Source organism: Peromyscus californicus, unplaced genomic scaffold, assembly GCF_007827085.1.
Source record: "Peromyscus californicus insignis strain IS unplaced genomic scaffold, ASM782708v3 Scaffold_9__1_contigs__length_137607984, whole genome shotgun sequence".
Classification (NCBI taxonomy): domain Eukaryota; kingdom Metazoa; phylum Chordata; class Mammalia; order Rodentia; family Cricetidae; genus Peromyscus; species Peromyscus californicus.
The window spans coordinates 44,734,546-44,878,724 of record NW_026294617.1 but is presented as its reverse complement, the minus strand read 5'-3'; the positions used below and the strand labels follow the sequence as shown (position 1 = coordinate 44,878,724).

General features: G+C 41.1%; 1 long non-coding RNA gene across 1 annotated transcript; it reads right to left on the bottom strand.

Moving 5' to 3' along the window:
- Positions 1 to 30,053: 30,053 nt before the first annotated feature.
- Positions 30,054 to 130,127, bottom strand: LOC128106412 (uncharacterized). The gene is made up of 3 exons (XR_008216701.1): positions 130,041 to 130,127; positions 128,873 to 128,954; positions 30,054 to 39,651 (listed from the first exon to the last, which is right to left on the bottom strand). It is a non-coding gene; the product is annotated as an uncharacterized LOC128106412 (long non-coding RNA).
- Positions 130,128 to 144,179: the final 14,052 nt, after the last annotated feature.

The following is a 144,179-nucleotide window of genomic DNA, read 5'->3' as shown; positions in this document are numbered from 1 at the left end:
CTTATTACTGTGTCATTTATTACATCTTTGATATCTCAGTTAACAATACCTTTCTCAGCTGGAATAAATTCCCACCTTAGGAGTTTCAGTGGGAAATAGAGATTATGTTCTATTGTGGAAGTTGTAAAAGTGGACAGTGCCAGATGTGGCTCCGAGAGAGCCAGGGACAGGAGAGTGACCTGGCCAAGTGTAGCCTCGGTGAGTAGTAACACAGAGGCAGCGATGCAAGGACTGGGTTCTGGTATAGGTGGCAACAGGGCCAAGGGGATCAGCCACAGAGTCTTGCAAGCAGCACTGAGGAGGTCAACAGCGCCAGTGGCTGTGCCCTAAGCAGCCCGGTCAGTCCTGAATTGTGACTGGGGACAGCTTTCCCTGCCTGTGACCTGCGGTTTGTTTGGCCGTTGTCTTTCTGGAGTGGCCTTTTGCAATCCTCTCTCTGTCTCAATTACTTGTGTCCGCTGTAACCACGTCTTCCCAGTGATGCAATTCACACTCAGTTAGGTCCCTGTTTCACTCCCCAGCGTGTCTGTGCTCGTGTGTTGCTGTGACCTCCTAGTGAAGGGGAAGTTCCCCCGAGAAGCCATCCAGGCAAACTTGCACAGTCCTCAGCAGCAGCATCACTCTGGAACCAGAGTTTGTAAGCACAAAAGCTTGAACTCCAGCAGCCCCAACAAGCTAACTTGGTCATCTGTCCACAATTAAAGAGACAAGCAAGGGCGGAAGACAAGAGAGATGTATTCAATGGGACCCCATCGGGGAGAGTAAAAGGGAAAGGCGTTCATGGACCTCCAAGTTTACCTTTGAAGTATGGACACAAGCTATAGGTTTAAATAGAGGGAGATTTGGGGCAAGAGGCAAGGGCAATGCATAATTAAGCTGTTTGTGGCTAGCTTGCTTACTATTTCAGCTCCGGTCCTGCAAGGTCGTCTGAGGAGGTCCTTGTTTGAGGAGACCAGGGTGGGCCTCAGGAGATGATTACTTCTGCAGCTGCGTATAGCTTTACCCTCACAGGTAATTGCCCTCATCTAGAGCATAGTCCATCCTTTGCCATTGACTGTTCTGTAATTCAAGGTGACAACAAGGGAAAAAGTTACGGGCAATGCCATCTTTATGCCTTCAGCCAAAGCAAAAGTAGACAGACATGAAAAGAGACGCTAGGCTTCCATTCCGCGTTTAGTCTCCTTCTGTGCCCAAGTGAGGAGTCCGTGCCCCCATGCGGGGCTGCTTCTGTTGCTATTTCATCTCCACAAGGCAGGGGGCATAAATACCTGCAAATCTGACTGCAGTGCTTAGATGATCAGATGTCCAACTTACCCAGAGTTTGGTACTGCTTCATGATGCTGCATGCCAAAAACCTTATTTGTGCTTTATATTTTATCGTTAGTGTTTTAGTTAGCGTACCGAATGAGCTATGTTACATATACATGTTACAACATTTTCATACATGAATGGTATTGTAATATTGTTCATATTGACTCCCTACTACTGCCCTTGCCCACCTTTCCCTCCTCCCATTGGTCTCCTTCCTTCCTCCCTCCTCACAAAATAGCCTTCCTCAATTTACATTCCATTATATATAATGAATATATACATATATATGACATAGCACTCTGTGTATGTACATCTATATAGTGTATATGGTCAAATCTGGTTTCTTCGTATGAGAGAAACATGCAAGGTCTGTCTCCCTCATCCCCAACTACACCATATTTCTACTGTGAAGAATGTCAGTCAAGACCAAAAAATTACTCTTGCTTTTAAGGAAAGTTATGCACCTAGCCATCAGCTAAAGCCATCAGATCCAATCAAGAGCAAGATGCACAGTGCTTCAAAATGGCTCTAAACTCAGAGCAGCTGAAAAATGTCGTCTTGTTAACATGAAGCTTCGTGTGACACATCAGCTCTGGTTGGTCTTGACCTCTCAGGAGAATCCCAATGGTTAGTCCACAAGGGGGCCCCAGTTGGAATCACCTTCATGCTTAACCAAAGATATCATTATGTTTGTTTCACGGCGTCTCCTGCACACTTTCTGCTTGTCTGACCCTGGAAACTCATCAGTGGGTGGCTGTCCCTCGGTTCTGCATGCCCATCCTTTGCTTTCCTTATCTGTAATTTTTTTGCAGAGGTCATGCTGTTATTGCTGAGACATGAGAAGAAGCTATGGTAAATTCATTACTCTCCTACACGACCCCTCTCCTGATGCCTAGTGACTAATATAAACCTCCTTTTTTTTTCTGCTAAGCAGCTCCTAAAATGGATTTGATAAGCTCATAATTTAGGCAGCCTTTCCGACCACAGCCAGGTCTTCCCTGGGCTAATAATTATCTCCCATAGGTAATTTTTTAGGCTACTGATCATTTGTCTCCCTAATCTCTCTATTTGTTCCTGCAGCTAACAGCAGATCCCCAATACCCGCTGTAATTTTCTAACGAGCGGAATTCCAATTCCCCATTAAGAAATCTTGCTTTAAAGTGTAATTAAAGATCATCTAAGAAAAACAAGGCCAATTTTGAACAACCCATGAGCAATTTTTTTCCCTCTGCCTAGAGGAAGGGTGTTTAAAGGGAATTAAAAATCACTTTAGGAAATTATAAACAGATTTAATGCAACCATTTTGATCAACACTCTTGTTATCAAGTAATATAGCAAAAATTAAGGTAATGGATTTGAAAAGGAATAGACCAAATAAAAATCATCTGGTATTCAACAGGCATGTCAACCAAGCAATTATGAATTCTGTTTATAACTACAGCACTTACTCTTTTGAAAAGGGTAACGAAAGCAGAACTGGGTTTGTGAGCTCCTATTAAATTAGCATTGATTTTGTTTTACTGCCAAGCTAGAGAAATATCAACATTAAGGAGTTTCTTAAGCCCTACTTAAAGTATGCACACTTACACAGAGTTTAGTTCACTGGTTATTTATCTTACTATTCAAAATGATCTCCCTCCTGGACCTGACTCTGCTCCCCACCCCTCAAAACAACAACAACAACAATACTAAACAAACAAACAAAAAGCAGGAAAAAAATCCAAAAAACAAAACAAAAACCAAAAAAAATACCCAAACCACAAAGTCCTCAGCATGGAAGTTTGATACCTGGTTACACAAGAAATTGCGGGTATCTGAGAAACTGTTAGAAAGCAGGACTGTAATTTTAAGTAGAACACAAGATACAAACTCGCTGACGTGTAATCCAGTGTTGCAGATGCTGCATTTGGGCCATTGCAGAATGCTTCAAAAGGCTCCTTTAAAGCACACAGTGGCTTGTGCCAAAATTATTTTCTCAATGATTTTATGTTTGTAAGTATTTAAGGATGTCTGGAGGCACAGGGACACATAACAAGGTACGACAGGGAATGTTGCAAGTGTAGGTTTCCTGGGTTAGAAAATCAGCTCAAATGAGAAGTAAACGTCTCCAAGCCTTGGAATATAAAGAGTCTAAATGCTGTGGCAAAATTTGGCACAATGCTAGAGGAGTAGCAAATGACGGCTTGGAGGCCCACACGGCGGAGTGGTGCGGACGATGGCGAGGCCTCTGCACAGGCTTTACTGCAAATGTGACAGCGGCGTGTTGAACTCTACTCGCTGCCAAGGGCCTGATTTTTTCAGATTATGTGAATTTAAAATTGATTGAAAGAAGGGCAGCTATCAGATTTGTGTCAAAAGGCCTTCCCATAATAGGAACGTACTAGCCATTTTGAAATTTAATCATAATCCTTCAGATTCTCCCTAAGCCCCTAGAAACAATTTCTTTTAAAGTGTAGTATAATTTTAAATGAATTCTCCATAGTCTCTCTTCCCCTTATATGCTTATCTTAGGACATGTTGAATATCTTGAGAGTTTCTTTTATAAATAAAAATAAGTGAATTAAAAAGTAACAATATATTATATGGTTAACATAACCTAGAGGCCTCTTATTCATGAAAGGGCTCATTTCCAGAGGCTCTGGGATCCCCAGAATACTGCCTCATAGAAATGGTTAACTTGTGTCCTGAATTCTTGCTTGAATCATAGAACTAGCTCTTCTGCTGGTGATACAGCAGAAGGGGAGAGGAATTACATGCTTTTTGTACCTTTATTATGCAGATGTATCATGCTAACTGCTTTCCAAGCTGTTAACATATTCAGCCTTCACAGCGGCCCAGACGTATTTCCATTTCATAGAAGTGGTGTATACTTAGAGAAGCAGCCTTAGAGTCCCTTTAGTTAGTTCCCAAATCTCTAGATTTGCCCATGAAATAGCAAGGACAGCAGAGACCCACAAACTTCCAATATTTAAAAGTCTTTCCTCAGTAGCTGCAAAAATCATTAGTGTGATAAATGGCCTCTAGGAATTTTTCAATTGCATGCTGAAAGAATGCAATTGAAAAAAAAAGGAAATACATATATATCCACTGATTGTATTGCTTATAGAATGCAGAGAATGTATTATTGTCAAGACCTAATGTCTTAAGACACAGTATCAACTAAGGACAAGTGTTGCGGCTTTAAATACTGGATGTAAATCCACATGACAAACAGCCTTCCTGATAATTCTGAGTGTTAGGGGCTGAACTTGTCAAGGCATGATTGGATCAAACATTGACTTGACCCTATGAAACCACTGAAGGCGAGTCCAGCTGGCAGGAAGACAGGGGTCAGCTGGCTCTGCCATCCTTTGGTGAGTGGATTGTTCTGTCAGTAATAGCTTCAAGCTGATTCCTGTACATGAATTTTGTCAACTATCTTTGTGTCCTACAAGCAGATTTCTAAGATACATTATTTTAAACAGGATAATTGTTCATAAATATACTTGACACATTAAAGGCAACACATCCTAAGATCAGCATGGGGGTCTGAGTCTCCCTAAGGCCTTCCATCCATCCCTTCAACAGTGTAACGTCCACTTCCATCATGTGATTAGCAATCTGTCTTGAATGCCCCCGTGAGGACAAAAATGCTGACTGGTAGTTTAATTAGTAAAGTTTGACTTCAATATTTTTTTTCTTTTAAATGAACATCCCAATGCTTTACCTGGTTCATACCCTGCAGTGTGGGCCTCCGCTCCACCAGAGATGGTTAGAGCTCCACATAGAGCCAAATATTCCCAAACATTGTCTTCTTAACCAATCTTTAACAAACCTTTCAAGACACACCTGTCTCACTTCTCAGGACAGAAGCAGGAGAAAGACAATCCTAGAACACAGAAGTCCCATGCTGCCCCCTCGTCCCTTGGCTCAAGATTTTAGACACAGTTGAATAAGCCAAGCAGCACTGGGCAAATATTAATCTGAAGAGAACGCAGGAAGCACAAGTATCCCTTGAATTACTACAAATATTTGATATTTTAAAATATTTTAGTGGAAAATCGCTCACAGAAAATTGTTACCTCATGTATTAGGAAACTCAGCATATCTCTCCAGGCAAAAGCTGACTGTACCATACCGTCATATCAATGGAAGACTTAAACCCAAGCCCCAACACTTCAACTCACTGAGCATTAATAAAGGACAAATTCAAACAATAAGAGCGTGTTTTTTCATTTCAGTCTAATTTATTCATTTTTTTATTTCTATTAGTTCTTTGAGAATTTCATACAATGTGTTTTAATTATATTCATGCTCCACCCTCACACATTCTTCTTCTCAGATTCACCCCTGCTTCCTCATCTACCAACTCCATGTTCTTTGATTTTATTTTTTTTTCACCCATCAGAGACCTGTTTGTGCTACTGGAATATTCTTGGACGTGTGTCCTTTCACTGCAGTGGGGGTGGGTTTACCAAGGACTACACTCGTAGGGAAACCGACTCTCTTTCCCAGTAGCTGACAATTGCCAATAGCTATACGGCTAGGGGTGGGATTTTATGCCCACCTCTCCAATCCATGCCAAGGTTTGCTGTGGTTTGAGCTTGCACAGGTCTTGTGCATGCTGCACTGACCACTTTTTTTTTTTTTTTTTTTTTTTGGTTTTTTCGAGACAGGGTTTCTCTGTGTAGCTTTGTGCCTTTCCTGGTACTCGCTTTGGAGACCAGGCTGGCCTCGAACTCACAGAGATCCGCCTGCCTCTGCCTCCCAAGTGCTGGGATTAAAGGCGTGCGCCACCACCGCCCGGCTTCACTGACCACTTTTAAATCATATATGTGATACATATTTTTAAATGAACTACAGCTGCAAATCACACTCTTATTTTTGGTGTTGTTGGTAGTGGTTGGAATAAATCAGTGGTTCCCAGAATAGCTTCATCATCATGCTACAGCTTGTTAAAACTTGTTAAAATGCAAATTTGAGCTCCACCCTAGACCTTTTGAACTAGAAACTCCAGAATGGATGGCTGAGTACCAATGAGCTCCCCAAGTGATTCTACTACATGCCAGAATTTGAGAATTGCTAGCAGATTGGCCCATTTTCCATAGCAAAAAGGTGTTTGATTTTTCAGTAGTATGAACCAGAGTCATATAATGTCCCTATGATGCAGTAAACTTTTTTTCCCTTTGTGTACATTATAATGTTAGAACATAGGTAAGAAAAACATTATTGTTAAAATTTAGTTTGATCTGGTTTAATTGTTCCAATGTTGAAAATAAGCAATTGACTTTAATTCAAGAATATTATAAACTCAAGATCGTTTTCATTCACGATTTGGGGGATGCTGAGGATGGAGCTCAGGAATTTGCACATGCAAAATACAAACTCTGCTACTGAGTGATTCCTCCAACCCTTCAAGACACACATTCAACTAAATTTGTTCCATAGTTTACAACTTCCAGTGCAGTTTAGTGTAACAATCCAGTTCCATATCTGTTCATTATCTTCTCCATTCTCTTGGAATATATGTATGATTGTCTTGTGGTTGTATTTTGAATGAAGAAACAAAACATTCCTACTTAATTTTATCGAACTGGTATTTATTTTTTTTTCATATTATTACCATTTTATCTTCAATTAGCTTATCTCATTGAATGTTCTATTTTTGTTTTTGTTTTTTTTTTAATTGGGCTAATCTAATTGGTTCAGGTAGCTATGTGTTTGTCCTTTGTTTTGAATTATGCCTAACCTATTAAGATATTCACATCTATAAAGACAAATTCAGACCTGACTTTAAACGGCCCACAGGAAAGATCAGTGGTAGCTGGTGAAGTCAGAGTTGTCCACAGTCTGAAGGAGTACCTGTGCATTTTCAACTGTAGCTGTACTTTCCAGCCAGATAACTCGTTTAAAATTCACTCTTTAAACTTAAATGTACATATTAGCAGGTGACATCAAAACATGAAAACAACAGAGCTTCTTCGTTTCCCCTCTGAAGCAACTTCCCTTGGTATATCTGCTCTTCTTTCGAGCATCACTGTTTGTTAATCGGCTGCTCTCTTGTTCTACACTTGATTTCCAGTTTTGGCAGAAACTTCGACCCACTCAAGTGACACTACTTAGAGAAGAGAATACTGGGGATTTCAAGGCTTAGATGACCCGTCAATATTAAACCTGACAGATGAAATGCTGTAATACATTTGCAAAATTTGATGAAAGCAGAAAGGAACATTCTCAGATAATAATATGGACCAATTCCAGACAGCCAGCTGAACTTGATTCTTTCAAAATGATTTACGTTATCCAATTGTACTCTAAAAATTTTTCCTTTTCCTTTTTTTGTCTTGTTCTACATCATACATACATATATCTATACAATACATGATTTATTTGGGGTTTTTGTCCATTTTGATTTATTATTAAATTATTTGGACTCAATTGTCTCTGAACATTTCTTCTATGAAAAAATGATGTAATGTTTATTACACTTAATGATAAACCTTTCAGTAAATTAACCAATGTAACAAATGATCAAAATGGAATGTTTAATTTAATACAGCACATGATTTTTTACTTTTAAGAGATTTTACATGCATAAAATTCCCCAAGTTTTTGGCCTCTATCTAGGGCAATTTGCTTTCAACAACAGACTAATTTGAATCCATCCTTTTCCCTTTTAGTTATAGTCAGGTCAAAATTCTTATGTAAGCCTCATGGGCATTTGTGAGACATGAGAAAAAAAAAGAGCAAATCTAATCACTTGTTTGTAGGCAAAAGGCTTAGATACTTTCTTATTTGATTAGTCTCTTTTGTATAAGAGTTAAGTGTTTTTATTTCTCCTTCCAAGATAAAATTATAAAATCTAATTCTAAACCAACCTTTGGGAGGTCAGATACACGTCTAAATGGAATGGAATGCCTTCATCAATTGCAAATGCTGTCTAATTGCCCCGTCATGCTACAAGACATTCAGTCCTCAGCTGGGGATAGATAGAAGGGTTAACATATCTTTTTAAGTTAATCAAGACTCAATTTGAACTAATTCAATTCTTTACCCCCAATTTAATGCTCCCATTTTTTACCACTGACCTGAAAACATTTGATTTCATAGATGTCAACGTAGACAAAAATCTCAAGCACCAAAGAGTAGGTTTGTATTGCTCTGGGTAACTTCTCAGCTGTTAAGCTGATTGACAAAGCTCACATGCCCGTATTTTAACACTGAAATTTTTATACTTACATGATTAGACATCTTACTAATGTTACAATAAAATGATTTCATTTATTTTCTTAACACATGATAAGTTTTGAATTTTAGTTATTTTTCTATAATTTCCTTTTGAATTTAAAAGCCTCACATATTCATAAGTCTTCTAAAGTTGTATGTGCTGCCACAAAATTACTCAGTTGTACATTTTCTGGTCTAATCCAGAATGTAGAAATAATTCATAGTGTTAAAAACACATGGATTTGAAAGCACTTAATTGAGTTGAAGAGGCTTAAATAAAAATTGATAAATAACAAATACATTGATACTCTGCATGGGATTGAAAAATATATTTTAAAGAAAAACAAGATGCCTCTTATTTTAGGAACAAAGAACCCCACTTATATCCAACCCAGCATACCACTTCCTTTTGTTCTTTATCAGAAAAATTGGTTAAACTGAGAAATAAGTGCCCAGTTATTTCTGACTGCTCTGAAGAATGCACAGGGATGTGAGGACTAGAAGAGAGAGAGGCCACAGTGTGCACTGGACAAAATAAATCACAAGCCTGAAGTGGTCCAGCACAGAATGGAGGAAATTTGACATCAACTCATCACACCCTGGACATTTAGTTCAGTTTCTCGATTCTTGATCTAAATAAGATTCATTAGACTTGTGGTTTTTAAGTAAGTTAGAATTAAGTTCTCAGTTTAACTTGGAAAATATCAATAATTCATACTTTAAAAACACCCAGTAACCTTTATTTTTCTGTATACACATCTTTATTTCCTGCCTCTTCCTCTTCACAGAGGAAAGTCCGTTCTCCAGGATCCCAGTATATAGTGTAACAGAAATTCATTGAACGATGTAGTGGTAGTGCTGCCCTCCCCACTCTGCGGGCAGCTGCCCGTTCTAATCACTGACCGTTAAGCCTGCATTTGATCACTAATGCACTAAAGCATTGCTAATGACACAGAGGTATGACAAGATAAGACCAGTCACATAATGAATGACTCCACAAAAGCAAAGTGGCAAAAGTAATTATAGAATCACATGGACCGTTGGGCTTGAATCGCCATGGACAGCCCATTTCATGTTCAGCTAAAACAACTCAGAGATAACCTTCTGTTCTGGAGAAGTGAAGGTTGGCACGCACATGGACTTCAGCTGACATATGCTTCTGTTTCTAGAACTAATTGTCCTATAGCGAATGTCTTCAAACTCATTCCCAGGAGCAGTTAAACACTTTCCCACATTTAGCTTGTATTCAGATGACCCCACAAACCATGTGGATATTAGGGTAATTAACTTAAAAATATTTTAGTAGTCTTGTGTCAGGTTATTTTTTAATATCGCTTGGTATTAAAAACTTCCCATGCATGTTCATAAAACTTCTCAGGAAATTTGAACTTCTGCATAATAAATAACGTGTGTAATTACAAGAATTGAGTGAAGTTGTAGTATGCCTGACTGAAACCAAGGAAAAGATACTTACCAAGCTGAATAAAGAGGCTGATAAAATTTGCATATAAATGGTTTTTGAATTAATGTTATTTTAAAAATCATGTGAACGGCTGAATAAAAATGTGTCTTATGATTCTATTAGACTTGATATGGAAATTATTTTTTATCTTAACACATAGAGGACAGCTTTTTTCTCCGTGACAACACCAGTTGTTCCGTCATGAAACTGAGCCACCAACTCCAACCCCTGACGCTGTCATTTCCACCCAGATGGATATTTTTCTCCACAGCTTGTTAATAGACAGTGTGGAAGTGATGATAAAGCTGGGAATCTAGGCACATACATCAACACACTTAGCGATGAGAGAGGGGGAAAATTGAAAGAACCACAAATTCTAAATAGACTTACTGGCCTGATAATCTTTATGGCAAAGGGAACACTTCAAAGCATCCACAAACAGTAACCATTCGCTTGAATCCTGGGTCCAAAATAGCATCAGCCCTAATCTTATCAATTTGAGCCTGAGAAAACCAAAGTCAGAAACACATGAAATTCCAGCTATGGTTCAGGATTGAAAAACAGTAAATGCTTTCTTGATAAGCTGAAATTAATAGTGAGTACAAACGAGACATTAGAATCAGGACAGTAATTTATAACAGAAAGAAAAAATGTTGCAAGGGGAGGCGAGGGAGGAAAAAGACAGCGCCTGAGGTCCCAGGAAATCCTGAGACAGGAAACAAGATGTGCATGGAGCATGTTCGTTACATAGGAAATAATATTATCCACAGAATTCTGCTTTAAACTTTCACCAGGAAGAAAGCATCGTGCTTTTTACTCCTTTGACTTCATGTAACTAGAAAACCAAAGGCAAATTCAGAGCCAGAGCTGCAAATTGACAAAACCTTGTAATGTGTGTGTTCAAGGTACCTTGCTATTTCTTTAAGTTTTTAAAATTGTATTAACTACTTTTGTATGTGTGCATGTACATGTACATCTGTGCACCACATGCATGCAGTGCTGTGGAGGCCAGAAGAGGGTGTCTGATTCCCCAGCACTGGAGTTACTGATGGCTGTGAGCCTCTGTGTGGGTGCTGAGAGCTGAAAGTGCCTCCTCTAGAAGAGCAGCCAGTGCTCTTAATGGCTGAGCCACCTCTCCAGCCTCCATCTGACTATTTCATTCCCTCAACAGACCAAAGTAACGATTCTACCAAACTCCAGCTTGGTGAACCAATACGATTTTATTGGGGTTACTTACAGGAACACAGGTGAGAAGTTATGTACAAGAACAGCAGAAACTCAAGCGCAACCTGTCATGGGAAAGCTCACCCCAACACAGGTGATGACTCAGACACCCAGCATCTCTAGAGCTCTTGCCGGCAGCCCAGGGTCTGAGAATCTGCACTCTGCAGCTCAGCAGGTCAGTCTTGTCCTCCAGCAATTGTTTACGGCTTCTGTAACTTTGCAGAGGGGCCCTGGTGGGTCTTGTAAGTGTTAGCCTTCTCAGACAAGTGAAGTTTGTTTACTCCCTCAGTCTCCGGAGTCTCCTGAAGGAAATGATTCAGTTCAGAGGAACTTGCCATACATCAATCAGTTGCTCAAGGAGCAGGGTATAGTTATCATTAATGTATATATTGACTAAAACTATCTTTGCTTTTTCCTATCGTAAAAGACATATCAATACCAACTAAATATTCTCTTACATCCTTTTTTAAAAAATAAAAGCCATTTATTTTTCATCATTTTGATTATTATTGAAGAGTTCCCGGCATATTTCAATGCCATTGCTTCTGTGAAAGAGTTAACAAGAATGTGGGGAAAGCCACAGCATAGCATACCATAGCATAGTGAGGAGAAAATTTGGCTCTCTGGGTTTTTTTTTTCACACATAGAATAAACAAAATTTTACATGGATTTTGTGAAGTTTCTACACAGGAAGTGTTTTCTTGAAATTAAGGTGCTATTTGTGGACCCAGGAAAACTGAATCATTTGAATTAACATTGATGTTTTTGTTAAATGGTAAATATTAACAATTTTCATCATGTAAAACTTAAGATACATTGTTGTTATCCTTCTAGCATCTCTGAGTAGTAAACATTATAATTATACATTTACTCTCAAGCCATACTTTGGGTAGAAAGAAGCCAGAAGCTAAAACTGCATTATCTAAAAATTTATCTATGGACACACACACACACACACACACACACACACACACACACACACACACACAAAATTTCAAAGAATTCCATGGTAAAAAATTTAAAAACTCGATTATAAGATAATTGGCAATATGAATAGTTGGAAGTTAACAATGGCTTTGCCTGAACACAAAACATTTAAACTTTAATGATGGTAGAAAGCTAATTAGTAAAATTTAATTGGACGTATGCAAAATGGTGTAATGAGAAGAGTTCAAGCATATTTAATTTTTAATATAAACTCAAACTCTGAATAAAAAAAACAACTAAAGCTAATGATGTAAACCATTGTAAAGGAGTGAGTGACACATTTCAAAGGCTACCGTATTCACCCTCAGCACAAGTTGATGCTGCAAATTAAATACAGAGATGTATGCTCTCACAGACCTTAAATACAATTACTTCAACTGCTTAAGGACAAAAATTTGAAATGGAATAGCAGACAAAATGATATGGAAAAAATGATCCTTGAGAATATAGTTTGAAAATGAATTGAATTTTATTATATGCAGATAAGCATCCCCAGAAGGCCAGAGAGACCTAGAGAACAGCAGAAACAGAAGGAGATCTTCAGGGATAGTGCTAATGTCACTGAACCTGATAGTGTGGCAAAGTGACACACGAGTCAAAAAGGCCACTCCCATCCAGAGCGTATATGCTACCGAGACGCTAATCGCCTTTCTCTGTACACATGATATGGAAACCACACTCAGAGCTTGGAGCTTGAAGGCTCTCTGGAGGATGCATCACAATACCAGCTAAATGGAATGATCACCTGATCACTGGAGAAGACTTAAATCCTGAGGCCCGAAGCCTAGAGTTTGAAACTAGCCCGTGCAACATAGCAAGATCTGATCTCAACCAACCAACCAACCAACCAAAATAATCAAAAAGGAAGAAGTGAATGGACATGCTAGAAGAGCAAGACATGCTGGGCCGACCCTCATCTCCTGGGTGTTGTGTGTGCAGAATTGTTTACAAACAACTCCAAGTTCTCTGGTAACAGGGCTGGGGAAAGGGCTCTGTCTGTAGTTACTCCTCAAGCATGGGGACCTGAGTTTGGATCTCCAGCCTTGGAAGTGATGGGATGGAGACAGAAGGATCCCTGGTGCTTTCTAGCCAGCTGGTCTAATAAATTGCTGATGTCCTTGTTCAATGAGATATCCTGTCTCCAAAGATGGAATGTGATAGAGGAAGACCTCTGGCCTATACACACACACACACACACACACACACACACACACACACACACACACACACACAGAGGAACATTTATGAACAACATACACACAAATGTAACAAATGATGGTAAAGCCATTAACGATAAGGAAGGGACAATTCGAGGGACTTATTTATTGTTTATTGGTGTACACCTTGCTTGTAGAATAAGGTTGTTTCCCTACATGAAGTATGAACCAATAGCTGAGGAGCCCCCATGGAACTGGATCAGGCCCTCTGGATAAGTGAGACAGTCGATTAGCTTGAACTGTTGAGGAGACTCCCAGGCAGTGGGACCGGGACCTGTTCTTAGTGCATGAGCTGGCTGTTTGGAGCCTGGGGCCTATGCTGGGACACTTTGCTCAGCCTGGGTGAAGGGAGGAGGGGACTGGACCTGCCTCAACTGAATCTACCAGGCTGGGCTGAATCCCCAGGGGATGGGAATGGGGGGTGGATTGGGGGGAGGGCGGCGAGAGGAGGGAGGACAGGGGAATCCGTGGCTGATATGTAAAATTAAATTAATTATAAAATTTTTTAAAAAGACACATTTATCTAAGTAATAGCTGCTTTTGTCCCTAGCACAAAATAACTGGAAACTAAATTCCCCAGAACAACAACCTCCATTTTTAGGAGAGAATTTTTTTTTGTTTTATTTGCTTTATATTTACCAGGGTTTTTTTTTTTTTTTAAAAAAATAAATATGTGTTCCAAAAAAAAAAAAAAAAAAAGAGTAAGGTTGTTTCCCATGCTTCTGTTTCCATCCTCTTGGAACACAGGGAACAGTAAACCAGATTTTTTTTTTTTTAAGATAAAGGTATGACCTGCTGGTGCCAGAGGGATGGCTCAGCACTGCTGCTCTTGCCGAGGACCTGGACTAAGTTCCCATCACTCACACGATGGTTCACAGCTGTCTGTTAACGCCAGTCCTTGGGGATCTGGTGCCCTCTTCTGGCCTCTGCGGGCACCAGGCAGCCACCCAGTTTGCGTCCATACATGCAGGCAAAATCCTCGTACATATGCAATAAAAGTAAATCTTAGAAAAGACTATGAAGTGCTACCGACAGCTTTCCCTGTTAATGTGTGGCTTTGTAACGGGAACATTTGGGAGAGCAGGAAAGGCTTTTGTGAATGGACTCAGTCTCTCCTCTGAAAATACTGCATGGGGAAGCCGGCTGTACTCAGGACCAAGCTTGGAGCAGAAGTCCAAGAGACCTCGGTTGGGGGTCCACTATGGCTCCACAGGCACCAGGGCAGCATGAAGAACACTTCTGAATGGTCTCCATGGCATTCTCATGTTTCATATCACGGACTTTCCTGGGATGAAGTTCCCATCTGCGTCACAGGTGAAAAGATTCTGGTTTTCTGGATTCTGAATCAAATCTAGGCCCTGAGTGAAGATTTGTGGTTTCTGTGGTCATGACTTTTAAACAAAGAAGTGACACTCTTGGGTGTCCACTATCTGTGTTCTTTTCATCTTCTGAATGGGAAAACTCAGATCAGAGAAAGAAACACAGGCTAGCTCACCAGATTTTACAAAGACCCCTTACATACACGCATACACACACACACTCACACACACACTCATACACACAAACCCATACGCTAAGATCACACAACTTGAAAGGGAGGGTAGAGAAGCAGGAAATTGTTGAAGTTGTTTAGAAATATTCTTGTGTCTGAAAGGTTTTAGTGTTCACGTGTGACCAAGGTCATAATAGTTTTGAAATGTTATTTTCTGAAAGCCTCAGAAATTGGACACCTAATTTCTCAAATGGTACTGCCTTAAAGTAACTGTAGCTGACAGTTTGAGCATAAAAAGTGTTGCTCAGAGTTGGTGTGAGATATTCCTTTCATGCTACTGTAGAGGAAAACAAGATTGTTCCTAAACATCTGACAGCTCTGCACCAAGGGAAACTCACTTCACAGATCTTGAGATTTTGTTCACTTGGTCTGTACTGGAACAGTTAACAGATCCAGAAGTAGCAAAATATTGGGTTGACTGTAGTCCTGAGCTACTGAATCTGTGGTTATTTTTCTGGGACACACAATTGTTAAGGTCTACAATTGCACACCATTGTGTTCAAAGTAACCACCAAATACGTCTTTAGCTTCATCAACCCAGTGACTTTCTGGATGGACACTTTCAGACTGACCAGTTTAATGGAGTTTGGAGCCTTGGTGAGTCACCCCCAAATACTACATCTGTCACTCTATAAGATCACTACACATTTATTGGTTTCTCCCTTTCTTAAAAACAAAACAAAACACAACAAAACAAAAAAAACCATTTCCAACAGAAATACAGCAGCCCCGTGAGGCTGTGAGAGCCTTCCATGCTTAAGTGGTAGTGGCAGAAAGGAAAACAAGATACTGTGTTTACCATTGGTGATTTCCAAATTGTTGTGTCTTCCAGATGGCTTCCAGAGGTTAAATTACTACAATAAATGCCATTTTGAAAATGTTTCTTTTGGTTTCCAAAGGCATCAGATTTAAAATGTTAGTTTCATGGAATTTCAACATAACCCGCATTTTGGGGCTGGGAGAGACATCACAAAGCGTTTTCGTGTATTGTTATCTTGCAACCCTGCAATGTGAACTGACCACCAGCGTTGTCGTCTGGGGAGATAATAGGTTCCAGCTGTCCCATGGCTACCTCCTGGTTCCTCCGAGATGAGCCACCACTTGCCTTGCAACCTAACTGAACAGTCAAGTCAGCGCTGTCCATGCTACTAGATAAGCAAGAATACACTTAGTTTATGTCACAGAGTCCCCATATCCATTAGAAACCAAATTCTGCTCTTCACGGCGATTGCCATCAAAACCTGGGAGAAGAATACCAGCCACCAGCAAACTGCAGAGGGGTAAAAGTCCTTTTGGAAGTTCTCTGCATTGTTGGTTACCCAAGCTAAGTCACTTATTTACTATCAGTGCCAAAACCAAACAACAGCCAATACTATCACAAACACATACACGGGATAGGCTAGAGACAGTCAAATCCCCACAGAGCCATGGCGATTTCAGCATGTGACCGCAAGGACCGACCTCTCAGTACTTCATATTGGTTTTTAAATATGTCTTCGTAAGACTTTCACAGATTTAATAAAACCTCCATCAGATCGTGGCATTGTTGTGCCCCAAACAATCAGGCTTTAAGGACTTGGGAGGCCTCACCTGGATTTGCACAGCCCTGGAGCCAGGTGGAGTTTTTATTAAATCTGATCTCACACTTTTGGAAATATCCGAGGAGTCAAATGAACGAGCAACTGGAGTCACTGTGCAGTGGGCAGATCCAATCGGCCAGCCTCACGGGCATCCCTCAGCACGGCCTGCCTGTCGGATGGTGCAATGTTTACATAGTGTTTTTACAGAAGGATTCATTTAGGATTAGCTTAATTGAATAAACACAAAGTTGCATAATTTACGGATCAAAATAGTTTTTCCTGCGGACTAGCATTTCCTTTCTTCTTAATGGAATAATTTAAGGCCTCCATATTGTTATAATCAGAATTTTATCTTTGAGTCAGTCCAGGACATTTACATGATAGGATTTTATGATAAGCCAGATACATAATTGCTGGTGAAGAGAACCTTTCTCTTCAAAGTAACAGACACATGTGTGCATAAATGTAATTTATTTTGCTTAACGTTTATTTTTCTCTAACAGAAATGGCTAAGTCCAGTAGAAAAATAATTTCATTGTGGCAATTACACTGAAATCTTGTTAATGTTTCCAAGAAATGAAAAGAAAACAATGGTTTAGAGTTGGTTAATGAGAGAGGCTAAGTAAAGAAGTACATGCTGGAAAGATGTATCAGCTGTTTTAGGGTCCTAGAAAATTAGCCATCATGGTGCTTCCCCATTTAAAACCACCAGGATCCCCCGTTGCCTGTTGATATTAAGCTTGGGCTTCTTTGCGTGTATTTCTAGAGATTGTGTAGTCTGGCTCCATCCTAACTGCCCAGCCTGATTAACCCTGCTCATTACTACATGTCCTCTAGTCAGGACCAATGAGCAGTGATAATCACTCCCTGTGGGCTCTACACACAGCCTCATACCTCATTTGCTGGAAGCATGATGTTCTTTGCACCTGCTGTTTTCTCTCTATTGAATGCCCAATATTTTGTGCCTGCCAGTTTAAATTTCAGCTGCTTTAAAAGGTACTGTGGAAGATCCATCAACTCAGAAGGAGCAAACTGTCATTGCTTAATCCTCCAATGAGCTTTCACTTCCGTGGTGGGTTGACAAACCCCTCTCCCCACAGATGTGTCTATGGCCTGATCTCTAGACTGAATTTTCTTTTCTCTTATTTGGAGAAAAGTCTTTGGAGGTGAAATGAAATGAAGAATTTTGAGAGATCCTAGATGATGTGGGTGGGACAAGAATGCCATCCAAGATATCCTTGTGAGAAATGGGGAAAGAGAGAATTGACATACACAAATGGAGGTCGCACAGTGGTCTTGGAAGCAGGCAGTGGAATGGTGAAGTTACAAGTCAAGAAATACTGAGAGCCACCAGAAGCTGGAAGAGGGAAGCAATCAATTCCCCACAGAGCCTTTGTAGGGATTCAGCTCTGTTGATGCCTTAATTTTGGACTTCTGGCCTCCAGGACTGAGAGAAAACCCATTTATGTTGCATTATTCCAACAAGTTTGTGATATTTTGTTCCATCAAGCACAGGAAATTAATACTCACTAACACATACTCTATTGTTATAGCTAAGCACTACGTGGTACCCTAATACTTCACGTGTGACTCTTCCCAAATAAATTAGAAATTCCAGGTAGACTCTTAGAGTTGATGGACAAAGATATGGTCATAGATTTATTACTGAATTCTTTTTGTTTATTTGTTTGTTTGGGACTGTTTCATGTAGCCCAGACTGGCTCTGAACTTGCTATGTAGCAGAGGATGGCTTGAACCTCCTATCTTCCTGTTTCACCTCCCTAGTGCTAGGATTATAGGAGTGTGCTGCTGCCCCCAGATACGCAGTGTTGAGGATCGAACCAGAACCTGGTGCATGGCAGTCAGGTGCCCCACAACCAAGCCGTCTCCCCAGCCCCATTGCTCAACTCTTTTGAAACAGTTTAGCAGTTAATTTTAGCTTACCGTGAGAGACAAAAATGCAGTGGTATCTTAGTGACCTGTGGACACTGATGTTCTTTCTTTAGGTAAGTAGTTGACCAGAATGAAACTGTTGTTCTATTAAACTTTGTTTTTTCTTACACTGACCATTGCAATAAATATCAACATAGAACAATAAACATAGTTCTTTGCCACGCTTTCCTCTCTCCTCCTCTTCTACAGCTTCCCCTGCACTTTACCTGCATGATCCTTTGGTGGTGGTGGGTGTTCCCAGAGTTGCTAGTGCACCTGCAGTCCATTTTCCCGTGTTACGGATTGTCAGCATTATGGCTGGCTCCCGCTCACATTTTTCCTTTCAGAGTAAAGGGACCAGAGGGCTTATGCAGTTGGCAGCGTTGTATCTTGGCTTAGCATGTTGAGCCAACGCAACTCCAAGAGGGTTAGAGGAATTAGCGGGCATGGGCAGTACGTAAGGGTGGCACTTATGAAGCCAACATTGTCCTTTCTCCTGGTGTTGCGGTTTTCATTGAGAAAGGCTCAATGATCTCTCCTGAAATAGTGCTGGAGAGGGGGATGAAGCACAGCACTTTGACCTAATAGTCATCATCTTGTAGGCCTTCAAAATGACTCATTTATTAGAAAGCTGGATATTGGTTTCATTCCCAATTTCATTTGACCATCCACTGTAACTTTTATGTAGTCACAAATGAAACTCTGCTGGGAAGAGTCGTAGTCTGGCTATACCTGGTCCTAAAATCCAGCCCCTACCCTGAGGTACATAAGTATTTGAAACATTGATTAGCAGAGGAAGAGATCATTGAAGACTCATATGTATGGCATCTAAACTAGTTTCTGGATGTAGAGAGGAGCACACTGGATCAAATTATAACTACATTTTAAAATTATTACATAGCAGCCCATGGGATATTCTAAGGGGAACTTCAACTGTGGTATTGACCTCCCTGGCATTCAACAATGCATGGCTTCCTGCTTGTCTCTTTGAGAAGAAAACTTTAGATACTAAAGACTAATCAAGTCCCTTTACTTTAATAATAATGATATCATTCCTGACCGGTAAACATGGGCATGTGCAGGTCCCAGGGTAGGCTTAGCTTTCCTAACGTGGTAAGTTGTGTTTCCTGGTTTACTGATGCCAACAGTGTGTGTCATCAGCTCTGGGTAGGTCCCAAGTCACGGTAGCATTTCTGCAAATGTCCATTCAGCCCCTGTTGGGGTGGTGCTTGGCTGTAGGGGCTTCAGTTATGAGGAGCCGCATAACTAATTGCATTATTCAGATAGGGTTAAGGTAAATGGGCACAAAAAGGTCAATTCCATTCACAAAAAGCAATAGCTCATGACTACTGAGTTGGGTCCTGGTGTTCCCACACACCCCCCTCCCCAAAGTTCTAAATAGGCTTCCTATTGGATGAACTGCAGATCTGAACCTTCCACTCTGTCATTCTATAGATGGTCAGATAAAGTACAGGCTTACAAATTCTACCACTAAGAAACACTATATTTGGTTTAAGCAAGTTAAAACTTTAAGAACAGTTGGAGGCCTTCGGTAGCATTTACTGGTCTATCAATGGCCTTTGATTCATATGGAAAAACTGTCGATTATGGGTGCCACCTCACCTTGATCTAGACCTTTCAAGTTTCTCTGTAACATTTGTGAACATATCACATCAAAATCACCAAAGCAAATGCGAACTCTATTTGTGGGCGCCACGAGGATCGGCTTCCTCCTTTTACATGTGTTACTCTGGTGTTTTTTCTGTGCTTCTGTCATGAGCTGGATGCTTCCTGCCAAAGCAGCAAGGACTTTATATTCTGCTGGCCCTAGAATGCCACTTTAGACTTAATGTTGCTTAGGATTCGGGGATGACTTCATAGAGGAGGTGACACTTGAAGAGTGGCTTAGTCAGGCAGATAAGTGGTCAGAGGGCACTCTGGCAGAAGGGACCGTGCACTATTTATACAAAGGTGGGGCACCCTAAGTGTTGCCTTAGGGCCCAACGGAGCCCCAAGATGGAAAGTCTCACTTTGCATCTTTAGTTCCACACCTAACAGTGTGACAGACACTTGCTTTTCAGTCCAGAGAAGTTTTTTGGCTTCCGCTTTTATTTTATCGCCTTCTTTCTTTTTGAGTTTCCTGAATTTGGTTCCTTTTCCTTCAGACAAGCTGCTTCCTTCAGTCTTGTCTTGAAGATCACAGACACAGAGATGATTTTAGAAGGTAATCCCATGTCTTCCAAAAGCAGCTCCAACCCATTGGGCTCTCTTCTGAAATAGTTTGCAGGCAAACCCCAGGCTCTGGCCCAGACCTTGTCCCTTGGAGTAGTAGGAAGGGGACAGACTGCTGAAATCCTTGCTTGTTCGTTGTAGGTGTTAGAGTCTGCCCATAGCTATGGTGAGCCACTGGATAAAGTTAAGTTGTGGCGTGACAAAAATCAATATCCATTTTTTAAAGACGACCTTGGAGGTCTGACTGAAAACGAGTGAGGTGGAGAGCACAGCAAGCTGTGCCAATGCTCGCTTGAGTGAAAATCAGGGAACAAAGGTAACAGCAAAGAAGGCAGAAAAAGGGAAAGAGATTCAAGACAATTTCAAATGTGGTGTTGACTTGGATTTGAACGTGGGGAGATGGGAAAGAGGAGGAGTTGTGGGAGCTCCTTGGAAGGTGACAGTGCAACATTCCCCGAAATCGGAGTGACAGAAGGATGATCAGGATCAGTCACAGGTTTCGTCCTTTGTAATGTGTCTTAAATTGTGATTCCTGTGATTCTCTCGGGTATGCAGTCTAGGAGGCAGCTGAAAAGAGAGTCTGAGGAGAACAGAGTCACGATGCAGGTCTGAGCATCATCAGCATCTGTAGAGCTGTGGTAGATTTTTCAGACCTTACAATTATAATTACTAAGTAGAGACACGAGGCGATGAGAATGACCCTGGATAAGCCAATTTTATGAAAATGGCTATGTAAAAATAATGTTTCTGAAGAAGTAAAAGTGCGAAGGGGAAATTGTAAAGCTCAGATTAGTTAAGATGGTGGACACTTTTTCATTTTAATTCTTCAGATCTTGCTTCTTTCCAAAAAGAATTTGCAGGTTTGTAACTGTTACTTCCCTTTTTAAAATTACTTATAATGCTTCTAATGTTATAATGCTGTTGCTTGATGCACACACAAAAAAATGGGAGAGTTGTTGGGGTGTAGTGGGTAGCCATTCCAGCTTTGGTCTGGAAGTTCCAACCCCCATTGACTATCACGCATACAAGGCGGGGCCAAGGGAGGGCCCTGAAGACCCGAGATGAGAATGTGTCGTGCTCTCTTCCTGCTTGGACCCTGGATGCTGGAGGTGGACCTAGGAGAGTTCTCCAGAGAACACTGCCTGACTGCGCTGTGTCTTTCCCAGAACTCTCCACCTACCTATCCCTTCATTTGTAAGTTACGCCATTAAATAAATCTCCCTTTTAACTACGTGGAGTGGCCTTAATAATTTCACCAATATTGGGGCATGGGTATAAAGAATTAATATGTGAAAGTTTGTGAACTTTAGTGTGATGGGTTACATTAGATACTATTACTTCTTTGTGATCCTTCTAAAATGTGATGTTTCATCATTAGCTTATAATGGTTTCACCTAAACATTTGTGTTGGTACATGGATTGTCCAAGCTTTTGAAGATCACAGTGAGCCAGAGAATCTTCTGACTGAGCCGAAGCACACACACTAAACTCTTGGATGAATTTGCTTGGACTATGAGATCTCTTTCTTGAGCAATGTCTATATGTCAGTCACTGCTGCTGATCTATAAAAAGAATAAGATGTAATCTCCATCTCTCGAGATCTTACAGGACGCTGCAGCAAGTAAGAGTATTTAATGTGATGGGCGAGAGCATGGGACCTTACTCAGAGCTCAAAGAGCATACACCAAACTGATATCCAGGGGCCCATCAGATGGCATGGTTTTGAACCCCACCATTAAGTAAGTGAAGGGCTAGGAATGGGATGGGGTAGGGTGGGGAGGTGGTTGCCAGGGAGAAAGCATTGCATGTGAACTCTCAGAACCAGGCAAGTCCAGCACATTTAGGGGATGACAGTGCCCGTGTGGAGGTCAGAGGAACTTGTAGAGTTTGTTCTCAGCTTCCACCTTGAGGTGGGCTCCAGGGATAGAACTCAGGCCTCTGGGCTTTTATGCTGTAAGCAGCTTTGCCCGCTGAGTTATCTTACGGGTCTTCACCCTCACATTTCTGAGAGTTGGCTTGACCACCAACTTGGAGTGACTGTTTCTTTGCCTTTTCTGGGATGAGTGGTCATTTTGTCTCTTAGGAAAGGCTGTTTTGTTCTGGATGACACTCTGTCACCTGTACAAGTCACAGGCCATGACCTGTGTTGCACTGTGACCCCTGTGAAACCACGGCTTTTCAAAGAGAAAGCTACATTTGTGTAATAGCTTTCTCAAGGCTGTACTGTTTTTGGATAAATGAACCCATAATGCCATTTCCAGGCTTCTCATTTTTTTCTTACTTTTTTTTTTTATTGCAGATGAAATGAAACGAAGCTGTTAATGACAAGCGGGATGGGAAAGGCATCTGGCCGCTTTGCAAAGGTACTGGCTGCCCTCTGCTCGTGAGTGGGACACCTTGCTTTCATTTCGCTCAGCTCTTCAAAGCAAAATGGCAATAGCATTAGCAGACCAGGCCGGGAGGCCTTCCGGAGACTCTGGACAGAAACTTGGTGCTCCCTTGCTGGTGGACACATTTGCGCTAAGTGCCTTGATCTGTTCATATATCAGAGGAGGAATTTGGGGATTTTGATGACACTAAGGTTGGGGGAGGTTTGAGGAGTAGATTGTGCATGAAGGGAAGTCAGCCATGTCTTCAGGCCTGACTCCTTGAAGCCTGGGGAAGAGGTTAGAAGCCAGGTCTCATTAGGCAGAAGGGTGTTTCACATTATCAAGGCCAGCCTTTCCCAAGGCACTTTGTCCTTTTGCCTGGGGGAAGATGAGTTTTCTAAATGACTTAACTAACTTCTTTTCTGGCATACTTTTGCATTTGGTTCACTTCCAGGTACCAGAAAGAATGTAAATATGGAATGAATCAACTTTTTCCACATTTTTCTCTAGCAGTTCTTTTATGAAGACCAGATTTTCCATAGAGGAAATTAAAAAATACATAAAACTGAGAAACCATGGTGTTTCTGGGACCGGCCTCATTTTCCATGTCGCTTTGTGACTGGCAGCGTGCGCTGTATTCAAATGGCATTAGTACAGAGTGCAGAGTTAGTTTCAATTAGCTTCCTTTTTGCTCAAGAAGAGGAATTACCATAAATCCCTGGACCGACAGTTGACTCACGGAGGAGCTGGTGTCATTGCGTTGGGATATGTTTTTAGAGCTTTTTTTTTAAAAAAAAAAAAACTACACCTAGTTATAAAGATGATTAAACTCTGATCTAATGCTTTTGATATGGGCCTTTGGCCTAAATGAGGAATGGGAAGAGAAGGGCAATGACATAATTCATTCCAATCGACAGATAACTTCTTCTTCGTTCACAGTAAATGTGGGCAGAACAATTTTTTTCCATTTTAGAGCCTTTCTCTTCATAAAACACAAGAATTTTCATTAGCATCCAGTTGCGATTCCCCCTCCCCTTTGGATCTGATTCTTCCCAACTATTCTAGATCATCAGCAAACATGTGAAAATTCGATATTTGGTAAAGACAATTGATAAGGACAGCTGAAAAAAAATATTTAGCCAGAACATTATGCAAAGTGGTATTTGGATTGCCATCTAAGAGAAAACCGGCACACACAGATGCTGTAAATACGGATCCAGACTGTCACCCCTCAGAGCTCCTCTGTTGTGCATCTTCAAATGGCTCGGCGAGTTACAGATCTTGTGAAGAGCAGTCTGTTTGGTATGCTGAAGGCAAGTTCAAGTTGCTTGCCTTTCTGTTGTGACACGACAAGCCTAACCTTTATTGTCAGGGTCTCCGCTGAATTTTCTAACAGCAGATGAGTGGGAATGCATGGAAATAGCAAGCGTTCCTCCAGTTTTCTTTATTTTTCCCCCAGGACGAGCAGCTGTCAGGTCAGCCCCCCATTGCAGAACTTGAAGCCATCAAGAGCAGGGATATATTTGCTTCATTCTAAGGGCAGATTTTCTGCCGACTCGAGAGATCACATAAATACCTTCAGGCCAGCGTGTCTGAGTCATCAGTGAGTGACCTCCTGACAGACTGAAACCACAAAATGGGACTTATGGAGCCGGCAAAGCAGGCTGCCCAGCTCCAGGTTCAGCCAAGGCAATCAACAGGCAGGGAAGAGCTCACTCAGGTTCACATATTTTTCTATATGGTTGGAAACTAATTCCAGAGAGTAATGGTAGCATAAAAATGCATCCATATAACTTTTATAACCCAGTTACTTCAAGTGCTTTGCAAATAAAATCTGGAATCTGATAGAATTGGTTTCATAGCCTAAGTTCCTATTAATTACGGTTAGATAGTATTGGAAAGGAGAGCTTGGAGCTCACCCAGTAGGCTAGGCTGGCTAGCCAGGGAGCCCCAGAGATTCACCTGTCTCATATCTCCAGTGCTGGGTTGCACATTCACGTCATCATACCTAGCTTTTTGCATGGGCTCCAAGGGTCAGGTTCAGGTCCTCATGCCTGTGGAGCAAACTCTTTACTGACTGGGCTGTCTCCCGAGTCCTATTTGTGGTTTTTAAGCATGTTGATTCTCTCCTGGTTTCTTCTCAATTATAATCTCTTACATAGACTTAATGTTGGACCATCCACTTTGCATCTACTACCTGAAAGACCCCTATGAAGTCAGCAATAATATTATTGTCCTCCTGATGAAACTAAAGCTGATGGGGGTACAGTGACTTGCCAAAAGTCATGGTACTAGGTCAGTATGGTTGGAGTTGTCTGCCAGAAATTCACATTTTAGAAACAAAAGCCCTCAATTCATGTGGAAATGGTATTTGGAGACAGGCTCTTTGGAAAGTAGTTAGGATTAGATGAAGTCGTGAGGATGGAACCACCAACACAGTATTAGCAACTGTATAGGAAGAGGCAATGGAAGTATGGAATCCAAGGTAAAGCCCCACAGCTTCACAATGGCTGCCCTAATTGTGTTCACTGAGATGGATAGACCTTGGGTCTGGCTAATTTCACTATGGGTTGTTTTTATTTGCAAGTTCTTCATAATAAAGTTAATTATAAAAGTTAAAAGAAAAAGAGGCCGGAGAGACCTGAGCTGGCAGGCTCGCTCTGTGTCTTCGAGTGACGCCTTCCTTGTGCACAAGGCCTTCCTCAGAGCTTGATCCGCACATATTCTTGGGCTCTTAGTCTCCAGACTCAAGAGCCAAACATGTCTATTCTTTGTAAATCATCCAGTCTGGGTAATTGAGTTTCACCAACAGAAAATGGACTAAGACATAAGAAATTGTCTGCCTGTCTGGCCACAAAGTCTGTGTTCTTCACTGACTACAGCATGAAGAATGTGTGAGCTGGCAGCGGCTCTCCTAATTGCGCTTTTCTATCAAAGCTCTGCCAAACTGTGGAACTGCATTTGTTAAGTAGTACCCTATCTTTTAAGTTTCAGAGGCTCTGCTCATTTATCCACCAGACGGTTATTAAAAGCTTCCATGGGTTGAATATTTTACCAGGTGGTAGGGATGTAGTTGCGGCAAACCTGAGCCTTTGCCTTTAAGAAACTTCCCGTCAGCCCAGAGGACAAGACTCTAGCCCTCATTCAAAGCAGAGGCCACAGAGGAGGTGATGACTCAGAGTTTTCAGGACATCTGGGAATCTACCACCCATTCAAGGTGGAGAAATGATAATGTGTGATAGACTGACTCAAAACCACCTACCTGTTGGTATCTCACCCTTAACCCAGAGAGATTCACGGTAGACACATGGGACTGTAACTCTATATGTTCTATTCCATAAAATTTACAACACCCAATAGTAAAGTCAAGCGAGTGGTGAGGCAAGTTTGAGATTTGGGGTGTGATCCCACTTACTGTCAGGGAGAGCCTGAGGACTGAGGGGCAAAGCTGAGGAGAGAGATCTGAATGAAGAGATGTTGCAAAGGCACAAAGGGAGGCCAGAGGCTACTCCAAGCTGGATGATATGAGTTTGTTCGCTCGTTTTTCAAAGCACCCTTGGAACGAATGACTTTAGAGCTGAAGAAAAGGAACTGGAGTGGAGCACACTGATTTTTTTGGAATAGCTGGAAACAGGTAAGTGGACAGGTAGAAGAGGAGAGCGTTGTTCTCACGGATGAATGGGAAAATGTTGTTGGTAGGATGGAAAGTTGCCGATGTTTCTGGTGGCATTGGGAAGCAATCCGGGTGATGGGTGGTTGTGGAGGTTCTAGAAATGAATGAGAATTCTTCAGCTGCCGTCCTCCCTTCCTGTGTGACTAGAGTTTGGGCAAGGTGGCAGCTGAAACTAACTATGACAGAGGGGATGGATGGGAATAAGATATCTTTACTCCCCCTTTTTGTTCACATGGGGCAGAAGAAAAGACCCTCTCATTTTATCAGAAACTAATTTCACAAATTCACAGGCACATAGACCCTACAAATCTCTACCCAAACCTCCCCGATTCCGTTCCATATGTGTCCTTCCAAGATCACAACTAGATCAAGTCAAGGTCATTGTCTTCTGCTAAGGCAACTACACTCTGGAAGACAGCAACTAACACCCACCTCCTTCCCTGGAGGTGGGGCAGGGCATTACAGGGAAGGGACAAGGAGAGGAGGGGCATAGCAGATAGGTGGGAGGCAGCGCCATCTGGAGGATAGAATCATGTATTGCTGGAACTTTGTGGGGAATTGGTTTCTCAGCTCCTCAAGGCACACCAGGTTTCTTAAGGGAATGTCTGGGCCCCAGGTCACGAAGTGCATACTAGACACTATTTCCTTTTAGTTTTGGTGTACTTGCACCTTGAAGTGTGTGTTCATATGAGCCGTTTATGAGGAAAAGGCAAGAAAGCACAGGAGAGGTACGGGAATGCATGTTCCTTAAGGGCTTAGAAGATGTGTTTGGCCACTTAGGGCAACAGAGAGAACTAGTGCCATCTTCGCAAGTCAGTGCAGGGAGATGAGAAGACGCAGCACTCGATCCAAAACTTTCCAGATAACTGGGGAAACCTCTAAGGGAGCGATACCCTAAGAAGAATGTGCAGCTTGTTAGGGTTAGAGTTCTGCTCAGTATCAAAGGAAACATTTCTCGTCTTTTTAAAAAATGTATAAAGAGAGCCTGTAATCCCCAGTGTCTCAAATTTATGATTTCCAAATGTGGACATGTATTCCTCCATGTGCGCGATATCTTTTTAATGGACTACAAATATTTGAAATGTGTAAAAACCGTGGGAGGATGAGCATTTTAAGTGTGGGGAGATGGAGTTGGGTTAGGGTTAGGTTAAGATGTCATTGTGGAAAAAAAAAAGATGTCATTGTGGTAGATGAGAGGTCCCACGAATCCAAATTGCTCAACTAGTCTGCAGTTTTACAGCTGATAAACTGGAAACATCCTTGCATCTCAAAAGTCAGCAAGACAGAAACAGGAAGAATATTTACTCAAGGTATACTGTCTTTGGATGTTGTCTGTCTGAGGAGAGAGGACCATATCATCCTTCCTTCTGTGACAACCTGCCTTCCAGGGAAAGTAGGGTCAAGGGTATCTTGGATATGTCCCTGGTGATTCTGACATGTTCTTCCAAGCTTCCATCTCAGTCCTCCCCTGAAGAGAGTAAGTTTAAAGCCAAATACTAACAAGGTCAGAAAAGACTGCTCATTCCAAAAACAAGTGGTGTGCTCCCAGTTGAGTAGTCTTCAGGGACTCCTTTGTGGTTTGTTTAATAGACTTCCTTGATCAGACACATCTTCACTAGGTGGCCTTTGTTCCCTTGGCCTAGAGTGGGAAGACAGTACACGGTGCCATGTTTTGATCATACTGCGATGATATATTAATATAGTGAGTCACTAGCACAGAAAGCCCTCAGTAAATGTCGGTTTCCCTCCCCGTCATAACACAGTTGACAGTGAATTGGCTATCTCTTTTCCTAATGCTCATTTGAAGTTTTAACCCACTTATGTACACATTAGAAAATGTAGGGCAGGAATGTAGGCCCCAGGGTCTTAGCGGTGGGTGTTTGGTGGGGTTATGGTCATCAGGTCCCCTTGGTGAGTGACAGTGTGGCACAGTGGTGAGAACTGCTCCCCAGATCCAGACTGACGAGGTTTGAATGCAGGCATCAGCTTTCCAAGTGCTGCATCCTGGCAAGACTCTTCACTATTTTGTGCCTTGATTTTCTGACTTCAGTGTGGAGTCACCGTCTTTGTTCTGAGGATCATGTGAGTGATCCATATTAAGCATGTAATCAGTGTCTGGCATCGTGTAAAGGTTTCGACCATGACTGCTGTTACCATTCCCGGTCAGTCACACAAAACACATTTAAAGTAATGTTTAATAAGTATTAGCTATAGTGTCCACCATTATGTGTTCTGTGAAATACAACCAGATGGCTCTGGTGAAGAGCTCTTGCCTTCTTGCAGAGGACCAGGGTTCATTCCCAGCACTCAATGGCAGCTCACAATCATGTGTTAACTCAGTTCCAGGAGATCAGATATGTTCTTCTGGCCTCTGCAAGCACTAGGCACATATGTGGTGAACAAATACTCAAAAAACAAACAAACAAAAAACCAACAATGAACCTTTAAACAAAAAGATCTCTAGCTGATGAACCCAAATTCAATTTTTGGAGATTAGTTCCAGACACATGCCTTCCTGGACTGGAACTTGGAATCAGCAGCAGTGACTACACAAGCAACAGAAGTCTGCAGAATGTGGTGGCCAAGTGGTGACAGTACTCCGTCAGAGGCATTGATACACTCTCCTGTGAGGCTCAGTCGGTTTTCTGTTTCCTAAATACTATGACCCACACTTTAGACACTGCTGGCCCAAAGACACAATTTGTCCATAGGTACTTTTCTTTTCTTTTTCTCTTTTCTTTTTTTTTTGGTCAGAATACAAATAAAAATAGTTTCTACTATTTAAAATTGGGGCTATTTCTCAGGGATTCTAGGCTTTCTAAGTCTCAAATAATTGGTGGACTTATAGCTCCAAGCTTGGTCTATATGACAACTATATGTTGTCTGTATGATAACACTGTAGGAGTGTTCCTATCAGATCAGTTATTTACTTTTCATTTTCCACAGGCCCCATGACTCCCTATTATATGGTATTTGTTCTCTTGACTCAATAGTATTGTTGCTCTATCTATGTACGTCTTTAAATTTTAATTCCTACTGTATGCTTATGTAAGATAAGTATAGAACAAGCGGTACAATTAATCTGGAAACAGATATTGCTAGTCTAGACTTGACTCATCCTACAGATGAGTTGTTTGACTTGGGCTGCCATTGATGTCTTCAAATACAGTAAATACCTGTATCTCATGCATGCCACCTTGGTACCTGGTACTGGTGATGACTACTAGAAATTATTCATCATAGATTGGGAATCATGAAGAAGTGGCACCAACAATAGTAATCTATATTACCACAGTTATGCAGAAACATTGAAATTATGTCTTTGTAATACAGTAAGTCTAGGAAAAGTAGTTTTCTTGAAAATCTAAGGATAAAACAATGATATTTGGAAACCAATGGAGACACATTTCTTAAAATAAGACATTTGAGAACTTGGGCTTTGATTCTAAAATGTCCCCCATAGACTTAGGTTTTGAATACTTGGTCTCTGGCAGGTGACACTGCTTTGGGGATTGTGAAGCTTTTAGAGTGTAAGTAGCTCAGTGGGGACTTTGAATGTCATACCCAGCTCTTGGTTTGCGTCCCATGCTCTGCTTCTTGGTTTGCTATGATGTGAGGAGCCGCTGTCACAAACTTCTATTGACATGAGTACCACCATGCCTTCTTCACCATGGGGGATGGAAATCCTCTAGATCCATGAGCCAAAATAAATATTGCCTCTCATAAGTTGTTCCTGTCAAGTATTGTGCCATAGTGATGCAAAATAATTAATATAGAAATCGATACCAGAGAAGTGTGGTTACTTCTGACTAAAACTGGTTATGTGGTTCTTCAGCTTTTGGATTGGGTTGGCAGGAGAAATTTGGAAGATTATGGAGATGCTGACTAGAAGAACATTATAATGCTATAAGCAGGTTTTAATGGGTGAGTCTGGTGGGAGTTCAGAAGACCAGAATACCAATAAAAAGACGAATATTAAGGCCTGTGCTTGGGGGTTTCAAGAGGAAACAAAGTGGGACTCTACTGAGAATTGGGGTAGTAACTAGTCTGGCCACGAATCTGCCTATAATTTGCTTGTGTTTTGAAAATTTGAGTGAGACTCAATAAAAAATAATGGATCAGGTAATTGGGCAGAAGAAGTTTAAGGACAGCATAGTGTTGTAGAATATTATTTTAACCATGTGAAGATGCGTTACATTTGTCTGTGCTGCAGAGTATTACTCTGTGTAAAGACTGTGTTACAGTGTAAAGGTGTGTTACATTTGGGTTTTCTGCATTTAACAATGTAAGAATGCATATTTAATTATAAAAAGCTGTGTTGCATTTGCTTCACCTTGCCTGCCTAAGACACTTGATTGGTCTAATAAAGAGCTGGCTGGCCAATAGCTAGGCAGGAAAAAAGGGTAGGCAGAGCTGGCAGGGAGAGAGAGAATAAATGGGAGAAGAAATCTAGGTTTGAGAGAAGAAATGAGAGAAGAAGGAGGAGAGAATGAGGGAGATGCCTGGGACCAGGAGCCAGGCAGACATAGAGAAGCAGTGAGAGTAAGATATACAGAAGTAAGAAAGGTAATAAGCCCCAAGACAAAGGTAGATAAAAAGAAACAGGTTAGTTCTTTTTCTTTTTCTTTCTTTCTTTTTTTTTTTAATAATTGATAGAACTCTCATCCAGTGACTAATGGAAGCAGATGCAGAGATCCACGGCCAAATCCCAGGTGGAGCTCCAGGAGTCCAATCAGTGAGAGAGAGGAGGGATTATAAGAGCAAGAGATATTGAGACCATGATTGAAAAAAGCACAGGGACGAATAGCCAAACTAGCAGAAACACATGAACTGTGAACCAGTAGCTGAGGAGCCCCCATGGAACTGGACCAGGCCCTCTGGATAAGTGAGACAGTCAATTAGCTTGACCTGTTTAGGAGGCCCCCAGGCAGTGGGACCAGGACCTGTCCTTGGTACATGAGCTGGCTTTTTGGAATCTAGGGCTTATGCTGAGACACTTTGCTCAGCCTTGGTGTAGGGAGGAGGGGACTGGACCTGCCTCAACTGAATCTATCAGGCTGGGCTGACTTCCCAGGGGAGAAACAGGTTAATTTAAGTTAAAAGAGCTAGCCAGAGACCTGCCTAAGCTAGGCTGAGCATTCCAAACTGATAAGAAGTCTCTGTGTCATGATTTGGAAGCTGGTTGGTGGCCCAAAAGAAAAAGCCTGGTACAGCACAGTCATCAGGTTGTGGCATGGCTATTGCTAGATCCTCTTAGGCAGGTTCACAGTAAGAGTCAGATGCAAAACAAACAAACAAAAAACTGGAGCAGAAACGTGAAAAAGTTTGGATAAAAAGAGTATGTAAAGTTGCAGAGAAGGCAAAGTACAGACCAAGTGGTTATAGTTGTTAGAGATTAGCACACTTAAAAAGAAGCCACACACTTTGTGCTGGGCTGGTAGGAAAGGTGCTCGAGGGTGAGATCCCAATGGTCAAGGATCCAGGGCTTTTACTCATTTAACTTCCTTTTAAAAAGAGAGTGCCTAGAAGGGGTCTCTAGGGCACACCACTGGGAAAAAAGCATCTAGGTAAGCATTTTCTTAAATCCAGCTGAGCCCCAGACACGCAGGGACCACTGCAGCCTGGTCCAGCCTGGTGCCTCTCTGCTTCTCAAGTCAGTAGTAGAACTTGGGACCATCTACGTGGTTATGGCTTTTGCAAGCATAAAGAATGCAAGAGATCTGGAGGTCATAGAGGCTTACAGTCAGATTTTAAAAAATTATTTATTTATTTTATGTGCATTAGTGTTTTGCCTGCATGTGTGTCTGTGTGAGGGTATCAGATCTTGGAGTTACAAACAGTTGTGAGCTGCCATATGGGTACTGGGAATTGAACCCAGGTCGTCTGGAAAAGCAGTCAGTGCGCTTAACCACTGAGCCATCTCCCCAGCCCCTTACAGTTAGATTTTAAAGGAACACCTGGGAAGCCAGGTGAAGTGTATCAGGGTCAGATTCCCTGCAGAGAACCCCGAATGGGCTATGTATGAAGTTGAGAAGGTGAAGCCCAAGGTGCAGTGAGGACCCCAGGATGTTGGAGATGCCAGGAACATGGGAGTCTGCTGAGGGAAGGTGTAGGCACTGTGCCAACTTGGCCCAAGAGAGAGGCCATGTGTGTGGAACACAGTAAAGCAGTGGGGGAGGGGCTGTCAAACAGCAGTATTTGCATCATGGCACATGTGTCCTAGAGGTCAGACAAGAAGCTATAGGATTTAATATTTGCCCTGCTGGGTGGTAGTCTTGCTTTGGTTCAGTCTTTCCTCAATGCCCTCCCAGGCATGGTAGTGGGGCTGTTTCCTGGTGCCCCTGTAATTTAGAAGTATGTGACTTGGTTTTGATTTTTTTTAATAGGATCTCACAGGTGAGTTTGTCTTGAGTCTCAAAAGAGACTTTTGACTTTGAACCTTTGAATAATGTTGAGACAGTTAACACTCTGGGGACTCTTGAAATGGGACTGGATGCATTTTGCATTATAAGATGGCCAGGAGACTTTAGGGTCTAGGGGAAGATGTTGGTTTGAATCTGAAATATCTCTCATGGATTCATGTTTTGAATGCTTGTTTCCCAGAAGGCAGTGTTATTTTGAGAGATGAGGAATGTTTAAAATAGAATATTTAGAAAGAGTTGTCAGAAGTATACTACCAAGGCTGCCTTTTGGAAGGTTGTGTCTAGTTCCTGGTTATGGTCCCTTTCTTGGTTTACTGGTCCTCCACAACATGACAGGCCTTGATCACATGCTCCGTTGTTATGCCATTAGCATTCTTATGCCTTCCCTACCACCATGGGGGAAGCTATGGGTCAAAATAAATATTTTCTCTCATGATTAGTTTCTGTCATGTTTTGTCATAGTTAAGCAAAGGTAACTAATACAGTCATTAAGTTTCTACATTTGGAATTAGGAGTAGTGAGTCTGAGATCCAAATATCCAGATTTCTATACATTCAAGGGATGGAGAATCATTTTAATTTTAAATACAATGGTTTTGAATCCCAAAAGATCATCATCCTGGTTGTGGTACCTCCTTGTGAAACAAGGCATGAGATAAAAGAGAATACAGATATCCAGAAACTCCAAATGTTCTGAAGATTTAGAAAAGTCGGGGGCATGTGTCAAATGTGTCTAGGTAAGAGGTGTGCCTTCTAGAAGCAGGAAATGACCCATCAATGTCAGAGTGAAAATGGTTTCTTATTTCTCTGAACAGTAGAGGATGCAGGAATTCCATCCTTGCTCAAGGCTTCTAGACAGCATCTTGTCAGTGTGTACAGCTCACCATGGCACAGCACACTGCAAATAGCGAGGCATGCTTCTTTATCAGCAGAGCAGTATGCTAATGCAGCTGTCACATTAAATATTTGCTGCTGTGGCTCAGTTAATGACTGTCGTAAAAGCATGGCAATAGCTAGCATTTTAAGTGTTTGTGGTACGCAGTGTATTTCTTGCTATTGTAAATAGGCCACACATTTAGAACTAATTACATGCAAGCTATGATAGCAGGTTTGTATTTTACAACTATGTGAGCTATGATCAGCACTTGTAATCACAAAGCAAGTAGAAAATAAATGGTGACAGCCATCCCTTCGTGTTGAGAATCGTCTTGTTTTAAAGTATTGAGTGTTGCTCATAGAAATGAAGGTACTTTGTCAGAAGCAGCTAGCGTAACAAAATGGCTTCTATTTGGCTTTCATACCATGTTTACGTCCAAGTACATTTTTTCCTCTATAGCTTTACCAACCCAATAAACACCCCAAATAGTATCTTCACTTTAAACATTTTTTTGTGTGAATAAAGAAAAAAAATTGCTGTTTTTGAGCTTCAGTAACACATTACTTTTACTTGTTTTGTTACAAATTTATCACATATACCAAATTATGGCATATATGCCTATAAATTAGCATGCATTATATAAAGGAAATAGGCTATCTCAATATCTCCAAGCTCAGCAATGACTCTTATGTGTGTTATAATATTGAAAGTTTTCCAAAGATGGGTCCCAGGCCTAAGATGAAAAATTGGAGATTTCTGGAAAGAGGTTATAGAACAAAGAGTCTTATTCTGTAGTCAATGAGATTGCTGGGGTTCACAAATAGAGATGAAGTGAGATAGAAAAAACACAAATTCCCTAAACTGCAACCAAAATTTTGTCTATATGTCTTCCTGTCCTGTGCTGCCCTGCCATGCCCCATCCTCTCCTCTTCTCTCCTCTCCTCTCCTCTCCTCTCCTCTCCTCTCCTCTTCTCTGTTCCCCTCTTCTCTCTTTTCCTCTGTTCCTCTCTTTTCTCCCCCTCCCCCGTCCAGAAGAAAGGAGTTTAGGGCTTATTTTAGAGCCAGGGAAAGAACAGTGAGTTCTATAAGTAGAGAGCTAGGCCAGGCATGGTGGCATACACCTTTGAGTTGGAAACCAGCCTGGTCTACAGAGTGAGTTCCAGGACAGCAGAGCTACACAGAGAAACCCTGTTTTGAAAAAACAAAAAACAAACAAACAAAAAAAAACAAGAGAGCTTGATTAGACCATAAGAAGCAATAAAGAAGTGGTTCCCAGGAAATAATCTAAGTGCAGTCTTGTATGCCAATACAAAATGGGCTTGTGGCAGTTTACCAAGAATCTCTGAGGAGTTCCTTTTTGTGTTACTTCCTAGGTGGGTCTGTGTCAAGATGAAGCCAAATACCTCCTTCCCAGCCATCAGGTTTCAGAAGCTCATTGAAGTGGACAATGAATACAAGATTTGTACTTTTCATGAGAAGCACATGGGCACAGAAGTATCTGCAGACACTGTCGGTGAAGAGTGGAAGGGTGCACGGTCTGATCAGTGATGGGAAGGACAAACAAGGTTTTCCTAAGACACAAGGTGTCTTAACACACAGCAGAGTGCTCTTGCTATTTAATATGGGGCATTCTAGTTGTAACCCAAGGAGAACTGAAGAGAGGAAGAGCATGTCAGTTTGAGAATGCATTGTAGATGCTAGTCTATGTTGCAAAATAATCCTTTTGTATACTGTGATTTTGTATTACTCTCATTGGTTAATAAAGAAGTTGATTAGCTTATAGCAAGGCAGGATAAAGTTAGGTAGGACAATAAACTGAGGATATTGGGATGAAGAAAGGTGGAGTCAGAGAGTCACTGGCAGATGCAGAGAGAGCAAGATGGGCATGCTATACTGAGAAAAGGTACCAAGCCACATAGCAAAGCATAGATAAGAAACATGGGTTAATTTAAATGTAAGAGTTAGCTAATAACAAGCCTGAGCTATCGACCAAGCATTTATAATTTATATTAAGTCTCTAAGTCAGTTATTTGGGAAGCAGCTGCTAGTTATTTGGGAGCAGGCAGTTGGGGCAGGAAAACTTCCACCTACAAGTCTGAGTGTTCTCAACTTGGTTATTGCAAACACACGAGAGAAGGATATTCTTGGACTGACAGATACTATTGTGCCTCAGCAGCTGAGACCACAAAGAGCTAACAGGATTCAAAAGCTTTCAGTCTCTCTAAAGAGGATGATGTCCTCCAACATGTTGAAAGAAAGCCCTTAAACAAAGAATATGATAAGCCCAAGATTCAGCATCTCTTACTCCACATGTTCTGTAACTCAAATGTTGATTTATTGTTCTGAAGAAACAATGCACTAAGCTAAACAAGGAGCAGACTGAAGAATATATTAAACTTTTGGCCAAGATAATGAAGGAAGCCAAAGGAAAACACCAGGGGTAGATTTCCAAGAGATATAGGCTGTCCTTGCTGAGAACTTCTACTTCTAAGTCTGAATCCAGTAAAAATAAGTCTTTAAGAGTAACAAGTAAATATTTAGACATTGATAAGGGTATATTACTGAAAAAAAAGGCTTACATATTTCATTGAACTTAGAGAAATTGAGCTGATGCCTATCTAGAAGCTTCACACCCTACTGGCTATTATTCATGGTGCTGGAAGGTATTTCCCACACCACTGGAAGAGAAGGGTAATCATCAATATCTACCAGCTGCAACCCCTGTGACCTATAACAGTGACCTGCCTGCAAGATAAACTGGTGCAATAATAGCACAAATGTTTTGGCAATAACCAGCCACTTTCTGATTAGATGTAAGGCCCACACCATGAGATGGAACCCATGTCTGACATTTCTTGGGTTGCCAAGCACCTGAGACTACTACTATTCTGCTAAAGGAAAACAACAATAAAATGATTCCTAATGACATATTGCTATACCCATACATCAGTGCCTTGCTCAGCCTCCATCAGAAAAGTTTCTTGTTGCAGTAAATAAGAACTAACACAAAGACTCACAACTGGACAATGTTCAGAAAGTGAGAGACTTTAGAGCACCTAGTCTTAAATGGGATATCTTCATCAAACCCTTCCCACTGTGGAACAATTCTTTTCTACACTATGAATATTTATTACTCTCATTTGCTAATAAAAAACTGACTGGCTGATAGCTAGGCAAAAAAAGATTGAGTATGAGAGCCTGACTAGGAGAATTCTGGGAAGAAGAAGGCAGAATCAGAGAGTCACCAGCAAATGCAGAAAAGCAAGATGAGACTACCATACTGAAAAAAGGTACTAAGCCATGTGGCTAAACATAGATAAGAATTATGGGTTAATTTACATGTAAGAGCTAGTTGATAATAAGCCTGAGCTATTGGTCGAGCATTTATAAGTTACGCCTCTGAGTGATTATTCAGTAACTGGTGGGTGGGAGAGAACAGTGTGTCTACACCTTCCTTTCAAGGTTCAAGGATCTATGTGGAAAAGGAGGCTGAAAGATGATAAGAGCTGAGGTGATGTATGACTTCAAGGAAACAGTGTCTTCCAGACACAACAGGACTGATACACATATGAACTCACAGAGAATGTGGCAACACACACAAGACTGCACAGGTTCAAACAAGACAGGGTTCCAGCACTGAGTTAGAGAAGTGGACACTGGCTCCTACCCCTAACCAAGAAACAATCTGCAAATGATACCTATTGGCAAAGGAAAAATCAGTTTCCTCCAATGGAGTCTCACTAGGTCTATTAGCCACACTTCGAAGCAGACCCTGTGCCCAGCAGTAGTTGACCAACACAAAACAAACTTGAAGGTATTTTTGTAGACTTTTTGTCTTATTTTGCTTTAGTTGAGCATTGTTTTGTCTTTTTGATCTTTTGATTATTTGTTTTTGTTTTCTTTTGCATGTGTTGTTTTGTTTTGTTTGTTTTGGTTTTGTTTTGAAGTGAGAGAGGGGAAGTAGGGAGGGCAGAGGGAGGGAGAGAGAGAGAGGAGATGGGGAGAAAGAGACAGAGAATCTAAAGTTTGGTAGATGGGGAGGTGGAGGATCTGGGAGGAATAGTGAGAGGAGAAAATATGGTCAAAATATGTTGTATGGGGGGAGGGAACAGAAGGGAGGAAGGAGGGGAAACTGTGGTCAGTATGTAAAATAAATGAAATAATTTAATTAAAAAAAAAAGAAAGAGAGAGCAAGATCTCAGGAGGCACTGAATCCCAGGCATCTGTGATTTTAAAACGCCAAAAAAAAATGTTGTTTTAAAACTTTTTTCAATAAAAAACAAAACAAGAGAGAAAAAAATCAGACCTTGAGGGGGAAAAAAAAGAATCTCTGGGAAAATTGCTGCTAATTTTCAGAAGGCTTCACAAAGCCCTGCCTGCTGGGGTTCTTCTGATGGCCCTGGAATGAGCTCCGTTTCTTACTGTCTCAAGCACAGTGCTTGGTTCTAGCCAAGAGGACAACGGAGGAGACCGAAGTCGTGAAACAGTAGCTCTTCATCACCCTTTCCTTGCCGCGTGTTCAGACTGCGGCAGCACTCTTTCCAACCCAGTGCAGACTGACAGCTGACAGCGCTGGACATTTCCTTGGCTCAGGCAGATGGGTACCAGACCCAGATGCTGGAGTATTGGGCTGTAGGAAAGCATGTTGGTTGGCTCAGGAGTCAGGCACAAGGCTTTGAGACAAGGCTTCTTCCTCCATGATGCAGGATGGTCAGAAAGACCAGGCAACTGCTTATTTTCGTGTCTAATACACATTAACTTTCACAAGGTCAGTCAAATTTCACAATCATGTCTAGCCCCACTGTACAAAGATTATTACATGTTTGGTCTTTATTCTCCCTGGAAGAGGTGGTTTTTTTTCCCCCTGTCTCATAGGAAAAGCCAAGTTCCCATTATCAACCCAACTCTGAACCCTTGAGTTCTTAGCTGCCAAAGCTTCTATCCCCAAACGTTATTCTGAGATTTCTTATGGGAAGGGGAAGTGTGGGGGTGTACTTTCTACTTCTTTATTGCCTACTCAGGTCACAGACCAGCTTGACATATGATTCAGTGCCCTTTCTGATATAGCAGCATCTCCTAGCACCCATGTCCCAGACTCTGGAACCTTGTGGCTGATGCTCTTACGAAGAGACAGCACCATGGCCATTTGCTTGGAAAGATCACAGCCTTTGTTAGGCTACACCCCCCACCTTCAATCTGCTTTGGGGCAAGCACCTGCTTTGATCTGTGTGCAGGCCTGGTAGGTCATGGCCTACATTAATTCATGCATAACAATATGACTTTCCCTTTCGTTCAGAGCAAAGCATAATCATTTCAAGGCTCGCCTAATGCTGAATTCTTAACAATCCAATTGAATCTTATTTTCATATGTCTGCTGGGTGATCACTGCATAGCCCTGAAATAAGAAGATAATGAAAAAATGTTTCTTTTAAATTACTGAAGACTATTGCTGTCTGAAGAGGAGCTCCTGTCAGAAGCAATGATTTGCGGGGGGGACCCAACTTGGGACAGGCACTGTCAACAAACTCTCCATCCAAATCCAGGTGTGTCAGGCATGCAAAGGCAGCAGGCTGTGAACACAGTCCATTGTGTGGAAATCCCATGTAACCTGAAGAAAGATAAAAGTGAGAGAAGCCATGGTTATAAAAAGCACTTTGTAAACAGCAACATGCTTTGTGACTGTGACATGATATTATAACTTCCCTTGTGGTTCCCTTCCCTATGGTTAGAAATTACTAAAGGCCCCTTGACTCCTGCCAGCCTCTGTTTTAATGATCTTTAAGCCTTATTCCTAAAGGCAGGACATGGCACTTGGCAGGGAAAGAGCTTAATAATTTGTTTGTGGTAAAATGCTATCCTAATTAGTGGATCTCATTAATTTCAATCAGGCTGGAGTTAGCCGCCCTTCCCCACAGTCAGACGGTCACCAGGTCCTGCCGACTTTCCTAGGGGATCTGTCTCTTACTGTTTGCTTTGTCCTCACTGCCACTGTCAAATTTGTGACCTCCCATGTCACACCTGAGCAAAAGGCTGCTCATGCCCATCTGCAATTCACCCTCCCTGGCAGCCACAGGGGTCTTTCGGTAACAAACGACATCATATCCCTACCCGTATGCCCTGTGGCAAATGCTTCATCCTGCTTTGTTGGGTCCACCCCTGCTAGTTCTCAACTTCATGCACTATGGCAGTCTCCCACGCTAACCTTCTGTTTCAAACCCTCAAAGATTCAAAGCTCCTTCCTGTCTTCATCTCGGCCTCTTCTGTTTCTCTGCCTGGACTATATTTTCCTCAGTCTCTTTGTGGGCTGGTGCTCACCTATCAAATCTCAGTCTCACTGTTTCTTCCTTGAGGAGACAGTCCACAAACACCCCAGCCACAGTATCTGCCCACACTGGCCAGCCTCTGTTGGCCTCCTTTAATTTACTTAAACCCCATTCTTATGTATGTGACTGTTCATTACTTATTCCTTACTAATAAAATACGTTCCATGTGTGACTAAATCTATATTGTTCCCTGCTGTGTCTTGGGGACCAGCAGTGGGCCCACACACAGCACTCACATTCATTTTATGAATGAATGAGCATTAAGCAAAGGCAGAGATCACTGGGAAGAAAAGGTAATTTGGTTTATGTTAGCATTCTAAAACAATTAGTAAAATTCAATTCCATGAAGAGATGTGGTCAAAATGACTGTTTTAACTGATTGTCCTGGCTAATTCTGTTACAAAAGTAATTCGTTGATAAGAAAATAATAGCAAGTGCTATTGAATTCTATAATTTTTAATATTGCTTGGTTGCATTTGCCAGAGAAGTTTGGAATCCATTATTATTATTATTAATTTTTATTTTTCTTTATTAAGAAATTTTCTACTCATTCCTCATGCTATCCACAGACCTCCCCCCTCCTCCTCCCACCCCCCAGCTCTCTTTCCTAAGCCGCCCCGCATCCCCACATTCCCCAAATCGAGGTCTCCTATGGGGAGTCAGCAGAGCCCAGCACATTGAGCCTAGGCAGGTCCAAGCCCCTCCCCCACTGCACCAAGGCTGTGCAAGGTGTCACACCACAGGCACTGGGGAATCCTTTATTATGATTGAAAGTTTATTAAAGTAAAAAAAATTACATAGTGTAATTTTTTGTTTTGTTTTCTCTTAGAAAATTCTTGTTTCCAGTGTAAATCCCAAAGACCAGTCTAGAAAGAGTAAAGTTGTAATTTATCATTTTACAACTTTATTTTGTTTGTTTTATTGTTTGCAGTGCTAGGGATTGAACCCAGAGTCTTGGGAATGCTGGTCAACTACTCTACCACAGAGCCACATTTCGGCCCTCTTTTAGAAAGTTTTATTCATTCATTCCAGTGTGTGTTACTTCATGGTAGAGTATGTTTATTTATGTGTTTTGTGCACCTTGATGCCTGACTTTGTGGGAACCAGACAGGTAATTTCCTCCTGTGGGCAAGGCTGTCTAACAATTTCTCCTCTGTAGTAATTTAGGCTGAACACATTGACCATGTCCTGCTACCATGGAGTTCTAAGGAAGCCATGAAGAGATGGCATACTTGAAGCTGTTATAAGTAATGCTTTTTGTATTATAGAAGAGCAGGTTCAAGACCTCATGGAAAAGGGATGAACTGGGCCAAAGATTTCACAGTCAATCCCGGAGGGTAGCCATGCTCTCCATGTAGGCCTGCCTAGTAAACTGAATTGAGAGACACCTTGGACAAATTCAGTCTTTCAAAATCTGTGAACCTCATGTATAAAACCAGCTCTGAACCTTTTACATTGGTTTTTTTGTCACAGTTAAGGAAAGAGAAAGGAGCATATGGGGTACGGGATTGCACAGAAAATAACTAGACTAAATTTAACTTGATTCTGCTGAGTTACAGAATTATTCAGAAACAATTGGACCTAATTTTCCTGAAAATTAACATCAGTTAAAAAAAATTAAGCAAAATAAATCCTTCCTAGACAAAAATTGTAAACTGAGACTTGATCCAGCTTCATCCAATTTTCCCATCCTTGGTTGACAAAGACGTAAACTTAGGAGTGTTGGCAGGAGCTGAAGACTGAAAGATTATTACAGAATGAGAACTCTGTGTTTTAGAGATATTTAAAGAGGAGGATTTTACTGACAGTTTCAATTTCTGCTAAGGACTGAGTTGTACCACCCATAAAATAATCACAGGCCGTAGAACTTAGGATCTGGAAGGAACCCCAGGATTCCGTCTAGTCCACGACTTTCTAAGGTTGTACAAACAGGACCAGGAGATGAAGGACCTTGCTCAAGGTTTAGGCTTAAGTTTGTAACAGCCAGGGTCTGAGTTCATTTCCTCTCATGGAAATGCCTCCTATTGAACAGGTCCAGCCACAGTTCCCCAAGAATTTCTGGTGTTTGATGGAATAGTTTTTACTCTAAGTACAGGATTCAGATGGCCAGACCACGTAAGAGGTTATTATAGTCACCATCCTGCTGCTTCCTTCTGAGAGATTCAATGATGGGAGAGTTCAGAAGCAATGGGCCTCAAGGACAGTTGTATAAAAATGTAGTTTGGGGCCTGGGGAGGTGGATCAGTGGTTAAGAGCACTTGCTGCTCTTCCAGAAGACACGGTTTGGTTCCTAGCACACACATTGAGGGGATGGAGAGTAGAAACTGCCTGTAAGTCCAGTTCCAGGAGATGCAGCACCCTTGTCTGGCCTCCACAGGCACCCATACACATGTGGCATACCCTCTCACAAACATTCCCCAACACACATAAATTTACCAAAAAAACAAAAAACATTCAGTCAAGCTTGTTGGTTCAGGCCCAGAATCCCAGCTACCAGGGAAGCTAAGGGAGAAGGACAGCAAGTTCAAGGCCAGTTTTGGGCAACTTAGTGAGACACGTTTCAAAACACAAAGTAGAAAGAGAGCTTAATTATCACATCTGAGGTACCAAGCAGGACCATCGTCATCAACAACAACAAAAGACAAAGATTTAAGAAGTCGAAGCTGAGTACTTGGTATCTGGAGTCCTTCCTTCCCTCAGCGGGGATTTTAACTGACTATGCCAACGGCACGTATGTCTTCATACTGCCTCATGAGAAGCAGCCTACACCCTAGAAGCAGGAGGTGGCCAATCCGGTGAAATACTGCCATCTTTGTGAGTTTCCTCTTCTGTAAGAAACAGAACACCTTTGTTCTCAACTTCCTTACTAATAGCTGGGTCACACAGAAGGTGTGGAAATGGAGAGCAGAGGACTTTGGAGGCCCCCGTTTCTCCTTTTCCTAAACTATGTGCAAGTGTATCTGTAGGTTCCTATGATCCATTGCCCCTCCCTCCAGGCCCATAGTCTCTACTTACATAGTAACTGACTAGACAGGAGCATGGTCGTAAATGTTTTGGTTTTGGTCAGGGAAAGGGTTCGGGTGTTGGGAGCTGTAAGCTGGCAACTGAACCCAGGGCCCTGTGCATGTTAGACACGATTTCTACCATTGAACCAAATCCCCAGGCCTTATAAGTGAAAATTTAAAAGATTCCAAGTGGGGGGGAATTTTGGCAGAGAGGAGTTGGGAAGTGTTGCCTGAGTGGTGGTTGTCTGCCTGGGCTCTTTGAAAATACTGAGGAGTTACCATGATGAGGAAAAACTGCTTTAACTGTTAAAAGTAAATTATCAGCCGGGCGGTGGTGGCGCATGCCTTTAATCCCAGCACTCGGGAGGCAAAGCCAGGCGGATCTCTATGAGTTCAAGGCCAGCCTGGACTACCAAGTGAGTTCCAGGAAAGGCGCAAAGCTACACAGAGAAACCCTGTCTCGAAAAAACCAAAAAAAAAAAAAAAAAAAAAAAAAAGTAAATTATCATTTTTGCTTTATCTACCCCAGCATGCATACAAATAGAAATGAGAATATATTTAGTGTTCCTAACCCTCTTTAAAAAAAAAAAAAAAAAGTAGTTGGGAGACAGATTTGACGGGAGCAGAACTAATTAGAAGTGGGCTGCACCTGGCTTTGCAATGTTTCTAGCTCCTTTTGGGTCTGGGCCTAGCAAAAAGAAAAATATTTGAATTCTTTCTCTGGAGTCACTATTAAAATCACGTTTTGTTAATATCAGACTTCAATCAATAAATGCAAAACATAATCTTAAATCATATCACTATATAATGGTAATAAGCCAATACAGTAGTTTAACACATTTGATGTTTAACATTGGAAACTTCCACCTAATTTTTTTTATGCACTGTCATACGTGTGCATCTTGACGACTTCATGGGTGGAATTTTTCAGTAAAACGTGGTGACTTGATATTTTTTACAACATTCTGGTGATGGCGGAAACTCCTTTTTAAGAGCATGCATTGGGTATATCTTGCTAATACCATCAATAACCGAGCTCATTTGACTGAACTGAAGAACCAGAGGAGTTTGTATCTTTGATGAAGATCGTCTTACTATTTTCCCTATGTTGTGCTGTGTAAGGTTGTTTGGGTGTCAGAGTTCATCTGGATAGTACACTTTCCAGGTGTGTGACTGGTTAAGACCAGAGGACTTCCTTCCTGTCGCTTAGACACAAAGTTGTTAACACAGTTTTTCTCTGACATTTAGATCTTCCGTTGTCACAGACTCACAGCAAGGAGAAAAGAAGCCTCTATGAGAGAGGTTTGCAGAGTGACTTCAAATGTCTGGCTGGAGAACAGCTGCAAGGATGGAAATGTTAAGATCATGGTCACCTTTGTTGTCTTCCCCAGTTCCCTGGATTTTGTTTTCATTAGTTATCTAGTGGAATATTATGCTGTGGCCCTTCCCCCATGAGCTTTGGTTTTTTTTTTTTTTTTTTTTTTTTTTTTTTGGTTTTTCGAGACAGGGTTTCTCTGTGTAGCTTTGCGCCTTTCCTGGAACTCACTTGGTAGCCCAGGCTGGCCTCGAACTCACAGAGATCCGCCTGGCTCTGCCTCCCGAGTGCTGGGATTAAAGGCGTGCGCCACCACCGCCCGGCTGAGCTTTGGTTTTATTATTCATTCTTAGGTCTTGCTAATGCTTAGTTGACTTGTTTGATATTTAGGGAGACCCATGTTCTCCCTCCTATTCTTCAACCATGACTTCTTGTGTAGATAACATCACAGTGTGTTCATACACGGTTGTTTTGTGTGAGCCTTAAATGAGGCTTCACCATGAATAGCGAGTATTGTGTCCTGTGAAGGCCAGTAATCTCAGTCCTCAGTCCCAGGAAGAGACCTCCCCTGAACCGCATTCTTGAGGCAGAAGGGACAATATCTCTCGTAGTTTCTTCTCTTCTAGAATATCTTCTGAGATGCTGGGCACCAAGACGCAGTCTACCACTAGGAGTCAGACTTGGGGCTGGGAGGAGGTAGGTCTGGAGTCCAGGAACTCAAGCCCTGTTTTCAGAAGCTGAGTAGATATGGTTGTGTGTTTCGATCTCAACCTCTTTCCCTTATTTACTTAAAGTAATGTTTTCTTATTTGTCCTGGACTCTGTTGGACATGAAAGGGAAGATTTGGGTGATACTTGAATTAACACGGACAGCGCATCTTAGATTTGGGTGGTGGCGGCAGCCTGAGTGAGGGGTGAGAGACCCAAGGCTGAAGAGGAGGTGCTTTCATCACCAATGTCAGGGCCTTGACATTGCCCTGCCCCCAGGATGAAGGATCTTTTCAAGGCCCATTTCAAAGCATCTGGGTGGTGTTTCATTAAGGATGATGTAACTGCCTCACATCACTTTGGTACTTTGCTAGTCTGTGAGTTTTTGTTTGGTTGTTGTCTATTATCTAGTTGTTTTATTATTTGTTTCAAAATTTTCCAGGGAGAGTGGAAATTTTTTTTACCGTAACCAACAGAAATGCCTGAAGCATCCTGTTTGAAGTTAATTCTCTGGATTTAGTCTCCAGAGAGAAAGTGCACTCTTGGCTCTATATGGCCATTGTAAGTGGGAATTTTTCTCCTGTAAATGCTGAATTATGACAATAGCTGTAATGTTGTTTGAAATTTAAAAGGTTAATAGATATCTATTAAATGCCTCTTAAAATGGCGAGGCTACAGGTCAGACAAACAGAGGACGGAGATTTCACTCAGCACCTATAAATTCAGCGTCTTTCACAGGACGGCCAGCACCCCACCCGGTGTGTACATGGGAAAGGTTACCAGGGCTAATGATCAGGTGGGCAGAAATGACTGACTAGTATGTTTCTGTTTCTGCGGTAGGAACCAAATGATTTAGTAGCATAGTCACACCTAAGAAGCCCATGTGTGCATGTCACAAGATGCTATACCCCCAATGTGCTTATTTATTTTCCTTAACTTCTGAGTTGAATGTGCATAATGTGCTAAATGCTTTTTTGGAGAACTTAATGATTATGCTTTCTCGGCACAGCACTAGCTTTTAAAAATATACTGCTTTATGAACTCTTCGAAATTTTCATACAAAGTAGTTTGATGACGTTCACCACTCTTCCTCCTCCAACTGCTCCCAGATCCACCCCACCTCACACCCCTCCCAACTCTGTGTCATCTTTCTTGCTAATTTTAAAATAACCTAGCATTACCAACTGGTGCTGTCCATATGCTCCGGGGTGTGGGGCCATCCACTGGATTGTGATCAAATCAAAGAAAACTGGCTCTCCCTCCCCTAAAAGCCATCAACTGTCGACGGCTTCTCCTTTAGGAGTCAGGGCCCATGAACGCCTCCCCTCTCCAAGCTAGAATGTCGACTGGCTTGATGGTGTTCTGTGAGCACAGCTGCTGTGAGTTAAAGAATACAGTGGTTCTGTCATGTCCAGAAGACAGTGTCTAGTTGAGCACTCACTCTACTGACATTGTCTGCACTTTGACCAGTTGTGTGCTTGTACCTTAACCCCTGTCCAGAAGGCATAGCAGTTGTGACTCAAAGTTTCCGGAAGAACGTATATGAAGTGCTTGTCCTAATTAACCATAACAAAACCCACACGACTAGCAGGTATTTCCACTCACTGACTCACTGGTATTTTTTCTTTCTAAGTCATCTATCTCCAGGAGTAATGGCCTATAGCTTCACTGAGACATAGTGTGTGACATTTCATTAGACTAGAAGCTGTCCAGTGAGAACCTGGTTCTTATGTATCACTGGTATGGCTGGGATCTAGCACCCTGCTTTGTGCACAGACAGCCCTCAACAAATTCTTATGTTTCAGCTTGGGTACTGTCAAACTCAGGGCCTCATGCTTGCATGACAAGCCCTCTTACTCCCTGAACCATTGTACAGGGGGCAGAGTCTTCTGAATGAATGTATAAACAGAATCTCTTCCCCCAACCTTCTTGTGGGATACGCCTGTAATAGTTGCCGCTCTAGTGACCCTTCTTTGAAGACGCTTCTCTTGACTCCAAAGAGTAATCAAACTGTTGTATCTCTTTCATAGAGACTGGGTTAGCCCTATCCTCCTACCATGCTTATCATATTAGTTAATTTGTGTTTTATTTAGTTGACTTTGTCTCATTTGACACAGGCTGTATTGATTCTGAAGGCCACATCGGTTCTGTTCTTCATTCTAGCACACTTCCTAGTACACAGTGGAGTTTAATAAATAGTAAGTGTTATAAATAGGTGGTTAGAGGGATGAGTGACTGTCCCAAACCCTCCTGCACATTTGTCTGCTGGCTCTCTTGTTTCTTTGAACAATGCAGAGCCATGAAGAGTTTCATGGGGAACGGTCACAAGCATCCCTTGCCTCAGCCGATTGCTAGAGATGAACAGCTACAGAGTTTACTGAGTAGGGCTGTGTTACAGGGTTATGAGGTTTGGGATGAAGACCTTCTCTGTCTCAGTATGTCATAATATGCCCCAAGAAGGGCCCTGCATGCAATTCTGGCTCTAACAAACTTATCTTGGGCAAACTGCACAACCTTTCTGAACCTCTTTTCCTAATATGCAAATCTGGGACACAAATAGTACTTAATTCATGTGGTTATTTAGAAGATTAAACAGATAATGTATGTAAAGTACACAGTTTAGTGCTTGATATAGAATAAGGAAGAATAAGTATGCAATAGAAGTTATTATTAATAATAACATTTGAAGTCCATCAGTGAGCTAATAGTGAACTGGGACTCAATTGGATTATAATTAAATATATTAAACAATGCCTTGCTCAAACTCAGTGAAAGGAATTAGTGCTTTGCTTTTAATGGCTATAAAATTCTACTGAGCTAAATAATGGAATTGGAATGAATTCCCCACAGTCACGGCTGGATTTAGTAAGATCTGGAAGCATATAGCAAAAGACACACTGTCATTATAGATTAATATATCTCCGCACCCCAAGTTGTATATTATTTAATAGGATGCTAGATGGCTTTTTAGAATTTCTTTGACAAGAAGAAAACTTGAGCACATGAAATAAGTGTTTAAAAGGAATCTGTATCTATAACCTTAGCTATGATCTAAGCAGTGTCCTATGATAAAATAATTATGCAAATACCTTTTTGTCTTTCTGTCAAAAGTATATTTCAAATGTATTACTTTTTCCTAATTAGAAAATGAATATAATCTTTGAATGTAGTATTTTAAAAGTTTAGCCTTATTGACGTGATACAATTACATACATAAATATATATACACCAATTTAGATAATTTACAGTGACAGGTAAGACCTAAATTACAGGAACCAGAAACCTAATTATTTCAAATTGAATAATCTTGCTAACCAGTGTCACTTGTTCCAAGGGAACAAAGGCAGTGGCTTTTTTAAAATGTCTTACTTGTATTATTAATTCTGTTATAATTCCCCTCAATTATATCAGAGTTCTTCTGTATCACAAAGACCGAAAAAGCAAGACGTTTATTTCTTCATCAAATGCAAGAAAATGCAGACACTTCCCAATCCCTGACTGTCCATTTATGTGGGGACCAGTGGAGCCTCTCACTTCACAACAACCAGCCTACAGTTTTCTCATCATTCTTCATTTGGGGGTGAGGGAACCCACTAGTTAGAAGAAAGTCCTCACTGATCAGCCTTTATGATAGATGGGAAAGGTATATTATAGAATAGCTTTTGTCTCTGTTACTCATGCCTTCATGTTTAGACAGGAGAAGGGCTTTGACCAGCCCCTGTTTTTCCTGTTGGTCATCTCTTGGCTGTTTGGGGAATTGCAATGAGTGTGCTGAAGAGGAGGTTTGTGTGCTGGAATTCTGGTACATACATTCTGAGTCATGTTGGGGACACCAGCTCACTGTGCTCTTCCTTCTCCTCTTTAGATCACTAACTGAGAAGGTCATCTTCAAGGCTGGCAGAAGTGGTACCCAGGTTGCCTTTGTCAGAATATATCTGCTGTTACCATTGCTCTATTCTTTTGAAAAGAGCTAAGAACTTAGGACATGCAAAAGACTGAGAGTTCGATACTTCATATTTAGAGTTGGAGGATTTCCTCAACTGAACTTATGTCTTCATTTCATTTGGAGTTAATGCAAAAGAAATACTTTAGTAGTTATGTATTCTTGTACTTTAATTAATTAATTAATTAAGCTTACAAAGTAATGGGTATCCTTATGACATTTTCATACATGCTTAGGTTTGGTTGAATCCCAACCCCCAGCCTCTCCACTTCTCCTACCCATATCACTCTGCCCCGATGTACTTTTCCAGGCCCCAGCCTTCCCACTTCCTTTTTTTTATCTTGTGTTCTATTGTCCTCCTATTTTCTTTCCCTTAAAGTCCCCATTTTCAAAGCCCTCACCTAAATAGATATATTTAATCATTCGAAAGTAGAATCTACACATGAGAGACAACATGCAGTAGTTATCTTTCTGAGCCTGGATTATCTAACTAATTAATTATTAGCTATTAATACAATATTTTCCAGTTTTAGCAACTTCCTGAGGATTTCATCTTTCTTTATAGCTGCATAGAATACCATTGTGTATATGTACCACATTTTTATTGTCTATTTATGAGTTGATGGATGTCTAAGTGGATTTTATTTCCTCGAAGCAATAAACATAGATATGCAAGTATCTCCATGGCAGGATGTGTAGCCCTTTGGATAGATACCAGACATGATAGATCTGAGACTTATGACAGTTCTATTTCTGGATTTCTCAGAATCCCCCAGAATCCTTCACATTGATTTCCATAGTGGATCCACCAGTTCATACTCCCACCAGCAGTGAATAGGAGTTCCTATTTCAGCACATCCTCACCAGCATTTCTTGTCATCTGTTTTAGTCAGATGACTAAATGATCATAGTCATTTTAATTGGGGATGGACAGAATCTCAAGCTAGTTTCAATTTGCACTTCTCTGACGGCTCATATAATAAAACATTTATTGGCCATTTGTGTTTCTTTCTTCTTTTGAGAAAAATATGCTTAGTTTACTGGTCCATTTATTGATTGGCAGTTCTGGCCTTTTTTGGTGTATAACTTTTACAATTCTTTATGTATTTTAGTTACTAACCCCTGTCTGAAGCACAACTGGCAAAGATTTTCTCTCCTTCTGGAGGCTGTCTACTCGGTTGATAGTTTCTTTTGCTGTGCAAAGGCTTTTGAATTTTGTGTAATCCCACTTATTATGTTCTGAAATACTTCAATATTGGGTAACTTAATGGTTGTCAACCCCTTTTGCAGCATCAGCCCCCCATTTTTCCTTATTAGCATATTCATATAAACAAAGAAATGCTCTTTTGATATTTCTCCATTTCTCCTCTCCTCATTGCTGCAAAATTCACAGCAAGAATAGCTTGAGTTTGGTCTCCCCACTTTTTCACCACCCTGTCTCTCAGGGGCTGCATCTCAGCTCTCATCCCACTGTATTAAGCTCACGAATAACCTAATTTCATGTCCATAAGCATGGCTTCAGTTTGAGGTCAAGTTGACATCTCCCTTACCTTATCTGGCCAAAGCCACTGTCTAATTTCCCATTCTTGTTTCCTCAATCAGTAACAGTGATTGAACACACTTCTAAAGCCTGCTCTGACCTGTGACAGATACTGATTTCCCTCCCTCAGGGCTGCTGTATCTCCTGTTCATGTTTGGTTCCCTGTTCTGTGTAAGAACTCTGTACACAGAAGGGTCCAGGGCACAGTGAGCTCTTCCAGTCTTCTAGCTCTATGGTACTTCCCCTGCATCCCATACACTCACACTGTGTTAAGTCTCATGTAAGTATGTTCAGTTCAAATCTAGACTTAGTTGTTCAAATTCCTGCCAATGTTTTGCAAGGCAACCAACACAACAGGATGTGTGTATATGCAGAGGTAAATGGATTATTTTCAGGAATTGGCTTACAATGATTATAGATGCTAGCTAGCAACCAAAGTATGCAGAGTGAGTGGGCTGACTACAGACCCAGACAAGAGCTGATGTTGCAGCTCAGGTTCACAGGCCATCCTTCTAGAACTCCTTGCTTGGAGACTGTTAGTCTTTTCTTCTAATTAGACCTTCAACTCAATAGATAAAGCTCACTCACATTATGGAGGAATATCTCTTTTACTCAGAGTTCACTCATTTAAATGTTGCTGACTTCCAAAACACCCCCACAGAAACATAACAAAAATACTTTTTGATGAAATATCTGAGCACCATGGCCCAGCCAGGTTGACACATTGAAATTGCCTATCACACTGCTCAGCTCTCAATCTGGATGTCTAGGTACAAAGAGAAAAGTCGTAAGGCCCACATGGCATTCCTATCTCTACAAGATGTTTAACTTCCTTCTGAAAACTAAGAGAAGGGGCTGGAGAGATGGCTCAGCACTTTGTGCTCTTTCAGAGAACCCAAGTATTGTCACAGCACTCACATCAGGTGGCTCACAACCACCTGTAATTGCAACTCCAGAGGACTGGATGCTCTTTTCTGGCCTCTGTGGTTGCCAGTGCACATACACACATACCTATATAGAGACACACATAAATGTAAATACATAATAAAAGAAATTCTCTGAAAAGTGGGAATTAAAAAGAAAAGCAAGAGAAGAGTGAATTAAGAGAGTTGAGACACAACCAATGTCTCAAATTTAGACAAGTGTCAGGACTGAGACAATGAAAAACAGTCATGAGTGTGCATACACACTACCTCCACCCAGCTACTAGATGCCTAACATACCCGATGCCTTTCAGAGCCTTTCTTGAAGCTGACAACTTACTCCTGAACCCAAGGTCCTCTCCACTCTGCTCCCCTTTACCCCTAGCCCTAGCTGTTACATCTGCATGGACTTCTCAGATTGATTTTCTCATGGTTCATCTTTTTATGCCCAAAGTATCCCTTAACTCTGCTCTTCCAACAGTCTCGGCTCCAGGCTGCTCATCATAGCTTCCTCTTGCTCTTATTCATGAGATGAATATTGTCATCATCCGAAAGGACTTCTCTCAAATGATCCATTTTTATATCAGTCAGGAATTTTAAACACATGTGAGAATCAAACACCAGGCTTTTAGGGGAAGATCTAATTCTTTATTCTCTTTCTTATATCCAATGATTGTAGCTGTCATCACAATTATTTTAAGAGCATCTGGGATTTAGTGCTTTAAATGAACTCACTCTGCCGCATTCAGACATAGCATTCCAAGTGGTACTTATTTAGTTTTCTGCATTCTCCTCCCCACTCCCTGACCACCCAAAACGAATGCTCAGTTTATAAAATGATAGGAAAAGGCCTTGCTCACTCACGTCATGTTGCACCCTTGCTCAAAGGAACTTTTATCCTTTTCATTTTGCCTCCCACATATTCCCTCACTTTCTCAGTGGGATAAGATTGCTCCATATGATTGGTAAGAGTCTAACTTTTGCTGGCTAGCTCTTGCAAAGTGATAGTGACTCTGTCCTTCACGTGGCTTCCTGTCTCTACTGTCTTTAGGGTAATGACTTTGTTGGCACCATTTTGTTAAGGCCATGGTCACATGTGTCTCTACCTTCTGGATTTGGGAGATGTCAACTTGACCTCAAACTGAAGCCATGCTTATGTACATGGGATTAGCAGGAGCCACGTTTTCGGGAGTTACTGGTGCTTCCAATGTCACAGTAAGTAAAGCCCTGAATCTTGACTTTCATGTGGCTATTAACCTTTGGACTTACACCCAGTAAGAACCCACGAGGGGAAAAGAAGCCAGAGGACCCCAAATAATAATGGAGACAGCCTGAGTCTAAAGCAGTTTGAGCTGCATGCATTTTCTATGCTGCCCTAACCAACTGACTTGGCTTTAGTGGCTTCAAACAACACCCCTGTATTGTCTCAGCATGCCCCAAAAGTTCAGCCCCGGTGTGGCCTGTCTGGATCTCTTCTTAGACTCTCACATGGCTAAAATCAAGGTGTTGGCAGTGTTGAATTGCTTTATGGCAGCCCTGAGGATAAATGTGCTTCTAATCTCACTCGACATGTGGGCAGAATTCGTTTTCATAGGTACAGGGCCCCCTTCCCTGGCTTGCTGCCATCCCGAGCTGTTCTCAGCTTCTCCAGGCTAGCTACATGGTTTTTGTCTCATGGCTCCTTCTTCCATCTTCAAAGCCAATGGGGACAAGTCACAGTCCCCCTCACACTTGGAGTCTCTGGGCTCTTTGCTGCTTCATATTTTGTCTGCAGAATCTCTTTGCCTTCATTTCTCTTTTTGAAGGCTTGGGGAATGCCATAGAGCTTGCTTGGATGAGGGAGGCTAAACTCCATATTTTCAGTTCAGCTGATTGGTAACTATAACTCCACCTGCAAAGTCTCACAGCACACCCAGATCAGGAACAAGATACTTGACAGGGTATCCATATGGTTATTCCTACCAAAAAGCTCATCTATTTCCTCATTATAACTCCTCTCAGTTCTGGCTAAATTCTCACTTTTATGTGTAGGCATCCAGTTTGACTTTCTAAGGTTGCTTCTCTGCAGCCATGTTCTAGAGCTCTCCAGCTGTGTTATGCTTGGCAAGTCCTGAGCATCTCTGAGTCTCATTTTCTTTACATACATGAAATTGCCTCCTCTCTGACAGTTTTCCAAGTACCCAAGCAAGCTTTGAACACTGCAAACCCAAATACTAATGTTTATTATACTACTTCATCTTCTAAATATAAATATTGCAAAACCTAGAATGGAAAGTTTTCTAAACTAGTGATATACGATACTGAGTTCTAAAACTCAGAGGAACAGAAATCAGGAAAGAGTTCACTCATTAGCTAAATGACCTTGGGCATGCCATTCAATTTCTCAGTCCTTCTTTTCTCATTTGTGAGTTAATGTCTTTGACAAAGGGACTTACAATATCCCATTCATCTCAAACATTCCACGCTTTCATTTTATGTTCTTTCTTCAAAATTCTCTAAGAATCAGTTGCAAGAAGCAATCTATTTATAGTCAGCTCTTCACACGGTGACTGTAAAATGCCCAAGACAGGCTCATAACATGGGGGCTAGAAATCTCTCCAAGGATAACCTGAAATATCTCTATAAATCCTGATAGTTGTGCCGTCTTTTATCATTATAATCAAGCTTTTCTTCAGCTCCCCATTCCAAGATATTCAACCACTGAACAGTTTCAGTTTAAAAAGTCACATTAATCAACTAGACAGTATTGATTCAGAAAAACATGAAATGTGTTATATTAATAAAAAGTTGGTTTTGAACTAGTTCTTTTCAAAAAGTAAAGCAAGAATGTAAAATATAATTCAATATTTGTAGACTTAATATCTATAATTTTTGAGATTTGTATGTTAAAAAATAATTGTAAAATTCTCATTTTCCTCCTACTCAAGAACTTTGTTCTTATTTCAAATAAATCATGAGGAATAAACTATATGTATTCAGTTATTGCATTAGGAATCACTAATGAATGCATTCCACTTTCTGAGTGATCCCCTTTCTTCTTAGATCTGGAATAATTTTTTTGAATAAATAGTAGTTTTGAACATCAAAAAAGGAAACACTTTCCTCAAACTTCTGTTTGGGGAGATCGTTAAGACTCATTTTTATTACAGAATTGGTGAAGGACTTTAGGGGAGCAGGATTGGGAATATTTGGGTCCCTTCATATTTGACAGGTACTTTGGAAAAGCCAGCCCATTGGGGGGCCGGGGGAGAGCATACCCGAGCAGGAAGTTGACAGGGCCTGGTGAGTGTGAGCACAAGTCTCTGTCACATTTGAGTTAGTGCTTCTTAAGAGGGGAAACGTGAGTTATTTTGACCATGCTGTGGTGGTCAGCCAGCCTTCACTTAGGCAATTTTCTTTGCCATGGTAATCTCCTAAGTTGTTGAAGCTGGCTGGAACTGAAGTTTCACAAGATGAATGTGGCATACAGTATGCTTAGCTCTAATCGTTTGCATGTGTGTGGTGATTTCAGCCTTCTGGCTCCGGCGAAAAGATGAGTGGAAATGTTAGATGGACTGAGCAATGTTAGAAGCACTGAGCAAGGCGGGAGTGTGGGCACACACACTATAACTTACAGCGCCTTAGCCCAGACTAGGTGGTTTTAACTTGGAAGTCTTGACATACTAGAGACAATGGAAAGAGACAGGAAGCGGGGGCTGCTGTTTAAAAAGAGAGGAAAGGAGTTGGATGTCAAGTGGAGAAACAACAGCAGACCTTGAATTTGTTCTTAGAACTGCATGATACCAGAACGGGAAAGTGTGAGATGCACCGGGTAAAGAGTGAGCTGATTCATGTATTAACCCATTCGACAAACTGAGAACCTGCTTTGTGTGTGAGACTGCGTTAGTTGCCAGAAACAAGAAACAAAAACAGCTATCTCGCTGCCCTGCAGGAGTTTGGTCTAAGCATAAGGGAGCTCACTGGGCCGGCAATGCTGTACTTTCTCAGCCATGGAATCTATAGGTCTGAGGGAGTCGTTTTCAATTCTCCCGATTTGAAGGATGGAGCAAGACACAGCTCATGGAAAATTCTGCTAGACAGACTTATTTATGTGAGGGAGGGAATAATTACAGGGTGACATGTATGTTAAGTAAACGCGTTTGTCAGGGCCACTGCTTTTGACAGCGGAGAGAAGCAATTTAAAGGAGGAATGGTTGGTTTTAGCTCACTGTTTGAGAAGTTGCAGCGCATTGTGACGGATCGGAGCAGCTCACAAGGTGAGCGGGAGGCAAAGAAAGAAAACATCTGTAGTAGCAACCTTCCCCTTCTCCCCTCTATTCCCCCGCCTGTCAGATGGCAGCACCCACATGTGGGCAACCTTTCCCCCCCCACCACCCATCATTACTTTTCATATGTGACTCTTCTCTGGAAACACCTTCACTGACCAGCCAGAAGCGTGCTTTACTTATCCCCAAGGCTCCAGTCACGCTGACCATCATTAACCACCACACCGGAGATGGGCAGTCTATGTAAGGTACAGAGAACTTAGGCCCCTGGTAAGAGAGAGAGAAAAGTGGGGTAAAAAGAGGAAAGCGAGCCCCATGGACTTGGTCTGAAACCCTCTGAGCTCTGTCCTTCAGACACTGCTAAGCACCTCCTAGGTGCTGCCTCTGGGAGCAGTTCTGCCTCCACACACCGTGTCTCTGCTCCACTTCTTGCTAAAATCTCGGAGGAAACAGGAAGTGACTGGTAAGCCTCTCCAGTCTCAACTGCCCCTGGCAGATACCTATTTGACAACTGTGACAACGCCTCTGGGCCTAAATGAGTCAGTAATGGAGGACTTCAGGAAGTACCAGGCAAAGGGCGGAGAGTTTAGGCGGCAGTGTTTGGTGAATTCTAAATTACACAAACCTACTTAGGGAAGGCTCTCACGCAGCTGCCGGTGACTGGGAGGAGGTAGGGACATCAGGCCAAAGTTTCCTATACATAAAAAAAAAAAATCCCTACTTATGTCATTCTTTTGAGTAGCAATTGGAACAACTTAGGATCAAATTCTGATTTGACTTTTTAAAAGCGTATTTATTATTCTAAAGCTGAGTTGGTATCGTTCCCATATACGCATTTTTGTCAGATCCTCCCACGTCAAAAGTGTGACTTTTTTTTTTTTTAACCAATCTCTGGATGAAACACGGATCAGCTTGATGCCATCACCTTCCTCTTTCTGTCAACATTTGCCTTTTTCCTTCCCAAGAAGCAGTCCGCAGAGCAAAACACCTGCAGCCCCATCCCGAGGCAGCCCAGGATGGAGTCAGAGGAAAGTGGACCAAAGAGCCGTAGGACTCTCTATTAGTGATTCATTTAGAAATGAGCTAAGAGAAGAAGGATTTGCTCGTTTATAGTTTTTAATACAATTTTTATTTAGTGTTAGTGCAGGCAGGCGGGCACGTGTGTGAAGTTTTACAGGGCCGTCTGAGGAGTCTCTTCTCTCCCTCCTCCTGCTTCTGGGGATGGAGCTCGTCGGTTTCAGTGACAAGCTCCTTTGCCTGCTTACTTAATGTTTCATTTTTTTGGGGGGGGTATTTATTTTTTAATGAAAAGGTACAATATTGAAATTTGAGATAATGTTTATCTTTATAATTATATTCATTTGCAGATATATGTTGACTTTTATGTGTTTAAAGATAATTTGAAATACCATTTGTGTCCTGCTTTGCCATTCTCATGGTACTTAATACAGACAATCTTCCTTGATCTTCAGAGTGCCTGGACAGTGCCCATATCATCTTTTATCTCCTTACCAAGAGGAAGAAAACGCTCCTCATACCTGCCCCTTGCTATTCTAGCTACTTCCATACAAACAAAGTAGATGATGACTATTACATTCATTTGACTAGTATGTTAACTAGGAGTATATGCAGACATGTAATTTCACTGACATAACACTATAAAGTAGGTGTTATTTGCAGTATTCACGATTTTGCCAGTGAGAATCATCCTGTTTTTAAATGGAGAAAACAGAGAGTCAACGGCAGGCTGGATGGACCTCTAGGCTTCGTGTTCTTACCCCCTCCTCTGCCGTTCTGTCTATCCAAGGTCATACACTGCTCTGATCTTCATGGAATTCCTCTCCCTGAGTGCCCTGAACCCCTGTAGAATGAGTTCTTCCTAGATGTGTCTAAGGGGGCTTTGGCCTGCTTGGGTGGCATCACTCATCTCTGGGCTTCTCCCTCCCTGAGGAGTCCGGTAAATATTTCACCTACACTGCCCCCTGGGTTCCAAGATCCCATGGGAGAGATGGAGAAGTGCCATTCAGTGCACACTCTCCCCAAAGGCAGACATTTCTCTGCTGCCCATGTTCAGTCAATTATTGCTGACCCCACCCAGCACCTCCATCATATTTCTGATTCCATGGCCTTAGCAGGGAGGAAGCAGTGGACCAGCCACTTCTGTGTGTTCTGCAGCCGGTTTCTTTGGCTTTAAAAATGGGGATATTTGCCACTTCACTCCACATAACATATGTACCCCTCCCCCAAACTCAGAATTGTTGGCTTATGTCATAATGGAAGGCAAGGGCTATAGAGGAAAAATCAATGCCCGCCTCTGCTTATCATTTTAACAAAATAGAATTGGCTTCTGTCAATGCCTGCTGTTCTCGGGCTAAATTATGGTGCTAAAAGACTTCAAATTGGAGAAAGTACATTACAAAGTCTGTTTTATGAGTGACACTTTGGGGATTCTAATATTTTGAAAACATATTTGATCTCCTATTTCTTATCTCATCCACTAAAATTAGGGTTAACCAAGTAGATGAGCTGATGTGGCTGAAAAAGGAGTAAGGTTTCAAAGCCCAGACAAGAAAGCCATTTTGCAATAATTATGACTATCTTCCACAAACTCTTGCCGCTGTTGTCAACTCTAGTCTTTGCTGAACGTTTCAACATGGCACCCAAGGGGAGCCTTCAAACCTGACAGCCATTTCCTATTTGTCAGGAACAAGAAGGAGGAGTTTTAAAGAAAATGAGGTCTTCCCCTTTCAGATGTAGAAATAAAGGGGTAGCTGGGAGACACAGCCGAGAACAGGCAATGTGAGGCCCTAATGGGTCACGACAGCTCAGATATAGAAGTTATCACTCCTCTGTAGGGGCAGCCTCATTACCCACTCGTGGTGTGTTTTGCTGCAGCAGCCATGAGTGATGAGGCCACCCTTATTTCACAGAGACGAGGGCTGTATTCTCCACTGCTGTGACAAGTTCTTTTGGTATAAATACATATAGCACAGATTTTATTTCCCAACTACACACATGCACACACACACACACACACACACACACACACACACACACACACACACGAGAGAGAGAGAGAGAGAGAGAGAGAGAGAGAGAGAGAGAGAGAGAGAGAGAGAGCGCTACAGATCCTTAAGTGGCACAAAAACGTCACTATCCATGTATTAAAAGACCCCCCCCACACACACACATACACGTAACTGTAGCACTTGAATGGTTTTCTCTGTCAATATGGTATTGACATTGATTTAGTTCCATATGCCAAAACATTTTAGAAATGACACCAGCATATTTTAAAAACTAGAGAGTGGCATCCTTTGTCTGTGAAGTCAAAAGCAAACAAAATCCCCAGCTCTCAAGTTCAGTGTACAAGATCACCTTTGTCCCCTGGGCCCTTGGCCTCACAAAGCCCAGGAAAGCACATTCTCAGGTCAGTTCTTGTCTAAAGCAGGGCTCCTGGTGGGAAGCCTTGTGACACCAGAGTGCATAAATCTTAGCCCTGCTTAATCAGACAGTCATCCTATATTGCACTGTCTCTTTTTTTGGTCTTAAATTATTTATTAAAAGATCCAGTGCCTGTTAGGGCAACCTCATCAGGATGGAAAACATGGATTCAGTGACTTGTGCATAAAATCTGCAGCTCAAATGCAAATGGTGGGCAAACTTCAAACAGTCACAGAGGAGGAAGAGAAAACACTCAAAAGTGAGGTGTTCGCCTCTCTGATTTTGTTCAAAAGTAGCTTGTAAATATTTTGGTATTATTCCCCAAATGTTTTCCTTTTCTCTTTTAAAGGTTGTGTTTTACAAACCCACGGTGTGGCTTTCTTCATAAAAGCACAGGGAGCTTCACTGAGGGCGAGTCTTGTCCCTCCTCTAGGAGGTTCAGATGGGGTGGCTGGGAGGTGAAGGGCTAGCTGCTCTTTTTCTTCGCTTTGATGGATTCCTCCCCTCATAAACCATAGCCCAGCTCATAATTATAATGCAAAACAGCATCCCTACTGCCTGCTTGGTGCATTTAAAATCTGAAGTTCCTTGAAGTTCTAAGGATTTTTAAATATTGATATTCATTAATTGTATGGCTTTTTGTGACATAAATGCACATTACACACTTTTATGTGCTGGAAACAACTAAAAATGCCATGTCACAAATGTTTACATGGCTGTTATGGAAAACAGTACCATGCTAATGTATGCTTGCTTCTTAAATTCTGTTAGCAGTTGTAAGACAGTGAGATACCACCCGTGGGATCTTGTGCCCTCATGAAACACAATTACAATGAGAATATCTCATTATCTCATTGGCTTTAGCTTACTGCTCTGTTACCATGGTTTCAAATACACAGAGGAGTCTGAAACTAAGAGTGCTGCTAACAAAGAACATATCCTTGTACAATGACATCAGATCATGTTAGACAGAATAGACTTAATTAAATACCCCCTGATGGAGGCCAAAATACAGAAGTTGGGTCTACTTCTTATAAAGGAAACCAGCCATTTTAAAACATTGTGCTTAATTTAGTTGGGTTTTTTTTATTACGATTATTCCTTGTTAATAGCAGCTACAACCCTAAATTCAGATCCCATTTAATATTCTCTGGTAGCGACGAGGAGTTAAGGGAACAGAAAAGAGAAAGACAACCGTCAAAAGAGAATGATGTCAGATGTGGTTTTCTTCCGAGGGCCTGGCCTTCGAGGTCAGCCAGTCCACAGAATAAGCAATGTTCATTTCTGAGGGTTCGACTACTGGGCCCTCCATCATGAAATGGCCTCGGATTTTGGCACACAGATTCTAGCCTTAGCAAGTGCAAGCTGAGCAAGTGCTCTGCCAGACACGCAGCAACACTTTAGCCTCTTTTCTGATGCGTTCGGTGCCTAATTTCACAAAACTGGAATCCCATTGTTTTTCATGATGGGAAACTATTGTATTAGATACGAGATCATAACACCAGCCCCTTGGGCTTGTGGCCTCTGTGTTGATTGCCATGCTCTGATTGATTTCCAGGGTCTGACTTACTCTGCACCGAAGAGAGCGTCTCCTGGATCCAGCCACATTGGCTTTTGTTTAAGAAGACCTTTAAAATACACGTCGGTGTGGCAAATCATTTAGGCTTTAGAGTTATCCTGGTGGACAAACATTTCTCTCTCAAAGACCTAAAATGGTGGCTTGCCGTTTTCCACATTGTAAAATTAATTCCCCTATAATAGAAGTCTCCCTTGTCAATGTGAAGCCTGACACCTCCATGCCACACAGGCACACTAGAATTATAGCTGTAAAAAAAAATTTAAATCACTTATAGGCTCCAGAGACTATCAAGTGACATAATGTGACGGTAATGACATCCCTGGTGGTGTTAATTGATTTTGTCCTGGTAGAGAGGGTAATTTGGTTTCTGCAGCAATGCACGGTCATGGACTTAACTGATTGGTCTGCCTAGGTAGTATTACCATTAATGAACAGAAAACACACTTTCTGCCTTAAAAGATATTGGTAATTACGGGGAAGGGAAGATGGAAAGCCATCGGTTCTTAATCACGGAGGGAGAGTTAGCGGTTTGCTTTCACCAGGGAAGTGTGTCGAAGGACTGCGAATTAGCAATGCAGAGTCTTGCTCCATAAAATCCAGCTGCTTTTCTGCTACCTCAGAAAGATCTGTGAATAAGTCAAATGATTTGTAAAGTGTTCTTCAACAGGGAAAAAAATCACACTTGGCAGCTGCATGTGCTGTGTGATTAAAAGTGATACATCATCTGTCAAGCTGCCCTACTTTATTGGTCCACATTCCTTTCTTTATGGTTTCTAATTGGTGTGATTTTGCAAATATTTTAAGTGAGAAATGCATCTCATTCTAAACTGTGTGTGTAGAACGAGATGCTCAGATAATTCTCTGATTTTCTCAGAGACTTTGCTTAAATTTGGAAGTCATTCAAGCTCAAATAAATAATTGTGTTTATGCAAATAAAAATACTGAGCAGTTTATGGTACCTCTGGTCTGTGTGTGTTACCAAACTTGAAAACTTTGGAGATCTCGGTTTATTTTTCACCTTCTGAGTTTGACTGGCTATCAAGCCCTGCCTATCCCACCAGGGCTAGAGCTACTTGGCTTGTCGGTGACAGCTCTGTCAGAGCGTAGCCAGTATCCTTCCGATCAGTGAGGAACTGTGCAGTACTCATTGGGAAGTATTTTGTATACCGTGCCTGCAACCCACCATCTCAATATCTTTTGAATCTGAGCCTTTATCTCTGTTGACATGTTTCTGCCTCGGGTCAGATTTTATTATCTCTAATTTGAACTCCAGTTATCATTTTTTATTCCTTTTCTTAATAATAGAATTCCACCCAGCCATCTTTATTTCAGTTTCTTCCTAGTCTAGTTCATATTCCACACTCAAGCCACATTGACTTATTTTTTAAGTTTCTAATGATTTATGTTTTTTTTAGAAAGCTAAGGAAAGTTTTATGTTTTGTTTTTTGTGTTTATAGGAACTTTTTTTTTTTTAAAAAAAAAACAAACTAGAAGTAAGCCAAGTGTGCTGGCATACTTCTGCCTCAGACGCTGAGGCAGCAGGATTACAAGTTTGAGGGTACTCTGGGACACAACGTGAGTATGCTTTTTTGCTAAGCTGACACAAAGTAGAGTCATCTTGGAAGAGGGAATATCAATTGAGGAATTATCTACATTAGATTGACCTGTAGGCAAATGTGTGGGCATTTTCTTGATTAATGATTGATGTGGGAAGGTCAATGTGGGTGGTGCTACCCCTGGAGGTATAAGAAAACTATAGCCCTGGTCCTGGGAGGTATAAAAAAGAGCTGAACTTGAGTCTGAGGGGAAGCCAGTAAGCAGCATTCCATCTCAGCCTCTATTTCAGTTCCTGCCTGGATCTCCTGCCCTGATTTCCCTCCATGATGTACTATGATGTGGAGGTGTAAAGCCAAATAAATTCTTTCCTCCCCAAGTTGTTTTTGATAATTGTCACAGCAATAGAAAGAAAATTAATATAGTGACTTTTAGGCTAGTCTCAGCTATACAGTAAGACCCTGTCTCAAAACCAAACGAAACCCAGAAGGGACCAGTATTGGCATAAGACACCCCAAGACCAAGTCCTCAGCACAAAGGAAATGCCTAGGTAACCAAAATGCAGTCATGATGATGAAAAAAATTAACTTCATCACTTGAGTGGCAGTGGTAGGAAGATCTCTATGAGTTGAAGGCCAGCCTTGTCTACATAGTGAGTCACAGGTCAGCTAGATCCACACGATAAGACCCTGTCTCAGAAAAAAATTGTCTGGGCAATGTTATATTTGCCTTTAATCCTTTTAATCCCAACACATTTAGGAAGCAGAGACAGACAGATTTTTGTGAGATCAAAATGCCAGCCCACTACAAAATAAGACCCTCAAAAAAATTGAGCATGACCTGGCAGACTATTAAGGCTCAGGTGCAGGCCACACCAATCAGAAAAATAAGTGAGTGACATGCCTGCCAACTGAACTGTCCCACTCTCTAGATTCTCTTCCCAAAGACCTTTTCCAGCACTCAAGCCCTCCCACATCATCATGCAGGTTGTCTTATCAGCATGCCTGAAAGCTGTAGAAAAAAAAGAAGCAAACACACCCAATAGGAGTAGATGGCATTAAATAATCAAACTCAGGGCTGAAATCAATAAAATAGAAACAAAGAGAACAATTCAAAGAATCACTGAATTAGAGATGGTTCTTCCAACAACCAGGGATCCTGCATTGGACTGATCTAGGCACACTGTATATATATTACAGTTGTGTAGCTTGGTCCTCTTGTGGGACTCCTAAAAGTGGGATAGCTAACACTATCTTGTACAACAAAAGAACTGCAGGATGTGTTACCATCCCTGATTTCAAGCTGTACTCAGATCAATAGCAAAAACCAACAAACAAACAAACAAAAAACTGCATGATATTGATAAAAAAGCAGACATGTTGATCAATGGAATATTGAAGACCCAGAAGTTATTCCACATACTTGTGAACACTTGATTTTTTACAAATAAGTCAAAATTATACAATGGAAAAAAGAAAACATCTTCAACAAATGGTGCTGGTCTATTTGGATATCAGCATGTAGAAGAATGCAAATAGATCCATATATATCACCCTGTACAAAACTCAAGTCCAAGTGGATCAAAGACCTTAACGTAAAACCAGATACACTGAATCTCATAGAAGAGAAAGTGGGAAATAACCCATTGGTACAGGAGACAACTTCCTGAACAGAACACTGATAGCACAGGCACTAAGATCAATAAATGGGACCCCATGAAATTGAAAGGCTTCTGTAAGGCAAAGGATACTGTCAATAGGACAAAGCAGGAGCCTACAAAATAGGAAACAACATCAACAAACCAAATAATCCAGTTAAAAAATGGGGTACAGATCTTAGAGAATTCTCAACAGAGGAATCTCAAATTGCTGAGAGTTACTTAAAGAAATATTCAACATCCTTAGCCAACAGGCAAATACAAATCAAAAGTACTCTGAGATTCCATCTTACCCCTGTCAGCTAAGACCAAAAACACATGTGACAGCTCATGCTGATGAGGATGTGGAGTAAGGGGAACACTCCTCCATTGCTGGTGGGAGTATATACTTGTACAGCCACTTTGGAAATCAATATGGCAGTTTGATTGAGAAAATTGGGAATTGATCTATCTCAAGACCTAGAGATACTACTCTTGGGCATATACCCAAAGGATGTTTCAGCATACACAAGGACACTTGCCCAACTATGTTCATAGTAGCCTTATTTGTAATAGCCATAAACTGGAAACAACTTAGATGTCCCTTAACCGAAGAATGGATAAAGACAATGTGGTGCATTACACAATGGAGTATTACTCAACTGTTAAAAACAATGACATCATGAAATATATGGTAAACTAATGGAACTATAAAAAAATCATCCTGAATGAGGTAACCTGGACCCAGAAAGACAAGCATGGACTGTACTCATTTATAAGTAGATACTGGCTATAAAGTAAAGGAGATGCTACAGTCCACAGACCTAGAGAAGCTAAGTATCAAGGAGGGCTCAAGGGCAGCTATGAGTCTCAGTATGATGGAGAAATAAAATAGACATTGGTAATGGACAGGGGGAGTTGTCTAGATGAGGGATAGGAATGGTAACAGGAGGAATCTGGAGGTAACAGGTAGGGGGGATGGAGGAAGAGACAACTGGAATTGGGAGAGCATCTCTGTGATGAGCTAGAAACTTAGTGTAATGGAAACTCTCAGGAATCTATGAGGGTGACCCTAGCTAAGACTCCTAGCTATGGGGGATACAGAGCCTGAACCAGCCATCTCCTGCAACCAGGCAAGACTTCCAATGGAGGGAATGGGACATCAACCCAGCCACAAAACCTTTGACCTACAATTTGTTCTGCTTACAAGATGTGCTATGGTAAAGATGGCACAGAAATTGTGGGAGTGGCCAACCAATGACGGGTCCAGCTTGAGACCCATGAGAGGGATCTCACTCTTGACACTGCCTGGAGGGCCAGGACACAGAGGTAGGATAGCCCAGAGACTTAGGATAGAACCAAACACAACTGACAAAAAAAGTCAATGAAATGATTCTTAATGATATTCTGCTATACTGATAGATTTGGTGCCTAGCCCAATGGTTATCAGAGAGGCCTCACTTAGCAACTGATGGAAACAGATGCAGATACCCACAGCCAAACATTAGGTAGTGCTCTCAGTATCCTGTAGAAGAGGGGGAAGAAGGATAGTAGGAGCTGGATGGATCAAGGATAACACACACACACACACACACACACACACACACACACACACACACACACACACAAACAAAAAAACAACCCACAGAATCAACTAACCTGGGCTCATAGGGCCTCACAGAGTCTGACTAAGGAGCCTGCATAGGACTGACCTAGGCCCTCGGCATATATGCGACAGTTGTGTAGCTTGGTCTTTGTGTGAGACTCCTAACAATGAGAGTAGGGGCTGTCTCTAACTCTTTTGCCTGCTTTTGGACCCTTTCCTTCTACTGGTTTGTCTCAGTCAGCCTTAATAGAAGAGGAGTTGCCTAGTATTATTGCAACTTTATATATCATGGCTGGTTGATATCCATGGGAGGCCTGCCTTTTTCTGAAGAGAAATGGAGGAGAAGGAGTAGGTGAGGGAAAGGACTGGGAGGGGAGAGGGAGGGGAAATTGTGATCAGGATGTAAAAACGTAAACAAATAAATGCAAAACACACTGAACGTGAGCTCCTAAAAGTCCTCTTCTGTGTCTCTGATCAGATACTATCTATCCAGGACTTCCAAATGGTTGCTATAGGGAGGTGAAACATTCTATCCTGCAGAGAATCTCTTTAAGCTCAGGAAACAACTTACAAGGTTCAAGAAGTTCCTAAAACGGTCCATATTCATTAGTCATCTCCCTTTCTACCATATGTAAGATTAAGGCCTTCTTGAGAGGCTGAACTGCCTAGAATAGTCTCCTACCAGCCAAGCTTTCTGAAATAGGCTCAGAGCCCCCATAACTACCCTAAAAGAATGCTCTCCAACCTGTTAACCTGTCTGTAAATTATACAGTGAATGCCAGGGTTCTGACATTCCTGAGTCATCAGCCATGCTGAGGTGGGATTTTTATGACCCAGTTGTCTTTGAGTTATTTCTGTTTTTAGTAACCACAACCAAGCTCTGGTCCCCCAAGTTGGATTTTAGTGATATTCTTACTTTCATCTGTCATTGGTTCCTTATCTAGGGTGAGTAGTGTCTATGATCTGTCTAGACATAGATTCTTAGCCTGACAATGACGTGAGTGTGTGTGTGTGTGTGTGTGTGTGTGTGTGTGTGTGTGTGTGTGTGTGTGTGACAATTTCACTTTTGTTTGGAATACTGTTATTATTTGAAGTATTGTATTGATAAATTGGTTTTCACCTTAAAGATGTCTTAAGTCATTTTAAATGAGTGTTTAAATCCACTAAAATTGCTAAATATGTAAGCTTGTTTTCATTGTCAAGTTGTGGAATAAATTTTGTTTTTGATACCATAAATGACTTGATAACATGCCATAAATCATAAAACCTTTTCAACATTTGCTCTCAACTTCATCTTACTTTTAAAAAGTAAATGATGTCATGGTTACAGTAGTCAGCATCCACACTTCTAAGGAATTCCTGGCATTGGTGATGATTTAATCTTTGGCCCTTACAAAATTCACAGTGTTGATGATGGTTTGTGTGATGTTATCCATTTTTAATGCTCTTGTTCATACGCATACATTTTCTTGATGTCCTCTGCAATGATACTCTATTAAATGAAAGTTTGGGGCACAATTGTATCATCTTCTATTAATTTTACAAATTTCTCTCTTTAGCTACCATCAGTAAGATAGCATTAGTAGTTATACCAGATATGTCGATAACAAAGGGAGTCGTTTGATCACACACACATAAACACACACACAAATTTAGGATGTAAAACACTGTTTCCTCAGTGACAATGTTCATCATCAATTCTTGAATAAAAATGACCAGTTAACTGACATTTGCAGGATCAGTTTGGTCATCCATCAGCAAGGCATGAACCTTGAGAGCAGTGGCCCTACTCTCCAAACTCGTTTCCATAGATCTTTTCCCAACATCTTTAATTTGCTTGGCTAGAGTATGATTTTTGAAATAGCCTCCCATTTTAAGGCTCTATTATATATCACAAATATTTTTCTTTTATTGACCAAGAACTTTTTCATATAACTGTGGTGATATTATGTTCCCCAAAACATTATGCACCCTAATAAACTTATCTGGGGTCAGAGAACAGAACAGCCACTAGATATAGAGGCCAGAAAATGGTGGCACACACACCTTTACTCCTAGCATTCTAGAGGCAGAGATCCGCCTGGATCTCTGTGAGTTCAAGGCCACACTGGAAACAATCAGGCATGGTGACTCACGCCTTTAATCCCAGGAAGTGATGGCAGAAAGCAGAAAGGTATATAAGGTGTGAGGACCAGGAACTAGAAGCTTTTGGCTGGTTAAGCTTTTAGGCTTTTAGCAGCAGTCAGCTGAGATCCATTCAGATGAGAACACAGAGGCTTCCAGTCTGAGGAAACAGGATCAGCTGAGGAACTGGCAAGGTGAGATAGCTGTGGTTTGTTCTGCTTCTCCGATCTTTCAGCATTCACCCCAATACCTAGCTTCAGGCTTCTTTTTATTAGTAAGAACTTTTAAGATTCATGCTACGCATAACACATTCTGGTTATGGTTTCCCCTCCCACAACTCCTTCTAATCCTCCTCCATCACTTCCCACTCAAATCACGCTCTTTCTTCCTCTTGTTAGAAAACAGACATCTAAAAAAATAATAAGATAAAACAAAAATGAACACACCAGAATAGGGCAAAACAAAAGAAAAAGAGCCAAAGAAAAAGCATAAGAAACACATATAGATACAGAGACACATACATTTGCACACACAGAAATCCCATGATAACACAAAGCTGGAAACCATAATATATACTCAAAAGACCTGTAAGGGAAAACTGCTGTGGGATGTTCTGTATGGCAAATGTGTTGCTCTGATTGGTTGGTAAATAAATCATTGATTGGCCAGTGGCCAGACAGAAAGTATAGGCAGGACATGGAAGAGAATAAAGCTGGGGAGTGAAAGGCTGAGTTGGGGAGACACTGCCAGCCGCCATGATAACAAACAACATGTAAAGATGCCAGTAAGCCATGAGGCACGTGGCAAGGTATAGGTTTATAAAAATGGATTAATTTAAACTATAAAAACAGTTAGCAAGAAGCCTGCCATGGCCATACAGTTTGTAAGCAATATAAGTCTCTGTGTTTACTTGGTCCGGTCTGAGCAGCTGGGGGACTGGCAGGTGAGAGAGATTTGTCCTGACTGTGGGCCAGGCAGGAAAACTTTAGCTACAAATGGCGTCCAACGTGATGGCAAGAGTTTCCACCTAAAAACTAAAAAAAAAAAGATTCTAAAACAGAGCTAAAAACAGCTTCCTAATTGTCTCTCTCAAATGAGCGGCAGTTGCCGGTTTGAGCTACTGGTGGGTTCCTATCCTGCGTGTTCGACCTGCCACCATATGGCAGGAATGAGGCCTCTGCAAGTGGCACATTAAGCTACATGGTGGATTTAGCCTTTGCTAGTACAAAACAAAAAAAAAAAAAAGAGGTTTCTGGGCTACACGCTGCTTGGATAAAAGCATAGACCCACGATAGCTCCCAGAGTTGGCGATAAACTACCACCACCATGTTGGGAAGCTGAGGTGGGCGGAGTCAGCAGCCACAGCTGCTGCAGTTTAAAACAATAAATTCACAATAAGACAGATTCAGATGTAATAATTTACAATATGTGTAAAATATATGTAGGCTTACAAGAAACAAAAAAGGTAATATATACAGTTATATAAACAAGTACATAGTTTTAAAAAATAAAGTCTTTAAAAAGACAGTAAAATTAATATATAAAATAAGCCATGTAAAGATAAATATTACACAAAAAATCTGGATTGTGTTGTCTTTGGGATTCTTAACTGCAGAGAGATATTTGATTGTAAAGAAAGCTGAGTTAAACCAATATGTATATTTTAAAGATACCTTAACTTCAAAATTTAGATGTAAGGATATGTTGCTTTAAAAAGGAGACTCTGCTTTTGTTCCCACAGAAAGCCAGAGGCTATGGATTTGTTCCAGATTAAGACACATCAGGTTTGACCAGCCAGGACCCCCTGAAAGGTCTCCAATGGCACCATGGCCCAGATGATCCAACATCCAGAATGGTTTGAAGACAACTGGCTCAGACGATACACCCTCACGGACTACTCCATAATCCTAAAATTTTCTTTGTTTCCCCAGAAGATACAGCGCCCCCCTCCAACAGGAAGTAGTAAGAGAAGCTACGCCCAAATTCCCAAATTATATGTAATTTTACTTTGTTAAGGTTAAAACCTTCCTTTAAAAAAAAAAAAAAAGAAAGAAAGAAAAGGGGAAGTGCTGTGGGATGTTCTGTATGGCAAATGTGTGGCTGATTGGTCAATAAATAAAACACTGATTGGCCATTGGCTAGGCAGGAAGTGTAGGCGGGACAAGGAAGAGAATAAAGCTGGGAAGTGGAAGGCTGAGTCTGGGAGACAATGCCAGCCGCCATTGTTGCTAGAGTTTTCCTGCCTGGCCCACAGTCAGGACAAATCTCTCTCACCCGCCAGTCCCAAGCTGCTTAAACCCGATCAAGTAAACACAGAGACTTATATTGGTTACAAACTGTATGGCCGTGGCAGGCTTCTTGCTAACTGTTCTTACAGTTTAAATTAATCCATTTCTATTAATCTATACCTTGCCACATGGCTTGTGGCTTACCGGTACTTTACATCTTCCTTATCCTGATGGCGGCTGGCCGTGTCTCCCCCACCCAGCTTCCTGTTCTCTCAATTCTCCTCTCTGTTAGTCCTGCCTATACTTCCTGCCTGGCCACTGCCAATCAGTGATTTATTCATTGACCAATCAGCAACACATTTGACATACAGACCATCCCACAGCACTTCCCCTTTTCTTTTCTTAAAAAGGAAGGTTTTAACCTTTACACATCTCGAAAGTCAGCTTGGTATATTTGGGAATTTGGGCGTAGTTTCTCTTACAACTTCCTGCTGGAGGGGGGCGCTGTATCTTCTGGGGAAACAAAGAAAATTTTAGGATCATGGAGTAGTCCGTGAGGCTGTATCATCTGAGCCAGTTGCCTTGAAACGGTTCTGGATGTTGGATCATCTGGCCCATGGTGTCATCGGAGACCTTTCAGGTGGTCTTGGCTGGTCAAACCTGATGTGTCTTAATCTGGAACAAATCCATAGCCTCTGGCTTTCTGTGGAAACAAAAGCAGAGTCTCCTTTCCAAAGTAACATATCCTTATATCCAAATTTTGAAGTCAAGGTACCTTTAAAATATGCATATTGGTTTAATTCAGCTTCCTTTATAATCAAATATCTCTCTGTAGTTAAGAATCCCAAAGACAACACAATCCAGATTCTCTGTGTGATATCCATCTTTACGGGGTTATTTTATATATTAATTTTACTGTCTTTTTAAAGACTTTATTTTTTAAAACTATGTATTTGTTTCTGTAACTGTATATATCACCTTTTTAATCTCTTTCAAGCCTACATATATTTTACACACATTTTAAACTATTACATCTGAATCTGTCTTATTGTGAATCTATTGTCTTAAACTGCAGCAGCTGTGGCTGCTGGCTCCGCCCACCTCAGCTTTCCAACATGGCGGCGGTATGCTTACCGCCAGCTCTGGGAGCCATCCTGGGTCTATGCTTTTATCCAAGCAGCGTGTAGCCCAGAAACCTCTTTTTTTTGTTTTGTACTAGCAAAAGCTAAATCCACCACGCAGCTTAATGTGCCACTTGCAGAGGCCTCATTCCCGCCATACCGCAGGTCAAGCGCACACGCTAGGAACCCACCAGTAGCTCAAACCGGCAGCTGCCGCTCATTTGAGAGAGACAATTAGGAACTGTTTTTAGCTCCGTTTTAGAATCTTTTCTCAGTTTTTAGGTGGAAACTCTTGCCCCACGTTGGGTGCCATTTGTTGCTATAGTTTTCCTGCCTGGCCCACAGTCAGGACAAATCTCTCTCACCCGCCAGTCCCAAGCTGCTTAAACCCGATCAAGTAAACACAGAGACTTATATTGGTTACAAACTGTATGGCCGTGGCAGGCTTCTTGCTAACTGTTCTTACAGCTTAAATTAATCCATTTCTATTAATCTATACCTTGCCACATGGCTTGTGGCTTACCGGTACTTTACATCTTCCTTATCCTGATGGCGGCTGGCCGTGTCTCCCCCACCCAGCTTCCTGTTCTCTCAATTCTCCTCTCTGTTAGTCCTGCCTATACTTCCTGCCTGGCCACTGCCAATCAGTGATTTATTCATTGACCAATCAGCAACACATTTGACATACAGACCATCCCACAGCACGCCATGATAACAAACAACATGTAAAGATGCCAGTAAGCCATGAGCCACGTGGCAAGGTATAAGTTTATAAAAATGGATTAATTTAAGCTGCAAAAACAGTTAGCAAGAAGCCTGCCATGGCCATACAGTTTGTAAGCAATATAAGTCTCTGTGTTTACTTGGTCCGGTCTGAGCAGCTGGGGGACTGGCAGGTGAGAGAGATTTGTCCTGACTGTGGGCCAGGTAGGAAAACTATAGCTACAAAAAACAAAACAAAAAATGTTGACAAAACATTATGAGACAAAGAACCTCCAAAATTACCACTGACTTCATTTTATGTTGGCCATCTACAGCTAAGCATTGGACCTGTCCTAAAGAATGGTTTGTATACCTAGTGAGACTCCATTGGAGAAAAGTAATTTTTCATTTGTGAGTTGTTATCAATTGAAGATAGCTTCTGGGTTAGGGATGGGGACTTATCCTCTCAGAGCTGAAGCCACATCTGGCCTAGACCTGTGCAGGCCCTGTGTATGCTTCCACAGTCTTTGTAATTTCATATGTGGTCCTGTTGTGTTTAGAAGGCCTTGTTCCCTTGGTGTCCTCCATTCCCTCTGGCTCTTACAGTCTTGCCACCTCCTCTTCTACAGGTTCTGAGGGGGAGGGATTTGATGGAGACATCCCATTAGGACTACATGTTCCAAGGCCTTTCACTCTTTGCATCTTGTCCAGCGGTGAATCTCTGTATTTGTTTCCATCTAGTACAGGAGGAAGCCTGTCTGATTATTACAGCAGAATGTCATTAAGAATCATTTTATTACTACATTCATTTAGCAGAACAGTAGTATTCGGTTTTCCTCTGAGTCTAGGGCTTATCTAGTCTCATTTTCTTAGCTCTTGATCAGTGTCAGGAGATGGATTCCATCTACTAGAGTGGTCCTTAAATCCAATCAGATATCGATTGGTTACTCCTACAAGCTTTGTGCCGCTACTTCCTCTGATTTCTTTCTCAGTCTGTCGTTTGCACACAGGAAGGCTACTGATTTCTGTGTGTTAATTTTATACCCTGATACTTTGCTGAAAGTGTTTATCAGCTGTAGGAGCTTCCCAGTGGCATTTTTAGGATCACTTATGTATGCAATTGAATCGTCTGCAAATACAGATAGTTTGACTTCTTCCTTTCCTATATGTATTCCCTGATCTGCTTCAGTTGTCTTATGGGCCTAGCCAAAATTTCAAGTACTATATTGAATAGGTATGGAGAGAATGTATAACTTTTTCTTCTATTTTAGTAGAAAGTCTTGGAGTTTCTCTTCAATTAGGTTGATGTTGACAATAGGCTTGCTATAATTTGCCTTTATTATGTTGAGGTATGGCCTCTGTATCTCTAGTCTCTCCAAGACTTTTATCATGAAGGAGGGCTGGATTTTGTCAAAGGCTGTTTTGCATCTAATGAGGTGATCATGTGGTTTTTGTCTTATAGTTTGTTTATATGGTAGATTATATTTATCAATTTATGTATGTTGAGCCACCCCTTCATCTCTGGGATGAAGCCTACTTCATTATAGTAGATGATCATTTTGATGTGTTCTTGGATTCAGTTTGCAAATATTTTATTGAGAATTTTTGCATCTATGTTCATAAGGGGAATTGATCTATAATTCTCTCTGTTTGTTGGATCTTTATGTAATTTGGGTATCAGGGTAATTGTGGCCTCATAAAATGAATTGGACAATGTTCCTTCTGTTTCTGTTTTGTGGAATAATTTGAGGAGTATTGGTATTAACACTTCTTTGAAAGTCTGGTAGAATTCTCTGTTAATACTGTCTGACCCTTGGCTTTTTTGGTTTGGAGATCTTTAATGACTGCTTCTATTTCAGTAGGGGTTATAGGTCATTTAAATTGTTTATCTGATCTTGACTTAACTTTGGTAAGTGGTACCTCTCGAGAAAATTATCCATTTCTTTTAGATTTTCCAGTTTGATGAAGTACAGGTTTTTATAGTATGTCCTTATGCTTCTCTGGATCTCTCAGTGTCTGTTGTTATGTCCTCCATTCAGCTCTAATTTTGTTAATTTGAATCTTTTCTTGTTTTAGTTAATTTGGATTTGTCAATCTTATTGAATTTCTCAAAGAACCAACTCTGTTACATTGATTCTTTGTAATTTTGTTTGTTAGTTTCCATTTTATTGATTTTAGCCCCAAGTTTCATTATTCCTACCTACTCCTTCTGTATGTTGTTTCTCCTTTTGTTCTAGTTTTCAGGTGTGATGTTAAGTTACTGATATGAGATCTCTCCTTTTTTAAATGTATGCACTTAATGCTAGGAACTTGGCTCTTAAAACTGCCTTTACTGTGCCCCTCATCTTTGGGTATATTGTGTTTTCATTTGCACTCCATTTAAAAAGCTTTTAATTTCTTTAATTTTTGCCTTGACCCATTTATTTTCATTCAGGAGTGAGTTATTCAGTTTCTATGAGCTTGTAAACTTTCTGTAGTTAATGATATCCAGCTTTAATCCATGGTGGTCAGATAGGATTCAGAGTATTATTTCCATTTTCTTGTACCTGTTGAGATTAACTTTGCGTCCAAGTATGTGGTCAATTTTGGAGAAATTGGGTGAAATGTTCTGTAAATATACATTAGATCCATTTGATTTATGGTATCATTCAGCTCCAATATTTCTCTGTTTAGTTTTTTCTTGATGACAAACCCTGTCTATCAATGAGAAGATGATTGGTGTCACTATCACTGTGTGAGAGTCCATATGTGCTTTTAACCATAGTAGTGTTTATTTCATGAATTTGGGGGTCCTAGTGTTTGGTGCATAAATATTTCAAATTGCAATATCCTCTTGGTGAATTTTTTCCCTTGGTGAGTGTGTAGTGTCCTTCCTATCTCTTCTAATTAGTTTTGGTTTGAAATCTATTTTGTCAGGTATTAAAATAGCTACAATGGCTTGCTTCTTGAGTTCATTTGCTTTAAATATTTTTTACTTTTATTTTATTTATTTTATTTTTGTTGTTGTTGTTGTTTTTGAGACAGGGTTTCTCTGTGTAGCTTTGTGCCTTTCCTGGAACTCACTTGGTAGCCCAGGCTGGCCTCGAATTCACAGAGATTCGCTTGGCTCTGCCTCCCGAGTGCTGGGATTAAAGGCATATGCCACCACCGCCCAGCTGAATATCTTTTTCTATCATTTACTCTGAGGTGTTTATCCTTGATGTTCAAGTATGTTTCTTGGATGCAGCAGGAGGATGGATCCTGTTTTTTAATTCAGTCTGTTTGTCTGTGTCTTCTTATTGGGGAATTGAAGCTGTTGATATTGACAGTTATCAATAAGCACTTGCTGATTCCTGTTATTTTGTTGTTGTGGTGTAGGGATTCCCCCCTTTGATTTACTAATCTGAAGTTATTTTCTTGTGTTTTGGGGATGTGGTTAACCTCCTCAGATTAAAGTTTTCCTTTTAAGTGCCTTCTGTAGAAGTGGATTTGTAGATAAATATTGCTTGAAATGATTATATCATAGATGTAAATATTTCTCCACCTATTTTGATGGAAATTTTTGCTGGGTATAGTAGTCTGGGCTGGCATCTGTGGTTGCTTAGAGTCTGCAGCATATCTGCCCAGGCCCTTCTACCTTCCAGGGTCTTCATTGAAAATGAATAAAATAAGTGTTATTTTAATAGTTCTGCCTTTTTATATTTGTTTTTTTCCCTGGCAGCTTTTAATATTCTTTTTTCATTCCGGTTTAGTGTTTTGATTGTTGTGTGCTGTATGAAATTTTCTAGTCCAGTCTCTTTGGTGTTCTGTATGCTTCTTGTATCTTGACAGACACCCCCTTCTTTAGGTTAGGGGAATTTTCTTCTATGATTTTGTTGAAAATATTTTCTGTGCCTTTGACTTTGGTTTCTTCTCCTTGTATTCCTATTATTCAGATTATTTTTCTAGTGTCCCTGATTTCCTGGATGTTTTGTGCCTAGAGATTTTTAGATTTAACATTTTCATTGACTGAAGTGTCCATTTCTTTTATCTTGTCTTCAATACCTGAAATTCTTTCTTCTATCTCTTATATTCTGTTGTTGAGGCTTACCTATGAGGTTCCTGTTTGAATTCTTAAATTTTTCATTTCCAGTTTTCTTTCATTTAGGTTTCCTTTATTGATTAGAGTTCTACTTTCATGTCTTGAACGGTTCTCTTCATTTCATTTCTTGCTTTCATAGATTTCATGAATGGATTTATTCATGCCCTCTTTAATAGTTGTTTTGAAGTTTTTGCATTTCTCATGGCCTACTGTAGTAGGGTTGCTGGACTCTAGTGGAGACATCTTGTTGTTGATGGTGTTTTTATGATGGCATGTAGACATCTGGGTTTAAGATGTTTGCAATTCTAGTCTTATGTTCACTGAATGAGTGTCCCTTTCCTTGGTTTCTGTTGCCTTCTCTGAATCTTAGGAGAGTATTGTGGCTGTGGCTTGCCTAGTGTGGCTATTGGTTATCCTGGGTAGAAAGTGTTTCTGGGTATTGGGAGGTGATTTGAAGGAATTGAGATGTGCTAGAAGGGGTGGGAGCTGAGAGAACCCACAGGAGGGAGGAAAGCTGGGTCTGCCGGGAGGATCTGCATTTTCCCCTGGGAATGGTTGTAGAGGTGACTGCTACAAGTCCAAGAGTGAGTCTGTGTAGTTAGGGAGGACAGGACAGGAAGGAGTGTGATGACTGATTACTGATTCTCAGGCTGGTTCGGCCAGTGGCGGGGGGGGGGGGGGGGGAGAGAGAGAGAGAGAGAGAGAGAGAGAGAGAGAGAGAGAGAGAGTTGTTGGTAGCTGAGATGAAGGGATGGGCTGAGACAGGAAGGCTGGAGGAGAAGATCTATATAGTTCCCCGGAGGATGGGGGCAGAGAGGAAGGAGGGGCTGCAGCAGGTGGTCTTCTGCAAAGCTGGATAACACTGGGGGTGAGGGTTGGAATTGGAGGAGAGGAAGAAAAGTAAATATCCCTTACCTGATTCCCTGTCTGGTGTGACCATTGAGTTCCCAAAGTGTGCCTTGGGGGTTGGTGACAGACAAAGGGATGGGTAGAGGAAAGAGGACTGTAGGAGATCTTCATGGTCTCCTTGGAGTTGGATAGAGAACTAGTCACCATCCTTAATTAGCTCACCATCAATAAGTCATTTTGATTTTTTTTTTTTTGGTATTAGTAAGTCAGTACATAATTACCTTATTTTTACAATAGAATCTGTTGTAACTTTTCAGGAAGATTTTTTTTTTAAGTTTGGGTGTATGAGTGTTTACCTGAGTGTGTGTTTGTGCAGCACATGCATGCCCAATGCCAAGGGATGCTCTAAAAGCACACTGGATCATCTGGAATTACAATTACGTATGGTTTAAGCCACCATGTGGGTTCTGGGATTCAAACCTGGTTCCTCTGGAAGAACATTATGTACTCTTAACTGCTGAGCCATCTCTCCAGCCCCCTACGTTGTAATTATGATGCCAGTATGCTGTGGCATAATGCTTTTGTACACTGGTTTAATAAAGTGTTGATTGTCCAGTAGCCAGGCAGGAAGAACAGGCAGGGCGGGCAGACTAAAAGAATGCTGGGAAAGGAAGGATGGAGTCAGGAGATGCCAGCCTCCGCCAGGAGAAGCAAGATGTGAAAGTACGGGTAAGCCACAGCCACATGGCAATTTATAGATTAATAGAAATGGGTTAAGTTATAGGAGCTGGCTACCAAGAAGCCTGAGCCATTGGGCCATATAGTTTGTAAATGATATTAAGCCTCTGAGTGATTTATTTTATAAGCAGCTGCTAGACTGTGGGTGAGAGAAATTTGTCCTGATCGCGGGCCAGGCAGGACACAGGAAGACTTCTGACCACACCAGTAGACATGCTAACATAGAAGGGGAAAGCTCATGAGGCCTCCACCCCACACACGGAACTACAGGCAAGGAAAGAAATGCTGAAATCAGGAGATACAGTCTTCCCCAGGGAAGAGCACACCAGTTGGCTATCCAATACCAATGCAAAAAAAAAAAAAAAAAAATTGGGGAAACACTTCATTTTCTTTTTTTCTCACTGAGGATTTAAAGATGTGTTCTCATTAAATTGCCTGGCCTTGGACTTGTAATCTTTCTGCCTCCCACCTCTAGAGTATCTGGGATTACAGTGCTATCAGGCCTGGCTGGAAGCATTTTAAACTCATCTTTTTGTTATTGATTTTTTTTAACTTGCTCTTACAATAGTTAGTTAATATACTCTAGGGTTTAACTGTTTGAAGTGAAACTAAATTTGAAATGTAGACTATGATCAATCTCTATGTTTTACACACTTGAAAATGTGTATATTCTGTGGTTTCATATGTGGGTCAGCTAAATTGTTTCCCTTCCATATGTATGTATATGATGTACATGTGCATACATGTTCTTGTGTGTGAGTAGAGGTATGCACATGCCACAGTACACATGTGGAGGTTAAAGACAAACCTCGGGGTTGGTCCTCTCACCTTCCACCTCCTTTGAGCCAGGTGATCCTCTGTCTCTGTCTCTCTCGAGTTATTGTTTGTCATTGTGTACGCCAGGCTAGCTGGCCATTGAGTTTCTGGGAATACTGCCTTCTTCACCTCCCATCTCGCTGTAGGAGCATGGGGATTACAGGTTTGTGCCACTGCATCTGGCTTTACATGGGTTCTGGGGATTTGAACTCAAGTCCTCACACTTGGGTGACAAGCATGTTACCTCCTGAGCTCTCTCTTCAGTCCTGCTTTCCCCCCTTAATCCAGGTGTTTTACTTATCTTCCGTAAGTACAGTTTTATCAGTTGTCAGCATCAATGTGACCCATTATGGCTGAGAATTTATTTTTCCTTTAGTTTTTTTTTTTTAATTTATACATTTTGAAGGCAATTTCACTTTCCGAAGTCAAATTTGGAGTTGTGGTATATTTCTAGTTAACTAATCCTTTTGTCATTATGTAATACTTCTCTTTCATCATCAGAAACAGTCTTTGCCACAGGCAGCCTGGGTCCTCACTGTTCAGGCTGCCTGCAGGCTTCCATGGGCCGCCTGGCATTGTAAGGATCCTGGCAAATGGGTGCCACTATGGCGAGCAGGTATATGGTGGAGAAATGAGAGAGGAAGAGAGGTGTAATGGTTCATGTACTGTGGAGAGAGACAGAACTGAAGAAGCAAGAGCAGTGAGGAACGGGCTGATGATGAGGAATGAGTGATGTTGGTAGCCTGCTTCCTACCTGGGACCAGGGTGGTGTCCCGGCCTGGGCTGCCTCTTGGGGCCATGGCTAGGTCTGCGGTCCTATGGTAGCCAGGGTCTGTGTTGATGTTCATAACCCATGACCTGCTGGAGTGTGTGAAGGCAGTAGTCCTGAGGAATGGTACCTGCAAGATCCCCATGACTTGATACAACAGCAGGATGTCTGAGAGGAGTTTCCGTGAGGGTCCAGTGATGATGGTGTGCCAGAGGACCTGAACCAGACCGATGACATTGCAATGAACATTTTGTGGATGGGGCTGACTGGACAAAAGGGTATACTGTATGACACACTGCAGCTCCCAATGCCACTAGGGTGAGTGGAGAGGTGTTGGAAAGATGGAAGAGTGAGGTGGATTTTTGTTTGTCTTGTTTTTAATCGATTTTGGTGGGGGGCCTCCAGGGGGATGTTGCAGGGGTCAGAGGAGGATATGGAGGGACTGGGAGGTGAGTGGTATTGGGTGCATGTTGTAAAATTCCCAAAGAATAAAAAAAAAGAAATGCTCTGTGCATTTGCCTTATAGTTACACTGATTAGTGTTTGCTCGTTATAGTTTTTCATCTTCTAATTTATTATCCTTCTTTGTCCCTCTATTTAACATCTGCCATTTGTAATTCATATGTAGCTCCATTTTTAATACAGCCTGACAAGTTTGCCTAGACTATGTCCTATTCAGTGCACTTTCATGTGACATAACTCCTGGGTGAGTTGTGTTTAAAGAGTCCATCTTCCTATGAGTTCTGCTCTTAATAGTCCCTCCTCTCTTTCCCTTGCATTTGTGGTTTTTTCTTTCTTTCTTTTTTTTTTACAATATTTTCCTCACACTGAGTAGTTGCCTGTTTGTGTATTCTCTTCCCATCATTGGAGTGGATATTTTAAAGCTACAGCATACATTCTCAATTTATAAACTTTAATACATATTAATATCTCACTTTCCTGAAAACATCTAAGGGACTTCTTTTACATGTCCTTCAAAATGGGATTAACTGGTAACCAATGATTACATTTCATAAAAATTTTATTTCATCCTGGGTTTAGGTACAGTAAGTTCTGCCAATTTTAAGTGTATAATTTAGTGAAATTTAGCAGGCATTTGCATTTAGGTAACTATTGCCATGGTCACAATATAAAATGTTTCCATGTCCCTTGTGCCTTTTTTCAGTCAATCCTCTGCCCAAATCTGGTTACCAAATACCTATGGATCTGCTTTCTGACACTGACGTGGTCTTTTCTGTGAAGTTATACGCATGTCATCGTACACAGTCTCTTATGTCTGGGTTCTCTCACCAAGCACAGTGTCTTTGAGACCTAGTTGTGCTGTGGTACATACAAAGACTTTGTGCCTTGTGTGGTTACTGTGTGCTGTGCACAGTGCTGGTTCACTCATTTTGATTCTTTGTTTTTCACTCACCACTTGATGGACATTTGGTTTGTTTCTGGAGTTCACCTATTCTGAATAAAGTTGCTATGAGAACTCACATGCAGTATTCCAAAGACATATGCTGTCATTCTTCTTGAATAAAACCTTGGGAGAATCAGAGGTGGACACTTAAAAAAAGTAAAGAGCAAAATAAAATGACCTGAAAGAACTAATGATATATGTACAGGTACTCTGTATGATTAATATGATTTAATAATCATTAAAATGGAAAAACACTTTTTGAGATTTAAAAAATGTTATATTTAACCATCTAAGAAACTGCTAAATGCTCCCCAACTGCTATGTAATTTTATTATTATTATATTGCTAGTGCGTAAGAGTTCCTGTTCTACATTGCTCATAATAGCTAGTGTTTTCAGTTTTAAATTTTTCAATCATTCTAGTGGGCATCACCTTTCCCTATTGGCTAGCGATATTGGGAATTTTGTTCATATAGATTCTTTTCTGCTCATTCTGTCTTGCTTCTGTTTTGGGTGGTTTGTTTTTTTTTTTTTTTTTTTTTTGGTACTAGGTCTCAGGTTGCCTAGGCTAGTTTTACTTTCTTTCTGAGGCTGGCCTGTAACTCCTGATCTTTGTACCCACTTTCCCAGCACTGGCATTACAGATGTGTGTGGTGATATTGTGTTCCCCAATATATTGTGCACCCTAATAAACTTATCTGGGGTCAGAGAACAGAACAGCCACTAGATATAGAGGCCAGAAAATGGTGGCACACACACACCTTTAATCTTAGCATTCCAAAGGCAGAGATCCACCTGGATCTCTGTGAGTTCAAGGCCACACTGGAAACAGCAGGCATGGTGACAGTGAGCCTTTAATCCCAGGAAGTGATAGCAGAAAGCAGAAAGGTATATAAGGCATGAAGACCAGGAAGTAGGCCTGGTTAAGCTCTTAAACTTTTAGCACAGTTCAGCTGAGATTGATTTGGATGAGGACACAGAGGCCTCCAGTCTGAGGAAACAGGATGAGCTGAGGAACTGGCAAGGTGAGGTAGCTGTGGCTTGTTCTGCTTCTCTGATCTTCCAGCATTCACCCCAATACCTTGTTCCAGGTTTATTTTCATTAATAAGACCTTTTAAGATTCATGCTACAGATGTGTGCTACCATGCCAGGCTCCATTTGCCCATTTTAAAACGTGTGCTGCTCCTCTTTTTTATTATCACCTTCTAAGAGGCTATTTCAATTAATTTATTATTGTTATTAGTATTTTATTACATATAAGTTTTGTTAACATATTCACTCATTAATTTAACAGTGTCTTTCAAAGGACATTAATTTTCATTTTAATGCAATTCAGTTTATACATTTGTCTTTCGTGGTTAATAGTTCCTTTCTTTTTTTTCTTTAAATGATTGCACGAAGTGTTAGGCTTTATTGTGACTTTTTCAGACATTATTTGTTTTTGTTGATTCTCTTCCTTTGCCTTGGCCCCCATATCCTTCTACCCCCAGTATCCCACTTCCCAGTTATGTCAAATGTGTTCCAATCCCTTTTCCTTTGCTTTTCCTCAATTTTCTCCCCTTATAGTCCCCTTCCTAGTTTTATGACCTATTCCCACACACTCACTCTCTCTCTCTCTCTCTCTCTCTCTCTCTCTCTCTCTCTCTCTCTCTCACACACACACACACACACACACACACACACACACACACTAAAAGCTAGTATCTGCATGTGAGAAAGAACATGCAGTATTTGTTTATTTGAGTCTGGTTTACCATGTTAAACAAAGTAATGTCCAGATCAAGTGAAAATTCCATGATTTCATTTTTTTATATCTTAAGAAAACTCCACTGTATATATGTTCCACATTTTCATTAGCCTTTCATCTGTTGATGGGCATCTAAGTTGGTTCTATTCTTTGACAAGTATTTCAATGGTAGAATGTAAAGCCCTTTGGGTATATTCCCAGGAGTGATAAAGCTGGGCCATATGGCAGTTCTATTTTTAATTTTTGAGAAGCCTCATACTGATTTCCACAGTGTTTGTGCCAGTTTATACCACTTCAAACAAGGAAAAGGTTCTTCCCTGACACCCTCCCCAGCATTTGTTACCTACTTTCTTGATGATAACCGTTTCTCACTGAGGCGAGAGGGAATTAAAAGGTAGTTTGGAGAGGAGTGCTATGCAGTCCTGTCTTGTGGACAAATCATGGCTATTGTAGTCATGAACTCACACTAGGTGGGGTTACTTGAACAAGACCTGTATAAGACCAAGACAAGCAAACTCATTACATGGGTAGATGACCTCCAGGACTTATCTTATTACTGAGGATCTATTGGTGGTTGATAGCTCCTGGGAGGAAAGAATCATTCTTTTTTGAGGATCACGTCCATTGATAGGATTCCCATTGTTCCATGGATGAACAGTGGGTTATAAAAATAAATTTTGAAAACACATGAAGTTGAAATGAGGATGTGTTGGGGGTGGGATGGTGTATACATGATCATATTTTACTATATACGTGCATGAAATAAAAATTGCTTTATGTTTATTTAGTTTTGATTTACATTTCCCTGGCAGCCAAGGACATTGTCTACTTTAAAAAAAAATACACATTGGCCATTTGTACTTCTTCTTTTGAGAACTGACTATCCTAGTTATCAGCTTATATATTGGCTGGAAATTTGAGGTATTCAATCTTGCTATCCTTTGCAAATCCTAGATAGTAAGCTCTAGACTAAAATACAGCTGCCAGTGATTGTTCTCCCAATTTGGAGGTCTTTGTGTTCACTCAGTTGATAGTTTGCTTTTCTGAGTACAGAGTTTTTCTGTAACAGTCTTTCTTTTGGGCCACCAACCAGCTCCCAAATCATGACATGGGGACTTCTTATTAATTATGAATGTTTGGCCTTAGCTTAATTCTTGGCTCACTAACTCTTATATCTTAATTTAACCTGATTCTCTTCATCTACCTTTTGCTTCAGGACTTTTTACCTTTTATTCTTTATGTCTTATTCCGTGTCTGTCTGTCTGGTGGCTGCCTGGCTAGCTGGCCCTGGGCATCTCCTTCTCTTTCTCTCTTGTTCTCTCCTCCTGAATTCGACCTTGGGAGAAGGAATTTCCCCACTTATTCTCTCTGTTTGACAACCCCGCCTATCCCTCTCCTGCCTAGCTATCGACCATTCAGCTTTTTATTAGACCAATCGGGTGCCTTAGGCTGGGAAGGTAAAGTAGCAATACATCTTTACATAATTAAACAAATGCAGCATAAATAAATGCAACACACTTTCACATTGTTAGAGCAATATTCCACAACATTTTTCATTTCATGTAATTCCATTTGTCAATTCTTGGGGCCATTCCCAGTGCTATTGGGATTCTTTTAAGGAAATTGTGCCTTTATTTAACAGCTGATATCCACCTATAAGAGTTTCATGTTTATCTTTCTGGGTCTGGGTTACCTCACTCAGGATGATTTTTTTCTAGTTCCATCCATTTGCCTATAAATTTCATGATGTTAATTTTTTAATAGCTGAGTAACTCTCCACTGTGAAAATGCACTACATTTTCTTTATCCATTCTTCAGTTGAAGGATATCTGGGTTGTTTCCATTCTCTGGCTACTATGAATAAAGCTGTGATGAATATTGTTAAGCAAATGTCCTTGTGGTAGGGTGGAGAGTCTTTTGGGTATAAGCTCAAGAGTGGTATAGCTGGGTCTTGAGGTAGATAGATTCCCAGTTTTCTGAGGAACTGCCATATTGATTTCCATAGTGGCTGTACAGGTTGCACTCCCACCAGCAATGAAGGAGTGTTCCTCTTGATCCACATCCTCACCAGCATGAGCTGTCATTTGTGTTTTTGATCTTAGCCATTCTGACAGGTGTAAGATGGAATCTCAAAGTAGTTTTGATTTGCATTTCTCTGACGGCTAAGGATGTTGAACATTTCTTTGTTTCTCAGCCATTTGAGATTCCTCTACTGAGAATTCTCTGTTTAGATAGGTACCCCATTTTTAATTGGATTATTTGGTTTCTTGAGTTCTTTATCTGTTTTGGAAATCAGCCCTCTGTTGGATGTGGAGTTGGTGAAAAATCTTTTCCCATTCTGTAGGCTGCCGTTTTGTCCTGTTGATATTGTCCTTTGCCTTACAGAAGCTTTTCAGTTTCTGGAGGTCCCATTTATTGATTGTTGATCTTAGTGTCTGTGCTATGTGCATTCTGTTCAAGAAGTTGTCTTTCACTTGCTCTTTTGCTCCTGCTGAATTGCCTCGCCCAGCCTTGATAGGAGGGTATGTGCCTAGTCTTATTGTAACATGTTTCGTTGTGTTTGGTTGATGTCCCTGGGAGGCGTGCTCTTTTCTGAAGTGAAATCGAGGAGGAGTAGATCTGGGGGAGAGGGGAAGTGGGGGTGTAGGGAGGAGGAGAGGAAGGGGAAACTGTGGTCGGGATGTAATATATGAAAGAAGAATTGAAAAAAGGAAAAATGTGCCTTTGTTTATATCTTGAAGGGTTTTCCCTATGTTTTCTCTGGTAGTTTCACTGTTTCAGGTTTTAAATTAAGGCCTTTGATCCATTCATTTTGAGCAGGACAAGATGCAAATCTAAATTTATTCTTCTACAGATGCATATTCAATTTTGTCAGCACCATTTATTACATAGACTATCTTTCTTTCAAGTGTGTGATAGTTTGAAAGAAAATGGGACCAAAAGGGAGTGGCACTATTAAGAGGTGTGGCCTTGTTGGAGGAAGTATGTCAGTATGGGATGGGCTTTGAGGTCTTTTTCTCAAGCTTCACTCAATGCGACAGTCAGTCAACTTCCTGTTGCCTTCTGCTCAAGATATAGTCAGCACCACATCTGCCTGCATGGTGCCATGCTCCCCATCATGATGCTAATGGACCGAACCTCTGAAACTGTAAACCATCACTTCAATTAAATGTTTTCTTTGCAAGAGTTGCTATGGTCACAGTGTCTCTTCACAGCAATAGAAACTAAGACAGAGTGTATGCTTTTGATATCTTCGTCAAAAAAAATTAGATGGCCGTAAAGCTCTATTGGTCCTCTATCCTAGTCAATTGATCTATGTGCTGCTTGTACCATGCTGTTATTTGACACTATAGCTCTACAGTGTAGTTTGAGGTCAGGTACTGTGATGCCTCCTGCAATATTCTTTCTTTTAAGAATTGCTTTGACTATTTGTAGTCTTTTGTATTTTTATATGAAGTTTTGAATTTTTCCCCCTGTTCTATGGAAAATGCCATTGGATTTTTTTTTTTGAGAATTTCATACATGAGTGCCATATTGACATCATTTCCACCCTTCCCTCCTCCTCCAACTCCTCCCATATTTCCTACACTTCTTATGTTGTTGACCTCTTCTTCTTCAATTATTTTTGTCACACACACACACACACACACACACACACACACACACACACATATATATATATATATATATGTATGTATGTATGTATATACACATTCTACTGAGTCTATTTAGTGTTGCTTATTTGTCTATATGGTTTAGGCCTGACCACTGGTGGTTTGATAAAGTATGAGGAGGCTGTCCCTGGAGAAGACTGATTCTACTCTCTGCACCTGTAGCTCTTCATCTACAAGTAGAGCCTTGTGACATCTCCCCTGTTCACATTGACACGTCTTTTGGTGTTGTCATTATGTAGGGCTTCTTTAGGTGACCACATTGTTTAGATTACCTGGGTGCTGGTACTCTGTCATAGATACAATACACTATCTTGCAGTGGCTGTCCTAGTCTTCTAGCCCTTGCAATCTTTTTGTCCCCTCTTCCATGATGTTTATTGAGTCTTAGATAAAGATGTTGTGATGTGAATGTATCAATTGAGGTTGGGCACCCTGTGATCTGTTGTTCTCTGCATTTTGACAAGTTGTAGATTTCTGTAATAGTTTCCATCTGCTGAAAAAAAGAAGCATTTGGGGTGAAGGATGAGAACTATCCTTACCTGTGGATAAAGGGTAAGTGTTTAGAATGATGTTAGGAATTATGCTGGTTTAGGAAAGTGTCAGTTGTAGGTTTTCTTACAGTGTATGACTTCACTTTCTACACTGCATTTGAAGTACCAGGCATGAATTCTCTCCCAGTGAGTGGGACTTAAGTCCAATTGGGCAGCTTTTGGTTACCCCCAAAATATACGTGCCACCATTACTCCACTGAAATACTTTGCTGAACTGCTCATTGTTGTGGTTTATAGGTGTCACAGCTGCGTAGGACTGTTGATTGCTTTTCTACCTTGGCAGCTTGTACATCTGCAGATACCATGAGAGCAATGTCCTCAGAGAGGAGGATTCCAGGCTGCTTCCAGCTTGATTTCTCCAAATCCTGTGTCTGAAATGTGTGGTGTCTTCAGCAGTTCATTCTCTTAGATGTTAACTGCTTAATCTTTTCCCAGTTGATAGTCTTTTTGTTTTTGAGAAGTCTGGTTTATAGAAAAGTATTAAGCATAAATAGTTCTCAAATATTCCCTCACCCACATGTTACACATAACATCTTCTATTACCAGCGTCTTGCAGCAAATTATTACTAAATACTAGTATATTATTGCTAGCATCCATGGGTCACAGAGCTCCACTTAGCACTGTACATTGAATGGGTTCTGAGCCATGTAATAAGAAGTTGTCCCCATTACAATACCCTACAGAACACATGCTCCAAAATTCCCTGTTTTGTTGCTCATCATTCCCTTTTCCTCCCATACCCAGTGACAACCATTGATTTTGATGTTTTCTTAGTTTCTCATTTTCCAGAGTGTTTATAATTAGAAACACAATATTCCACATTTCCAGATTCACTTCTTCCTTCACCACATACTTAAGGTTTTTGTTGGTGGTGCTGTTTAATGTTTTTCATGACTCAGTAGTGCATCTCTTTGTGTTGCTTAGCAACATCCCATTGCAAGGATGTGTCACTGCTTGCTTATTCCAGTGCATGTTGAAGGGCATCTAGATTCCAAGCAAGTTTGGACATCTATGAAAAAAATCTGTTTAAACATTGTTATGTAGGGTTTTTTTTTTTTTATGAACATTGGTTTCCAACTCATTTGAAAAGTCTGTAGTTGCCAGATCATGTGATAATCTCAGTTTTGATAGAAATTGTCATACATGCAGTATGATAGAAAATGTCTTCCAATGTGGCTCTGATGTTTCACATTCCCACCAGAGGTGACTGAGCATTGCCAGCACTTGTTATTTCCAGTGTTTTTGGTTTAATCCATCTGATTAGATATATGGTATCTCTCTATTAATTTGCAGTTCCTTAGTGGCTTCAGACATTCAGCATCTTTTTGTGTATTTCTTACTGTTCTGTGGATTTTCTTTGGTGAAGTTTCAGTTTTGTTCATTTATTTATTTTGTGGAATTTTAATAGTATTTTGCATATTTTGAATATTAGTCCCTTTCAGATCTATATTTAGTAATATTGCCTTCTAATCTACAACTTCTCTGTTTATTTTCTTAATAGTATTTTTATAGAATTTTTAATCTTGTTAAGTATAGCTTTTCAATGTGTGTGTGTGTGTGTGTGTGTGTGTGTGTGTGTGTGTGTGTGTGTAAAACATGCCTATAAAATTCTCACAAGCCTGGGTTTCCAACTGTAGTGTCTTGTAATAATAGCTTTCTAGTTCATTATTTTGTTCTTAAGCCTTTCATTCTGTTTACCTGCCCGAGAAGGTGCTAATCTTAAGGGAGAGGAAGGGGACCAACAGGAAAAGTATAAGGGATCAGGATAAGGGAGTGGAGGATCAAGGAAAACAAGGCGTGTATGAAAATGTCATAATGAAACTACTTTTATACTATTTTTAAAGAGAAATTACCTGTCTGCACAGCTCACATAGATCAACAAATAACACTAAGGATTTTAGATGACTGTTTTCACTTCCCTGAAACTTTCTTCAATACAGAATCCTGACCTTGAATCCTCACTGCCCTTGCAGTTCTGAGGTCTAGTGTTTGTCTGTCTGACCCTTCAGATTTCTGGGAGCATGTGCTATTCAGCCTCTTTGCCCATGACTCTGACAGGCTGGAATTAATTGAGGAAAAAGAAGGATAGAACATTGTGTTCACCTCAGTGAGTTCCATTATGTCTGAAGATTGACCCTCAAATTCTGGTGAATAAGTAGTTCTCCAATGTGTTCAAAGTAAGAGTTGTAAAACTATGAAATTGATTTTGCTTGTTCTTGACAAGAGAATTGATCTGCTCTGAACCAGTCTTCTGGATTTGCCAAGATTTGGTTTAAAAACAAATTCGAGAGCTGAGTGTGGTAGCTTACACCTACCTCAGCACATAGGAGGCTGAGGCGGGAAGATTGCCCAGAGTCTGAGGCCTGGCCGAGTTACAAGTAAGATCCTGTCTCACAGTCCACTTGTAGCTTGCTGGCCTATAACCCTTTGCATTTGCCTCTGCCTTCCACCTGGCATACCAAACAGCAGAGCCTATGATGCATGCCTTTTGTCCTCTAGACTGCCGGTGCTCCTCTGCCCATTCTCTTCTATAAACAGCCAAGAATTATCATCATCCATGGTGCTTTCTCTTGTTTCTGTCTTCCTGTTGTTTTTCCATTTGACTGACACATTCTTCTGATTCTCCTCCACATTACTTAATTATGAATCTATCCATCCCCTTGTCAAACGTCACTCTTTCTGGGGAACATTCCTTGAGCCCCTCTCTTAGGCAGATTCAGTGGTGTTCCCATGCAATATCATTGAGTATTTTACAAACTCTAATCATGATACATGTCACATTGTACTTGATTAATCTTTTGTTTCTCAGTCTCTCAATTTGCTCTGTGAGCTTTCCTATCACATTATAGCAGGCCATGGCTCAATTCACTGTTCAATGACTGTGCATATGAACTATTAATTCATCTGCTTGTTTCACTGTAGTTTTCTACATTCTGATGTTTTCTCAACTATTTCTTGGGAATAAAGTTAGTTTGTTTAGCTTTTTTTTTCGTTTATTCATTCAACGATCAATTTGCCAATACCAACCATGTGTCAGGTGCTTTCCTAGGAAACATTACGGTTGTGATAATAAAATGTAGAATCAGCAATTGCTCTCACGGTGCTTCCGGTTTTCCTTTGCTAGACCTTTCTTTTAAAAGTCATGTTGTCAGCCAGAATGTCTTCTCCTTGTCTTTCTTTCTTTCCTTTTCCCTAGAGGTATTAAGCTAAATCTCTTTCCCCTCACATTTTACACTCTTAACTACTGTTGTACCCAATGTATGTTGGGAAGCCAAGTGGCTCACATGCTGACACTTCCAAACTCAAAGAGAAATTATAGTGTTTTCATTAGAGCCTATTGTCCAAATCACAAAGAGTATTTTGTTAACAAACACAATTATTTTATCTTTGTTTTAAGTGACAAGACTGACAAATTTTTGGTATTAACTATTGAAAGATGGATAGCAAATTCTTCCTTTGATGCCACTTCGCTGATCAGCTTGCTATATTGAGTGTGTGTGTGTGTGTATGTGACTGTGTGTGAGTGTGTGAGTGTGTGTATGTGTGTGTGTATGTGTGTGTGTGACTGTGTGTGTGTGTGAGTGTGTGTATGTGTGTGTATGTGACTGTGTGTGAGTATGTGTATGTGTGTGTGTGTGACTGTGTGTGTGTGTGTGTGTGTGTGTGTGTGTACACAGGAAGTGCAGTTCCGTGTGCATATGCGTAGAGAATGAGATCAGAGAGCAAGAACAATACAGCTTATCTGGAAGCACAGTGCAGTTGGCACTTCAGCTGCAAGCCAGCTGCAAGCCCTCATTGGCCACAGGGACACCCAGTACCAAAAGCAAGTGCAGGCCAGGGAAACGAACTGCCAGGCTTTGTTTAGAAGCGGCAGGAAAGGTAATAGACGGTGGCTTCGGCATATTTAGAATTCATCTTGGGTTTCTTAAGCCATCAGCTTTCCTCAGCTTGAGGCTGGTTAGGGATAAGAAGAAAGCACAAAACTAACTCTATGGGGATATTTGTTGAAATGCTCATAGCAGCTAATGAAGGGAGAAAGGCACGTGAAGAACAAGGACTCCCCACTGAGGACCAGTGGGAGGCAGGCAAATGAAGTACAAACAAGACAAGTCACTGGGGTGAAACTCAAGTCAAAGCTGCTGTCACCTTTCCTCCTAAGTTAGCTCCGTTGCTGAGACATGAGGGTCCCTGTCTCATACTCCACCTGATTTTCAGTTCCCAGCTTTCTCCAGCTCCCAGATTCTGGACCATCTTTTCATGTCCCCATGCTTCCATGTCAAACACCTTCAACCCCAGCCATGAGTCTCCCCACTCTTCCTCAAGCACAGCATGGACACATCATGTGACTTTCTCCACAGAGATGTTTGTGTCTCTGTTGTTCTGAATGGTGCCTGTCACTGAGAATGGATTTGATGTCCTGTCTATCATGGCCTTTCTGCTTGTCTAGGTCTCTGGATCCTTTGGAAATCACATGGCACTGGCCACATTCTGCCATTTTAAAAAATTGATTGAATTTGTTTTGACAATTTTATACCCACATATGACACATTCTTATTACTCTTACCCCACAATATCTTTTATCTCCCTCCCACTCCTGTCAGTCCCCTCTCCTCCCTACAAATCTCTTTCCCACATTTGTGTCTTTTTGTTTGTTTTAGACTCAGAGAATTTACTTAGAGTCATTTGTGTAGTCGTGGATTTGGAACTATCTACTGGAGCCTTGTGGGATCATCAGTGAGTACACAACTGACCTTCTCTTCCATAATCTACGAGAATCCACTAGGTCAGCAAGACGTGTCAGGGCCTCCTGATTGCTGCCAAGCCCATTCTAGCACACGCTCAGTGTGCGCAGCCGCGGCTGCTGTGAGTTCATGTTTCCAATGGCTGTGTCATGCCCAGAAAATAGCATTTCACAGCCCTTCACCCTATCTTCTGGCTTTTAAATTCTTCCTGTCCCCTCTTCAACTGCATTCCCTGAGCTTCAGAGGAGGTTATATAAATGTCTTGTCATTAAACTGTCACTTAATTCATAGCATCTGGAGCAGTCATGAGGCTCTGCATTCATCACAGTTCACTGCAAAGAGTGACTTCTCCAATTAAGCCCGAGAGTAGCATTTCCCTATGGGCATTCGTATAAATATTTAGAAAGCAGTTTGACTCCTTGTCAGTTTAGCTAAACTATGGTAGTATGTTTTTCCAGGGTCCCGCGAATGGGGGTTTTGCCATATTTGCAGTCCCAGGAATGGATTTCCTTCTGCAGAGTGGGCCTCAGATCACAGCAAAGAGCTTTTGGTTACCCCCATTGCATTCATGCCATTATTACACAAGTGGACACAGCTTGCCTGATGGGTTGGTATTGTAGTACATAGAGTTTACAGCTAAGTCAGACTATTGATATATTCTCTTCCCTAGCAACCTGCAAAGCATCTTCTGACAATATGTATTGAGAGCTGCTGGTAGCAAAAGACCATGGAAGTATACAGCAGGTGACAGCTAGCACTCAGAAAGTCAATCTATCAGAACCAAGGGCTCTGTTGGAGGAAACCATCATGCAAGGCATTATGAAATTACTGCCTTTTGTATGAATTGGCTGTCTCTTATTGCAAACTTCTTGTGCAATAACAGCTATGATATCTCCCCATTTACCATGCATTTCCATGTTATGTGTACATGTAATCTCATGACTGCATCTCAATCTTATGGACACACATAATTGTGGATAGTCTAGAAGATGGTTTCTTATTTAACTGTACAATTTTTATGAATAGAAACATACTAAAATATGCTTCATACAAGGTCTATTGTTCCTTGTGGACTGTAGAACTTTGAGGTCTTGTTCTCCATCGCTAGCCACTAACAAGGCAAAACTGGCCAAAACAGAACTTTCACAGAGTAGAATTTCAGGTGCCTGGCCTTGTTGGATAAAAATCCTTCAGAAGAATTATAGTGAACCAGAACTGATAGTGCAGGTGTCTGGCCTGGGTATATCTTAGTCCTTCAAGAGATCAATAGCATCTATGTTGCCCTGAGCTTCCTCCACCGGCACCTCCCCACTCTGATTCAAAAAAACAATTAACACTTTGTATTTATTTCTACACCAGCTTTTAATGCAAGATTTTAGGCTCAGTAGACTAATTATGTATAGGTCCTGAGATTCAGGTGATTAACAGAAAAAGGCTGTTAACTGACTAACCATGTCTGGATATTATTAATCACATAAAATAGTACACGTATTTTTTGCCTTTTCCTTAAATCTCTCATTGGTTTGATTTCTTACCTTGTAACCCTTGTGGCTATCCCTTTAAGAGAGAGCCAGAACTTTTTTACAACCTACAGCTGCTGTCAGTCACCAATTAAGCTGACCAAGTCTTTTCCAAGTGTGACTCTTATCAGAGTACTTGTCCCTGAGAGTTTACTTTGTAGTTTTTAGTAACAAGTTGTTAATGAATGGATATACATATATGTTTGAGGGAACAAAGAGGAGAGGAAGGTGGAAAGAACTAGTAGAATAATGAGAGAACAGCAGAAGAAGGGACAGAGAGGAGCTAAGTATAAGAACAGAAAAGACGCTGTGTACATAGAGTTGATTTACAAGAATAAAGAGAATGACTAAAGAACTCAGTGTGCTTAGATTCATTGGATATCCCTCAGATTAGATTCCCAGCCGGTTGTTAGATTCTTCCACGGACCCTGGGAGAAAGCAATAGGGACTGGACCTCTATTGTTTTAGATAAATATGAAAGCTAGTCAAAAGGGAGGAAGCTTCTAGTCCAGTTCAGCTTGATTTCTCTCTACCTTGCACTGAAAGTATATGGTGTATTCAGCAATAGGGTATTACCATCTTGTTCTGCTGGGCAATCAAGGATTATAGGTACTTGTATTATTTTGAAGATGCTGCGGCCTCATAAGGTGGCATCCCAAACCTGGCACTGGGGTTTTTGTCTTACAACTCACAGCTTCTAGGAACAGCGTTATTCAGCTTCTCTTTTTAAAAAGAGTTATTCAAACTCTTCTTAAAATTATGTTTTAACTGGATTATGATAAAGTAGGTTTCCATGTGACTTCTCCATACATACTTTGATTTAACTCAGCTCCTCATCTTCTCCACACCCCACTTCCCTCCCTGATTAAACCTTTTCACCCCTCTACGCTTTCATATTACCTACATTCTACTACCCTCACTCCCTTAAGACATCTCCCCATTTCACAGTCTCTTTCTAGTTTCTTGGCTTCTATAGGCATTCCAAGTTAAATACTTAGAAATGTGAAGGACCCACATGTGTGAGGATATGCAGTGTCCCTGGCCCCTGGGGCTTGGTTTACCTCACTTGATGTAATCTATAGCTATATCCATGTACCTATAAGTTTCATATTTTCATTCCTTTTTATAGCTAAATAAAATTTTATTATGTATATGCACCACATTTTCATTATCTGCTCATCAGCTGGTAGACATGTAGGCTGATTTCATTTCCTAATTACTGTGAATGCAGCAGCAACATGGATAAGCGAGAATCTTTACAGGAGAGCGGAGAGTCTCATGGGTATACACATAGGAGTGGAGTAGCTAGTTTGTATTTCTAGCCTTTGAGGAACCACCATGTTGATTTCCATAGTGGCTGCACCAGTTTGCATTCCAACAATGAATAAAGGTTTTTCTTTTCCCACAACAACATCAACATTTATTGCCACTTTTTTTTGATGATAGCCATTATAATTGGTGTGAGGTAGACTCTCAAAATAATTTTAATATGTATTTCCTTGATGGCTAATAATGTGGGTTCTTGTCATATTTGGGAGTCTGTTGTATGCCCCTGTGGCTTCTTCTTTTGGGGGTATGAATTCCATGAGTGTCTTGGCTTCAATATGGAATGATCTCCCTAACTTACAGAAGCAGAACTTAAGGTTCAGAAAGATTAAACTATGGACCATCATTTCCACAACTGGGAAGAGGGGATGGGATTCTTTTGATGTCACCTTCTAATATTTCCATGCAACTTTCTGCCTTAATAAAGATTGTGAAATTATCTTAATGGAACCACTGGTCTTTATGTTACAAAGATAAACTAGCCCTAAATGACTGTTTACATCTAGGTACATGCTGCTGAGTAAGTTCATGGAGAAGAGCCTTGGCTCATGGCTTGGAATTTGCAGCTGCCTCAAATCTCTAACTGCATTTGACTGAGTCAGTAGAGAGGGTATTTTCGCCTTTGCTTTGCCTGAGCTTTGTGTGAGCGCTGATTAAATACAACCAAACTTTCCTCTTTCCTCTTCATCTTGTCAAAGAAGAGGCTTTCCTTTCTTTCCCAAGAGGAACCCTGGAATCTCATCAAAGCAAATGGTTTTACTTAACACTCATGACAAACCAAAAAAGAAAAGGCAGGGGATGATCAGGAGTAAACCCAGAGTTCTCATAACAAAAAGCACAATCTGGGAGTGCAGATGAGAGACAAACCCATCAGTATCACTTGTTCTATCCACTGAGAAAACACTTAAGAGAGGAACTGAGATGCCTTGGAGTCTTGTAGAAGAATATAGGAGTGTATGAAAACTCATTTTTACACACAACATTCTGGAAGAGAGGGCAGGGTGCCCTTATTTAGTGTGGGGGAACAAGGTCCCTCACTTCTCTGTGCTCTTTTGCAGGATACTGTAAAATTGGAGGACATTCTCACAGCATTGTGCTTAGAAGCATACTTGAATCCTCTTTTGTTGGAAACTGCTCTTGGACAATAAGAACACATCCTCTTTTGATGTTGAACATCTAACTTCTCCAGGATGTAGGTTCTGAGGCAGAATATTATGCATTTTATTTTCCAATATGATTTTTGTGGTACTGATACCACATCATTGAAGACACACTCAATGAAAAAAAATGTTCTGCAAAGAGTGCTAAGGAAGCAATTTAATTTGCCTCACAGCTTTCTTGCCTTAGGCTTAAATCTGGTTTAGATCCCACAATGAAATATTTCCCAAGTCTCAGATACAAAGTTCCCAAAGAAGTTGCGTTCCATCCCAATATTATCAATGAATCACCACTTTTCTTTTATGCTTATCATTGTTCTAGTCTTGGGTGATATCATATCCTTGTGACCCGAGGTCACCACATCCTGGATTGTAGGAGGGCTACAGTGTACAATGACAGCCTTGCCCTTCTCTTGCTCTTTCAGGGTCATCAGCTATTTGGACGACTTCTAAGGAGTCTTCTTGTGTTAATGAACAATAGGATCAACTACCATGGACATTAACTGTGTCTTGTTCCCCTGTGTGGCATCTAATTTCACTGATAGTTACTGTCCCTAAGCAGGTTCCCTAATGCGGCCCCTATGACAATCGGTGTCTTCTAGGATCTACCACTTCTCTTTTGCTGTCCCTGCGTCCACCACCTGTGGGCACTGTATCTCATGTCACACCCCTGTGCCATTTCAGATGCTCTGTGGCACATAGATATTAGAGCACAAAGTAAATATCTGCCTCCTGAGTTATACCCTGTTAGCAGAGCTACAAAGCAATTCTCTGTGCCTATTGCTTTTTGGTGATTTTATTAAAAACCGTTATTTAATTTGTAGCCCCCTGAAAGTTCCTCCCCCAGGGTTGAGCTTGGAACACAAGGCGATGTGCACTCTTCTTGGTGCCCCCTCTCACCAGCAGCCTTTTCTGAGGTTTTGCCATGGGGCCCTTGTCTGCGTCATTCCTTCTACTTCAAGTTAGAAGTATGCTTAAAAATATGTCGGGATCATTTTCTCTGGTATTTTATTAGTTTTCTACTGTTGCTGTAACAAATTATTGCATATTTGGTGGCCTAAAATAACATAGATCCATTAACTTTCAACTCCAGATGTCACAAGGGTCTGCCGATTCAAAGTAGGTATTGGAGACTGCAGAGGGAACTCAGCTTTTCTAGTTCCCAGAGAACCCTTCCTTTGGCTCATGGCCCTTCCTATCATTTATTTATTTGTTTGTCTATTTATTCATTTGAAGCACTGGGGACTGAGCCCAAGGCCTTACACACACTAGGCAAACATCACCACCTTGGTTTTTTGAAAGAAGATATCATTATATACCTCAGGCTGACCTAGATTTCATGAGCCTCTGTCTCAGCTTCCTGGATGTTGGCACAACAGGCATAAGCCACCATTTGTGGCTTTGACTTTTTATTAGAAAGGGTTTGGGGGAGTAAGAGGATAGATACATGTGACACGAAAGTCCAAAGAAGACAGATCGGGGAGGAAGGGTACAAGCGTGGAGGCAGCGGAGCAGCAGGGCAGGAAGGAGGCATGGGGAAGAGGATCAACAGAAAGAATGTATGAGAATGCCCTAATGAAACCCACGACTTTCTATGTTAATCAAAAGAAAAGTGTATACATTTATTTCAAAAACATTTTTTTTTTTTTGTTGCAGTATCAAGAATAGGATACGGGGCTTTATGCTTGCTAAACAAGCCTCTCTCTCTTCTTTTCTTTTACTTTACTTTTTGGGAGTTTTTGAGATAGGGCCTCATGTGACTAGACCAGCTTCCAATGTTATGTAACTGAGGATGACCTTGAATTCCCGATCATCTTGCCTCCATCTCTCACACGCTGGAATTACATGCCTCAGCCACCACGCGTGCCTGGCTTTCTTAAATTTAAAAGCACTGGTCATCGCTGTCCAATTCTTTCTCCTGACTCAGAAAAGTCTTTTTTTTTCCCCCCTGGAATGACACAATTTCCTGTCTTGTAAGGATCCTTGTGAGTTCCTTGAACCCATCTGGGTAATGCAAAACAACGCCTTCTTGCCAACCTCAGCTGGTTACTTCATTGCACCTGTGCAGTAGTTACTCTGTCCTGCATTGCTGTGGTCAGTAGTTCCAGAAATTAGGATTGGTTGTGGGTAGTTTGCTTAGTGTTGAATAACAGTTTCCTTGGAGATTGAAACATTCTATCCTGCAGGAAAGCTCTTTAAACAGAAAGCTAAAAACTTAAAGGAACTTCAGGAAGTCCCTGAAACTGATCAGATTCACTAGGCCCCTCCCTGCCAGAATAAACAGTAAAAGCTGAGAATCCCTTTCAGAGGAAAGGAAGCTGAGCTGCAAAGACAACTCTGAGATCAGACCAGCTGCCTGAAAGAGGTTTTTACTAGAGTTGCTTAGAAAGGACACTCTCTAACCTGATAAGCTGCCTGCAGGCTGTGCAGTGTGCTCCAGGTTCCCAGCTTCTGTGAGCTGGCCTCCGTGCGGGAGTATCCCTTGGTGACACAGCTGTCTTTGAGTTATTTCTGCTCCTGTTAAGTAGCTCCTCACCTTCACTCATGTAAGTAATCCCAATAAAACTTATTCTTTCACCAAGTCAGACTTTGGTAGTGTCAGTACTTTGTCATGGGATCACTATCTCAGGAAGTAGAAATGTGTGCTGCCTCTCACCAGAGAAGTTTTGTCCCACAACTCTTACCCGCTGGTCACAGGTTCATTTTTGAGAGTGTAGCTCAGTGGTAACAATTCACCAAGGCTATACATATGCTGTGGATTGGGGGAGGAAAACAGCGAGGGAACAGGGGCCTGAGACACGGCATTTCTTTATTCCCTTGCTCCCGTCCTTACAGCAGATAACGTCAGCTGCATTCTGGCTCCCCGATTCTGGGAGGAGGTGCACTTTCCATTTTTGTACAGGTTTATTGCAGCCACACACTGACCTTCTGTTTCCTTCTTGGAAATGTCCATCCTCATTGGCTGCTAGAGGCATCCCTCCGATTCTGGCAGAACTTTTCAAGGCCTCTGGAGCAGAAATGATCTCATTCAGTTCATATACAAGATGCCAACAGGTGGGCTGATGGAGAGTTACTTCGTCTGTTTCAGCGCAGTATGTCCTCTGCTGGTCAACATGTTCAGGAGCAAATAATTATGGCTTGAGAATGCCACATTGGTTATTTCAGTTGGGTCTGCATTTGTCCCAGTACAGATATTTCTCACAAAATAAGTATGTTACAACCATGGCCTTCTTCATTTATGGAAAGCCCCATAGGTTGCAAGCTATCTAGCCTGATCTCCATCCATTCTCACCTCAACATAAGAGACTTCCACGGCATCAAAAAGCCAAGATATTAATAAAAGGGACATGTAGATATGACTGCCACAAATTAAAAGATCATGCAGATCCAAGGGCAGGCTATCAGCTCATCTCAAACCCAAGACCATTCCTGGACCAGGAAAATCGTTTAGCTATGTTGTGCAATGGCTGTAATAATAATAGCATGCACTAGCTGTAGCCCCTCTTGTAGATGAAGTAATGCTAACTGCCTTGTCTGGTACCTTTTCTGAGAACATTCATTTAATTTCTGTAGGTGTTTGGGGATGGCTCATGTTTGTGTTGTTTCACAGCTAGTGTTTGGTAGCATGTGTTCAAGCAAAGCAAGCTCCAACCAAATAAATACCAGCAATATCTCCCTGATTCAGAGATGGACAGTTCTTTTTTTTTTTTCCAAAAAGTGCATGATATTCAAAATAAGGATCTCCTGAGAATACTAGAAATCTTATGAAAGTTCCCATCCTGGCATAATTTTGATCTAATTTACGGGGAAAATATGAGAAATTTAACTTAATTTAAGATGGAAATGCAACCCATCACAGTGTCGATATGCCCTAGATGAACAAGAAGGCGTTGCCAATCTCATGAGGTGAAAACGTATCTCCCAAGTTTGCATTTCTCATTCTGCAAATCCCTTGAGAAGGACACTCTCAAGAGAAAGCAAGCAACAGTGAGAACAGCATGTGGTCCCTGTGCCCCACAGCTAATTTGAGCATCAGTGATAGCCTAAGCAGCATCCTGCTGCCATCCATAATGAAGAGCATACTTATTCCTAATTTGTAGCATTCCTCCCCTTTCTGATTATACAAGATGGGTTCATTCATTATTAATTCGGTTTGTCAGACAGTACAGCCCTCCAAGTGTCAGGCTTCCCTGTCAGGCAGTGAGTTTGTGTTGGAGCAGAGAAATTTTAGAATGCACAGATCATCAAGCTCTTGTCTGCACCTGATTAAAGTTAGGTAGATCAGCTTTAAAACAGCCTTGAAATAATTCAGCAGGAAGCAGCGGGATATCTTTCTGTATTCCTCCTTATTATTATTCAAAGGAAATTGGACTAAAAAAATACTTTTCTTTCAAACTGCACCTGATTTGAAAGGGAGTGGGAGAAAGAAAATGAACATTCTCTGTATATACGAAGTAACCTACTACCCAAAAACAGGAGAGGCAGTGTGAGCTGAAAGCGTATTCTTAAGACTGTAAGTGTTCAGACACATGTGTGCCTAGCCTTGTGGAACTTACAACTTAATGTTAACTGGACCATGGTATCACATCGTCATTGAAAGGGTGTTGGACCTGCCACAGGAAGGTTGGAGATTGGTATAATTCTTAAGAAGGGGCTTTAAAAAGCACTAGTTTATTAGTCATGTGACTGGGCTCCAGTGTGTATCTGGAGAAAACAAACAAAAATAATGTGTTATGGGAAACAGACATGGGTACTGTGCATTTCAAAATGGTGATCACTAAGTGAGTGATGGAGAAACAGACTCTAGCCTAGGACCATGTCATCTGAATGTGTTTTCTTTTCTAACCAGTTACCTAGTTTCAGAGGGAGTGAGTAGAAAAGTTCTTGGTGAAATAAAAACTTATTTTTAAAAAGTACTAGATGGAAACATCTTGAACTAAATGAAAGAAACATTTTTCCATGTAGGCTTAATGAAGGTTTTTTTTGTTTTTGTTTTTGTTTTTTTTTTGTGTGTGTGTGTGTGTGTGCACGCACACGCGCTTGCAATTGCATAACAGGTGTCTGTATACTTGTGTGTGTGCTCGCATAACAGGTGCACTTAACAGGTGTCTGTATACTTGTGTGTGTGCAGGCCAAAGGACAATCTTGGATGTTGTTCTTTGGGAACGTTGTCAACTGTATTTATTGAGCAGTGTCTCTCACTGACCTGGATGGAACTCCCTGAGTAGACCAGGCTGGACATCAGCATCCAGCATTGAACCCCATGGGTAAGTATGTTAGCTCCATTGTCCTGTGTGTGTGTGTGTGTGTGTGTGTGTATGTGTGTGTGTGTGTGTCTTCTAGAGATGGAATTCAAGTCCTCATGTTTGTATAATAAGAACTTGTATATATGAACTATCTCTTGGCCCCAGGTTTTGTTTTGTTTTTAAATAAGGTCTCCTTTGCCTGGAATACTCCTCCACTGTTGGTGGGAGTGCAAACTTGTACAGCCCCTTTGGAAATCAGTATGGTGACTTCTCAGAAAATTGGTAATTAATCTACCTCAAGACCTAGTGTTACCACTCTTGGGCATATAACCAAAGAATGCTCATCATACAAGGATGCTTGCTCGACTATGTTCACAGCAGCATTATTTGTAATAACCAGAACCTGGAAACAACATAGATGCCCCTCAACAGAAGAATGGATAAAGAAAATGTGATTTGTTTGCACAAGGGAGTACTACTTATCTGTTAAAAACAATGACATCATGAAATTTGCAGGCAAATGGATGGAACTAGAAAATATCATCCTGAGTGAGGTGACTCAGACTCAGAAAGACAAACATGGTATGTACTCACTCATAAGTGGATACTAGATGTAAAGCAAAGGATAACCAGACTGCAACCCACAGCTCCAGGGAGACTAGATGACAAGGAGGACCCTAAGTGGGACGCATGGGCAGCCCTGGGAAGGGGAAATAGATGAGATCTTTGGAATAAATTGGGAGTGAAGGGGGGCAATAGAGGGGAGGAGATGGGAGCTGAGAACATGAAGGAACAGGATGGTCGAGCTGGAGGAGGGACATAGTAGGAGAGCAGTGAAAGAGATACCTTGATAAAGGGAGACATTACAGGATTAGGAATAAACCTGGTGCTAGGGAAACTCCCAGGAAGCCACAAGGATGAACCCAGCTTAGACTATTAGCAGTAGTGGAGAGGGTACCTGAACTGGCCTACCACAGTGATCAGATTGGTGACTACCCTGACTGTGTCATAGAACCTTCCTCTAGTGACTGATGGAAGCAGATGCAGAGATCCACAGTCAAGAATCAGGCCGAGCTCTTGGGGTCCAGTCAAAGAGAGGGAAGAGGGATTATATGAGCAAGGGGAGGGGGTCAAGATCATTATGGGGAACTCTACAGAGACTACTGAACCAAGCTGGTGGGAACTCACAAACTAGACAGACATCTGTGGAGCCTACATAGAACTTTGACTAGGCCCTCTGCATACTGGAGACAGTTGTGTAGCTTGATATGTTTATGAGGCCCTTGGCAATGGAATCAGGATCTATCCCTGGTGCATGAGTTGGCTTTTTGGAGTCCATTATCTATGGTGGGATGCCTTGCTCAGCCTTAATGCAGGGTAGAGGGGCTTGGCCCTGCCTCAACTGAATGTACCAGGCTTTGCTAACTCCCCATGGGAGGCCTTACCCTTTTGTAGAAGGGGATGGAGGGAGTGGAGGTGGGGAAAGGCTGGGGGAGAGTGGGAGAAGGGATGAGAGGGGAATCTGTGGTTGGTATGTAAAATGAAAAAATATATATTAAATTTTAAAAAAGGTCTCCTTTGCCTTTGTTTTCTCCTGAAATCCATTTTTTTTTTTTTTTTTTTTTTTTTTTTTTTTTTTTTTTTTTTTTTGTCTACACAAAGGCTTCTTGGCTGACTCTGAACCCTAAGACGGAGCTACCACCCATCCACACATGCGTTAGTGAAGTCACTCATGATTTTGGGTTTGGACTACTCTTATCCTGAAGACTGTTTGGGCAAAGTGAAGCAACAGTGGTGTGGGGCAAGTAGTATTATTTGTATAGATGCATGAGCCGAAGAAGTAAAATGGAAGGGTAATTCCACAGAGTGCCTGCATCTGCGACAGAAACAAAGAGGACAGATTACAACCAGGGCACAAAGCAGGGGCTTTCATTTGCCTGCAGGTGTACTTGACGCAGGTTGTCAAAACTTTGATCTACCAAACTGAACCAAAGCGATAGAGCTGGGCCACTGCCATTCAATGCCAGTACTTTCTAGCTACAGTAACAACAGGTGGCAGTTTTGTCTTGCAGATTCTATTTGGCACTATCTGAAGATACTTTCGTTTTCATAACTTGGGGAAAGCAGCCTTGCTGTGAACAGAGAAGAGAAGCAGACCGAGGAAGAGCTAGCGAGCTTCTGCCGCGTTAGTGTTGAGCATGTTTTTTCCACCTGCAAAATGGATGTTCTAACATTTATTTTGTTTGATTATTGTGAGCATTACAAACATTTATTTTGTTTGATTATTATGAGCATTACAACAGTGTATGCATTGTCACAGTGCCTGGCTTATAGTAGGTCTTTAACAAACCACCATCATCATTAACAGTATTACTGTTACTAATGGTGTTTCACTGTCAAGTCCAGGGACCTGAGAACTCACACATTTCTGACAAACCCCAAGTCTAGGGATACTGTAACCAGCCTGCCAGGAATGGTGATATTTTAAAGAGATACTTGTGTCCCTGCCTTTGGCTACCAGACTCCTGAAACAATTCCCCTGAAATTGGAATTTCCCCGGGAATCTCATGAGAGGAGGAGAAGGCTGGAGTTCGGTGCCAGCCAGAGGAGGGATTTGTCTCCCAGAAAGAAAGAGATTGCACATACTTCTGACACATGTCCGATGACCGTGCATGAGAAAACTGGAGCCTAGTCAGTGATGGATCCGTAATGAGTGGGCCACAACACACCTTAGCTAGGATGTGCTTAGCCCTGCATATCTCTGGCCCTCTTCTTAAAACTTAAGCTCCCACCAAGACTCAAAGACAGACTCAGAGAGGTCACTGGATCTCTTTGTCTCTGTTTCTAACATGGCTACATTGAACAAATCTCCTTCTGCTCCTTATTATTACTTGTTTGTTTAACTGGTCCTTCTTGTTTGGTTTTTTAGAAGGTGATGGAACCGGGCTTCCTAGGGCCATCAAGGTTGAGGCTCTGGCCCTAAAGACTCCAGAAACAACACTACTGAAAAAGTAGGTGTGAGGGGTGTAGAGAGCTCAGTGTGGTGTCAGGGCAAAATTCAGGCTGAATTGAGCCTGCGTAGAATCTGTACAAACATGAAAGAACATTGTCTTAGTTAGGGTTTCTATTGCTAGTGAAGAGACACCTTGACCACAACAACTGTTAGAAAGGAAAACATTGAGGTGGCACCTTACAGTTCAGATGTTCAGTCCGTTACCATCATGGTGAGGAGTGTGGCGGCATGCAGGCCGACATGGGGCTGCCTACATCTTGATCAGAAGGCAACAGGAGGTGTACTGTGTCACTGGGCAAAGTTTAAGCAAAAGAGACCTCGGAGCCCACCCCCACAGTAACACACTTCCTTCAACAAGGCCACACCTACTTCAACAAGACTACACCTCCCAATAGTGCCACACCCTATGACCTTATGGGGACCAATTACATTCAAACTACCACAAACATATTACTAAAACAGCTAGAAAATAAAGAAATGTAAAACTAAGGTAAATGATTCTGATGACTAAGGCCAATGGAAACCTTGTCCAGTATAAATGCTGGGATTCCCACATACAATTTCAAATTTTGTAGTAGTCAGACTAACAAATAAAAAGAAGCAAGAAACTTGACTGTAACAATATATTTTAGTTAACCCAACCTATTAAAAATATCATTTCAAAATATAACCAGTGTGGACTTGTTAATAAGGTAGTTAATTATGTCTTCAAAATTGGCTGTATATTTTAAATTCACAGCCCATCTTAGTTTGGACTAGCGATATTACCAGTGTGTTAGAAGCACGTGTGGCTAGTAGCTCTTGTGTTGGATAAACAGCACATAGATGATAGTTGTAAAAATGCTATGTATGAGGAAGGTAAATCTTAAAGACACGTTTGGCAAGCAAGAAGAGTAAAAGGAAGATGCACACCTGTTGGTATAGAAGGGTAACTTGCTTAATATTCATCGGTATTTTTAACTTGTGTCTTTTATTCATGAAAATACATAAAATAATAGAGATGGCTAAATCTTGCCTTGGTTTAAGGTATTTGAAGGCTGATGTTTCTGATAAAATATAATGAGATTTTTTTTGAGTGCTAAAAAAATAAATAAAATGTCAGTCACTGGGAAATGCATGTTTTAGATAATAGACTTAGGAGTGGGCTGGAGAAATTGTGAATGGCAATAAGTGTCCAGAAAATTAATGCTTGAAAGGAGTAGATGCCTTCTGGTTTTAAGGAGAGGAATTGGTGGGCTCCCACACTGATTTGTCCCTTGATGAAAACCTGTATCTGTATCCTAGGTTTCATATATCTATTGACTAAGGGATTATTATATGAACTCCATGATGCTTTTATGTTCGAACAATCTATGAGTCTGTGTGATAACGAAAGATGATGTTTGAGCAAGGATGTGGGAAGATATGATCCCTGGGGTTCATCAATGGCATATGAAAAATAACTAGCACGCATCTTAATGCATTTCCTAGTATGAGAGGATCTCCGGTCTCATGTGATCAAGAGGAGGCAGGGTTCATAGTACATCTGGTTTCAGCAAGAGATTTGAAACATATTTAATGGCACTAATGATTAATTTAATATTAATTCAGCAGATGCCTACTGAGTATTTACTATATTTAGACACTGGGGATATGATATGAAAGATGTCTCTTAAGAAACTAATTATGTAAGTTGCCTTATGTAATCACTTGGCATAGGAATTAAGGAATAGATCAGGAATGAAACCCTGACAGCTTAGGGTCTTAGCCTTGACATTGGGAAGGAGATTAATTTACTGAGTGGAGAAAACTGAAGAAAGACAAGGTTTGAGGGGCTATAGCTGTGTGGTTTTAGATGAGCTGAAATGTGAGTATCAGGGTTATCTACGTGGAGAGTGGAGGTACTCAGCAAGCCAGTGAGCTCTCAAAAGACAATATGCGCTAAAATGAACATCTTAGAAGTTATTAGCGTGAAATGAGTAATGAAAGACTTCAGGATGAATGAGATACCCTTGGGGAAGAGAATTTAGAAGCAGTCCTTAAATACTTAGACACATATAGTTTGTGAAGTGTTTAGGCTTTATCTGTATATTTTCAGATGCACAAATCTGGATTAATAAAAGGACATAACAAGAAGGTAGATGTCGGTTCTTTATAGGGGAAGCCCCTTCTCATGGCTGACTCATGGTGGCACCGGTTGCTGCATGAACCAGTGAGTTCATTTACACAGGTATTCAAGCAGATGATGAATGTCGGGAGGGACATCCATGTATCTGTCAAGGAGCTAAACCAAAGGTGTCTGCATGATCCTTACATTATGCTATCAGAGCAGGTGAAGGACTGTGGGGCTGGGAGGAGAAAATGATATTCCTGAGGTTCAAATCTTAGAAACTGGCTCAGTAGGACTGGAACCGCACATTTTAAAAAGATTCTCTGTGTGTACCTGGATTCTATTTTTTAAGGCTTATTTTGATTGTCTTTATTTATGTGCATATAGTGTGTATATCTGTATGAGGGTATGTGTGTGTGAGAGTGCAGGTGACTTTGGAGGCTAAAAGAGGATCTCAAATCCCCTTCAGCTGGAGTTTCAGCACTTGACATGGGTGCTGGAAACTGAACTCACTTCCTCCGAAAGAACAGTAAACGCTCTTAACTGGGTCTTAAACTTGGACTAAGTTGCTCTTAAGTTTGAATTTTTGAGATAACTTTCTTCATTCACAGAATCTCCATGCATGCAAGTGTACAGAGGTGGAAGCGACTTCAGCTCTATGACAAGACAGCTTCTAAGTTTCTCCTTCCTGAGACAATAAAAGTCCTTTCATGTCTATACCCAATGGGTAGCCAACAGTCATTTGCCTTCTCCGTTCTCACAGTACTGTGGGGGATTTAGCAGAATATGGCTTGGCAAATGGAAATCCAGGCTATCACCAAGCACAAGGCTCAGTGGCTCAGGGGTCAGCCAGCTTTTCCTCAATTGAAGAGAAAGCAAATATACACATTCCTTCCGTAAACACTGATACTTAACGTTTAACTCAGGCCTCATGACTCATTGGGACAAGGAAATTCAATAAAGTTCAGCAAACATGACTACAGGAGGAACTCCCTCCAACGAACTGGCTGTTTATAGGACGTGGGGTAAAATAGAAATCAATTTTCAAAATAAGATACTAAATATAGACTGTGATGGTCATTGAAAGCTTGCTTTTATTTGTATTCCTCTACGACTGTCTTTTGTATCCAATACAGCTGTGCTGCTCTGGTTCTCGGAATGATTCTTAAAGAACCTCAGATTATTTCAGCTTTAAACTCAGAAAGTAAATAGTGATGGCCAAGAACCTAGCTATTTTTGACTCCCCCAAACAAAAATTGATATTTAGGGAATACCTTTTATGGGTCAGAATTTGTTGGGAATGAAGTAGGCACAATACATTGGCAGCAGAGAGGAGGCAGGGAGTAATAGAAAGCAGACCTGAGTACTGGGTAGGTATAGACAATCATCTGGGACCATTTAGTGAAGGGGCAGAGAGTTCTGCACACCTCAGTGTTCCCCAGGGCATCCTTGGATTGAAGGACATAATTTGTTTTTATAAGGTTTCCTATCCAAAGAAGCTTCTAAACATGTATCTAAATAGCGTTTGTGCCCAAAGGGTGGAGAAAGTATGGTGTGAGAGTGGATAGGCAGTGCTAGGGAGAGAGAAATGTGTAGGGATTAGAACCTAAAGGTCTAGAAAGGAAAAGGAAGCACAAAATGGTTGGCAAACATATTTGTTTTCTTTAATGTCATACAGTTCTAGGTACATTGTCTTAAACAATTACTTCTGGTGAAATTACAAAGAAAAATGTTAAGTCCAAGCACGCATTGAGAAGGACAAAGCCACAGTTCAACCATTTCTGTTTGGATATAAGAAATGAAACAGTTGCACTTTTCATCCTGCCTTTCCCAGGCTTATCCTTGGAATCATGGATAACAGCCCCATCCTTTCTTCTTCTAGCCAAGTCTCCTTCCTGCTAAGCAAAATAAACACCACTGAGGTCATTTTCTTTTTTCCCACTGAGTCTAATGCAATCAAGTCAAGAGGGTGTGAGCTTGGAAGATGCAGGCTGACAGCTGAGGGCTGAAGGATTCTGTCAAGACAGCAACCATGATACCGGCTTACCAAAAGGAGGTCAGAGGCTCAATATAGAAATAGAACAACTCCCCAAATGATGGCTAATGAAGCAACGGCTAGTACGTGGAACCATGCCAATAGTCCTATTTTCAAAGTAGACTCAGAGCTGTTTTAAAGTGATACTTACTGGCACATCCCTCATTTGTATACTTTCCTGTGTATCATATCGTCCCAGTTAGCTCATCAAATATTTTAACAAGCCTAATTGGGGTCATTACAACTCACCACATTAAACTATTCTTTTGTTTCTAATAAAAGAACATACCAGACTTAACAGAATCCTTAGTTTCCCTAAAAAGTACATATAGGGACTTTTCATATCCTTGTGGATAAAAATTCGAAAACCAAGAGGGCAAAACAGGAATGGATCGTAGGACCAGGGGAACAGAAAGAAGCAAAAGAGATAATCCATAGTGTATGTACTACATTCCCAGTAATTCTGCTTTCTTTCTGCTTAATTGTTGCAGAGGGGCTTTGCAATAAATCAAAGTACATTGGAATCCTGAATGACTCACTTGGGCCACAAATCAGAATATGTTTGTGAATTTGAGGGTCCTTGGTTGAAGTGTCAAGAGCAAAGTTCTCCCTAGGCCTCTGGCTTTTTTAAACTTCTTTCCCTCCTAACACTACTTCCTTTTCTCACAAAAATTTTGTCCTAGCCTTGTGCTAAGCAACGTGCTCGATCTAGCAGGAGAAATCAGGGCTGTGATTGAAGGCTCTGACAGGATAGGAGCAGACCTGACTCTCGTGGATGGTGACCGTTCAGAAACTGAAGCCCAACTGGAGGCTAGCTTCAGTCAGCCAGACCTTGAGGCTCTGCCAAAGAGTGTGAGCATTCCCATCTAATGGGCAATGGGGAATTATTCAAGATTTCAGAGGAAATACAAGTTATTATTATGTTAGATTGGATTTTATGACTTCCCTTTTTTGGTTGAAACTTAGTAGCATATAATTGGTACCGTTTCAATTCCTGCTTTGTTATATCTGCTAGCAAGAAGTGCTGCATGGAATTTAACAAAACAGTTTTCTGCTTGCCACACCCTCAAACTCTCCATGGACTTGTGGTGATGTCAGAAAATCTTCCCCAGGTGGGCTCTGTTACTGACGATTTATTAATGAGTTGTTTTAAACTTCTTTTTTCAAGGTTGCAAAGAATGATTTCTTTATTGGGTAGCACTGATGTTACAAAGGAACAGCAGTTTGAAGGGAAGGACATGGGCTTTGCATTCTGTCAGCTGGGCTGGGTTTTTAATTTTATCACTCTGGATGAGTTTAACTTGTCTGGTTTGTACATTGGTTTTATTGTTTTAGTAAATATAAAAGTGGAACAATAGAGTCATTTTGAAGATCAGATGAAATAATTTGTGAAAAATACTTAAGGTCTTAGGGTGGTGATAATGAAGGTGATGGACTTGGGATGGTGTTGTGACAATGGCGGTAATGATAGTATATAATAAAGACCATAAATTAGGGAGCCACACTCCTGTCTCTACCACTTACTAGATGTATAGTCTTCAGCTAAAGTATCAGTTATGCTGGATATCTTTTCCTGTGGAAACACACTTGTAAATGGCTCTTCACCCCAGAATTGTGACAGTCTACCAAAGAAATTATTCTGAGTCTAGCTCACTGAATCAATGAGTTCATCTGGGTTCCTTAAAGGGGCCTGGGTGAGGGATTTTTCACAGGTAGCTGCATCATCATAAGAAAAGGTTGCATCCCAGAATATGTGAAAACTGAATAACCAGAGTTCTCTGCACACCATGCAGGCAGCTTCATCAAAGAGTCTTCTTCCCCAACAACTGTCCACTGATTGTTTGTGGGTCCCTTGTGAGTCTTGTTTTTTTTTTTTTTCATGAGCTAAGGTTTCCTGTGGGTCTCATGAGCCTCCTGGAATTTTCTTCAAGGAGGGAATGTTCCAATTCAGAGAAAAATAGTTACATGAAAATATCAATTATTGTCAGTTTCATAACAAGCTGCTCCAAATTGAATGAGTTTGAAGCAATACTATTATCATCTCACAGTTTAGGTAGGGCGGAAATCCCTATTTAGCTGTGTCCTCTGTCATTTTATGTCTCAAAAGCGTATAATAAAGGCATTGGTTGAGGGTCTGTGGTCTCATCTGAAGGGTCATTTGGGGAAGGAGTCACTTGTGATTGATAGGCAAGTTCTATTAGATTGAGAACCAAATTCTTTGCTGGTGATTGGCTGAAAGCTGCTCTAAGCTCTGTGCCCCATGGGTGTAGCAACTTGTTTCATCAAAGTCAGCAGAAAGCATCTATTTGTAAGACAGATGCCAAGTCTTTCTGTAATCACATCATGGAAACAATATTTCATTATTTTTGCTGTGTTCTGTTTGACACAGGCCACCAGATCTAGTTCAAACCCAATGGGAGCAAATCCCACACAGCCTGGGATTTGTGCTGGGATGGCAGGGAGTTCAAGCAGTTGTGAGTTACCCATCCTCCTTCTCTGTCCGTTCCTTCATCTGGTAAATGGAACTTGTGACAATGGTTATAATAGGGCTGTGTAAAGACTCAACAGCTGTTATTTGCAGTTGTCCATGCTTATAATGTAGTAAACACACTCGATAAATACTTGATATTCTTTCTTTAAAAGCATCATTTTATGGCTCCCTCTCCATTATCAAAGCTGGTTCAATCTGCACAATGACCCTTATCATTCCATGTCACAAGGATAGTTGCATTGTCAGTGTATAGACAAAAATGACAGAGAATTTCAAAGAGGCAACTGGGATGGAGACATCAAAGGAGCACTGTGGAATGCTGCTCAAATCTAAATTAGAACATTCTCTTAGTAAGATAAGTATGAATTCGAGTGGCTGTGTCTGAATCAGGGGTGATATTCATGAGAGTTAGCAATCCTGTGGTGTTAGGCCCCAGGTAGTCAGATCATGAGCTGTCATGCGCCATAGGATGGCAGTGTTCCAATGGGCTGACTACATGTCAGACAGGAAGTTATCTTTGGAGTCCTTTCTATCCCCAAATCTCTAGGATCCCACACTGGTTTTCAAAACACTTAGTGATTTGTGATCCACAAAGCCCTTGAGTTTTGTTCTTCTTATTTGCACAACATTTTGCCAAGGTGGTTTATGAGCTAGCATACTAAAGCGATATAGATAAAAGGCCATTTAACATGATAGGATTATCCTGTTCTGTGGTTTTAAACAGTGTGAGCAAATGTATCTAAATATAATCATAGTCTTTGATTCAGGAGCTAATCTCATTAAGTGTGTTTTAAAAAACTCAACAAATGTTATATCAGAGACTCGTTACCCAAATGAAAATCTGGAGTCTGTGTTTGTTTTTGGCAGATCTTCTGGGTCCCCCTCAAGGAGCTCACGTATGCCTTCAAACAGAAATGTCACCCAGGCATGTGAAAATGTCCTTGCTCTGTTCTGTTGTTTTCCAAGACTCCCTGTGTGACTCGTCTCTTTCCTAATGCTGCTAAGTACCTGATACTTTCCTATGCAGGAAGCTTATATGAACTAATTAACATTTAATGAGAGGAAACCAACTGATTAGAATGCTTTTCGTGGTACTTTAGCTAATAAATGTTGTATACACTTTTGACTGCATCTCCTCTGCATGTAGCTTCTCCCTCCCGATTGCCCCCTTTCTTCACAGCTCTGCCCTGCTCCGGGGCGTTCTACAGCAACCTGGCTGAACACTGTGCCTTAGTTAATTTGAGGGAAGTGTTGAGCCAAATTATTGAGGTAAATATTTTGATTAAATTTTGCTTAGAGCAGTGTGAATGAAGCTTCTGAATCTAGATCCAGACTAAATCATCCCAACCACACTGGCTGAAGAACAGCAAGGGTCTGATGAAAAGCAAGAGTCCCAGGCAGCTGAAACTGATTTTGTCTATGTTTATGCAGTCAATTAGGGTTGTGTGAGTGCTGCTCAAGAGCTTCTCATGGTGGGACTTCGAGGCGTGACTTTGCAGCTCCAATCAGTGCCCGTGGATGGCACAAATGCAGCCATCAGGTACCTGCTCTTGCTTTCAAGATTATAGAAAGTGCCCTAAGAGGAGATGGACTGTGACTTTACAATTTAAGGACAAGTATTATCAGGGGAAGAAAAAAAGTGACACTGAGATGCACCCGTTATGCATTTTATGAACTCTTCCCATGGAGTCCAGTCATTAGTGGCAAATCAAAGTATAATAGGCACTCTGGCTGAGTTCCATCATGCATGGCAGTAGAAAACTTCATATTAATGATTTCTGCTACATTGAAATAATACTTCATAGTTTGGCTTCATGGTATAGGTAGATTGAAATAAATATGAAGGACCGTAAGTGGGACCTGCGTGGGCTGGTGAGCAAGAAGTGTTTCTTACTGTCCATTTCTGCTTGACACATGATTCCTTATTCTGCATTCGGGTTCTTTGTAGGAGTATGTTATACCACAGGGTAATGTTTTTAAGATTAACTTTGTGAAAATTGGAAGAATAGCAAATAAATCCACTCAAATGGGACCATGCACATACAGGGGTGGTAAAAGGACACAGTGCAGGACTGTGTAAGGGTTCTGCTCTCAATGCTGCATGCTGTGGCCTCTTGTTCCCCCTAAGTGTGCCATATGTACTGTGTCAAGCATGACGTAAGGAAAGAAGGCATAAGAACATGGTCATTAGCCTGGTTAGTAGCTGCCAAAGAGCTTAATTTGTCTTATCTTAAGTTATTATCATAAAAGAAAGTCAATATTTCCTATTTCCTTCCTACTTCTCACTGGTTTGTCTAGAGAAACCCCCTCTCTCCAGGACCACGGGTCTAGATTTTATGTCTGAAAATACAATCTGGCCACTTCCGTTTCTACTGGATGAAGCCTCTCAGCTCTCATGCATTCTTGTCGGTCTCTAGCTCCCTACCCCTGCCTTAGAGAACATGACCAGATGTTTCACTTAGTTTCAAAGTTGGGGATCCCTTGCACATGCTGTTCAGGTCGGTTCTTATCTCGTTTCTCACTAACCACGGTGGCCCTGTGCACAGTGAGACAAACGCAAGTTCCTCTGGTGAAGCCACGTCAGCTGACAGAAATCTGAACTTCTCACCATTGGACAGTCGTTCTTCTGATCATCCCCGGATACTTGTTCTTTTTGCTTCCAGGAAGGTACACGGTGTAAAGTGTGGGATTGGTCATGAGACAAACGTGAGTTTAAATCCTGGTGTGGCAAGTTTTAACTGTGTGATCTAAGACAGATCCCCTAATATCTCCAAGGCTGTCTCCCTATCTCTTACTGAGTGTAACAATGCATTTATTGTATTACTATGGAATTTAGGGATGATGTATAAGACATCTAGAATCAACATTGGAGTCAGAGTAAATGCTTACTGTTATAACTTATTACTGTTCTTTAACCATTTAAATTCTTTTATTGGAATGAGATTGTTCTCCACATATATTAACACTTTTATCAGAAAGAGGTTGAGTAAACATAGTTGTAACCTGAGGCTAAAATACTTCACAGATCATACCCAAACAGGTGAACTATCCATAGAAAGCCAAAAGTCATGTAGAAAGTCAAAGCCCAAACGGAGGATTAAATCACCATTAAAATGTAGACACACTGCTAGCCAGTGAGAAAAGCTGGGTCTCATAAGCAGTATATGCACATGGAACTTAGTGTTTGTTGGGTGTTTTATGTTAAAGGAGCTTCATATGACCAGAGGTAGCAGACTAGACACCTCATTATGGAATTCATCAGCCCCATAAGAGAGAAAGGAAACTAAGGTGTTTTGTTATGAACTCCCTGTGTCAGTGCCTCAGTACATGAGGTTCATTTTTCACCCCATTAAAGCTCAGTATGTTCAGGCATGATGGTGCACGCCTTTAATCCCACCATTTAGAAGGTAGAGGGAGGCTAATCTCTGTGAGTTTGAGGCCAGCCTGGTCTACATAGTGAGCTCCAGGCCAACCAAGGCTGCACCATGAGACCCTCTCTCAAAAACAAAAGAACAACAACCTAATGTTCAGTGTGGGCTGGAGAGCAAGAAGTGTTCCGAATGCTGCCTTGTGCCTTCACCTTCCTGCAAGTCCTCTCAGATCTGCCTGCTGTGGGTATCAAGAAGCAAGGACCTCGTTGATGAATCTTTCATGGTCAGAGTCTAGAAAGAATACATGTGCTCTTCTGTTCACAATTCCTTGGCCAGATCTCTGTTCTATGGTGACATCTAACTGTAATTGCTATTTGTAGTTAATTTAAGGTGGTATTGTTCTGATGACCAAAAGGAGAAGGAAATGCAGATATTAGTGAATAAATGCAACATAATAAATGGCTTTTAATCCTTTTAGATCTATTTACAATAAGCAGTCGATTTTATGTGCATATCCAAGAGACACTCACATGCCCGAAACTTATAAACAATACCTATTCTCATTACACATGACACCATGAAGTATTTTATACTGCAGTCCACTGAAAATACTACTTGTAGCACATTAAATCAATTTCACAATTTGGCAGAAGGAAAAAACTACTCTAGATAATAAGTCTGGATACTTATAATATCCAGCTACTAGAGACAAAGAATGAGGTCCTATGTGCGATGAGCAGGTCTGGAGGGCTTGGGAGCATTTGCTGACAGTCCTGGAATGAAGAAATATGAGAGATGGCTCTGCAAACAACAGAACGCGTTGATTTCGCCTGCGCGGTGAAGATCCTTCCTGGGAGGAGACACGTTATTCACATTCCCTTTTTTAATACAACTGCCTTGAAAAGAAGTTAGGAATAAAGACAGAAACAAAACTGAGCATAACACTTCTCCTCATCTCCTACACCCTGAAGGAGAAGGCTATCCTCATTATATATATATATTTCCTCCCCACATCTCCCATACACATCCAAGAAAGAGATTAGTATCTCCCTTTGGATGCCACTATCCAAAAGTTACCCAATGAGCAAGTGACCAATGAAACTGGAAATTTCACTGATCCTCCTCGAGGGTACAGCATGAGTCTGCATTGTTCAGCATCACAGGTTTGCATCACAGTGGGAGTGTGCAGTTCTCTACAGCCCGCCACGTGGACTTTGTTCAGTTCTAAAGTGGTGTCAAGCTTCCACCCAGGAATTGACATAGGAAGCCTTAGAGGAAAGGGACCACCAAATCAGACATTGTGAAAGCCTTCGTAATCCACTTTTATTCTGTGCAGGGATGTTCTGAGTCACACTCACATCTCCAATGTAAAGTGTGTAAAATGAAGTCTACAACACTGAATGTGGGGTTCCTATCTATATGTTCACCTCTACCAGTGACCTTACCCACTGGTTGTATAATAAAGTGTATTTTTTTATAACATGACTATAGTTTACTGCTTCAAATATTAAAGTAACCTGCTTTTTAAAAAGGGTCTTGGTTCTGTGTGTGAATTGCTAGTTTTCTAGTCTTTTGGAACTCAATTAGACAATTAACAATTGAAGGTCAATATGAAACAAAATCTTCATTGGTGACAGATCAATGGCAGAAGTATGGATGATGGCTATAAGTTTTGTTTAATAAAAAAATCACTTTTAGGTGTGTCCTTAAAGAATAGATGACTCACATCAATGGAGAGAGCAAGAAGTAAAGTTCTACATGACCCAGATGATCAGACTACATCCGAGCCCCTGAGAGCCCTGTGAAATACATCATTACAAACTCCAGTCACTATAATGCAACCCGTAGCAAACATGTAGGTTAGATCACTCTAATCTCTTTTCTATTAGATTTAATACTCCTGTCATCATCACTAAGTGCTTTCAGCCATTCTGAAATCTTTAGGCTGACTTTACTCGGACCAGATTAATCTGCAACACTTCGAATTTTGCTTTTATGATGATCAGCATTATGTGCACGGTTAGACTAGCTCCGTGAGAGTTTCCCCCAGTCCCTTGTCCTACTGAAAAAAAGAAAAAACATATCATTATCAGTGACATCATGATTACAAAAACTGTGGATTTCACCTCAATATGAGAATCAAACAGGCCTCCCTTGCCTTGACTTTAAGAGTTTTAAAGGAAAAATAAAACAACTTGAAGGAGGTAGTCACTGACGAAGGAAACTGCATGGGAAATTTGGAAATTAATGAAAACTGTTTTACAAAGAATATGATACTGATACATGCTTTTATTATTGAACCTTCTAATCATTAAAATAAACGTATGTTACAGCATCCTTTCTTATTATTATTTCTTAAACACTCACATATTCCCTTATTTACTTACTCATCAAATGTAACACTTACTATGCATCAAGTCATGTTCTGGGGACAAATGAACAGATCAGACAGAAACCCTTGATAGTTCTCTCTAGGAACTTATATTCAATAGGACAATAAATGAGTAAAACGTGAAAAAAAAATGTTGGAGCTGAAACTTGAGAAGAAAAGGAGAAGAAGTTGCAATTTTACACACTATCTCCAGAGTAGGACTAGCTGGGAGATTCTAAGTAAAAGAATGACTGATAGGCTTTAGTTCTTAACAGGCCCACCCAACCCGTTGTGACTTGAGGAACGGTGCAGATTTCTTTGAAGAGAGTCTGAAGAAGAGGGAAAGAGCCGAAGACTAGGCTGCTCTGGTTGGTTAATGAGACAGATAGCGAAGGACTCCAGTAGGCTGGAGCATGGCAAACATGGCTCTGGCAGGCCTTGTCCCCCCCATTCCCTCTTTCTTGCAAAATTGTTAGTTTGCATCCTTAAAGCTAGCTATCAAGGTCTGGTCCCTTATTTGGCCACTTCTTCCTCCTGAGGCTGACTACCAAAGTTCAGCTACCAAACTATTGAAGTCCAACATGCCCAATCAAAAACAAACCAACTCGTCCTAACATGGGGTTTCTCCTTTTCCCTTTATTATCCGCCATTTGTCTATGGGCCACGTCTCCCTCCACTTTTTGCAGTGGCAGCTCTTTAACCCTTCCCTCTCTCCCTTGCCTCTTTCTCCCTCCACCCCTTGCCTCCTCCTATCCCCTGTATTTGTCCCTCTGGGACAAATAAATCTCCTTCATGCTGAGAACTTGACCTTGGTATGTTCTGTGCCGACTCCAGTCCTTTCAGATATGGGATCTTGGAGAACAGAAGCAGGAAGCACAAAGGTTTCCTGGACAAGGAGCTTGCGAGATGATCAGGTTTGGGGGAAAGGAGATAACTTGGGTCTATTAAAAGTTGGTGGAAACAATCTCAGAGCAAACTCCTTGCTCTTACAGTCTTTCTGCGGTGATCCCTGAGCAAGCCTTAGGTGCAAGAACTCTGCTGGAGACGTATCACCTGGGACTGGGCATCCTGCAGTCTCCTGTCCCCTTCCTTTGGATTTGTTGTGGTTTTCTGTAATGGGCTCTGGGGTAAGAGAAGCTTCTTTGGTGAGGAGTGGGAACTACACTTCCTTGTGGATAAGAGAATTAATAGTTAGAATATAGTCAGGAACTAAGCTGGCTTGATAAAATGGCGGTTACGTCTCCTAAAAATGTTAGAGAGGCTATAGCCATGTCATCTCACCAACATGAATGCATAAACAAGACCTGAGCAATGATGACACTAATGGGCAGGCTCACATGGAAAGCTTGCAGGGCCTCAGCCCTAGACAAACAACTGCAGGTAACTGGGGAATGCTGAGGGTGGGAAGAATGATCTTCCCCAGGGAAGAGCTCTCTAATTGGTTATCCAATACCAAGTGCTCAGCCTTGAGATAATATGCATACAGGTAACATTATATGGACTGAGCAGGTTGTAGTTATGTATCTAGGAATGTACATATGTATACATACATACTTATACCCACATATTTTCAATGAAAAAGAGAGGCTGTGATTTTGAGACAGAACAAGAGGTTATGCATGGGAGGGCTTGGAAGAGGGAATGATGTAATTATACTATAATTCCAAAACTTAAAAAAACAACTATAAAAAGTGTTAGTGGAGCTATGGAGTTGACAGTTGGTTCTTTGAGCCTGCAATTCAGAGAACATTATGGTGTTCTTCCAGGCTTTTTCAGTTCTCCTGTGCACTAGGCACACAACTGTTATAAATTAATAGTGAGTCAGTTATATCCTCAGAGAAAGAAAATCTAACCCTTGGCTAAAGGTCAGGCTTTTGTTTTATAAAGGGCCATTATCACGCAGGATGATTTTTCTTAGGGTCCATCTTTACAGCTGGTCACATGCAACCCAGGTCCATAATCATATGAATGCTTTTCAGCATTCCCTATCATGAGAGGTTGGGGTTGTTTCTGATGTCAAGCCAAGTCAGCACTGATTGATTGCCGCAGTATTGACAGATACCATGGCATACATCAAGCTCGGGGCATTTTGCTTGTTTTATGATATAGCCATTATACATTAGTTCCCATTGCTCCTTCTGCAAGCTTTTTTTTGTCCATATTTTCAAAAAGCAATTAGAACACACCAGAAAGTGTTCAAACTAAGTTGATCAGGCTACCAGTTGTGGACATCTGGGGTGGCTGGTAATTCACATCAAAAACACCAGAGAACCTGGACTAAGTTCTGATGATAACACCCAGAATCGAGTGACGGCCCGCTATCTTAGAGAGTGGACCTTTTTTCTTTTGTGTATGATAGGAGGTTGATGGATTGTGTCTGTTGAAGAGACACAAGGAGAGAAAGGTGACTGAGTCCCAAAATAGCTCTTTTGAATGCATTAAGAGAAAACCTTTCTGACACAGACGGGAAGCCAAGGAAGAGAAGGCAGGAACTGGTGACAGAATATTCATAGTGCATTGGTCACCAGCATTGATTCGCATTAAGTTGTTGTCCTCAGCTGAGAATGACACTGTCCTCTGCCTTTATTTTAAATTATAAAACCCACTCTAACTGCACAATTACCTGAAGATTAAATTGATTGTCCATTATCTGTATTTTAACATTCTACTTGGTAAGTGTTTCCTATCATTTCTTCATTGCTTTATACCCACTTGGGGTTTGGAGTAGATCGTACACAAGGCTCCGTTTATGATCATTGTGTATGTGAATGTTCTACAAAAATAAGAAGAGTAGAACTGAGGTCACACAACAAAACTATTCATTTCATTTTGTCTTAAATAACAAAATCTGGAAGAAACAGCAAGGGCTAAAATGATCCCACTGATAATAAATACAAAAAACATTATATATCTTATACTAAAGAAAATTTGCAGGAAGCACATCAAAAAGCTTCTAAAATTTACACATAAAGGGCAGAAAGACTTGATGATGTAAAGATGAACTTTATCCCCAAAGTAAGCTATAAACTTGATGTAATCTCAATGAAGATCTCACTGGGTTTATTCTATTCTTTTGTACATTGCTCATCTTATATTGGAACTTCTCAGGACAAGTAAGGAGACCATAGAGAGAAAGTGGCCCGACTGTAGAAAAATATATTGCAAAGCCATTTAGCTAGAACTGCATGCCATCAGCATGCACTTAGGAGATTAGAGCCATGGAGCAGAATTGAGAGTCCAGAAATAGACCTACCTTTGTGTGGCTGTATCATATATGATGAAGTCATCATCTAAATTGAAAAATGGAACTTTCAATAAATGAGGCCAAGAAAACTAGATAGACCTTTGGAAAACTGAAATTACTCATTTTTTTCCTAACGGTAAGGAAGATTCTGGAAGAATCAATGAGTTGGGTATGAAAAAGTGAAATCAAAGAAACGCAGAAGCAATGTACGAGACACAAAGCTAAAGCCATCAAGCTAAAGAGAAATACATTTTACTGACTAAATATTAAATTTTTGTAGAGCAAACATAATAAATATAGTAAACAAATAACAACACAACAAATGAACAAATGATCAACCAGAGAAACTTTTAAAAACACGCAGTACTGGAAAATGAGCAACTTTCTCAACAGAAAGAGTTCTCTTAATTCCAAAGGGTCAGGAACATGAAATTTACGTTATAAAAGAGGATTAAAAGGTTTTTAAACACACAAAAAGACTCAATTTCACTATAATGAAAGAATTCGTCCAACAATTACATGCCACTTTTTAATTTTTAGATTGAGAAGATCAAAAGTATGAGGTTCATGCTCACTCATAATAGAAAGGAGTATGAACTAGTTCCCCTCTTCAGAGGGTGTACTATTTTTTTTTATTTATTATTTGGGTTTTTGGTTTCTTGCTTGCTTGCTTTTGAATAGTTTTTTGGGGGATGCTTTTTGTTTCATTTTGTTTGGGCATTTTTTGGGGGGGGGCTTATTCTTTTTATTTGCTTGGTAATTTTTTTGTTTTGCTTTTGTTTTAGAGGGGAGGGGGGACATGAAGTTGGGTAAGTGGGGGGGGGGAAGATCTAGGAGGAATTAGAGGAGGGCAAAAAAAATCATGACCAAATTGTATGAAAAACTTTAGCAGAAAAAAGGAGAGAAATGCCAGATGCCATAGCTCGAGTCTATAATCTCAGCTCAGGCTCAAACAGGAGAATCAGCTGGAAGCTTGTATATAATGCACTTGCAGGCATAGTCAGAGAGGCTGTGCCTCAGAATAAGGTGACACATGTTCTCTCTCTCTCTCTCTCTCTCTCTCTCTCTCTCTCTCTCTCTCTCTCCCTCTCCGTCTCTCTTTGTCTCTGTCTCTGTCTCTCTCTCTCTCTCTCTCTCTCACACACACACACACACACACACACACACACACACACACACACACACACATCTTTCTAAAAGGTGGAAAAAACTGAGTGCCATGAACTATATGGCTAAATAAAACTAACACCGATGTGTTAGCAATAGTGTGATTTGGGTAAACATTTAAAGTTTTTCTTTAATGAAGCAATATCACTTTCAAAATAAAATTGTTACAGCTATTTCTTTTAAAAATCATGTCATTTCCTTTGAGACAAGGTCTCCTATAGCCCAGACAGGTCTCAAACTCGCTATGTTGTCAGCCCAAAGATGGCCTTGAGTTCCTAATCCTTTTGCCTCTGCCTCTAAAATGCTATGATTAGAGGTGTGCACTCCCATGCCTGATTTTATATGGTGCTGGGGATCAAGCCTAGAACCACATTTGTGCTGGGAAAGCACTCTACCAGCAGAGTTACATCATACCTGGCCCTAAAAATCACCGTAGAATACCATTTTCCAAATCTGAATTAGTGTGAGAAGTTCGTCTTTAAAAGCAAGATTGCGGAATGGTGGATTAAGGTTGAAACCTGTTAGAACGGCTTTTGAGTCTCAGGCCTGTGTATTACCAACGTGGCCGTTAAAAGAGTAAGCCCCTTCTGAGGTGGTAACTTCCTTATATGGAGTCCACACAGAACTGTCCATGGGATCAAATTCCTCACCAATATTGACAATCATAAGCATGGACAAGCTTCCATTCAGCATCGGGGAGCAGTCGGATGCATTCCCAATCCATAGCCACATGAGCCCTTTGTCAGGTCCATGGGCCAAGAAGAAGAAAGGCTGTCCTGGAGCTTTGAACAAGAAAGACCTGGAGTGTGTTTTCACACAAGATCCTAAATCTCTCCATTGCAAACCGGCATTTGAACGGTAGAAGCCCTTTACATAAAGAATCGTGGGTTTCAAGGGCTGATTTTATTTCTGATTTGTTTTTCATTATTTCCTGAAGCTATTGATGCTTCAGAGGCAGTGGGGGAAGTGAGAAAGCCCTGGGAGAGTGTCAGCCTTTGAATTTCGGAACTCAGCCATTCAGAGGTTCATACTCGTGTTCACAAAAACAATGTCACGGGGTCACTTTGGCCAATGGGGCGCTTTGTGCAAGGGCTGGAGCTTGCGTTCTGTACATGTTTGTCCCAGCAGCCTCCCACCCTTCCACTCTCTCTCTCTCTCTCTCTCTCTCTCTCTCTCTCTCTCTCTCTCTCTCTCTCTCTCTCTTTTTCCCTTTATATCAACATGTTGTAGCCTGTGACACCAGCTAAATTAATCACTCACTGCACTCAGGGAAGTCACCGCAGGATATAAAATAACAAAGACAACAAAATTATTGCAAGGCTGGAGAGAAGGGACTGGCTGTGAATAGAGCAGTACACCCTCAACAGCTGTGTCCTCACGGGGGCCGGAGCAGCAGATTAAATCGGGGACTGCTCTTTATTCCATTTATGAGAATTTCAGAATGGCCACAATACAATGCCAGGACCCCTCGTGAGGGGAAATCCCTCCAGAATGCTCCACCTGTCAGAACGAAGCTGCTCCCCAGCCCAGGGAGTTCTCTCCAGGTTCTCCTGGAACAAACCAGGCTTGGACAGATCCAGCCCAGTGACTGTCAAGCCACCAAGAGGCAGACATGTATTTGAAGGTCTTTAAGTGACAGCCAGCAGAGAAATCAAGTCTCCAGCTGCCAAGAAGCCTGGTTCCTGCCCTAGTTTATTTGCCTAATAGTCCAAGAAAGAATATGGGGTAGGATTCAGTAGTAAAGCCCCAGCATGCGTGAGGTCCTGGGTTCAGTCTTCAGTAACACATGTGTGCACACGTGCTCACCCACACCCCCCTACACACACAATGGAAAGTGGGGACCATAAGCTCCTTTGATTAAAAGCAGAAAAGGAACCCTTGAGCTAATGTTAGTTAGTGGGTTGGGTCTGTAAGTTAGTTGCCAGAGGACTTGCTTAGAATGAGTGAGTCCTGGGTTCCATCCTAGTACCTCAGACACTGGGTGTGGTGGTGCATACCTCTAGTCTCAGTCCTTCAGAGTCAGGGGCAAGGGTAGGAGCAGAGGCAGAGACAGAGGCAGGTTGTCCTCAGCTACAAAGCAATTTAATTTGACGTCACCCTGAATTACATGAGACCCTGTCTCAATAATAAAACAAAATGAAGATAAATGTTGGCTGAGTACAGCAGTGAGTTCAATAGTATTCTATGCACCTGACTGATGGACAGATATCAAACTACAAGGAACTGTTCAAGGTACCCAAGATCTCTGCTAGACATTTTGGTTTAAACAATGTCTCCCCAAACCTATGGCAAAGGTGGAGGAGATCTACTTAGAAAGCCAACAATGCGGGAGAAACAAATACTGTGCCAGTTTTAAGTCCATGTGGCAATGGTGCTGGTCGATCCATTACCCCCGCGTCACTTAGACCATTCAGACTTTCCTGACAGGCGGCATCTATAGCAGAGGTTATCACTGGAGAGATTGTGCTCATTACACAGTGGTAAATATTCAATCCAAGGCAACTTGATTGAACTAAACTAATTAAATTCTCATTTGGGGGGTATTTAAAGAGCAGAAAGTATAGTCACTTATTTGGAGCCTTTTCTTCCCCTTTGGTAAGGTGTTAAGCTTGTATCCAGAGCCCTTTCCTCTGTGGTTCCAACAAGGCCCACCCAGCAGGGGCTCCAATTCCTGTGACTTAAGATGGAGGGTACTGAATAGTAGGAGGACAGAACTATAAGAGAGACCATTTAATTGGGGAGGTCGGAGGAGGATGTGATGGAGTCAACTTTCAGCTTCAAGGTTTGTGGTGCTGTTACTTAGACTCATTGCCAGAGATAAGTGTGTGCTAAAACTTGATAGACAATTAGAGTCTGGGGCCTTCCTGTAAATGGCATGTGACAGACTGTTTATATTTCTGTAACCTGGGTCTGGATCTGGGGACTGAGTCACCTTCAGGAAAATATAACCTTAAAAAACAAAACCAAACCATGGTGTACCTCCCCGCAATTGGAACTTGGAGGACTGTGGCAAGCTTTGATACTTTCCCGAAACTTTCAGGAATATTAATGCTCATTTCCCTAGAGTGCAGGCCGTTGATCGGTCTTCATAGTGTGAACTGGCATTTGTGAGTGTCGTGAGTGTGTCTCTGTGTATGTTTGGCTCAGGGACTGTTCCTGTCATCAGTGCCACCCCCCACTCCCCTCCACGGCTTGTTCCTGTCCTTTTATGTCAACCCCCTCTTAAGAAGCCTTCAGTTTGGTAGCACGGCTCACTTGTAACAAATGCATCAGGAAACAACGCACACTCCTGCCTACTGGTAATCAGAGCAATTACTTAACGAGCACATCTCTATTTCCTCCTGGGTGGACTAATTAAAAGGCTTCCATGCTGTTGTCAGAAAGGGACAGAGTGTGTTGTATCGAGTCTTTAGAGAATGTGAAAACTAAAGCAGGATTCTTCGTGGAAACATTTTGACAGTGTTCATGGGGTTCTTCACACCTCTGCCCGTTCAGGGCTGGCTTCATGGATGATTGAAAAGGTGGGGCCAACAGTAATTATGTAGCTCACGTGTGTAATTTGACGACAGGAGGTCTAGAGATATGGTGTAGTGCTTCTCAAACACCCATCAGAATCCCCTGGAGGACCCATTAAACCACAGCCTGCTGGTTCCATCCAACAGTTAGAGGTTCAGTAGTGGTATAGGGCTATCAGGTGTCCAGGTGAGGCTGATGCCAGCAGGGAACCACACCTTTAGGACATGGCTACGAGCTCTTCTGTTTCCTCTCTCCACTCCTGAGGCAGCAAGGGCTCAGCTTTTCTAGAGAACCGGTCTTAAACTCAATTAGCTTGCAGGAAAGCTTTTGCATTTTTTCCCCTTTCATTGTTACGTGTATGCGTGTTTTGCCTGCATGTATATCTGTTTACCACATGCATGCAGTGCCCACAGAGGCCAAGAGAGGGCATCAGATATCCTGGGATTGGAGCTAGAGAGTTGTTAGCAGTCCTGTGGCATTTGGATGCTGTAAATCAAACTGGGTTCTCTGAAAGAACAGCCAGTTCTCTTAACAGCTGAGCCATTTCTGCAGCCACCCAATGGAGCTTTTGAGTAAACAGAAAAGGTCAGATATAGTAGTGCATGCCCACAATCCCAGCATTCCAGAGGTTGAAGCAGAAAGATCCTATGTTTGAGATCAGCATGAGGCCCCATGTAAATAAGTGAATAAGCGAATAAGTAATGAAATAAGTCTCCAATCCATCTTCTCCCATAGAAACATGTTGATACAGGGGGAAAAAACATGGTGGTGTGGTTCTAGTTCTGAAACACAGACTGTTCCAGCACAGACATGCAGACAGACAAAACACTCGTATACATAAAATAAAAAACTTCCTCTAATTTTTAGATGAGGCAACTTCAGTGTACAGAAGGGAAAACCTTGGCCAAGACACTAATTATTGGAGTGGAGATTCAAATTCAGCTCTGCCTGGTTTTTGTATGAGCCCTTTCTAATCTTTTTCCTCTTCATTCAAAGGATATCAAACACTGGAAAAAGTTTTGTAAAAGTCAAACCAAATTGGATCCAGTTGTCAATTCTTCGATTACCACCAGCAATCAGTTTTTTATGGTTTGGAAACTATGTCCTAGTGAAACCCGAGTATACCGAGTGCCCCACACCAAACACATACGTAGGGTCTGATGAGAGAGGAATCAGACCGTGGCTGCCCCTTCCTGGGTCTACTCTCCGCAAGGGCAGGGCCCAGTGTTTTCCAGGGAGAAGATCAAGCAGCTCAAATGCCTAGGACACCTCCTACTCTGTAAGTTTTATTAAGGAAATCACACCCCTCCCACTCAGATCTTGAAACCGGAATGAAAACTAAAGGTTTATGTTTAAAGCCACTTAGTATTCCACATCATAACTTCCCAAATACACACAATTTGAATGCACTTTTGATTGATCCCATAATTACAAAATTTGTTTAAAGCTGTTATATTATCTTCTTATTTGACACAATATGGCACAATTTTGTTATAGGATTGAAAACCAAATAAGACAACTACGGTTGGTAGCATTTCAAAGGACTCTTCCCTTTAAGATTAAATCAATCCTGTTTCAAGTGTATTCCCCTGTACTATGATTGAGGCTCTAGGGGTGTATTCTGCAGAAAAATGTCTTTTTGATTTTTTTAGAAATTCTTTAGATTAATATGCAGCTGTCATTGCAAGGCAAATCTAGATCTGCTTTCATGTTTCCTCTTTCCCCAGGCTGCTAGTGTCTACCTCTTCAGGAGAGATGGTCTACTCACGCCCGACTGGGGATTCCTCTTCCAGGCCAGCCAGCAAAGAATGCACCCATGCATGGTGATTTGGAGTGCCTCACACTTTGTTTACAGACTGAATCCATTTCTTTAATATTTCCAGTATCTAGGTATTGACATTTTGATATCTAATTCTAATTCCTGTTCACACACACACACACACACACACACACACACACACACACACACACACACACATTGTGTACTATACCATATTATCACAGTTCCCAACATGGCAAGAGAACAATTCAGGGCTTTGATGTATTTCTGAGTACAGTTTCAGCATTTATTTCATTTTATTCAAGGCTTTCCTTCATGTCTCCCCTTCTGTTTTGATTTAAAGGGCAATGGACTTTCCTCGGGTGTTCTAACTACTAGCATGTTTCAATTCCTGCCTCTCTCAAATTCTTTCACAGAGGCAAACTTGTTTATCTATATACTTCAGATGTATTTCCCCAAAGTAGGTTTGTGCCCCTTCCCCCCAATTCTATGAAAACACAAAGAGATACAGAATAAAGAGAAAGTTTTTAGAAACCTCTTTGCATTAGATGTTGGTCACCAAACAATTCTTCAAACACCTATACAATAAAAGCTAGCTGCTGGCCCATTCCATAACAATGAAGGGCACATTTGTGTTACCTTACTTTCTGTTCTTAATTATGCTAAACTTGGACTGTAACTCAGAGGCTTGAACAGGATGTGTTGATGACAGGGCAAATGGAAGCCTTGCTGGTGAGAAATGGGAGTGTCTTGCTATGATATTAATTACCATCTAACTAAGGCCAACTGTCTGCCTTTTGCTCCTTTTAATACTTGAAAAGAAATCTGGGCTGTATGGATTCCCTTTATTCAGTTACCAAGAGAAAGGATTACAATAGATCAGGGGTCAGCACACTACAGCCCATGGACCAGACCTGTTATAATAAGTACAGCTTTATTGGAACACAGCCACACTCACCGGCTTACATACTGTGGAGCTGCTCTTGTGCTGTGGCAGGCAGAATTGAGTAGCTGAAACAGGAACTGTATGGTCAAAAAAGGCTGAAATATGTAAGTCTAGTCCTTGCCAAAAAGTTGGTCAACTTCTAACATAGATGTTCAAATGCAATGATGTTTTTGAGCCTTTCTTTCCTAAGTGGTGTTAATGGTGCTGAATGAGGCAGTCCGGCTTGTTTCTGGGATGTAACCATGCATGATTATAAGAGAAATTGTTTTAAAGGTTCCACATCAGGTAGATTGTGCATGAAAGATTAGCCCCTGCCTAGAATTTATAAAGGCTTTTTGTTTCACTCAAATAGCTTAACAAAATGCCTCTAAAATAGCGTAAGTTTATAATGCATTGTTGTTGTAGGAAGTGGAGGCGGGCACTATTAATAATTATGCTGAGATCAAAGACATACACAAAACTCACAGACAAACTAATATATGGCCATCTTAAAAGGGCACATCAGTATGCCAGATGCAGTAAACTCCTGCTAGAGAAAGTAAATACATGTAATTTTAAGTTCGCTTCTACTTGAACACATTATCAGAACCTTCTTTGTAAATGAAATTTTTATATACCTTCTAGGAATCTAATGAGTGCTTCCAGCTCATTTGAGGGGTTAACATAAGATCTTTGAACCATCAGAAAATATGATGACATAATCAATAGAGCTTTTGAAGGGAAAATTGAGCTTGAATAATTTTTGCTGTGATTGTCTACCTGGACAATGAGAAAGTAACAGATATAAGCTATCTTAATTTTTACTGCCGCTTTCAATTGCATCCCAAATGACTGGCAAGCTATAAAAGACTGACTGACCTTCCCTCCTGTCATGCTCTTCAAGGGCAATGTGCTCAGGTTGCACTGATCCATACCATGGGGTGGGGAGGAGGGAGATGGGAAGAACCAATAATACAAAGAGCCTCAGATCCACTGCTTCAAATTCAATATCTTAAATATTTATCATATGCACATAAACAACTCTAAAGCAAAAATCATATTCATAGTGCATGCCCATTGCCCAAGTTTACTAACATTTGCAGTAAGGTCTCGGGTTGAAGATTCATTCTGTCCTCAAAACAGTAAGAAGGTGTTAGAAATCACTACATATTGAAATCTTTCAAGGCACCTCTCTTATTGTTCTGCTAAATATTAACGTGGAGAAAGAGACTTAGAATGTACATCTTCTATTAAAACATTATAACAGTATTTATAATAACCAAGATTTTTACTGTGCTTTATCATTTACAAAAATTTTTACGTATATGACTTGACTCACACTGTACACAAGTAACTTGAGAATATTATTGTCTTGATTTTCTTGGAATAAAACTCAGGCACAGAAGGGTTAAAGGACCTGTTCAAGATCATATAGATAAGTACTAATATTCAAGTTGGTCTGAGCCTTGCACTTCAAAGGCCATTTAACACTATTCAATATTTTCTAAATTGTGTGAATTAATGATGTTATTGAGTCTGGAAAAAGATATTCCAATGAAAATAACGCTGATGAATTGTTAAAGAGGCCAAAAGGAGCATGAAACAAAAAATGCAGACTGGCTACAAATGAAAAAAAAAAGTGTTACAAGTGTGAACCATCATCACAGCTAATGAAACAAAGATGAAAGGAATCTCAATAACATAAGAACATTTAGCAGAGTGTGGTATCCTAGGCCTATAATCTCAGCACTCAGAAGGTAGGATTAGGATGATTAAAGTTCAAAGGCAGCTTTGGCTACATGAATGAGATACTGACTCAAAATCTAAAAAGCATACACACACATACACACACACATACACACACACACACACACACACACACACACACACACACACACAGAGTCATTTAAGGTTTAAAGGTTAACACCTATTTTGTCCACTTGATATTATCTTCTGATCCTTGGCTGCATATTATAGACAGAACTCAAATATAAAGCTTAAACAGATAGAAATTTTATTTCTCTGGCAAGGGAAGTCTACATAAAGGTAGTTGAGGTGTGAATAAAATCTTTATTTAGATAAAGACTTACTTGTCACTCAAACTCTTCAACTCTTTGCTTTGCCATTCCTATAGGAGGCCAAACTGGGAGAAGCTCCAAACATAAAATTTATGTTTTTAGACATCATGAAAGGGGAAGAATGAAAAGCACTCACCCTTCTTCAGAAGAGACCTTCTATAAGGCAATGCATGACCTGTAGATTATATTTGTTGGCAGAATTTTTCATGTTGCTGTAGCTGCAAGGAAGGCAGACCAACTTGAATTCTTATTACCAGAAAGAAAGGAAAGACACAAATAGAGTAAGCAAATAGCCTTTGCCATACTCTTCTCTAGCAAGAACAGAACAACTGAAGAGTAATTTAAAGAAAGAGAACAAAATTGTATTGTGTTTTTCCTGCCTGTACCAAGTTCTTTATATGTTATACAACATACCTTGATATCAAGGTATGTTTTCTTTAATACATATCAGAAAATGTAAAGAGCAAGTTACATAAAAGCAAAAGAAAAAAAGTGTTCCATTTTATATAATTAACAAGTATAGTGTGGGAGTCCACTTCTCTTTCTGCTGTGATTCTTTCTCTAGTTTTTATAATAAAAAAATGACCACAAAAAGAAAATAATTGAGAAAAAAATGTTATTGTTTGGCGAGAACACGGGGTTTAGGAAAAACACCATGCATTCGCGTATTTATTTATTTAACACACATTAATTGTTCCTGTATTCTAGGACTTCAGTCTTCAAATAGAAGTCTTTAGTTTGAGCTTTTAAAGGAAGCCAAACTATCAATCAATTTTTGATGCAGAGAGGTTTACAGGTCATCTTGTCTTCACGTTTTTAAAGGAAAAGAGAAGGCAAAATCAGGAACAATGAAGTAGATGCCTTTGTGGCTTGGGGAAAAATGGTAGGAGAGGGAGCTCTCATCAAACTACAACAGAAACTTCGTGTCCAGGATTGTGTGGTATTGGAGCATCCCTTAGAGACAAGGTAATGTAATCCTACGTCCTGGAAATATTGAAGCAAAATTAAAAGTATCTGTTCCAGGAGGTCCTCATGTTCTTGGGCCACTTCCATGGTGGACTACTTCTCTGATACCAAGAATGTAGGGACGTAATCAGAGCAAATGATACTGCCCTGTGTCTGCAGTGGTATTGAACTCCTTTTGGGATTATACTAGGACTTCCAGTATTTAAGCAAAGGCTAGAAAGAGAATTCCAAAAAGAGGAAGACCAAAGCAGGAATGATCTCCCTGTCTCGATTATCATTAACATGTTGCCTGAAGTAAGAAAGTCACATCCCATGTGTAGAAGCCCATCCCTACTTACCCTGCTTTCTCCTACTTGATTCTGTTTTGAAGCATTTCATTACAAAGGCTCTGTTTTACTGCATTTGTCACGGTGGTTTGATTTCCACAGAACTTGAAGACCTTGTGTGTATATCCAGGGTGCTAGGCATCAGTGACTGTGGAAACTGTCTCTGGAGCTGGCAGTTTACCAAGCCAGCTTTCTACCAAAGGAGGCAGAGCAAGGGTAGGGGCGGACACAGGCAGCCGTGGAAGGAGCCGTGACAGCTGTTAAAAGTGGCAGAAGTGGCCGTCAGGAGCCTGGGAATTCAATCTGGGTATTTACACTAATGGTACATTAGCAGGCCGTGCCAAATAGAGAATCCCCCTCTTTTCAACATTCAGCTTGATACCCAAGATGCCATGACTCGCAGCTAATTAATATATTTTTACGACGTCCACTTCTGTTTCCGTGTTTCTATTTATAGAATTCTGTTATTTGTGTTCCGGCATGGGTCACTCTGTTGAACTAAGGGCGAATAGAAAGACGGGAGGGAGGAGAGAAGAGAGAAGGGAGGGAAGAGAGAAAATAAGGAATCAGGATAGCATAAGGAAAACTATCAAAATATGACTTTTTTGATTTGATGCATTTTTATTCAATCAGATCATTTTCTTTTTCTTAAAACTGTTGATAACTACGACCCTTCCTCCACAGCCGGAGTCACGTGGCAAAGAGACCGGGTGTATATAAATAGACAACTGCTACTTTGAATTTTGTATGCAAAAGTAGTCCTCTCCAGTTCTCCTCACTTCTCATCTATGTCTCTGTTTGATTTTCCTGTTTGCTGTCTTCCTGCCTCCAGGGCAAGTGCGGAAAGATGGAGAGACCATGGCAATGCCAAGTAGCACGAGTCTGAGTTTAACGAGGTTGGAAAATTTGAATTTATGACAGGTGACATCAGCTTATGAAATCTGTGTTTGTTATTTTCAAATCACACTCATCGAGAAATATATTGGCATCACAAGACATGGAAAGCAAAGTATATTTGATCCATTTTAAATAGGAAAAGAATGCAATCCCAGGCATGTCTGTAAACATGCCTTCAAATTGGTAAAATGGCTTGAGCCTGTGTTTCTGGAGATGAGAAACTGGAATGTTCTTTCTGCCTTAATCTTAGATGAGTAATAGAATATAGCAGGTGAGTAAGCTATTGATATTTCCTTTAATTTTAGTTTAATATTGTCAGAGAAAGGACAAAGGTGGTTTAAAAAAAACCTGACATGACGATTACAGCTGGTACCCCTAGTGATTTCCAAATTGGGTAAGATGCTCCCCAAGTCCTGTCCCGCAGGAAGAGCTGGGATTACTGCCCTCCACCCCCACCCTTTCAGTTCATCATGCTGAAGCTTCACAACTTCTTTGCTTAATGTGTTTGTTTTAATTTAGAGGGAATGCTTACATAGAATGAATCTCAAATCACTCTCAAACCTCCCTGCTTTTGCGTCTTCTCCTGCTTTTCATGACGGCGTAGATGCAGGAGGCAAAAACATTGAGAAAACAGTGTTACCCAACTGAAAGAAAAACTAATGGTAACTATGTTCTCATATTACCAGAGGTTAGCAGGGAGCTACTTTAATATGACAGCTAATATAACTCATTGATGCGATTACTCAAAAGGAAGAATGCTGTCCGAGTCCAGTTACATCCCAGTGGTTACAATTAGATAGGCCAGCTGGATGGGGTCCAGAGAGAGAGGCTGAGAAAACTGCAGTCAGGTCAGCAGGGACATGGCTGGGGCAAGGTGGACTTCATGAATCAGGCAAGTAAAAAAAAAAAAAAAAAAAAAAAAAAAAAAAAAAAAGGAGCCCTACCTAATTAATTATAGGCTTTTTAATTCAGAGGTTTTTAAATAAAGCCTGGATAAAAAGAAGTAGCTTTGGGGTCTATTTGCCAACTCTGAGCCAAATGTTTTGAATAAGCAGTTCCCTTTAATGGATGATGATGGTTGACTATTAAAGTCTTCTTAAGTTGACTTTAAAAAATAACAAAATGGAAAGCAAAGGCCCCCTTAGAAAAGCAAGCTACTATTCTTTGAGCATGTCTGTGACTGTAAAATTACCCTGGACCTGCTAGTAACATAGTGTGGTCAGAGGTACAGACAACAGTGAGGTGAAAAGAAGTCTTAAATCGTCCTTCTTGGAACTCTTATACACATTAGAGAACTCCATCAGACAGGAACTACGCAGGAAATAGAAGGCATATTGGAAAGGTACATCAGAAGGAGTTTACTAAAAGGACTATTTGAAGAAGTCCTGTCGGGGAGGTGAAGAATCCCAGGACCAGCAACAATAGATGTTTGCACCCCTTCCAGCCAGAGATACAACCTTCTGGAGTTATTACTGGTCTCTTCATGGAAGCAGAGCCATAGCCTCAGCCAAGACACTCCCACAGGAAGTGAATGTAGATGTATGTGCTTACATGTATATGTGTACATGTGTTTATTTGTATGTATGTATGTTTGTATGTACATATATGTGTATAGATGTATATATATGTGGGAGGTACATATGTGAGGAGTATGCATAGGGTGCGTGGATGTGTGTGTATTTGTGTGCGTGTGTGTGCGCGCGTGTGTGTGTGTGTGTGTGTGTGTGTGTGTGTGTGTGTGTGTGTGTGTGTCACATGCAGGGCATAGGAGCCAAGCTTTCTCCTCGTGCTCTCTGATCCATCTGATGCAACAGGAAGCCAGAAGAGAAGGACAGTACCACAGGAGTCGGCTCCCAGGTTGCAGAGCAGGGCACAGAGGGCCTAATAAAACTGGGTCTGGTAACCTCAGAGACTGTGGGAGAGAGGAGAAATGATTTCTTAAAGGCGTTTGTGTAGACCAAGATTGTAATATGACCTTCGGTCCTTATTCATTGAGTGGCTTTGTATAAGCCACTGTATCTTCAGCTACAGGTGACTTTGAGATGACAGTGAATTTGAAAAGAATATCAGAGACTTGACTTTAGATGGAGCCAACATGAGGAGGACATCACCTCTCCAATGACAAATATTTGAGTCTCAGGGCTGAGAGGATAGGGAGAAGGAGAGAGCCGCAAATTCCAGGGTATGCGTCCCCTGCACAGTCAAGCATGGCAGCCATCAGACAAGTGAGCTCTGATGTAAATCTACAAATTAATGAACTTGCTTTTACAAAACACACATGCAAAGACTAAAACTTCCAAATGAACACCATACCCTTGTCCATGGGAATATTGCTTTTTGTTCTGACATTTCATAAATCACTTTTGAATATCTTTTTTATAAATGATCTTTGGAGCTAATCTATGTGTCACAGAAGAAACCTGGTATCTCGGGAGTTACTTACACACTGTATTGCTTGTTGCTACTGCTATTGCTGATTTTTCTAGCCAACTTCAATATTCTTTACCAAACTTGGTACAAAATTTTACAGAGCCTAAAAACCAAACCCACTCCTAGTATGCAAATATTCATCACACTTGAGATGGGTCAAGGTATAGCTGCAAGTTCAAAAGTGTATTATTCAGGACTCTTCAGCAAAGAAGAACCAGCAGTGCATGCATCCTATATTCCTGAAACATATGGAGTATGTTGTAAACTGAAGTTTCCAGGAAAAAGAAAAGCTGCACCTATATTAAAGAGTCTACAAGACCAAATGGCTGAACCTGCTAATTACAGGGAGTTAAAATGTTCCAGACCAGAGTCAGGGTGTCTTTGTTGACTTTCAGTTCCTCCAAAAGTTACTCATTGCTCGCCTGATGCTTCACTTCACGTCCTTATGACTATTAAAGCTTTTCAAATGTGTGCTTATCTGACCACCAAATTCCACCAATCCGAAAGCTAAAAAAGTCATCACCTAACATCTGAGACTCAAAACTGTTTTCCTCACTTTGATGTAATCTGCCTACTGATGGTCCTTTACAGTGTATTTGATAAATTCTTGACATACGAATTTCTTTGCCCTTTAGCTAATAAAAGCTTATGTAATCACTTCCACAGTGAAACATGCTTTTCAGGGCAACCGAAATCTATATTCCTGAGGATTATGGTTAATATTGTCAGCTTGATGAAATGGAGAATCACTAGAGAGACAGGTATCTGTGCTTAATCTAAATTAAGTTAATTGGGTAGGAAAGCCCACCTTAGATATAAATGACACCATTCCATGGACCAGGATCCCAGGCTACTGAAGGAGGAGAAAGTAGTAGCCTAAACATTATAATTCATTGTTTTCTGCTTTCTGAGTATAAACACAGTGTGGCCAGCTACCTTGGCCTCAGCTGCCATGACTTCCAATCCTCAAACTGTAACCCAGATAAGCCTTTCCTTCCTCAAGTTGGTTTTATCACAACAAGAAATGCAGTTAATACACCAAGCCTTGGTCACACTTTTGGCTCAAGAAGAAACTATCTCTTAATGTTCCCTGGGAAATCTGGGTCCCTTTTGTGAGTTCTTAGGCTCAATAATGAAAGAATTAAAAATGTATTCAGAAGGAGACTCAAGGACCATTTTGTTATAGTTTGAGAGAAAAACAAGTCCAGAAAGCTGTAAATGTCAGCAACTGCTAGGGGGAAGGGGACAGGAAAGAGGCGTGGGGGTCAGAGAAACAGTACCAAAAGCTGAAGTACAGGGGAAGCATATTTAGGATTTTGGCCAGTATCCAAAGAAGAAATAGAAATGGAGAAAAGGAAAAGGTGTGATTTTTTTTTAAAGACAGAACTCAGAGAAGCAGGCAGACTTAGCAAAGCTGCTCTCTCTGTGAGTGCACTGCACACAGGGTTTGGAGGCTTTGAAGAGCTACGAGTATACCATCTTACTGGGGGATACATGTCCTCCTATCTCCTTAAGCTTCTCTTCAAGTGAATCAGCTTTCCTGAAAGGTGGTCTCCTGGCCAGCTCATAGGCCTAACTGGATTAACTCTTAAGAGAAGAGACAATGTTAGTTAAAGTTCAAGTCTTTGGAGCGGATCAGAATAGCATGTCTCTATGGGCATCCACAAAGTCCTGGTATTTCCACCTTTTATATGATATTTTAAATGCTAAAGAAGGGCAAATATGAAGCTTCCTTACATTTGTTACCCGGGAAATAGAAATGGAATCCAAAGCTGACCGTGAGGGAGACGGAGTCTATCTCCAATGGCCTCCAAGTACACTAATTCTTGTCTATCTAGCTAACATTATTCTCTTTTAGCTATGAGTTATATTTTTGGGTTGAGTATCTACTATCTCTATCTATCTATCTATCTATCTATCTATCTATCTATCTATCATCTATCTAGTTATCTAGTTTACACACACACACACACACACACACACACACACACACACACACACACTGAGAAAGAGACAAATCTCAAAACATAAAGTGCTGACTCAAAATTATAAAGGCTGCCAAGTCCCACAGTCTGTCATCTACAAGCTGGAGACTCAGCAAAGCTGGTGGTTAAGTTCAGTTCATGTTCGAAGGCTGGAGACCAGGCAAACTAATGGTGTGAATGGCAGTCTAGGAACAGGAGAAAACAGGGTAAGGTATCCAAACTAAAGTGATAAGGAGCAGAAAGAGACAAGCCCTTCCTTTCTCCACATTTTTGTTCTATTCAGAGTCTCAACAGAGAGGGGTGATCTGCTTTAATGATTCTCTGATTCAAATGCTAGTCTTAGCTGGAAACATCTTCCCAGATACACTGAGAAAAATGTGTAATTTGGCCACCTCATGGCCCAGTCAAGCTGACACGTAAACGATCACATTACAAAATGGAACCTCAAAAGTTGCAGGACAGTGATGACCTGGAAATAATTAAATGGTTATCTTTCAAGACTTAAGATTGGAACAAGAAAGGTCATTTGCTTATGGACAACCTGTTGAGTTTGTAAAAAATATGTCTTAAATTTATAACTGAGATGAGTGAAATTGTGAAATATATAATTCACATAGACAAAAATGAAGGCATGAATTGTTGAAAAGTACTATTATATATTGTATCACCTGCCCAAAATTTACAAAAGCATTGTTTTATAGGGTCATCTTATAAATGCCATGAAATGAGGCAAAACACAGAAACAAATGTGACTCCACAGACCCTAGTGATCATGTACATGGTGCATGCATACTGCTTGGACTTTATTCAAGTGTAGACATAGCTTTGTCATTGAGTTGAGTAAAATAAATGCAGCGTTTATGTTGCCCTGAATGTTTTTCTTTTCCCATACAAACTGAAAGAAAAAGGATGGTTGGAAGCTGTGTGTGTGTGTGTGTGTGTGTGTGTGTGTGTGTGTGTGTGTGTGTAGTGAGGAATGGTTCTTGCACATTGAGAAGACATTAGGAAAAAGACAGTTTGGAAGAGAAAACAAATGAAAGAATTGTAATGGAGACTGGTTAGTTAAAGTTGGGCACAGGACTTATACCATGTAAGCTTGGTTCCAGGAAACACAATAAATTCAGTAGTATTTACGAGCAAGTGTGATTTCATTGTTTTTGCATGCTGACTTCATCAACATCGGGTTGATCGTCTTTCTGGAGTAATTACTCTTGCCTTGTGCCTTAAAGTTTAGAATTGTAGAAAATTGGTGACGGGGTGTAGGGAACACAACAGGAAAAAAGGAAATGGATTTAAAAGTTACTTAAAAGATACTTGTTGGTTTCTTAAATGTAACCATATTTTCTTGTTTGAAGAGAAGGTAAGAGGTCCACGTTGCAGTTTTATCCCATGTCTCCAGAAAATGTTGCACTTCATTAAATTGCTTAGGATTATTCTAGCAATATTTCCAAGATATAACTCAGAAACACGGATATTGGTTTTATTGTTCTTATTTTTGAAGTAAAAATGAAGAGGAGGGGGAGAAAAAGCTCAGATGGTTTGAATTATTTTTTTTATCTACAAACAACTGTTGCTATTTTTAAAGAATCTTGCTGATTTATTATAAAATCCTGTGCATGAAACAACAACAACAAAAAATAACAGGCCATGAATTTGAAAGAGAATAAGGAAGGGTGGATGGGAAGCTTTGAAGGGAAGAAAAGGAAGTGGGAAATGGTGTAGCTATAATTTCAAAAATAAAATTAAAAAATTTCCTATGTAGCTTGACTTCCTAACACAAAGACTTCTCTACCTAATTGAAACCCCTCCAACAGATTAAGGCAAATCAACTTGTTATTTACAGTGTGAATGTTGAGAAAAGAGTTAAAAGCAGTCATGTAGCATCATCCACTGCAGAGATATCTGTAAGCTGTCTTGTGTCACTGCTTCAATGCTTTCCACGCATGCAGCTACTGGAACTACCGGAGCTTGAGCCTTGGACCATGTGTGGTAAGAAGACATTTGACTGTAATAAAGGCAAGTATAGCTTGTGCCTCCCTAAGGACAAACAGAAAGGGGTACACAGGTTTAATAATTAATTTTCAGATGATAATGTATGGGCAGAGAGTGACATTGAGGAGGAAGCACAGATGCTCCTCTCTGGTTGAATAGATGAAGTGGACCACAGCAGTGGTCACATCCCAGAGGCAGAAGAATGGCTTTGTATCATCTGATGTCTGTGTCTTACCCTGGCACCTCCATTCGGCAGCCAGGCATCCTTGAGCACAAACTTTCATGAGACTGATACCTTCATCAGTATATTTTAGAATAAGAATAATAAAACTCCCCAAATTTGTTTTCAGGCTCAAATAAGATAGTGCATAAGAACTCCCAAGTACATACAGGAGCAAAATATCTTTGAAAAAGACGGACGGAAGTATTTCTTGGGGCTCTCAGGTTTAGAAAACTCTTGACCATTTGGTCCTATTGCTTTAGACCTGTGATGAAGCAGGACATCATGTGGAGAGCCCATGTTGGAGATGAACTGCTTGCCTCATGATATCCAGAAAGAAGGAAGAGGAGGGGGGTAGATAGGAATAAAGAGAAGGGAGAGGGTGAGAAGATAGGAGAAGAGGGGAGGAAAGAGGAGAAAGCACTCGAGAAGCTCAAGAGCAGAGTCTCCTCTTCCAGGGCATCATCTAAATGACTTTCTGTTCACTTCTGCAAGGTCTGGCCACCTCCCAAGAACCTCCCCTGGCTGCTGATCCCACCTTTAACAGTGAGCCTCAGGGGACACTTCGAATAGAAACTATCAGTTTCCTAAAGACTAATTGGATGACTATTCAGGTTTCTCTCTGTCATACCTGCTCAGAGCCTTTTTTGATTTTGTTACCTGTAGTTTGGGTCCAAATTGAGGGAGTGATGCTAGCTTCAAAAAGTTCAGTGGAGGCAAAACTGCATTCTGAGTCTCCTTTGGGTACCTGGGTGGAGGTGAGCATGTCCTAGGATCCAGTTGTGGGATGACACTATCACGGGTCTTCTTAGGGAAGGTTGGAGAGATATTTGGGGGAACATAGAGGAGGCGACCAGAGGTATGGGGCATAAAAGGAAAGTGGCCAAAAATGAGGGAAGAAGGCCATTTAAGGGTCTTCTGAGTTAGGATGAAGGTATGAGAGAGGCCTGGCCTTGGTTTTGTTTGGTCGGGGGTTTGATTTTTGTTTTGTTTTGTGACAGGGTCCCTTGTATTCCAGAAATAGCTCAGAACTCCATAGGCAGCTGAGGATGGTGGTGAACTTCCCGGTCCTCATGCTTCCTCCCTCCAAGTTGTGCAGACCACACTTGGTTTCTGTTCAGCTCTGAGCTTCAAACTCAGGCCTTCTTGGACTCTAGGCAGGCACTCTGCCAGCCAAGCTGTATCCCTAGGTTGAGGCCTGACTTTCTCCCTCTTCTTAAAGAAAATATTTGTTTGGAGATGACAGCAGAAGATGAAAGCCATCCCTGGGACCTTCCCATGTAAGTGGTTGAATTCTGTCTCTTACAGTTTGGTCTGCGTCATGTGTCACATGTTTTTTTTGTTTTGTTTTTTGTCATTAAACCCTGACTTTTCTGGGATGGCAATGTTTTACAAAGGAGCTCAGATCATTCATTCATGCCAACTTATTTTACACTCAAAAGAGAATTTGATGAGATATCAGCAAATCATCAAGGATGGTTTAAGGCTGCTTAGGACTTGTGTCCCCTCAGTGCTATCTACTAGCCACAGACTACATTGCACAGCAACTAACACTCCTAAGCCTCAATTTCCCTGTCTGCAAAGTGATATGAAAATAAAACATGTCACAGGAAGCTGTGAGGATGGAGCAATTATAAATATACTGTAGTGTATGTGCTCACGAGGCACTCAGTATCACAAAATGGCACTAGTGAATCGATTCCGTGTGCACAGGGTTGCTTCAGAGCTGAGCAGACCTTTGCATCTTGGGTCTCTGACTTTTGAGTGGACCTAAGAAGTAGAGCAGAGCATCCAAAACAGCCTTGGTTTAGTTTTGACAATCAGAAATCACAGTCTGCTTCCTCCAGTGTGGAGAAATGCTCGCTGACTTCACATTTACCTGGAGCACAATTCCTATACTCATTCTGTTTCCATCTCTTACCCCTACACTGGATTTTCCTGCAATCTTTTTGTCGTTAAATCATTGGAGAGTTGGCTCCATGAGTGCGAAGGAGGAAATGGATTTCAGCTTAGAGGACAGCCTTGGTGTTTCCAACAGGAGCTTTCTGAATGAACACATTGTTTGCTATTATTTCTCTAGAAAGATCACACATTATAATCACCATTTACAGTAGACTGTGTAAAATGGTCTTCGTTTTGTTTTCCACAATAGATACTGTGTCATTTAATTAATTTAGACTACAGCAGAGCAATCAACATTCAGTAACAACATTCCCTTAGGGGATATAAATGAAAATTTTCCATACCCTCCACAGCAGTTAGAGCAAAGCAAGCACTGATATTTATGTATGAACATCAGTGTTCCAAGCTGCAAACAGTAGAACTCTGCCTGATTTGACCAAAAGGCGCTTACAGGTGGATATTGGGTAATCTGAGGATCTCTGGGAGGGTTGGAAAAGCACTTGAGGCTTCCTTCACACTGGAGGAATCTACACCAAGAATTCATGCCTTTTCCACAAGAGAGGCTGGAAAAGCAAGGATGGACATGGCAGCATCTAATTGATAGAGTGACCTGAGAAATTTCCATGTGTCTAAAATGCAACACAGAAGCAATAAAACAACAAACCTCCAATGTCTGCTCAAGCCAACCTTACCAGGAAGAGGACCTCCCAAGCCCTCAGTCCCTCAATCTCACCTACAGAAGCGTGCCAGGCCTTCTCTGAGCTGTACAGGTAACCAACCCTGTAGCCTGGGTCTCCATGGAAAAAGGGGTGAATCACCACTGGCAAGAATGGATGCTGAAAGATATTTCATCCTTCACCGCCCTACGTCATCAAACTCTGCTGAGTGGACCCTGTTGCTCTGGCACTAAATTCCCCATTTCAAGCTCTTCTTCAATCTGCTTTAAATTGGATGAATTTTCCTGTTTGATGTTTTGTCTGTGTTTGGTAAGAACAGTGAATTCCTTTTAATGGGCTCAGTAGACTAACGACTTAGGTTTGTAACTTCAGTTTGAAATAAACCTTAGAAAATGCCATTCTTTCTGGGATGTTCATTTGACCATTAGTGTGTCAACCCACAACTGATTGGGAACAAGAGATGAATAAAACTAAATACAGAACAAAGAGAAATCCTCACAGTGAGTAAAAGGACCAGGTAGCTTACCAGGCATCTATGCAGCTCAAATCCAAAGTTCCAAGAGGGGATAATCAAATAAACAGTTGCTGCTTCTGCAAGTATATTTCAAAGCCTCATTCCATCCACACAGTGTTTTCCCTGCTGCTGAATGCATGCTTAGGGTTGTATGACTTCCTTTTTTATTAAGGTAGATTGATCGGCTGAAGTTTTAATTTCAATTCCCAGGCTTATTTTTAAAAAGGCAGTTTAACAATCCATGTTGTTAAGGGTGTTTATGGAAAATGAGGCAAAGGAGCTGAGATAGCCAGGAGAAATGAAAATTTGCAGCTTAGCATTCTTGTCCCTGTAGGATCATTCTGTATATTATGGAAATTTCTGCAGACCTTAGGCCATGAGTATTGAACAGCTCTCACCTTCCACAGCCTCTCAGTGACCTACAGCACAATAGAGAGTGTTTTGAACATAAAAGAATCATTGACAACCTCTCTATTACTCTAAGAAATTGTTTACCCATGTGATAAAGAATCCTCTGAAACTTCCTTAATTAAAAGTATGTTCATCGATGACCCATCCTCCTGGTAGAGACAGAGAAATCCACCAAGCCTACATCTCCCTACCAATTACATCACCTTCTTGTGCCTTTTGCATCTTCTAGCCTGTTAGCTCCAGGGTTATCATGAGGATGACTTTCCCCTTGGTATAGGCTGCCTGGTTAAAGAACAGGTTGCCCAGGGTCTTAGATATCTCTGGATAGTTGTTACCTTTGGAATAACTAATATGCACTCATATTACCCAATGTGTCAGATAAAGGTATATCTGTCTGATTTGACTCTTCTTTTCTTTTCTTTTTTCCCCCAGCCCTATACCCTATATGGAGACTAAAATCACAAAACATAGACTTCTGTGCTCCCTCCTTTCTGGTGGGCTGTCTTGACACCTGGATTCCTATGATTTTGGCATTCACACATCAGGTAGTATTAGCATATCTACCATGGAAAAGAAAGGACCCTTGCCAAGGTCAAAGGAACCCTGCCGACTTATGTCTGTGCTTCTAGTAGTAATGATCACTTTGCATAAATGTGTAGATTTTCTGCGAGAGTTAGTTCTGGGCAGGCCTTTTAGATCATTAGGAATTTCCAAGGCTGCTTTAATTAAAAGATAATTTAAAAACAAAAGAAAGGGCCTATGAGGTGGCTCAGTGGCTACAGGCTCACGCTGCTAAGACTGCTGACCTGAGCTAGGAAGAGCCAAGTCCTTCAGGTTGTTCTCTAACCTCCGTGTAGATAGACTTCATGGCCTGTGCGCACACACACACACACACACACACACACACACACACACACACACACACACAGTTAAATAATTAATGTAATAAAACATTTCAAACAAAAAAGAAAAAAATAAGGAAAGAATGCAGCAATACATGTTTTCCTGGCTACTCATGTCAGCCATGATGTTTGCTTTCTAGAAAGGCATTTAAAATTCAGCGAACTGTAATTGTATGCATACTTTTGCTTTCAAGGGGAGATTTCTTTACAGAGAGATAACATAACAGTGATGGCGTTATTGCATAATTTAACTACTATAAAGTTAGTCAACTGGGGTTTGTTTTAAATATTTATAATAATGCATCTTTAAAAAATCTTAACAAAGGTTTTTTTTAAAACCTATTGGTGCTTTTGTACAAGACAAAATTGAAAACTAACTGCTCAAGCAGCCATTGAATCACTACCAGGAATTTTGGCTTCTTCTGTCCATCACTCACTGAACACTGCATGAAATAACTCCTATCCAGACCACAATGGGTTAGGGGGGCATGAGGAGTGCAATGTTTAATCCCCTCACTTAAGAGAGTATGAATTGGGGTCCTTAGACTGCCATAATAAAGCACCATGACCAGGCAACTTGAAACAAAAGGAACTTACTCTGACAGTTCTGGAAAGTGGAAATTCTTCACCTATGGGAGCTAACCTGCAGCTGGGATCAATGCGAGGCATTCCCTGACTCCATTCCCTGCCCCTGCCATCACATGGCCATCTTTGCCATGGGTTGTCTGAGTCTACAGCCCACCTTAGTCCTCACCTTGACTTGACTTATCTGCAATGATTCCTCTTTCTGTCTTTCTTTTTTTGTTGTTGTTGTTATTGTTTGTTTTTTGTTTTTGGAGACAGGGTTTCTCTGTGTAGCTTTGTGCCTTTCCTGGAACTCACTTTGTAGACCAAGCTGGCCTCGAACTTACAGAGATCCGCCTGGCTCTGCCTCCCGAGTGCTGGGATTAAAGGTGTGCGCCACCACCGCCCGGCTGATTCCTCTTTCTAACCAAGGTTCTATCTGGAGGTACTGATAGTGGGGATGTTAACAAATCTTTGGGAAGAGACACAATTCAACACACCATACTCCCCAACATGACTCCCAGCAGGTGAGGAAATCTTGCTTGAAAGAGCCTGGAAGTGAACTACCTATACTTAAAATCTGCAGAAGACCTGCCAGGGACCCATCATAGATAATTCAGGGAAACAGAAGGTAGGAGTGAGATCACTCTTCTCTTTGCCAACTGTTGGCTTCACATATACATTAGAATAGACTGTCACCCTGGGACACAGGCCAATTAGCACTTTTCCTATCTCCTCTCCTTCCAGGAGCCAGAAACTGAGGCCATCAGACCACATAAGGAAGAGGAGCTGTCCATCACAGTCCCCTGCTCTACCACTAACTTTCACATGCAAAATCCAGCTGTGTGAATATTCCATAGAGCCACACACATTTATTTTGAGCCTCAGATTTTTTTTGTCTTTTCCTTTTTCTTCCCCTCCACCCTTCTTTGACTTTTTGAGACAGTCAGTCTTGCTATGTAGCTCTTGGCAAGTCTGGAACATGTTGTGTAGACAAGGCTGGTATCAAACTTGTGGCAATCCTCTTGTCTCTACCTCACCAGTACTGGTATTATAGACATACAACACCATGCTCAGCTGATTTCCATCCCAGGAAGTGACTGGAGAAGGAACCTGTAGCTGGAGAGTTCTCTCCAGCTCCCGCCAAGCCCCGGCAGATCCGCAGCCCACTTATAAAATAAACACACAGACGCTTATATTATTTAAACTTCTTGGTCATTAGCTCAGGCCTACCACTGTCTAGCTCTTACACTTAAACTCAGTCCATTTCTACTAATCTATACCTTGCCACGTAGCTCATGGCTTACCGGTACCTTACATCTCGCTTTTCATGGCAGCGTCTCTCTGCCTCAGCCTTCTACCTCCCAGCATTCTCCTCCTCCTTGTTCAGCCTCCACTATCCTTCCTGCCTGGCTACTGGCCAATCAGCGTTTTATTTATCAGTCAATCATAGCAACATGTATTTACAGCATACAGGACATCCTACAGCGGGAACCACCCTACAGAACAGGTAAGCAGTGGCGGTAGGAGTGAATGAAGTCACTTGTATACCTACTGAGCTTGGCTTGTTCCACACAATACTTAAGACAGAAATGGGTGCCTAGTGTATTTGGCCAAAGAAGGTTTAATATAGACTGAATTAAAAAATAAATTAGTC